The sequence below is a fragment of the Pelobates fuscus genome, chromosome 6 (genome assembly GCF_036172605.1).
Source record: "Pelobates fuscus isolate aPelFus1 chromosome 6, aPelFus1.pri, whole genome shotgun sequence".
NCBI lineage: Eukaryota > Metazoa > Chordata > Amphibia > Anura > Pelobatidae > Pelobates > Pelobates fuscus.
In genome coordinates, this window is record NC_086322.1 from 136,583,599 (window position 1) to 136,727,777 (window position 144,179).

General features: G+C 45.2%; 2 protein-coding genes across 34 annotated transcripts in view; both read right to left on the minus strand.

Moving 5' to 3' along the window:
• Positions 1–2,738, minus strand: part of ANK2 (ankyrin 2) — a 540,585-nt gene extending 537,847 nt beyond the window's left edge. For 19 of the 33 annotated variants that reach the window (XM_063458304.1, XM_063458330.1, XM_063458318.1 and 16 more), the window contains exon 1: positions 2,300–2,737. In XM_063458304.1, coding sequence (XP_063314374.1) covers positions 2,300–2,476 — 177 coding nt within the window. In that variant the 5' untranslated portion in view covers positions 2,477–2,737. Of the gene's footprint in view, positions 1–2,299 lie in introns of all 33 variants that reach the window. The other 14 variants (XM_063458335.1, XM_063458311.1, XM_063458313.1 and 11 more) reach the window with 3 other exon arrangements.
• Positions 2,739–25,753: 23,015 nt separating this feature from the next.
• Positions 25,754–87,415, minus strand: LOC134566097 (uncharacterized). The gene is made up of 11 exons (XM_063425806.1): positions 87,218–87,415; positions 86,687–86,916; positions 84,894–85,024; positions 63,154–63,507; positions 44,407–44,538; positions 43,088–43,246; positions 32,261–32,343; positions 28,984–29,016; positions 28,334–28,366; positions 27,070–27,105; positions 25,754–25,963 (listed from the first exon to the last, which is right to left on the minus strand). Exons 1-11 carry the CDS (start codon positions 87,413–87,415, stop codon positions 25,904–25,906), a joined length of 1,449 nt encoding a protein of 482 aa, XP_063281876.1. The 3' UTR covers positions 25,754–25,903.
• Positions 87,416–144,179: the final 56,764 nt, after the last annotated feature.

Genomic DNA, 144,179 nt, shown 5'->3' on the forward strand with positions numbered 1-144,179 from the left:
TTGTAATGTCCCCATATCCCTTCTCTGCTCCAAGCTGTGTATATTTAGAGCTTCTCTCTTGAAATATATGGGGCTCCATATATTTTACCATTCTAGAAGCCCTTGTTTTAATACTCTCTGGAGGTATGTCTTTCTTAAGGTAAAACCTCCACAGAATTATTCAAGCTGGCCTCAAGCTGTCAAATGGTCTATAAACTGCATTAGCAGCTTCTACTCCTATCACTACAAAACTCCCCCTATTTTGGGCCCATGTTCATTGTCCTGTGCTTTTTCTCGGTTCTGCATCAGGGGACACAGGGAAAAGTCCAGCAAGAGACTGACAAGACTGCAAGAGGAGTAAATTTACTCCGCCCTTTGCATAGTCAGCCCTAGTTGGCTGTCGTGTACGGGTGCCCAGCATGTATAAGGGTGTCTTTCTCTCCAACCCCCCTCCATTTATTCAGAGTGCATGCATGCACACTAGCACTCTAAGCCTGTTAAATGGTCCAATAGCCTTCTCTATAAGGAGCCTTTGATCCGTACTCCCACCTCTGATGCTCGCCTTCAAGACTTCTCCAGGGTTGCAACGTTCCTGTGGATCTCACTTGCCTCCTCTGTTAGATGCTCAACCAGTCTCCACTCCTTCAAAAAATCATTAAAAACCCACTTCTTCATAAAAGCGTATCAATTAAACTGTTAATAACTCCCGACTGATTCCTCTCTTGCAACTGTCATTAGTCTAATACTATCCTTACCTTTTGTGTCACTTTACCCCACTCCCTCTAGCATGTAAGCTCATTGAGCAGGGCCCTCAACCCCTCTGTTCCTCTGTGTCCAACTTGTCTGGTTACAGCTACATGTTTGTTCGTCTACCCACTGTAAAGCGCTGTGGAATTTGTTGGTGCTATATAAATAATAAAATAATAATAATAATAATAATTGTATCTTACACAGTTACCATGACATCACTTAGGGCTTGCTTTATAGCGCCAGGACCTTTGCCCAGTGCTATATTAAAGATAGGCAAACGCTTATTTTATTACCTTTTTCAGCAATTGGAGGGGGAGATGGGGGGGGGGGAGGGATTAAGAATATTTGGATTAACCCAAAGGGATCTAGATCTAGAAAAAATCTCCTAAAAATACTAGATATGTCAACTTTAACCCAAAACGCATATATTGACCCTTTGCTCCAAATCCAATTAGGTTTGGTTGGTGAGAATGGCTATAGTATTAAGTCTCAACATTTAAACAAGACAAAACCAAAAAGGTACATATTCCAAACTCCAATGTAGATTTAAACAATGGAGGTTTTTTAGAACCATTGCAAATGGCCATCAGAGTGGAAGCTCAATTAAAACCTAATTAAACCAGTTTGACATGCTTACACTAACAATACACTTTGTAGCTTTTGAGATAAAATGTCTTATGAGAGAAGATAAAATTATTTAATTTAAAGTTGTACATCCATAATCAATAAGGTATCAGTTTTGCTTTTCTGAGATGTGCTATGTCTCTGTGCTTCTCAGTAGGTGTAATTTATGATGACATCTAATGTTTTACTTGAGCTTATAAATTATTATTTGTACTTTGTAGCTAATATACAATCAGAATAAAATGATCTGTCTTGGCCCTGTCATTGCTCTGAGATCACCATGCTTCACATTACACCATATTTACTTGATATAACTACCCCCCCCCCCCCCCCATACTTCCCCCACTACTAGATTGTAAGCTCTTGTTAGCAGTAGTACAACTTGCTTTAGTCGCATTGTCAGATATAGAAACTGACTGTACATCTTTGCTCTTTAGGATTACTGCAGGATAGCTTGGAGCTCTATTTCTTAAAGCATATAATAATAATAATGTTGTAAACGTAATGATATCACAGAATTCAGGTAGCACAGCATTCCCTGTGATACCATACAGATATAGGGACAGTAGCATGCTAGAAGTGACATCATGAGTTAAATAAAGATGGTTAATAGGGAGTGCCTCTGTAATAGGAGGGAATAGCAGAGGGGAGGCTCCCAATGTCAATGTTCTTATTACAGAATACACAGTACTAGTCACTAATATCACAATAATAAAGGCTAGGCAGGCAGCCTCTGGCTTTGACAACTACTGTGCAACAAATCTCCTATCCTGATGTTAGCTGTCGCATAATGGGAGTTGTATTCGGTGGATGTGCCAGAGGCTGCTTGTGCTTGCATGTGCTGACCACCCTGGGTACCAGCGTTACAGTAACAGCCCATGCCAAACACAGCAGGTTGTATATCCCATGGCCAGCAGCCATACAAAGTGTCCCCATCATCACCCACCTGGCGGATCCTTGGAGGGTTAGGAGACATCCCACCCCCTGGAGTGGAGGCTGCTGTGGGAGAGGCCATCTTCCAGCAGCCAGGGCTCCTGTGCCCTCCCTCCTCCAAGTCAGTCCCTTGTACCGCAGGCTCCTCTGACAGCAGGTCCTGTGTCTCTCCTTCAGGCACCTTCTGCATAGGGTGGTAGCATGTGCCAGCTATCAGTGGGTGTCTAGCTCCTGTACTCACACAGCCAGCCCCTATCTCCTCCTGGCAGAGCTCCTCTCCCTGACTGGGTGCCACTCTCTGCCTGCCAGTCACAGGACTCCAAATCACAGACAGCAATTGGGGGACATGACTGCAATGTAAGCCAGCGTCAGAAGCAATGACCTTCTCCACTCCCAATAGAAGTCAGCAGCAGCAGCACTGTCAGTGTGAGGAGCTGCAGCAGCAACAGCAGAGAGGGCAGCACTCAGCCTGGCAGTCTGCAGTGCATGTATGAGAGACACTGGGAGGGTGGGGGATCATTATAGAAGCACTCACAGATATGAATACACAGGGTGAAGGTGGAGGCTGGGCTGTTTAATGAGATCATGGATACTAGTAGCAGGAATGCCTGTCCAAGTCATGCAACAAGCACTGCAAGGATCCTTAACAAGAAGGGCTATTTATAGAGCTTGTATGGAAACAACAGCTTCTGGTTAAAGGTGCACTATGCAAGGCATGCAATGCATAGCGTTATCTTCCCTCCTGTGCTAATTGCATTTATAGATATCTATGTGTTTGCTGTTAACAGGTTGCCCAGTCATTAGCTTCTGTTTTATTAAAGGGACACTGCAAGCACCATAACAACTTATTTTCCCTCCATAGTTTATGCTAGGCTATTACAATTATTTTACCACCCTAGACAAAAAAACAATGTGCATCAACTCTGCTTTCCGCACATCTTGCTGCAGCCTCCCTTAGTCTCACAGTATCAGACTTTCTCTTCACTCATTCTCTGTACTCTCAGCCTCTTTGTACATCTCTCTCATGGTGCACATACCTCTATTCCACACTAAACACTAAAAATGCGCTGGGAGAGGTAGGAGGAGCACCAGGAGAGAGAAGTATCTCGTACACCGAGATTATGGAAAATGAGGCGAAGCTATTGATGATCAACAGTATCAAAGGCAGCAGAAAGATCAAGGAGAATTAGGATAGAGTAATGGCCGCGATATTTAGCAGCAATTAAATCATTGGATACTTTGGTCACAGCTGTTTCAACAGAGTGATGAGTGCGGACTCCAGACTGAAGTGGGTCAAGCAGAGAGTTGGATTTGAGGAAGTCTGTCAATCTCGCATACACAACTGTCTCAAGGATCTTTGAGGCAAACGGCAGTAGCGATATAGGGCGGTAGTTGGATGGGGAGTTGGGGTCGAGCCTCGTGGTTGGGCTTTTCAGAATTGGCGTTATGGTTGCATGCTTGAAGGGTGAAGGAAATGTGCTAGAGGAAAGGGAGAGTTTGAAAACTTTAGTGAGAGGAAGAGCAAGAGAGGATTGAGGGAACAGGTGGTGGGGCAGGACACAACTTATGTGTCTGATCAGCCTCAGTTCCACATTTTCCATCTTGTGCCTGTCTCTCTTTCCCCACTGCACCAATCTTTTAAATTCACTCCCCACATTGTATTTAAAATGTAAAATTAACTTTGAATTCTCACTTTAGTTAAAGCCATATTAGTCTCTATGATCTTACCTGCTTTACTCCCTGCAATGCCTATAGGATCTCCAATGTTTTATTGTCTGTAGAATGTGAATGTGTGAATACAGTGTGCCCGTTAATTCATGTAGTGAGGAAATACATGTGAAGTGTTGTATACCCCCACTCTCTTGTATACAATGCAAAGTGGATATTAATCGCTTCCCTTCTCCATTTCTCATATTGTATGGAGACAAAAAAAGGGATGTTCCCTGTGCTGCATGTTGGAGCCGGCCTGCATGGACGTAGAATCATTTCTGATTGATGACAATAAATATGTCTGACTGAGTACCCCTGCAGTCGTCACAGTGGGTATGAGCTCTTATCACATGACATGCGCATAGTGGCCTTATCGGCATATCCAGCATATCCATTAAAACGCAGACTACAATTTAACATTGGAATATATTTGTCCACAGCTCTGTTACTGTTAACACATATAAAAACATAAGGTAATTGCCACCTCCAAACACACGTTACTTAAATGTCCTTCGTCCACCACGTGTAATTAACCCAGGCAATGACCCACACATATACATATGATCCATAATATAACAGAGCTTAATAACAACAACAAATAACATGCCAACCAAGTGGCATGCTTACCAATGTATAACAAACCGTAGGGGTATACTGTGACACCCCTACATCCCCCAGTTTGGAGCCACGACAAGCTCAAACCTACCAACCCACTGTAACCCCCATGAGTATTTGCCACTCAACCTAACCCTGCAAGTTCTTAACTCACTCTACCTCACCACAACTCAGGTCTTGACCCCCTTAAGTCACCTGAGCATGCCTCCAATGCTGCTGAGGAATCATCTCGGACCACACCACAATCACATCAGGAACCAGTTCCCGTATCCGGTCCACATCCCTCTTCATAAGCCTCATTAATTCTCTCTTGGGAATAAGCCCCAAATCATTTCCCACAGCATGAATTATTATAATGCCTGGGGGGCGACCCACCCCCAAACATTTGAAAATCTCTGTGCTCACACCTAAGCAATTGCAACCCCCGAAAATCCATCCAACATAGAGAAACCGAGGCACGTGAGAAACCCAGCTGCATTCCCTGTTTTCCAAACAGCGACTCTCCGGTCCGCCCAATAAATGAAGGAATGGCCGATTAACCATGCCACCCAACTTGAAACGAGAACAAGAATGTAAACATTGTGGAACCACAAAACTCCCCACCCAAACATCCCCAACATCTTTAAAGAATCCGCTACGGGCGTACGTAAGAACAAAATCGTATCGATTCCCACCGTCCTATCCGCTTAAATAGATCTTCTCCAAGTCCCAGACGAGAAGCCTCTGTTTGTGCCCCAAATCGGAAGGAGTGGGTCCCAAACTCTAGGGGGTCCAAACCCAAACTCCGTAGACCCAAACGGAATACCCAAATAAACTGGAAGCGCGACAGAGAGGACCCGTCTTTTTGAATTATAGCAACTTCCAAACGAGCCTCCCTAAATGACGTAGCACATGAGACCAGGCATAAGACCGACCCCAACAAGGAAAACAACGTGACCCAACACCTTTTTCCGAACACATGAGTTTTGGACCTGCGCAGCCGAATTTGCACCCTATCCTGCGATACCTTGATATCCGCCAGCTGGACACCCCCTGCATCTTCCTGGTTGCTATTAACTAGCTCTCCAACCCGAAATGCGGCAAAAAGGCCCACACAAAAGCCACCATGAACAGTACCACCTCAAAACCTGAGAAACACGCTGTAGGTAACGTCGTCACCAACCGTTGAAGGACCTCAAAAGTTACCGGACATCAACTATCCAATGAAGCCTTACCCTTCAGAAAAGCCTTACCCTATCAGATGGTAAGCAACATTCCCCAGCCTGTGAATCAATTTCCAGGCCAAAGATACTGAGACAAGTCATTGGGCCAACCATCTTTTTGGTGGCTAATGGCACCCCAAACAATTGTGCCACCCACTCCAAAGAACATAACACGTAATTGCATCCCCCCAAACCGGCGGGTCCAATGCACAAAATATCATCCAGGTAGTGAACCACGGATCCGCCCTCCGTCTCCTCCCTAACCACCCATTCCAGGAAGGTACTACATTTTTCAAAGTATGCACACGATATGGAGCACCCCATAGGCAAGCAAAGATCCTCAAAGTATGCACCGTTGAAAAAACAGCCCAGGAGATGATGACAGTCTGGATGGACCAGCAGCAACCTAAAAGCCAACTCCACATCAGTTTTTCCCATGAGAGCGCCAGAGCCTGCTTTCCTCACCAACTCAACCGCATGGTCAAATGATGCATAGGAAACAGAACAGAGCTCCGTGCTGATGTCATCGTTGACTGAGGACCCATTAGTAGACAACTGTAGACAAGTGGTGTATCAGCCTAAAAGTACCCTTTTCTTTCTTAGGAACAACCCCCAGTGGCGAAATCCATAGGTCCCCAAGGGGTGAATTGAATAGAATATTCCGAGCCGAGCTAGAAGAAGCTTTACCGGAAGTTTGAAGTGGCGCCAAATCAGGATAATGGGATCTAACGGGGGTTGGTTCCGGAAGGGGAGGTTTAGTACGACAGGGGGTGGATTCTGCACTGGAGGAGGAAGCGGAAGCGGATGGGGGCAATGGGGGGAGGGGTGTAGAACTTCCTGTACTCGTATCACTTCCTTCTACAGGGAAGTAAGGGGGCGGCAAAGGGATCTCGGACTCAGGGGGCGTGTCCAAAATGGGCCTAACCATAGTCCTAGTGGTCCTGGCCACCTGAGGTGGCCACCTGAGTCCTGGCCACCATGAGGCGACATTGCTCCTCGTGGCATATCCGAATCCATCTTGGCGAGTCGTTTACGGCCTGTCTCCAACAATCAATATATGGAAACTGTCCGTAAAGTTCAGGCCTACCTGATACAGCCACGTGTACACGCTGTACCAGAGTTGGATCCAAACTGCCACGTGGCGGCCATGCCGCAACCAAAGTAGGCCACTCCCTAGTGCACAAAGTGACCAAACATACAGGGAACATTTTAACCCCAAAATCACATGTTGTAAATCCCTTTTTAAAATTCTTTACCATACAACCTAAGGGATCCAAAATCGTCGACTCCGACGCGCCCATACTTATCAATGGAGCGTCGTTGACAACGAATACTATGCACACGTTCTATTCAACAGTCACACCCGTTTCTTCCGGCAACAGCACCTCGTGGTACAGTTACCAAGTGAAACGTTCACAATAACACAATAAACACTCAGGGAATTCCCGTACACACACAGCTGTTACACCAGTCACTAAATAATCAATATTATGCCCTTTGGCGAAACTATACAGTCACCCACGCTATAATTCTCTATATATGAATTACCCGTCTATAACACACCCCAGTAACATCGTATTTTACAAATAGCGGTTACAGTACGGTTAGCATAGGTCAAAGCACAATTTAAGGTCACAATACAATTATTAGTGGTTATGGTGTTAAACATGCAATAGACGACAATGATTAGTCACAATGATGACAATGATATACAGTGTCAGTAAATATACAGGGTTATGGTACCGTGCACTATAATACAGCAACACACTATTAACACTCTCGCTAGACGGCTGAGCTCGCGCTATCTAACAAGATATACACTTTACTAACAATCTTTAACACATATACAATCCCAACTAAACTATTGGCCAGTACCTTGATGGACTACCTAAAACTATCTACATCCGTTTTGGTTAGCCACACTGCCCAAGCACCACATATAGCAAACTAGAGGGCGGAATTTACAACAGAACCCTTTTAGTCTTTCTACTCTATCAATAGTCTAGTGGGTTCCAAATTTACACGCCTTCCCACTTAGCCAAGATAGGTTGAGATCTAGCAAACGATAATGTACATCAGAGTCTGCTTAGTCTCCCGGTCCCTCCGACCTAGCGAACGAATTGTACACCCTAGAACGCTAGTCTAGACAACCGGTGTCCGGCTAGGGCTATTTACACCAGAACCCCGCCTGACTCCAAACCAAATCAAACGGTCTTACTAAAGAGCGTTCGATTGAGCGGTGCGCCTTCGCTCCTTCCCTCCGACAGAGGGGGCAGATTCCATACACAGATTTAAACCCCTTATGGGCCTACCGCACAATCGGTATACCCCTAGTGGGTCCGCCGTCTAAAACAGCAGTTGTCTTACCTCCTCGTTCCTGAACCTGAGTTCACACTCATCGACGGGGACACCCCAGCACTTCTTACGTAGAGGCCGATGATCTCCTGGACAACAGACCAGTGGCGCCGAGACGAAGGGAGGTCCACGCAGAAGTTCAGGGGTGCAGCCGTAGAGAACGTGGGCAAAGATAGACCGTCTCACGCCTCTGCTTCTCAGCTACCGTTGAACGATGAGCTTCCCGGCCAATGCACCAAATGATACTGGAGAAACTGACGGAAGCCAAGCACAGAGAGATGGACACAGGTTTCTTCAGGAAGGAAGAGATTCTTTATTCGGTTCACCGATCGGGACTCAGAGGGACTAATGTCACCAAAATACAACAAGTTCTGAGCCCCGGACAATAGTGCAGGCTCCTTATATAGGCACATAACTCCTCCCATATTAAGCTCCACCCGCACATTCTCTTGACCAATCAATACAAATAAGAATTAACTTCCTGCTTGACCGCATGGCTTGTCCAGCACAATGGAGGAGGGGAATACTACATCCTGTATTCTTGCACATGCTCCGTACACTACTGATCGTATCTTGCCACGTGCAACCAACTGATCGATACGTCAGCATATGCACGTACACATGCCACGTGGTAATCTCGGCCTACTAAATTTATTTTTACCGAGATTCCACCACAGAATGTGTTGTGTTTGTATATTCATTAGGTGGAAATAACGTTTACTTATACACAATATGGAGAACATATTATGGTCAATAGTTAAGTGCCCTATCATCATATTTATCTTGATAGGAAGGGAAGCCATGTCTGTTATGTGTGCTTGACACTGCTTTGTGGTATTATTATAGATAGTAGTACTTAACTATTCATGTGGACTGTTATTTACTTGTAACAAAAATAGAGCCGTAATAAGCTGTAAATCCTCTGCGCTAAAACTGAACATTCATTTTTCGCACAGTCTTCTCACTGTGAGATTTATTTTTCTTTTGGGGCTATTACTTTTGGTTTTAAAATTGTATTATGTTAATAGTGTGCTTTTCTATTTTCCGAGGATGCCTAGTTCAGTGAGCCGAGAGTGTGGTTATATGGGCTTGTTAATAAGTAAATAAATAATGTGCTTCATAATAAATACATAGTTACATAGCTGAAATGAGAAATGTGTCCATCAAGTTCAGCCTTTCTCACATTTTGTTTTTTGCTGTTGATCCAAAAGAAGGATAAAAAAAAAGTTTGAAGCACTTTTTTTGCAACAAACTAGGAAAAACAATTCCCTCTTGACCCCAGAATGGCAGTCAGATTAATCCTTGGGTCAAGAAGCATTTACTCTTGAAAAAGAATGCAGCGGATGGCATTGGGCTGTCCTAAAAACTGCATTTATGTCTATGTGTTCGGTTGAATTGTAACCTGTACATGTGAAGTGTATGTAGCATTCCTCTGATTGTTCGGTAAAATCACTCCAGTTATTATGCGAGTTAAACTACCGAACAATCAGACCACCCCAGGAGTAAGTGTGCCTCCAATTACTGTTCGCAACAATGTTGCAAACGGTTAATTGGCGGTTCGTGTAGTGGGTTCTTTGTTCTCTGGGTGGCCGCCATTCGGGAGACGAACACGTGGCGGCAGCCATTTTAAACTCCTGAACAGCGATGTTTTGCCGTCGAGTGTCTGGAACCCAAATCGGACACTCGGTTAGGCAAACACCGCTGAGACCTTCACACTGCCGCCAATTCGTATACAAACTACCGAACGGCTACCCGTTCGGTAGACAGAACCACACGAACAAGGGGATTCATTCGAATCCTCTCCAGTCTCCATAGCCCAAGTCATTCAAGCAGTTTATTCCCTTTTTCTGTGACCGACCGCAGGGCCAAAACGCATGGAACCAATTTCGGTTGTTCCCTCCAGCGCGGTCGGTCTTTTTATTACTTCCACAAATTTCCCAAACCCCTGGTCTGATTTGGGTGATTTTTGGATATGTCACTCACCCAGATCAGGGCTATGTTTAGGGGTACATCCAGAAACCCAAGGAATTTGTGTCCTGTATAATGGGATTATGAGGCAGGCTAAGGGGAGGAGATGTGTAGGCGGCTACTCAGGTATGATTGGAAACTGTACTAATTATTGTGAATCCCTCCCTTGCATGGGAGAATGCTTTATAAGGAAGTTGTGTGATTAAAAGTTCAGTTCTGCTCCTGATGCTGTGTGTCGTCCAGTCATTGGGATCCGTATTGGGATAGTCGCGGATTACCTTGCTTGCTGTAATTATTATTCTATGGTATTTTATAACTTGTTCCTGAGCCTTCTGGGATCTTTAGTGGAGTTGACCTGTGAAAGACCAGCTCTCCGCTACAAAGTACATCCTTTAATTTTCAGTTTTTTCAAGTATGCATCTAGTTGCTGTTTAAACATCTGTACGAACTCTGATAAAACCACTTCTTCAGGCAGAGAATTCCACATCCTTATTGTTCTTACAGTAAAAAAAACTTTATTTTGCCTAAGATGAAATCTCCTTTCTTCCACTCTAAACGCATGAACTTGTGTCCTATGTAAAGTCCTGTTTGTGAATAGATTTCCACACAATGGTTTGTATTGGCCCCGGATATATTTGTATAATGTTATCATATCCCCTCTGAGGCGACGTTTTTTATAAACTAAAGAGGTTTAAATTTGTTAATTTGTTAACCTTTCTTCATAGCTAAATTTTCCATTCCTTTTATTAAATTTGTAGCCTGCCTCTGCACTCTTTCTAGTGCCATAATATCCTTCTTTAGAACAGGTGCCCAAAATTGCACAGCTTATTCAAGGTGTGGTCTTACCAGTTATTTATAAAGAGGCAAAATGATATTCTCATCCTGAGAATTAATGCCCTTTTTCATGCATGACAATGCCTTTCTGGCCTTAGCCACTGCTGACATTGCACATTGTTGCATAGTTTGTTGTCTATAACAATTCCAAAGTCCTTCTTGTGTGTGGTTATCTCTAATTATCTTCCATTAAGGGTATAAGTTGCTTGTGCGTTCTATGCGTGCATTCATGCGTGGTCGAGCGTAATGACACATTTCGCCATGTTCACGGCTTCTTCAGAACTGGCCACTCTTGCCTGTCACAGTTTTTTATACACGTCTTTGTGGGCATGTTTTCCTTACTTCCTTCAATACAGTCTCATAATTGGGAAAGCGTCCATATGGAGATAATTACAATCTCTCCAAAAGAGCAAATTGGCTAATTTCAGCTTTATTAAACATATTGGAAGGCATGGCCTGAAGTTGTGGGAGGGGCTATAGACCTACAAAAGGGACTCCCCCTTTCCCTACTTACCTTTGTGGGTCAGACGAATAGCCCCACCCTCCACTCCCATTGTTCATATTTCCTCTATGTAAGCCCACTTTTTACCGGCCTACAGCATACGTCGGTTTCGGCACACCTCAACCGATTATTCCTAAAGCTACATCGCTACAACCATCTTATTCTATATCATATGAGAATGCCCCGAACACAAATATATATATATATATATATATATATATATATATATATATATATGCACGTTCATTACAATTATAAAAAAATATGAAGCATATTACACTTATTCCTTAAAAAAGCTACATAATTATAAAATATACATGAAAAATATATAGAAATATATAAAAAATATTCAAGAGATTATTTATTAAAAAATCTTTAAGATAACCTACTATAAGGAGAGAAAGAGAAAAATGTAACCATTTAAGATAACCTACTATAAGGAGAAAAAGATAAATATTGTAATATTTTGATAGCTCTGATCTGGGTGACCAACATATCCAAAAATCACCCAGATTAGTTCAGGAGTTCAGAAATTTTATGGAAGTCATATATTTTACCGACCGCAGGCATGGTCCCATAGCCGAAAATAGTTCCATAGAATCGCGGTCGCTGGAGGACCGCTGGAGGACCGACTGGGAGCCATGAGGTTTTCATACCGAAAATAGTTCCAGGGCATGCGTGGCTAAGTCCCCCTGAAGTCTATTTGCAGTTTTGGTCCATGTGAACAAGATGGCTGCCACCTCGTGATCGAATGGCACTTCAAATGGCTTTGGGAGTTTGGTAGTTCGAAGTGCCGCTTCGAAAGTTCGAATTGTGGCCATACAAGTACAAAAAGGCACACACAGTGGTTTTAACCAGGATTTAACACAGGGGCCATAGTCACAGGGCAAGAGGCTGGCAAGTATGCCCCTCCAAGAACCCATGATGAGGTCCAGTTCACCATGGGTGCTGGGTGTAGCTCTAAATAACTGAAGTCTTCTTTCTTCTAACTCTTCTTTTCGTCAGCCCCAAAAAAGCCATGTTAAAATCCAAAATTCCAGACGTAATTAAAACAAAATTAAAAAATAAGTTGAAAAAAATAAATAATAATTTTCGGGACTCACCCACATGACTGGACTTAAAGTCGACCAAACCTACGGCAGCATCGAGAGCTGTAGCACAGTTCCTATTTGTTCACATTTTGTGTTTTCATTTATGTTGTCATTTGTATTACCATTTGATGTTGATGCATGCTTGCACTAGGGGAGACCGGAATGGAACCCAGATCCCCAGAGAAAGCATTACTACCTGTCACGGGCAGACCTTGCCCACCTCCTGGAGCCTAATATGTAAACACCCTAAGCAGCTGTACACATACCTTAATAAGTAACTCGCAAAACCCTCCACCCCCCGCTACTCCCTTGGTTAGGAGTAAACACAACCCACAAATGCCCTAAACACCACACAAATAGTGCCAACACTCTAGGAACCACATATAGACGCATTTGGGACCACCCACACAAGAGAGACCGCACACAACACCTGAACTCCCCACTTGGCACATAATGAAACCTATAGCGAGCTACTCCCAGACACCAACAGTCACAAGGATTCACCCCACACCAGGAACATGAGCAAACACCCCGACGCCTGAAGCTCCGAATCCGTAACACACAGCTCTACACGTCACGATAGTGCCTAAACAGGAGTTCTTACTTAAGCAGACAGTCTAACTTGTTAAAATATTGTTTAATTTTCAAGGCCGTAATGTGACATGTGCTTCATGACTGCAGACCTCTATGCTTAAACTACCTTACCACATACGGCGTATCTAACTTGCAACCTACTCCCATAAAATGAGGCTGAATAGCAAATGTATGATGTATGTAAAATACCCGTTAACACATTGTGACAATTGTAAATGTCTCGTGTATCATGCATATATATGATCGTTTTGTTCACTCATATGCCTCAAAAATAAAAAGAGATTTACAAAAAATAAATAAAAAATTGTGTGTGAGAGTGCTGTCTGTGAGGGTGCTGTATGTGTGTAGGTGCTGTGTGTGTGGGTGCTGTATGTGTGCTGTATGTGTGTAGGTGCGGTGTGTGGGGGGGTGCTGTGTGTGTGAGGCTGCTGTTTGTGTGTTGTGTGTGTGAGGGTGCTGTATGTGTATGTATGCTGTATGTTTGGAGGGATTGTGGGGGTGGAGGTGGGGGCAGATTAGTAAATATTCCGCCTCCCTTCTTACCTAATGTAGGGAGGGGGGATTGTAGCGGAATGCAGTAAGCCTGTCCTGTAAAATGCCTATGTAACTGTATTCAGTATATCCTGTCTGTGTTAATTTCCCTATTTGTTATATTCTATGTATTAATCTTATGTTATTCGGTAGTTTCCATCCGTACAATATGCCTGTGGAAACTACCGAACTAAGGGACCACCCCAGAGAGAAGTGTGTAGGCAATTAAGGTTCGCATTCTTTCTAACCGCAGGTTAACAAGCTCGTTAGGATTGCATCTGGGTGGCCGCCATTCGGTATGCGTACACGTGGGGGCGGCCATCTTACGCATGAAAATCTCAGCGGTGTTTGGTCGTCGAGTGCCTGGAACTCAAATCGGACACTCAAACAACCAAACACCGCTGAGACCTCCAGAGCTCCGTAACTGCCGAACGGAGAGTCCTAACGAATCCCCATTCGGTAGAAACAAAGTACCGAATGAGGGAACCAAAATCCAGGTGAATTGAAATGCAGATGGCGAATATAATTGTATGTTTTTACTGCCGAACGAAGACCGACCGCAGGGCCCAAACACATGGAACCCTTTTCGGATACCACCTCGTGTGCGGTCGGTCAAACTTCACCCTCCACCTAACTACCGAACCACTGGTCCGATCTGGGTGAATTTTGGATATGATAGTCACCCAGATCAGGGCTACCTAGCGGTACCCTAATATTTAGCTTATGTGTTGGTTTAGGGGTATATCCATGTTTGGGGTAAAATACTGTATAAATTAAGGGGATTATGAGTCACTCTGAGGGGAGGAGATGTGTGGGAGGGGACAAGTACTGTATTGGCTACTGTCCTAATTGATGTGAATCCCTCCCTTGCATGGGAGCATGCTTTATAAGGAACCCTCGAATAAAAGATTGTCAGTTCTGCTCCTGAAACTGTGTGTCGTCCAGTTATTGGGATTGCTGTGGGGATATTGATGTACCTTTTACCTGCTGGAAACTCTGCTTGTGGATTTACTATTGACTTGTTCCTGAGCCTCACTGGGACCTTAAGTGGAGAATAGCTGTGGGAAATCAGCTCTCCGCTACATTGGTTGGCAGCGCTGGGATCCAGACTCACAGAGGAACAAGGATTAATGGAGATTGACCTTTCTACACTAAAGAGATCCACATTGAAAGACCTTCTGGAAGCAAAAGGTGTTCCAGCCAGCAGCAAAACAAAGGCAACACTCATCGCTGAAGTAATGGCAGAATACCGAGCAGAGGAGGTTCTGGCCACGGAACAAAGAAATGAAACAGAACAAGAGGAGTTCCAAAGACAAGTACAGTTCAGGCTGGCCTTTTATGGAGAAAACCCACCAACAGAGATTATCTCTAAAACCATGACAGAGGTGCAGGAGTTTGTGATGCGCAAAAGGAGACCACAAACGCCAGAAAGAAGTCCAGCAGGAGCTGTGGCACAAGAGGGTAAGCCCAAAATTCCCTATCAAGCGTTTAAAATATATGTAGAAGCAGAGGAGGATATAGATGCCTTCCTCCAAGACTTTGAAAGACTGTGTACGCTGCATAACATACCAAGGGAAGATTGGGTACCCATATTAGCAGGGCGGCTATCAGGAAGGGCAGCTGAAGCCTACCGTACTATACCGGACATTGAAATCAGAAACTATAGCCGTGTAAAAGAGGTTATCCTGGCCCGGTATGCAATGACACCAGAGGCATACCGGAGGCGCTTCAGGGAACTGAAAAAGGCAGAAAAGGAATCGCACGCCGAGTGGGCTTGCCGGCTACAAAGGGCAGCTCTCGGGTGGATACAGTCAAACCAAGCGCGGTCCATGGAGGACTTGTTACAAATGATGTTATTGGAACAGTTTTATGAGGGGCTATCCGCAGAACTGCAGGAATGGGTGAGGGATCGTAACCCCACATCCCTCACCGAAGCTGCTAAAAAGGCAGATGATTTTATGGATGCCCGCAGACAAACCAAGGCAGTGAGTGCTAAACCTGCTATGCGACCACTGGGAGGAAACTCTTTCTCCACTAACCCTCAGCCCCCACCGAGACAACTCCCTCCACCGGCACCGGCAGCAGCACAGCCGAGATACCGCACATCTGCTTCTGTGCAATGTCACCGGTGTCAGAGGTGGGGACACTTTCAGCGAGATTGCCCGCAGTCTAGAGACCGCACCACCTGGATCCGACCAGGGCCCCCACCACCACCACCGAGAGCGGCAGCGCACCACTACCAGGACGAGACACAACTTCCCTATGGCTCTGCAGTTCCAGTCACAACTGTGGAACAGTGGGAAGTGTTGCATGAGGCCAACCCATTACAGGCACAAGCGCATAACCGGCAGCATTATTCGCATGCATGTTATTCGGTAGTTTCCATCCGTACAATATGCCTGTGGAAACTACCGAACTAAGGGACCACCCCAGAGAGAAGTGTGTAGGCAATTAAGGTTCGCATTCTTTCTAACCGCAGGTTAACAAGCTCGTTAGGATTGCATCTGGGTGGCCGCCATTCGGTATGCGTACACGTGGCGGCGGCCATCTTACGCATGAAAATCTCAGCGGTGTTTGTTCATCGAGTGTCTGGAACTCAAATCGGACACTCAAACAACCGAACACCGCTGAGACCTCCAGAGCTCCGTAACTGCCGAACGGAGAGTCCTAACGAATCCCCATTCGGTAGAAACAAAGTACCGAATGAGGGAACCAATATCCAGGTGAATTGAAATGCGGATGGCGAATATAATTGTATGTTTTTACTGCCGAACGAAGACCGACCGCAGGGCCCAAACACATGAAACCCTTTTCGGATACCACCTCGTGTGCGGTCGGTCAAACTTCACCCTCCACCCAACTACCGAACCACTGGTCCTATCTGGGTGAATTTTGGATATGATAGTCACCCAGATCAGGGCTACCTAGGTACCCTAATATTTAGCTTATGTGTTGGTTTAGGGGTATATCCATGTTTGGGGTAAAATACTGTATAAATTAAGGGGATTATGAGTCACTCTGAGGGGAGGAGATGTGTGGGAGGGGACAAGTACTGTATTGGCTACTGTCCTAATTGATGTGAATCCCCCCCTTGCATGGGAGCATGCTTTATAAGGAACCCAGGAATAAAAGATTGTCAGTTCTGCTCCTGAAACTGTGTGTCGTCCAGTTATTGGGATTGCTGTGGGGATATTGATGTACCTTTTACCTGCTGGAAACTCTGCTTGTGGATTTACTATTGACTTGTTCCTGAGCCTCACTGGGACCTTAAGTGGAGAATAGCTGTGGGAAATCAGCTCTCCGCTACAGGGATCCTTGCTGCCATGTGCCATGCCTGGTGGTCCAGTGGAGAGTGAACTCTAGCCTGCGGGGCTAGAGTTCACTCTCGCGAGATCTGAGCATTGCTCGCGAGAGGAACCCAGCAGAGCTGCTGGCTAGAGCTCCCCAGGTCCTCTTCTGTCTCCCTCCATGCTGCTGTGGGCCGGTGAGGTAGATCTTTGATCTCCCCACTGGCCCATGGAGGCTTGGAGCGCCGGCTCTGCATGAGCCGACAGGGGAGATCCTAAAATCTCCCCTGCCGGTCTCAATCAATAGGTGTGCCGCAGGGATTGGGGTGTGCCCAGGCGCACGCCTATGATGTCAGGTATAACATTTGGAATACATTTCCATAGTATGTAATATCAGTAAGTGCGCTCTGTTTGGTTGGCAAGTAAGTCAACTAATCAGGGCACTCTGACAGGCAAGTCTCGAGAGCCATTGCCCACTTGCTAGTTTTAAATATTAGGCAGATATGTCCCAATGGCAATGGCAGGTGGGGGAATGGAGAGGGTTCTTTTAAATTCATATGTTTTAAGGAGACTTTTGTCTCTACAGTTAGGTACTTAAATTCTCTAAATTACCTGTGAGCTAGAACACCAGTTTGGAAGGTCTCCACCACGTAAAATCAAAACCCCACAGTTAGCACGTACTTACTGATAGTGGCTTAAATTTGTATGTAGTACCTGTTTTATCTTCATCTCTGTTCTTTGTGAGATTTTAAACCTCCCTTATATTAATATGGGGTTCCTATTGACCACTATAGACCACCTATTGACCACTATATATATATTTTAATTAACTAACTTATTTTTTTAACTATTTTATGTAGCAGGCGCAGCTGACTAGCAAGACTAGCAAGCAGCAGTCACATAATTAACCTTCACACTGCAGATTTTTTAACAGTTGAGTTTTTAACAGTTTGCCCGCTGGCTTCTAGAGATGCCAGCAGTCAAATAGTGTGGATTGTTTAAAATTCCAGGTCTGGATTTGAATCATTTGGGTCTGACTTTTACTCGGACTAAACGTAGCCTTAAGATTAAAATTTGTTTGGAGCCCGAATTGTTGAGTAGCGTGAATTTGGGGTCTGAATGGCCCCATATGCAGTTGAATGATTTCACCTCGTTTGGTACAAGGCTGTAGGGACTCCATGGAATAACCCTGTCAATAATGAAGTACAGAACATAGATTTGTGCCAGTTTAAATAGGAGCATCATTGTATGCTCAGGCAAGTTAACCTCTTGTAGTAAGGATATTATTAGTATACTGTCTAAGGGCTATGTCAGAGACACAAATTACAACATTTATCAGTATTAAGGATATGTAAAGAGAAGAATAATTCCTTGATTTAATATTTTTGGAAATAAAAGGCATATTGGGGCAACATAGTTGAAATAATTGGATCATGTATAGGAGTACAGCTTCTGTTTTGCCCTGAAACCTACTTGGTACAATACTTTCAAATCAAAATTAAGAAATGTATTAAAGGACCACTCTAGTGCCAGGAAAGCATACTCGTTTTCCTGGCACTAGAGTGCCCTGAGGGTGCCCCCACCCTCAGGGACCCCCTCCCGCCCGGCTCTGGAAAGGGGAAAGGGGTAAAAACTTACCTTTTTCCAGCGCTGGGCGGAGAGATCTCCTCCTGCTCTCCTCCTCCGATCCTCCTCTTCTCCTCCCCGTCGGCTGAATGCGCACGCGCGGCAAGAGCTGCGCGCGCATTCAGCCGGTCACATAGGAAAGCATTCACAATGCTTTCCTATGGACGCTGGCGTGCTCTCACTGTGAAAATCACAGTGAGAAGCACGCAAGCGCCTCTAGCGGCTGTCAATGAGACAGCCACTAGAGGACATAGGGGGAAGGCTTAACCCATTCATAAACATAGCAGTTTCTCTGAAACTGCTATGTTTATGAAAAAATGGGTTAACCCTAGAAGGACCTGGCACCCAGACCACCTCATTAAGCTGAAGTGGTCTGGGTGCCTAGAGTGGTCCTTTAAATATTTAATGTTTCACATAATTCTAGCTGCTTTGACTGTAATAAGTAGGAATTGGTTGTCTGAAATTATTTTAACTACACAATCTAATATAAATAACTTGGAACGCACAAAAATATATGACATTGCAGCTAGGAAAAAGGGGAAACCATCAAAGTTTTGGAGGGAAGCTTGGGAAATTTGAGAGTCCTATTTAAGGAAAATTCAATATGTTCTTTTATGAATTAAGATAAGGTTTGTTACCTATAAGAGGATTGGAATGGTATTACTATTATACGCAGGTTTATTGAATATGTACTGTTGTGAGTTATATATGTAATTATATAGTAACTTATTACTTGACTATTGATGCCATGAACTAATGTTTATGGGAAAATCCTCTCACCCTCCCCCTCCTTCCCACCTCCAACTGGCCCTTGTCTTTTTTTCCTTTTTTCTTCCTTATGTTTAAAGTTTTAAGTTTGAACTCCATATACTTTATAAGTTATTAAAAAAAAACTCACTGCCGTTGTATTATTAAGGTGTATTGTAAAGAAGACAAGATTTGAAACAATTGAAACAATGTTAATTGCGTTGCTAGATCGTTATTATTATTATTGCCATTGATATAGCGCCAACAGATTCTGTAGCACTTTACAATATTATAATAGGGGGGATTTAACTATAAATAGGACAATTACAGGAAACCTTACAGGAATGATAGGTTGAAGAGGACCCTGCTCAAACGAGCTTACAGTCTATAGGAGGTGGGATAAAACACATAAGGACAGGAAATAGCAATCAAATAAGGTGGGAGTGAAGCAGAGCTGGAGGAGAGAGCAAGAGACAGGTATGTAAGGTAGAGGTTACTCTGGGAGGCCATAAGCTTTCCTGAAGAGATGGGTTTTAAGGCACTTTGTAAACGATTGAAGACTCGGCAAGAGTCAGGTGGCGGTCGGCAAGCTATTCCATAGGAATGGAGCTGCCCGCGAGAAGTCCTGAAAGCGTGAGTTGGCTGTACGGGTGCGAGCAGCAGACAGGAGAAGGTCACAGGCAGAGCACAGAGACCGATAAGAGGCATACCTATAAACCTGTGAAGAGCTTTATAGGTATGGGTTAGCACTTTGAATAGACTCCTATAGGATACAGGAAGTCAATGTAAGGACTGACAGAGGACCGACTAGAGAGGAAAATCAGTCTGGCAGCAGCATTCATTACAGACTGTAGCGGGGCAATACAGCTTTTGGGAAGACCAATTAGGAGAGGGTTACAATAATCCATATGGGAAATTACTAGAGCATGGACAAGCTGCTAGGTTGCATCTTGGGTAAGAACGGGGCAGATGTGGGCTATGCCCTACTTACTGGATGTGAGGCCTAAAGGTGAGACCAGAATCAAGTATGACGCCAAGACAGCGCGCTTGCAAGGATGGAGTGATGTGGATACCACTAACATGAAGGGAGAGCAAAATAGGAGGATCAGTATTAGGAGGAGGAAGGACAAGGAGCTTAGTTTTAAAGAGATTGAGTTTCAGAAAGCTGGAGGACATCCAGTCAGCGATGGAAGAAAGGCAAGCAGTGACACGTGGCAGGACGGCAGTCAGAGATGGAAGAAAGGCAAGCAGTGACACGTTGCAGGACGGCAGGGGAGAGGTCCAGGGAGAAGAGATATATCTGGGTGTCATCAGTGTACAGGTGGTAGTGGAATCCAAATGAGGTAATAAGTTTGCAAAGAGAGACAGAATAAAGAGAAAAAAAGAAGGGGACCAAGGACAGAGCCTTGGGGGACTCCAACCGAGACAGGACGAGGGGAGGATGTATCATTAGAAAAGGAAACACTGAATGAGCATTGGGAGAGATAAGAGGAAAGACACAAGAGGACAGAGTCACTTAGACCGAGTGATTGAAGAGTTTGAAGAATTTGAAGAAGGAGAGCATGATCAACAGTGTCAAAGGCAGCGGAGAGGTCAAGAAGAATTAGTATGGAGTAGTGGCCTTTAGATTTATCTGCGATTAGGTCGTTAGTAACTTTGATAAGAGCAATCTCAGTAGAGTGGAGAGGGCAGACGCCAGATTGAAGAGGGTCAAGTAGATAGTTGGAATTGAGGAAGTGAGACATATGGGTAAAGACAAGTCTTTCCAGAAGCTTTGAGGAATAAGGGAGCGGGGATATGGGACGATAGTAAGAGGAAGAGGACAGGTCAAGAGATGTTTTTTTCAGGATAGGTACTACAGTGTTTAAGGTCACCAGGGACAATGCCAGAAGAGAGAGAGCAGTTGAAGATGTGTGTTAATGAAGGCACAAGACAGGAGGAGAGAGATCTGATAAGGTGAGATGGGAAAGGATCGAGCAGGAAAGTAGTGGGGCAAGAGGAAAGGAGAAGCGCAGCTCATTAGCTGGGGAGAAAGTCTGAAGGGTAGGAAAGGCATGATTAACGTGTAATTGAGAAAGAGAACGTCAAGGAGGGGAGAATTCTTTCCTTACCTGTTCAATCTTGTCGGTAAAGTAGCATGCAAAGCTATTGGCTGTAAGGTTAGTTTGGGGGGTGGCTACAGCAGAGCGAAAAAGAGAGTTAAAGGTGTCAAAGAGATGCTTGAAATTGCGGAAGCATGAACTAATGAGAGGAAAAGTATGACTGTTTGGCGAGGGCAAGGGCTGCGCTGTATGAACACAATATGAATCTATAATGCAGATAGTCTGCCTGGGTGTGAGACTTCCTCCAGGAGCGTTCAGCACAACGGGAGCATCTTTGCAGGTAGCGTGTTGATTTACTATGCCATGGGTGGGTGGGGGGGGGGGGGTGTCCTCCTTGAAGTGCATGTTTAGAGCAGGTGAGGGCAGTGTTATATGTGGAGATGGCCAGTGATGGACAGGAGAGGGCAGTGATGGATAGCAGTTGTGAATCAATATCAGCTGACAGCTGCTGGAGGTCAATAGAATTAAGGTTCCTCCTGAGTTGAGGGGGGTTAGGCTGAGGTTGTTGGGTGAGGGGGTACTCGAGAGCAAATGATAAGAGGTGGTGATCAGATAGAGGAAATAGAATGTTGCAGATATTAGATACTGTACATGCATTAGAGAAAATGAGGTTGAGGGCATTGCCAGCTACATGGGTGGGAGAATTAGCCCACTGTGATACCCCGAGGGAGGAAGTAATTGAAAGTAGTTTAGAGGCTGCTGAGGTCAAAGGTGGGTTAATGGGAATATTAAAGTTCCCGAGAATTAGGAATGGAATATTAGCAGAGAGGAAGTAGGGTAGCCAGGCAGCAAAGTGATCAAGGAAGAAGAGAGGGAAACCAGGGGGGCGATAAATAACGGCAATGTTAGCAGAGAAGCATTTGAAGAGGCGAATCAAATGAATTTCAAATGAAGGGAAAGAGGGGGTGGGGGGTGGGTAGAGGTTTGAAGGAGCAGTGAGGTGAGACGAGAAACCCTACACCACCACCTTTACATTCAGAGTGTCTTGGGTTGTGGGTAAGTTGAGAAACACCAAAGGATAAAGTAGCAGTGTCAGAGGGGGAGAGCCATGTTTCTGTTAAGGCTAGTAAATCTAGGGAACAATAGATGAATAGGCCGTGGACAGCAGTGGATTTTGTAATATTGCAAACAGAGCGTACATTCCAGAGGGCAGTATTGAAGTAGGATTTAGATTGGTGTGGTTCCTTGAGTAAGTATGTGGTGGGTTTGCTGAGATGGGACCAGGGTTTGGAGACACATCACCAGCTGCGAGGAGCAGAAGGATTGAGAGGAAGTAAAGGTGGGAGTAGGATTTAAAAGTTTTGTAGGAGGGTATGGATATAGAGAATTTGGAGGAGATAAGCTGGAAAGGTATATGTAGAGTGCATGGGCTGAATAGAGAGGAGAGGGGAGTAAAGTGGAAGTAATGAAGATGGTCTTGCCAGGGACATGTGAGCAGAAGGATAGAGATATTTTTTTTTTTTTTTTTTTGAATTTTTTATTTTTGTTGTGCATAGAAGGTTACAGCATAGCTTGCATAGCCACAGCAGCTCTGACAAGCACACTATTCGTAAAGTCGTGAACATATTAGTGGCATACGGTTAACTTGCACATTTTTTTATTTTATTTTTTTTAGTAGGTGAGTCTCATAGCGCTTATTAATTGCTAGGTGTTGCATAATATCAAGTTGTGAGTAAATGGTTACATGCAGATAATTTGCTTAGATTAGTTAGGTACATGCTGAGATATGAACGTTACAACATCACCCCTTACGCCCCTTAGCTACACATGGATGCATTAGGTTAGGCATGAGAGATATTACATGAGAGATACAACATCAACCCCTTGCTTCTTATAGCTAGACATGGAAGCATTTGGCACATTAAGACAGGGAATAATTGCCATATTTACGCTAATGGGAGTAAGGGCTATTTAGATCATGCTTAAAAAGTCCCTTTGTGTCTGGAGAGTCCTGCCGTGGAGTTAGCTTATTCCCATCGTTGTCTGGTGGGCTGCTCGTGTTATGACGGCTGTGGGCTGGTTAGCCGGTACTGCATGGGGGCTGTGCGCCTTCCGATTCTCTGGACCTGGATCTCGGAGTGTCCATAAGGAGATGTAGTGCAGAGTGGGGACTGATGTGCTCTGTGGGGTGTTCAGGGTCTTGCAGTCAGCCTCCGAGGGTGCTGTCTCTTCAAAAGTTAGGCGGTGTGCTAGGATGCAGGAGTGCCTGCCGGTGTGAGATTACGGCCTGGACCTGTGTCTATTATGAGCTGAACAGCTTAAGAGGGCACTGAACAGGGCTCCTTACCGCTGGGCCTCCGCCATCTGGGTGTCTTGGCTAGAGTGCAGGTTTCGCCTGTCATGCCCCCTGTTTCCCCGGTATGTGGTAGGTGCGGCGGCCATTTTGTTGCTCCCCATGCGGTCTCAGTTTGGGCTTCCTGCCGATCGATTGTAGAGGTCGGGTCTCGGGGGTGTGTAGACCGGGATCACCCCCCCGGTCCATAGGGGGGGGTACGGGGCTGGTGTCCCCGTGGGTCTGACTCCGAGTGCTGGACGGTGTGCTGCAGGGCGGCGGCCGTCCGCCCCACTCGCCTCCGAGGTAGGCCGCAATGGAGTCATGTCGGCTTTCTCTTCCAGGGGACTGAAGCCTATCAGGCCAGCCTCACCCTGGTTCCAGGATACTCCGCCCGGAGGGGGCCGCCGTTGCCGGTCTGTTTTGAGACAAAATTCGTAAGGTTTGTGTGTATTTCCATCTTAAGTTGCCGGAGCTGGTCTTACGTGCGACCAGCCAGCTCGGCGGTCCGGCCCCGCCCCCCAGGATAGAGATATTTTAGTCATGAGAGAAGTTAGTGTGAAAGTGAAAAATAACATTGTTTTATTGTCATATTAATAACAGTAAGTGAATTTGAAAATTCTAAATAAAAAAAAATAAAAAATAAAAAAAAAATCTATATATTTTTGGAAACACTTTTCAAATGATCACGAGGCCTCAATGTAATATTTTAAATATGCATTTCAAATGATCACATCTGTCAAGTTGTACTGTGAGTTCCATAAGATCGTTACCTCTTTTAGGAATTCTTGTCCTAGCAAGTTCATCATGGAGATGATCTGATAAACCCACATGAAAATTGGCAGAGGAGAGTTAGGGGAGTTTCGGCTGTTGAAGTTTTGTCTGAATCATCATAAAGAATTGAAAGTTCATGTAAAAACATATTGAGAGATTCTGTCACTGGATCATGAGAGAGAAGCAGTTGATGGGCCCATATTTTTTTTTTTACCTGAACAAGAGTTATTATAATAGGTTGTTGGTTTCAGATTGAACAATAGTTGACATTGCAAATAAATGGTTCGATTACTCTAGGTTAGGATTTTTAATTTTGGAAAATGTAAGAATGGATAGACACAATAATTGTAATAGAAAAATGTAAGTTTTTTTAACCTCTTAATGCCCTGAGGGCGTACCATGCCGCCTTGAAAAAGGTGGGCTTAAACTCTGTTAGGGTTGCATAGTATGCCCTAAAGATCAGGAACCCCCCCATACTTACCTTCCCTCGTGATCTAGATCATGAGGGACAGCCTGACAACAACCCAGGCAATCCTCCTGCATCTAATTCGGCCCTTCTGGACCATGTGATTGCGATGATATAGCGATCACATAGCCGGAATGGCAGTCTGCTGAACTGCCTAAGTTTTTAAGGCAGTGGTGCCCCATCAAACCCAGCGCCCAGTGGCAACTGCTCCACTTTGGCCCCACATTCTAATGCCTCTGGACTGAGTTTGGCAACAAGTGCCAGCTAGAAGACCAGGGACCAGAAAACTGACATTTGACAGAGACACTGGATTTATCTGTATTGTTTGGTTTGTGTGTTATACATCGTATCTGAATTGTAAACCAGCTTTAGTGATTTTACACTTGTTGTAGCTCTGTCACTTATTGTCACAGGTTTTGAATTTAAAGTATTTATATTTTCTTTCTATTTTTATAATTTTTGAAATTCACATTTTGTTTTTAGTTATATGTAAGACAACGTAGAGACTACTTTTTCTCAGTAGATTTTGGCAAATTTTGGCGATCGCATAAGCTAATTGACCCCCAATCCATGAATCAAAAGAATCCCACAGAAGGACAAACTGCAGCCTTCATAAGAGAACATAAGAGGAACATAAGAGAACACCCAGCTGTTGAGATCCAGAGCATGGAAGAACAATGATACATATAAATAAGGGCAAGAGTGGAGTATAATCATTGAAATACAGGGGAAAAAGAAAAAGGAAAACTGAAAGAAAAAAAAAACATGACAGTCACTTTAAGTGTGCAATTGATAGATTTACTGTGCATGTCATAAAACAATTGTGATTTTATATACATATATTTAATAGAAAATGTTCAATGTTTTTAGGCCTCCCTGTTAGACAAATTCACAAGTATTTTTCAGCCAACGGGGCAAAAGCAGATATTCAAAGTGAAGTATTATTGGCTTGCTCTTTGAAGGACTTGGTAAGCACTACTTGTGTATAAGTAATTAAGATCCTAGAAAAAAAAGAATAATGGTAGGTTAGTCAATATGCATTATTATAATTACAATCGAATCTAGATGACTGACAGACAGAGCCATGTATATGCTGAGTAATATTTCCATACAGTAGCTGCTTTACTCTGGAACACCAAACAGCCTTAAGTACAATAAATAAAATAAAATGAAATGTTCTTCTAAAATTATAGTCAATATGTATTTCCCTCTTCACTGATGAATTCCTTTCCTTGAATGAACAATCCAAGCAGTAAATATAACTAGAGATTATAGTTGTGTGTGCAAGGATACTGTGAATTCAGGGGAGATCCTGGGACTAGATTCAGTAAAGGTACTGACATATAGAGTGGTTTAAAAAAATAAATAAAATCATATAGTCAATGTGTTTTTTTTCTCATGGTACCGATCTCCTGAATGGCGCCACGTGCAGACTGTGCAGACATAGCCCCATAATGCTAAATACCCCTGTCATGGTACTTGCTGGTTCTTTCCTGCCTCTCTCCCACCACTTCTTCCTTGGCTCTTTCCCTTGCTGCCTCGTGCTGAACTCCTCTTGGGCACTACCGCACAAAGATGGCAGCAGCCATCTGAATGTGGGAAGGATCAGATTTTTAGATTATATCTGTTTATTCTGTATATGGTGCTGAATCATTAAGCTGTAGTTGTTCAGGTGACTATAGTGTCCCTTTAACTATTTGCCTGCCTATTAGCTTTTTGTTGTTATTTTCAAGGCCAGTTATTATATCTGATTCCGATTCTCACAAATTAAATTGAGGCATATGTCCTATAAATTGCACTGAATTGCCAAATCTGATGTTTTCATGCTAAAAAACACTATTAATCAAAGCAATATATTGGCTCCATATTTAATGGCAAAAAACCCCCAATACGAAGTGTTAAGAGACTTTTTAGGAGCTGATAAACATTAATGGCTGGACTGCAGGTGAGGCCATAGTATACAGGCTAGGCCAGGGTATTGGAACACAGGTTATATTCATACAGAATTTATAAAACCTTCCGTTCTCTCAGATAGCAATAACCATTTTTAGACAATAGATATCTGCTTTCTGATTTAACCTGTTGGTGTAGGAGTAGGAGTACTCACAGTGTAAGGGTGTTCGTCTTCATTGGTATTACTAGTCTGCAGAAATTAAGAGAAATTGAGAAATATTAAGACATTACTGTTTTTTTGTGCTTTTTTTCCCCACTCAGTCAGGCAAACAATATTCTAACACATTTATAGTATTTCACCATTTATATATCCCTTGTAAAGTAGGATTTTGGAATACACATTCCAAAATTCAAGCAGAATGTAAACATTGCACCAGTATTCCCTTACGCAATAAATGCTATTAATTGGTTATAACCAGGAATCTATTTCCACTGGTATCACATACTGCATACATCCAATGCACAATTGAAGCACTTATGACATAACACAAAGCAGCCTAACAGTGTGCAAACCTGTAGCCACAGATACGATAGTGTGGGGTATGAGGAAATAGGCCAGGGTATGGGCACATAAGTCTGTCTCTCAGACAGCAATAAACCATTATGCCCTACCTGCCATGTCTACTGTAACAGTGGGTGCTTTTAATACAAAAAAATCAGGGGTTTATTGAAGTGCAGCTTCAATTAATTAATACAGTGAGTAGACACAGTGTTGTCCCTACTCCTCCACAGTGAGACTATAATAAAATGCAGTTGGGGGGCACATATCGTCTCCCTTGTATCCCCACCGATGAGCGGCTTGTGGAAGCCCTAACATTTACTATAACCCGCGGAGACATAAAGTCCCCCACCAGCCCCTAGCCATAGGTGGTGAGTGGAGGCTATTAAATTAATAATAATTATCGCCAACAGACACCCAACCAAGGGTCGCAGGTGTGGGATATAATTAAATATACAAGGATGCTGGTTATGCCATTGCTCACCCACTCAAATTAAGACCCCAAGCTGCAGCCAACCCAACCTAATTAATTATGTTTTCATCCAAGGAAATAGCCCTGCACTGTAGTAAAGGCTGGAAGCAACGCTCAGCTGACCCCACGTAAGAAGTCAAAAAGAACTTGACTGCTTAGAATGGGTTGGTGCTACAGCCCTGTAGTGGCTAAGGTTTCTTTCAGTAACTTAATATTCTATACCAGGCAAAGGCAACCTTCGGCACTCCAGATGTTCTGGACTACACGTCCCATGATGCGTTGCCAGCATTAAGGGTGTAAGAGCATTATGGGGGATGTAGACCAAAACATCTGGCGTGCCGAATGTTGCATATCCCTGCTCTATACAGTACTCTATGCAAGTCTTACCCTTGGGGTGAACTGTAATTTTATGTTCCTCCACTTGTCAATAAAAAAAACTATACTTACTGTATCACTGTCTGCTTGACTTTTGATGCCATTCTATAAAAAAAAAAAAAAGAATGTTATTAAATAACTGTGAATTCACTACCAATCAAATTAAACTGAAATTTTCATATAAATGTATCAATATTGTTATAGCACAATCTGAAAAAAAGATGTTTTGCTCTTTGGAATGCTAATCTAATTCAGCTATCCCTGCTATTTTATCTCTGTTCCTTCATATGCTCAAAAGCACTAGTACTATCAGAGGTTAGTTGTTTGAGAGAGTATTCCTGTTATAATTTTTCCTGTGTTTGATATCTGAATTACTGATTCTTAGACTGTGTTTCTGGAACTGATTTTGACTGTGATACACCAGTCCTGAATCTCAGAGCCATTGACCATGAATGTGTATTTGTGATATTTTGTTAGTGCTTGTTCTGCTACTCATTGCCCTACACGGTCTATTATTTAAAAAAAAAATCGGGGGGCTGGGTTTCTTTTTTTTTTGGTTTGTTTTTTTACATACGCATTATGAAAGAGTTAATTTAAACCGTAGTCAAGTATTCATGGTACCTTGGATTAACTTAAAGAACCACTCCACACCCATAAAGCACTTCGCGCAGTGGAGTGTTCCTTTAATGCACCTTCACAATGCATTATAATAAAGTACTTACTACGTAATTGCCTTCTACATTTCTGTTGCTATCCTGTGGAGATAAGAAAAAGAATGCTATTAGACAAGGTTGCTCCTTCTCACCTCTTCTATTTCTTCTCAGACTAAAACCTTTATTGGCAGCAGTCTAGGTGATCTTTAACATTCTGGGCTTCACCAAATCCACATCAAGAAACAAAATAGCCTATGAATAGCCTAGAATATTTAGTGCTGTATTTATTGAGCATAACATTCTATTTTTCTCAGAGAATTTTAGACCTATGGTCATTGTGTCTACATTTCAATATATTAATTTCTTAAATGTTAAAACCGCTCTAATATTTGTCTTTAAATCTGTTCTGTTTAAATGGTGAAGATAACAGATTAAATATAGTATAGCATGTTAAAAGGAGCACTTGAAGACTAGTAGTTATTGTGTAATAGGCAGGTGGTTTTAATAATGTTGTGGCTGTTTAGTGTATATATGCATGTATTGGCTGTACCCACCCCCCTCCACCTGATGGAGTCTTTGCATAAATGTATTTAATATTTTTGAGACCATATTCACAATGTACTTTTCTTCACATTCATATCTCTTTATTTTTTATAAAAAAAGAATAAAAACAGTTTTAAAGATCTCAGTTTCTTTCATCCATGACTTCCAGTTTCGCAGGGGGATAACACATTACCTTAGTCATTCATCACAAAGGGTAAGACCAATAAATATAGCAGTGATGTGAGGCAAAATGTTATTGAGCTTCACAGAATGGGAAGTGGCTGTAAGAAAATAGCAAAAGCTTTGAAAATATCCAATTCCACCATCAAACAATGATTAAGAAGTTCCAGTTAATTGGAAATGTTCTGAAACAACCTGGAAGAGGACATGTGTCTATATTGTCTCACTGCACTGTGAAGAGGATGATTCGAGTGACCAAAAAATCTCCAAGGATCACAGCTGGAGAACTGCATAAGTTAGTTGCGCCTGGAGATCAGAATGTTTTCAAAACTACAATCTAATGTTACCTGCATCACTACAAGTGGGTTGGATGGGTTTCAAGAAAAAAAACATTCAAAACAAACTCAAGCGTCTTCAGATGGCCACACACTACTGGAACTTCAAAACGGATTGGGTTCTATATTCAGATGAAACCAAAATAGATCCTTTTGGCAATAAACACAAGGTGGGTTGGGTACACACAGAGAGGTAGCCATATGGAAAACTACCTCATGCCCACGGCGCATATGGTGGTGGCTCTTTAGCGTTTTTTGGCAGTTTTTTTGGACATTTTATTAGGATATGCAGAGCCGGATTTAGATGAAAAGAGGCCCTAGGCTATTCCACTTATGAGGCCCTTTCACCTCCAATTTTTAAGTTTGTAAATTACATGAGAGACAATAAAATACATCATTACTGTGATATATATCAATATGTTAAATGAAACATGTTGTGATTGGTACTAACCTTTATAAAAAAGGTGGCACGGATAATAAATAAAAAAAAAAGTCGAGATGAGGAGGGGGGGGGGGGTGATTGTGAGAGGGAGGAGGGTGATGAAGAGAGGGGGGGTGATTGTGAGAGGGAGGGGGTGATGAGGAGAGGGGGGGTGACTAAAAAAATTACCTTAAATCCCTGGTGGTCCAGTGGGGGCTGCCTGGTGGTCCGGTGGGGTCCCTGGTGGTCCGGTGGCCCTCAGAGCTGCAGACCATGGATCTCGCGAGACCCAATTAGAGCGTTGCCGTGGTAACCAGCGGCAACGCTCTGATTGGGCAGTGCACGCGAGATCCATGGTCTCCCTGACACTGATTCCACAGTTTAGTGGATTTTATTGCCGAAGAGAGGGTTTTACGTTCTAAATTCTATAAACTAACCCTCCCAGTCATATTTATAGTGTAAACATTATAAAACTGGATGAACTAACCATATTATGAAACTTTTAAAATACGGATTTCAATATCAAAAGATGCATCAGCAGGTGTCCAGGGCGGGATGCCCCCTGGAGTAATGGGCCGGGTCGTAGCTGCACTCCTGTGATTGCGGTAGTTCCGCCACTGACTGTTTCTTAGCTGGTCTGTCTCCCTCAATAGCTGAAGTTAATAAGGCTAGAAGAATCCTTGGATGCTTGGAAGTATATTTGTTTTATTGATGCTCATTTTCCCCCTCTATTGGTCAGTTGTAATTTAATCTGAATAAAATCAACATTGAGTGGCTGTCCCATAAACGTCAGTCCTCTTTAGCTAGGAGATCCAGTCCACATGATTGGGCAAACATATTGTCCCTCATGGGAAACTAAGCTGCTTTTTTCACCCCACCCCACAAGAAAACAGCAATTTTCCATCACATCCCTTTTTTTTCTGGTGTCTGAAACAGTACTCAAAGTCACAAATAATAACATGCATGTTCAGGCTCCTGGGCAGTGGCGTACCTACAATGGTCGCCGGCCGCAGCCACGACCCCTGCGACCGTGGGCTGCCTGGATACCTCCCGCGTGTGTGACAGGAGGGGAGAGCTGTGCTGCTCCCCTCCTGCCTGTGTGTAGCGTGGCCGAGCGGTCTGTCAGGAAGTGCTCACTAAGAGACCACTTCCTGTCAGACCGGGATACAGCCCCCTTGTTCCTCCTGCCATAGGGGGGACCAAGATGTGGTGGCTGTGTTCCCAGCAGAGGCGGCGAGGTAGCTGTTTTCTCCCTGCTCTGCTCCCTCACACGCCATTTGCTGATGCCGGGAGCAGGAATATGACGTCATAATCCAGCTACCAGCATCAGTAGACAGCCGCGAAGCGCGAGGGAGCAAAGTAGGGAGAACACAGCTCCCTCACCGCCTCTGCCGGGAACACAGCCACCCACCTCAATAAAGCCCGACTGGACCCCAGGTAGGGAGGCTGGGTGGACATTTTTAAATGTAAAAAATATGAATAATTTGTGTGTGTGTGTATCTGAGAGTGTATGTGCGTGTATCTGAGAGTGTATGTGTATGTGTCTGTGAGTGCATGTGTGTGTCTGTGTATTTGCATGTATGTATGTGTGTGTCTGCATGTGTATCTGTATGTCTGCATGTGTGGGGGGGGGGGAGGGAGGGGCAGGGACGTGTGGCTGGGCGGGGTGGTATGGGGGTGGTTTCTAGGTGCGCCTCTGCTCATGGGAATTTCTTCCTCTGAGATTCTGGTGTGTGGCTGTTTGGCACAAATTCAGACTAGAAAGTCGACTGAATACCTTTTAATTCTAAACTATAAAACACACTTTGAACAAACAAGTGAGTTGATTTATTCTGGTTTTAAAGAAACATTGATCAATTTAACTTACCTGATAAATAGCTGAGTTAGTGAAAGGTGGAACAGAGGGCAATCTTCTGGAAATTACTTGCAGGTTGTACTTAGAAGTAATATCTGTTAAAATAAAGAAAATTATAAATAATTGTCGAGAATTCAAAATTAATTCAAAGAGTATTTCAAAATAGACCAAAATAGCGAAACTGGAAACATTCTATTCAATTATGCCTTTAGTTCCACTACATTGCCGTTGAATTTTAAATTCTCTTGGAATTTCTGAAAAATTCTCCTTTTCATGAATAATCCTGTTTATAAAAGGATAAAGTATAAACATCTTTAATGTTTGTGGTGTGTGCTGGCTGCATGTGATGCGTTTGTGCATGTGTTTTTTAGCTGTATGTCATGTGTGTGATGTGTGCTGTCTGTAAGTGATGTGTGTGTAGTGTGTTGGTTGTATGTGATGTATGTGCTAGTGTTTAGCTTTCTTCAGGGAGAGGCTATGATTTAAGGTGTTCCAGCAGGAGTCCTGATTTTCTGGTGGTCCAATGGAAGGTCATGCTCCCTGGTGGTCTTGCAGGGGTTACCTCTGCCTGGTGGTCCTGTGGGTGACTTATAGAGCCTCCTGCATGCATGCAGGGCCGGCGCGACCTATAGGCGACTTAGGCAGTCACCTAGGGCGCACCGGTCTAGGTGGCACCAGATTTGAGTGACCCGGCATATCGCTCCCTCCCGCCAGTCACACAGTGTAGCACGGACAGCGATACAGAACCTTCAGTTTCCTGTGCCCGGTCGGACTGACAGGAAGTATGCTCTGACCTGCGGCTGTGTACAGGAAACAGAAGGTCCTGTGTTGCGGTCCTCACCGCCCGGCCACGCTACACAGGGACGTAGGAGGACAAGGGGAGAGGAGAGTCCACCAGGTAAGGGGGGGGAGGAGAGACCACCAGGGAGGGGTGGGGGAGAGAGAGACCACCAGAGGAGAGGGGTGGGGAGAAAGACCGCCAGGGGAGGGGGGGGGGGACAGACCACTAAGGGACAGGGCAGGGGGGGGGGAGAACTCTAATGAAAGGGGGGCAGGGGAGATCAATAAGGGACAGGGAGGAGTGAAGAGGAGAGACCACTAAGGAAAGGGGGGGAGGGAAATGGAGAGACCACTAAGGGACAGATGGGGGGAGAGGATATGCCACTAACGGACAGGGGAGAGGGGACTCTAAGGGACAGGGGGGACAGAGAACACCAAGGTACAGGGGGCAGGGGAGATCACTAAGTGACAGGGGAGATCACTAAGGAATAGGAGGGTATGAGAGATCACTAAGGGACAGGAGGGTACGAGAGATCACTAAGGGACAGGGGAGAGCACTAGGGGAGCAGAGGAGATCACTAAGGGACAGGGGGCAGGGGAGATCACTAAGTGTTAGAGAGCACTAAGGGACAGGAGGGGAGATCACTAAGAACAGGAGGGCAGTAAGTGATCTAGGGGAGAGCACTAAAGGATAGGGGAATAGGGGGCAGGGGAGATCACTAAGGGATGGGAGAGCACTAAAGGACAGGAGGTTATGAGAGAACACTAAGGGACAGGAGGGAAGGGGATAGTTCTCAGGGACAGGGTGGGAGACCTCTTAGGGACATGGGGGAGTGATACACTAAAGGTAGCGTATAAGACACAAAACTTAAAGAAAAAAATACAAAAAAAATTATATAAACAAAATAAATATAATAATAAAAATAAAGAGCTGCTCCCCTCACAGCCCATATCCTACGCCACAAACCCTGTCTTTCACACTACACACATACACAATGTATCCTTGCACATACACAGAAACACACAATGCTTCCCTACTCACACACACCGAAACATACAGTAAATCCTACACACACAGAAACACTGCACACCATAATTCCCTTACATACTTACCCTTACACATAATGCATCCATCACATACACAATTCATCACACACACACACACACACACTGCTTCTTACACACACAAACACAATGCATCTTACATACACTCAATGCACCCCTTACAGACACAATCTGCAACCCTTACAAACACAGAAACACACCTTGCATCCAGGGGCGTATTTGCCGCGAGGCAAACAAGGCATTTGCCTTGGGCGGCATTTTCCAGGGGGCGGCAAAAAAAGCCGCCCCCAAACGCCCAGGGCAAATGCCTTGTTAGCCTTGCGGCTAACAGACATCCTGGGCTGGTGGCTGCTGGGCTGGTTGCTGGGCGGGTGGGCGGCTGGCGAGGGAGCACTTCCTCTGAGCTGTCTGCTCAACTCCCTCGCGCGCCGCAGAGTGAGGCTGGGAGCCGGAATATGACGTCATATTCCGGCTCCGCCTCCCAGCCTCACTCTGCGGCGCGCGAGGGAGCTGAGCAGACAGCTCAGAGGAAGTGCTCCCTCGCCAGCCGCCCGCCCAGCAACCAGCCCAGCAGCCCGACCGGCAGCCCCACTAGACCCCAGGGAGAGGGAGAACCCCCCCAGCATTCCCAAAGGTAAGGAGGCTGGGGGGGGTAAATAAAAAAAAAATGAGTTAGTGTGTGTCTGTTAGTGTGTGTCTGTTAGTGTGTGTCTGTTAGTGAGTGTGTCTGTTAGTGTGTGTGTCTGTTAGTGTGTGTGTGTGTCTGTTAGTGTGTGTGTGTGTCTGTTAGTGTGTGTGAGTGTGTCTGACTGTGTGTGTCTGTTAGTGTGTGTGTGTGTCTGTTAGTGGGTGTGTGTGTGTCTGTTAGTGTGTGTCTGTTAGTGAGTGTGTCTGTTAGTGTGTGTGTGTGTCTGTTAGTGAGTGTGTCTGTTAGTGTGTGTGTGTGTCTGTTAGTGTGTGTGAGTGTGTCTGACTGTGTGTGTCTGTTAGTGTGTGTGAGTGTGTCTGTTAGTGAGTGTGTGTGTGTCAGTGAGTGTGAGAGTGTGTGTGAGTGTGTCTGACTGTGTGTGTGTGAGTGTGTCTGTTAGTGTGTGTGAGTGTGTCTGTTAGTGTGTGTCTGTTAGTGAGTGTGAGTGTGTCTGTTTGTCTGTTAGGGTGTGTGTGTGTGTGAGAGTGTGTCTGTTAGAGTGTGTGTGTGTGTGTCTGACTGTGTGTGTCTGTTAGTGCGTGTATGTCAGTGTGTGTGAGTGTGTCTGTTTGTCTGTTAGAGTGTGTGTGTGTGAGAGTGTGTCTGTTAGAGTGTGTGTGTGTGTCTGACTGTGTGTGTCTGTTAGTGCGTGTATGTCAGTGTGTGTGAGTGTGTCTGTTAGTGAGTGTGTGAGTGTGTCTGTTAGCTGCTGACATACACACACTAACAGACACACTCACTAACAGACACACTCACTAACAGACACACTCACTAACAGACACACTCACTAACAGACACACTCACACACAGACACAGACACACTCATACACACACACTGACAGATACGCATCCATTAGCTAACAGTTAGCTAATGGATGCGTATCTGTCAGTGTGTGTGTATTTAGAAGGCGGGGGAAGGGTTGGGTGGGGGTGGCGGGGGGGGGGGTGGGGTGAGGGGGGCGCCTGAGTTTTGTCCTGCCTAGGGCAGCACAAAACCAGGATACACCACTGCTTGCATCCCTTACACATACAAACACAGATTCCCACAATGCATCCATTACACACACACACACACCCATAAACACACAATGCATTCCTTACACACAAACACACACTGCTTTCTATCTCTTACAAACAAACACACTGCATCACCTATACACACACTACATCCCGTACACAAACTAGTATTCCTATACACTACATTCCATAAGAACACGCGCACATTACATTCTCTACAATATACACATAAAAAATCCCCTACATACATACACTCCACTCCTGTGAGCAAACTTATGGCTTGTAGGCATCAGGCTTATTGGCGGGCCTTATAGGCATATTCACAGTCAAGCCCTGGGGGCCCAGACCGTGATCTGTGTAAGGGGCCCCAAAAAATGGAGCTGCTTCCTGTTCGTTGATCGTACTAATCCCTAATTTACCTCACATTAAAGGGACACTATAGTCACCAGAACCCTCTACAGCTTAATGTAGTGGTTCTAGTGTCTATAGCCTGTCCCTGTAGGTTTATTATTATAATATCTGGTGGTAAGTAGGCAATCCATTATATTATTAGTGGCACTAATCTCTAATTTACTTCACATTAAAGAGACACTATAGTCACCAGAACCACTACAACTTAATGTAATGGTTCTGGTGTCAATAGCCTATCCCTGCAGGCCTTTTAATGTAAGCACACTGCCTTTTCAGAGTAAAGACACTGTGTGCAGCACTGGCATTGGCTCATATGGGAGATTATATGGGTGGGTCATTGTGTTGTCACATAGGGGGGGGGTGGAGCGGCAAATTTTTGTTCCTTGCACCGGCCCTGCATGCATGATGATGATGATAAAGGATTGGGTTGCAAAAACAATTGGCTGCACTCTATGACAGGGTAAGTGGCAGAACTAACCTGACACATGCACCCTAACACACACACTCACCCTGACACACAGATGCACACCCTGGCACAAAGATACACACATATACACAGATGCACGCCCTGCCACACACTGACCTACATACTTACACAGATACACATATACAGGGTGGGCACTTCCATAAGGCGGCACAGGCGGTGGGGGTGCAAGATTCTAGTGACCGGCAGGAGGAAAGCACTCTCTCCTACCTGGCCACCTTTTTGACACCCCGGCACAGCGTGCGGCTGTATTGGCATCCAAGGCATCCTTTCGCACGCCGTTTGCTGATGCTGCGGGAGTCAGAATATGACATCATTCATCAGTATACAGCCTTCGAGGAGTGAGGGAGCAGAGCAGGAAGATCAGCGCTCCCTCACCACCTCGGATGCCAATACAGCCACACGCCTCCCAGCAGACCCACTGGACCTCTAACGAGAGAACTACGCCAGCTCTCCAGGTAGGGAGGCTCGGTGGAAAATTTTAAATTAGAATAATATTAATAATTAGTGAGTGTATGTGTGTCTGTGTGTGTATGTTTGTGTCTGTAAGAGTATGTGTGTGAGTGTGTGTGTGTGTCTGTGAGTGAGAGTATGAGTGTGTCTGTGAGTATGTGTATGAGTGTATGTGTGTGTGTGTCTGTGAGTGTGTGTGCATGAGTGTATGAGTGTGTCTGTCAATGTGTGTGTGTGTGTCTGTCAGTGTGTGTTTGTGAGTGTCTGTCAAATCAGTGAGAGTCTGTTTTTCATTGAGTCTGTGTGTGACTATCAGTGTGTCTGTCAATGAGTCTGTCAGTGTTTGTGTGTCTGTCAGTGTGTATGTCTTTCAGTGTGCATGTGTGTGTCTGTCAATGAGTTTGTGTCTGTCTTTGACGTCTGTGTGTTTGTCATTGAGTGTGTGTGACTGTCACCACCAAGTGTAGCATTGCTGAGCGCATCGACCCACGGTACAGGAGCTTCTGTTTCCTGTACCCGTTGAGCAGGGCCGCCCAGTACAGTGCTTAGTTTACTTTGCGGCAGGGCTGGTCCTGTTGCTGTGAGCTGGCTTAAGGTCGGAGCGGAAGGACATTGAGCCCTTGACATGGGAGCCAGCAGACAGGAGTCAGGTCTCTGTCAGCAGCAGTGTTGGGGATGTGAGGAGCAGAGCTGCGGATACAAGCGTAAGTTTCTGTGTTAACCAACTCCTTTCTAGTCTGCCATGTAGCCTTGGCAATCTCTCTCCAAACTACCTCCTACCCTCCTCAATCCTTCTCCAAACTGCGACCTAAACATACTAATTCCCCTAAAATCTGATACACAAGTTCCCTAATCCTTTTTCAGATTGACACCAAACCTCCCTTTTTCTCTACAAACTGCCTTCTAATCTTCCTAACCCTCCCCTAGTCTGCCACCTCAACTACCTAATTTGTCTCCAGATTGCCACCTAACCTCCATAATCCTTCTTTAGACTACAAAATAATCTCTACCCAGCCTTTTCTCTCTATTCTCTCTCTCTCTGCCATCCACATCACTCACAGCTACTGACACGCTGTCACCACCTCACACATGATTGGCTGCAGTAAACACACGGTAAATCAACCCCCAGCACACACACAGACATACACACACACTTCTTCCCAGTACACAGACAGACACACTGCACTCACACATACACTGCATCTCCAGCACAAACACATATACAAATTACATTCCCAGCACACACGCACTGCACTCCAAAAACACGCACTAAGACACAGCTTCCCAGTTCACAGATGGACACACTTAATTTAAACACATATACACTGCATCTCCAGTACAAACTACATCCCCAGCACACACGTACTGCATCCAAAAGCACTCATACAGACATTGCATCCCTTGGACACACATCATCCCCAGCATACACAAACAATACATTCCTTACACACACTAAATCCGCTATCCCATTCTACATTTTAAACACGCACTGCATCATCAGCACACACAATATATTCCTTACAATGTCTCCTATACAAACGTTGATGTAATCTGCTCCAAACAAACACTCACACTACAGAAATAAACATACTACAAATCCAAATGGCAGAAACATAAAAGTTGTCAATTGAAATTGGCACCTAAAATGCAGATTATTATTCAAAATCAGCCCAAACTTCCACTACGCACATATTTACATACACCATGGAATATCAGACAAAAATGCACTTTTTAAACAGCTTAAACCCTATTTGTTGTTTTTTGTTTTTTGTATTCTTTATTAAAAACTTGACTGAAACACAACAGTCACAAAATCCCAAAACAATGCCTGACAGGGACGTACTGTATGCAGTCTGTGAGTATGGTGACCACACAGCAATATTACAATATGCCTTATCCAGGGAAGTATCAAATCCCATACTTGTTATGCAATTCCCATAAGATTCCATATAAAATAATATAGATGGACCTATTACGGAAAACACCCTTATCTAATCCATCCCACATCAACTTCTTTTTTGGTTTATTATTGTTGGTGATTGATGTATATTGTACTTAACTAATATTTTAATACCATTGAAAAAACATGTATGTTGTGATATCTAATTTGGTGTGCCTTGCTCTAAATATGTTACTGGAATGCATTGATCTAATCATGATTGTGATAAGTTTAATTGTAGTTTTAATTACTGTGATTTAACATAATCGCGGCAGTGCTGGGGGGGGGGGGGGGGCAGCAGGGCCGGACTGGGGATTCCAAAGCAGCCCTGGAAAAAAAATCTATGCCAGCCCCATAAGTCATTGCGCCATATATTGTCGCATGTAATATGTAAGGCTATGTCTTGCCACCTTAGATGATTGATTTTATATATATATATATATATATATATATATATTTTGCTTATTCCAATATAAAATATTGGTCCTTCCTGTGTCAGTGCGGATTGGCTGAGATCATCAAGCTTGATGATCTCAGCCAATCCGCACTGACACAGGAAGGACCAATATTTTATATTGGAATAAGCTATATATATATATATATATATATATATATATATATATATATATATTCAATCATCTAAGGTGGCAAGACATAGCCTTACATATTACATGCGACAATATATGGCGCAATGACTTATGGGGCTGGCATAGATTTTTTTCCAGGGCAGGGCCAGTTGAGGGGAGACCAGCACGACGTGGGGGGGGAAAAAGGTGAGTAAAAACACACATATACACACACACCATGACACAGACAGACCGTGACACAGACACACACACACCGTGACACAGACAGAAACACACACACCATGACAGAGATACACACATACCATGACAGACACACACCTTAAAAAAGACACACACACACACACCATAACACAGACAGACCATGACACAAACACACACACACTATGACAGACACACATTACATGACACATGCAGACACACACACACACACCACAACACAGAGACCGTGACACAGACACACACACATACATGGCACAGACAGACACACACACACATTACATGACACAGACAGACACACACACATTCCATGACAAACACACACACACACCGTGACAGACAGAAACACACACACACACACCATGACAGACAGACGCTATGACACAGACACACACACCATGACAGAGACACACACATACCATGACAGACACACACCTTAAAATAGACACACACACAATGACACAGACACACATTGCATGACACAGACAGACACACACACCATGACACAGAGAGACACACACACACACCCCATGACACAGAGAGACACACACACACCCCATGACACAGACAGACACACCATGACAGACAGAGACACACACACACAATGACACAGACACACATTGCATGACACAGACAGACACACACACCATGACACAGAGAGACACACACACACACCCCATGACACAGAGAGACACACACACACCCCATGACACAGACAGACACACCATGACAGACAGAGACAGACACACACAATGACACAGACAGACACACACAATGACACAGACAGACACACACAATGACACAGACAGACACACACATACCATGACACAGACAGACACACACACCATGACAGACAGAGACACACACACACACAATGACACAGGCAGACACACACACACCATGACACACACACATACACTCACACTGACACACATAATTTTTACCTTTGTGCTGGCGGCTGCATGGGGAGCTCAGTTTGATGGTGGCTGCATGGGGAGCTCAGCTGGCTCTTCTGGCGGCCGCAGAGGGAGCCGTTCTGGCGGCCGCTGGCTGGGGGAGCTCTTTTGGCGGCCGCAGAGGGAGCCGTTCTGGCGGCCGCTGGCTGGGGGAGCTCTTTTGGCGGCCGCAGGGGGAGCAGGCTGTTCTGTCTCTGCTCCCCCGCCCTCGCGCACAGCTTAATGAGACCGCAGCCGGAATATGACGTCATATTCCGGCCGCGGTCTCATTAAGCGGCGCGCTGGGGCGGGGGAGCAGAGACAGAACAGCCTGCTCCCCCTGCGGCCGCCAAAAGAGCTCCCCCAGCCAGCGGCCGCAGGTCAGCCAGCTGCCTGCCCGGCCCCAGGTGCCGACGGCCCACCGGGAAATTTCCCGGTATCCCGGTGGGCCAGTCCGGCCCTGGGGGGCAGCATATGATCCTTGAACCCCGGCAGCACATTGTCTTGGGCTGGCCAGACTGACAGGGAGTGCTCTGTCAGTCCAGCCAGGTACAGGAAATGGAAGCTCCTGTAGCGGGATCCGTTCCTCTCTGCCACGCTACAAGACAGGTAGGAGGCACACCAGGAAGGGGAGGGAATCACTAAGGGGGTGAGGGGTGCACCAAGATACAGGGAGGGGAGGGGAGAAAAACACTAAGGGACAGGGAAAGGAGGGGTGAGGGGGAGGAACACTAAAGGACAGGGAAGGGAGGGGACCACTAAGGGATGGGAAGGGAGAGGGGCTGGATGTGAAAGAAACACACAGTAGGGCTTGAGAAGGGGAAAAAGAGACACACAAGGGAGAGACACACATGGGCTGGGGGTGAAAGAGACACAAACAAAGGAGATGGGAAGAGTAAAAGACACAAAGGGGCTGGGAGAGAAGGAGTCACACAAAGGGGCTAAGACACACAAAATGTGGGAGGATGTAAGAGTCATACAAAGAGGGGAGATAAGAGACACACAAGGGAGGTGTAAGACACACAATGGGGAAAAATAGGAGATAAGATACACTAAAGGGAGTAAGACATTTAAAAGAGGGGATAAGAAACACAAAAGGGAGGTTAAGATGCACACAGGTGAAGATTTTATTTGTTGGGCATGGTGGAAAAAAGCATCTTCGCCTATATACCCAAAAATCTTTGCACCGACCCTGCACATTAGGGATGTGCATGGGAAAAATATTCAGTTCAGTTCAGCATTCCGGAATTTGGGACTTCAACACTTCGGAACTTCGGAACTTTGGCACTTCGGAACTTCAGGACTTTGGAACTTCAGGACTTTGGAACTTCAGGACTTCGGAACTTCGGGAAAGTTTAAGTTTAGGGGTAGGGTTAGGGTAGGGTTAGGGTAGGGGTAGGGTTAGGTTAGGTTAGGGTTAGGAATTGGGTTAGGGGTAGGGAAAGGTTAGGGGTACGGTTAGGGTAGGGTTAGGAATAGGGTTAGGGATACCCTACCCCTACCCTAACCCTACTCCAACCACTAACCCAACCCCAACCACTAACCCTACCCCTAACCCTACTCCAACCACTAACCCTACCCCAACGCTTAACCCTACCCCATCCCCTATCCCTACCCATAAGCCTACCCTTACCCCAACCACTAACCCTACCCCAACCCTTAACCCTACTCCTAAACCTAACCCTACCCCTAACCCTTCTCACCGGGCCCCTGTTCTGCACTGGCGGTAGTTCTGCCACTGAACAGGGTTATTCACTATGGTGCAGATTATTGGGATTTCAAAGTGAATTTAAAGTTTTTGATAGACCACAGTCCTGAGTCAGCTGGAAATCCCATCAGCTGTGCTCTGATTTAATTGCCAATTACTGTAGTCTGCACCAGCTGGAGGTGCAGGCCACACATTCTGTGCCCCAGCACCAATTGTCACCCCAGGCCCAGCCCTGCCAAATGCCCACTGCAGAGATAAAATATATACTGTTTTAAAACTGCCTGCCCGCCACCTGAAACTGCAGCTTCCAGGCGTCGGGCAATACAAATTCAAGTTATAGGTTAGATAGCTGAACAGGAGGTAAGCTGTGCTTTCATTTTATCAGATACTTTACATTAATTGATTTAATTGATTTACTAAGTATCAGTGGTTTGAATTTGCAAGTAATTTGCAGATATTTTTTTCTTGTCTTAGATGAATATATTATTTATTAAATTGACAAATAGCGTATTAAAATACTAATTGTATTAAGAGGACACACAGTACTACAGCTTACGTTCTTGTGTTGCTAAGGTTGTTTTGTCTGCCTCTTCATAGAATGGCTCCTGAGACTTTTTACTACATTTTTTCTTCCAGATTATCACACCAGAAATTACCAAGCCAATGACAATTACTATGCCAACTGAAATACCCACGGGAATGACAATGTAAGAACCTGAAAAAGATTAAAAACAAGGAAAACATCTTAGTATCAGGAGTACAGGCTTGTGAGTATGTATGCAGGCCCAGAATGGCCATTAGGCAGACTGAGCAAATGTCTGGTAGATCGTGATGGCCATCACCTGGGGCTGAAAGGTAAGAGTAAATGATCTTTCCAGCCAGCCAATGAAGGACCAGCGCAGCAATGGAGATTTGCAGGAATTGGGGAATGGTGGGGTGAGGAGGGACATACTGCATATAGCCCTATACGCACCAATACACAATTCAGCTATATCTACAAAAGCACAACACATGCCCTATGTCCCTCTGTCCTTCTTTCCTATCCCAATTTCCATCTTTTCTTGGAGCTCCACAGCAATAATACTTACAGTAATGTGTGTTTAAACTACAATAAATGTGTTTAGAAATCAGTCTGTGTAAGTAAGATACATTGTTCTTGTTGTAAATTATATCTTATAATTATCCTCCCTTATACACAAGTATGTCCCGTCTAGGCCCTTACGATCTGCTGAAGACTTACGTCTATCTTCTGTCCGTACTCCCACCTTTGATACTCGCCTTCAAGACTTCTCGAGGGCTGCACCGTTCTTGTGGAACTCGCTTCCCTCCTCCGTTAGATGGTCACCCAGTCTCCACTCCTTCAAAAAATCATTAAAAACCCACTTCTTCATAAAAGCGTATCAATTAAACTCTTAATAGCTCCCAACTGATTCCTCTTCTGCAACTGTCACTAGTCTAATACTATCCTTACCTTTTGTGTCATTTTACCCTACTCCCTCTAGCATGTAAGCTCATTGAGCAGGGCCCTCAACCCCTCTGTTCCTGTGTGTCCAACTTGTCTGGTTACAACTACATGTCTGTTCGTCCACCCATTGTAAAGCGCTGCGGAATTTGACGGCGCTCTATAAATAATAATAATATCTTGGTTGCATACATTGTTATTAGTAAGTCACCTAAACTTTTTCAGAGCAGCCCCGCCCCTGGACACCCCCTACTCACACCCCTTAAATGAAGTGTTCCTCTTTGTCCATTTAAAACATTTTGAGGTATATACATTGTACACTTCACGCTGTGCATGTTTCTTTACTGTATAACTGTTCATGAGCAGAACATTCCTAATTTCCATTATTCGGACAGACATTTGTTTATGTGTACCTTTAAACGGCTGAGATCCAGGCCTATCCTGTGGATACCTAGTGTGATAGGACTTTGGATTTTGTGTGGTAGTAGTAAGATATGACTTGGGGAATGCCTTTGTTGGATTATTATCTCCATTTGGATCGGCGTCTGTAAAAGAGCAGATAAAGTTCTTTTAAAACATACTTATTATAGGGACATTATCTGATGGTTTTTCACATAGAACTAAAGGAAGCAGTTCACAAATCTAGGTAAAATCAACAAATGATTTTCAGGCAAAATGTATGGAAATTATATAAACAATAGTCTAAAAGGCATATTTTAATGGGGAGAGGCAAGAGAAAGGGGGTATCCCTTAGTAAAAGGTAACAGAATACTAGTATGATTTTAACTAAACATAACATTTTATATATTGATTAAAAGTATTACTGTTGATGAGTAGATAACATTACAGTATACCACCAGCACAGTAACAGAATTATAGTGTATCATCAAAAGATATGACTGCCGTGCATTATTATGGACATGTGATTGCTATGTACAAGCATACGATTGCTTTGTACCATTATGGAGATTTGGACTACCGTTAGCATGATAACCATGCAGCTTAATAAAATTAATTCTATTATTTTGTCCATTTAAGACACTAATAACACAGAGAAACATATGCAACTAAGATCTACCAATTGCGATCACAAGAATAACACCACGATACGTAATGAATTTTATTAAAGACCCGGAGGCTCCTATTATGATGCACTCTTTCTTTATTTCCCTCAGCAGCAAAGAAAACATTATTGAAAAAAATATTAAAAGCAGGTATAAACTTCATATAGGCAATGTCCGCCTAGCAACTTGACCATCCAATCAGTGACACCCTTCCCATATAGTAGGCGGAGCATTGATGACCATTTCCTCTTTCTTGGAAATACCACTGTCATGCCCAGTTCTGACTTAAACAAAGAGGGTAAAATCTTTGACCCACAGGGTGAACCGTTGTTCGAACCCGATGACTTACGGCACCCCGCTCTGCGGAATGGTCACTGGCTGAGAATGTGGCGCAATACGTTGCATCCCAAGTCCGTAAGCCTTTGGACAAGGCAACACGTAACAAGCTAAGGGCCGAATGCCCACGTCCCACCGTACCAGACGAAGTCTGTAAAACACCCCAGGTTGACCCTAAAATCATACAATTTTTTAAGTAAAACCGGTTGGAAACCTGAGAAAGGTCTAGACTTCTCACTCTATAATTGCCAAGATAAAGTCTTGGATATTTTAGGTCCAGCGACCAAAATTTTTGAAGCTGGTAGTTATTTTTGAGGCTGGATTCAAAGAATGATATGCCTCCTAGGCAATGCCAATACGGCTCTTGCTACAGAGCGCCGTAAATCTATCTTAATTAAAATAGAACCCAAACTTGTAAATATGGCAATTACTGAGCCAGGAGCCCAAGCAAAAGGGTATCTTTTTGGAGAGTCTTTTGTAAAAGACCTGGGCTCCTTTGTCCAGACATTCACAGCCTTGGACAAGGCACAATCAAATCTAAAATGGGTGTTCCACCCAAAGGTTTTTGGTGGGGCCAGCAGAGCAAAGAGCCGTCTGTCCGGCAGAGTCAGTAGAGGTTCGCGCCTGAACCGAGGCTCCTATATGGGGAGACCCCCCTTTCCTGACCAGAGGTCCGCTCCGACCTTCTTCCCCCAATGAGGCAGAGCTTGGGTGTCGAGAGGTGCACGAGGCACTCCTTCCGGAAGACGTCCTTACGGTAAGCTACCTTTCTCAATTTTCTTCACATGTGGCGATAGGGGGCAGACTCACACATTTTTCCCATGTCTGGGCTCTAATTACATCAGATGCTTGGATTCTCAGGGCAGTCCAAGGATATCTAATAGATTTTGTATCCCTGCCTACTCAACTATCCCCACCCAGGGAGATTGCTTTTTCCCCAATAGACACGACCCTCGTCTCCGAGGAAGTTCGAGACTTGGCACTCAAAGGTGCTATTCAAGAAATCCCAATGTATACCCCGGGTTTTGCGAGCAACCTATTTATTGTCCCCAAAAAAGGGGGCGGATACCGCCCAGTTATCAATCTCAAACACTTAAACACCTACGTAACCTACCATCACTTCAAGATGGAAGGCATTCATTGCCTACGAGATTTGCTCCAGCCAGCGGACTGTGTGGTCAAACTCAACCTAAGAGACGCTTACCTCACGGTACCCATTGCCTCACCAAAACTTCCTGCAATTCACATGGCAAGGAAGGAAATGGCAGTTCTGCTGCCTTCCCTTCGGTCTCTCTTCCGCACCTTGGTGTTTCACCAAGCTCATGAAGCCGTTATCGCGCTCATACGCAGTCGGAGGATTCGTCTAATCATATACTTAGACGACATCCTGCTGTTATCCCAGTCACTATCACTACTCCATATTCACCTCGGTTGGACCACAACCTTGCTACAGAACTTGGGCTTCATTTTAAATTGGGAAAAGTCCATCCTAGTCCCCACTCAACAAATAGAGTTCCTAGGACTCTTGGTGGACTCAGAAACGCAAACATTGTATTTACCAGGATCCAAAATGAGAAATATCAAGAAAGAGATAAGACGAGTTCTTACCTCTCCGCAAATATCTCTCAAACATCTGGCCCGCATGATCGGGCTCTTAGTAGCCTCCATACAGGCCATATTTCCGGGCCCCCTTCATTACAGAGCCCTCCTACGCCTACAGGCGTTACACCTCAGAGGCGGCGCCTCATACGAGGATACTCTGACTCTAGACACAGAAGCGAAAAAAGAACTCCAATGGTGGCTCATACACATGGAGGCGTGGAATGGCAGAGCCATCTTTGGCTCGGCCCCAGGTGTAGTCATAGAGTCGGACGCGAGGTCTTACGTTTGGGGTGCACGCTGCGGAGATATCTCCACAGGCGGACGATGGTCAGAAGCGGAATCCACGCTGCATATAAATTGCCTAGAACTCCTGGCAGGGTCCTTTGCGATTTGCAGCCTCTCCCCGACACTGTCCCAGTGTTCAATCTTACTGAAGATGGACAACATATCGGCTGTCCGTTATATCAACCACCTCGGTGGCACGAGATCCAAAATTCTAGCAGATTTGGCTCAAGACTTTTGGCAGTTTTGTCTGCAACACAACATGGCTGTCAAGGCGGAATATTTGCCGGGGTTGTTCAACACTACAGCAGATTGGTACTCCCTCCACCTGCGGGATTCCAGCGACTGGCACCTCGATCCCCAAATCTTCCAGCGCATTTGGGATCTGTGGGGTCCTCTGGCAATAGACTTATTTGCCTCTCGCTTGAATACCCAACTCCCGACCTTCAGTTGGAGGCCAGACCCTATGGCTTCGGCTACAAATGCATTCTCCCAAGACTGGTCAAACACCAGGAACTATGCATTCCCTCCATTCACCCTTATCCCTCATTGCCTCCTCCATCTACGACGCCAATTGGGCTGCCTGGTTATAATAACCCCCCCTATGGCCGTCGCAGCCTTGGTTTCCTCCTCTGTTGGAGATGGCTATAGACCACCCTTGGCTCCTCCCGGACGCCCAATCTCTCCTACGGGACCCCGATGGGACCCCTGATCCTTCAGGGTCTCCTCCACCTCATGACGTGGCTAATTTCCGGGGGCCCTAGTCAATCGACGGAGTTTCGCAATCGACTCTCCGACTTCGAGGGCGCATGGGCACCCGGCACGAGACAGTCTTACAAGTCTGCTTGGCACACATGGGATGGTTGGTGCGTGGCACGGGGTGTGGATCCCCTATCAACTCCTGTGACAACAGTCCTACAATTCTTGACCTCCCTTTATGATAATGGGAAAGCTTACAGGACGGTAAACCTCTACCGATCAGCTATCTCAGCCGGCCATACCGGCATTGACGGGGCCCCGATAGGACGACATCCATTGGTTTGTCATCTCCTCCGGGGCATTCGCTTCGCAAGGTCACGCCTACCTCACTATTCCTCCCTATGGGACGTCTCCCTGGTATTAAAATTCCTGACTAGGTGGCCAGACAACGAGTCTTTATCCTTAAAACAACTCTCAGCTAAACTATTTGCTGTTGTGCCTAATCTCATGCAAAAGAGAGTGTCAGACGTTAGAGCTCTCAATGTCAATGCACGTTCACCCCAGAAGGAGTCGTTTTTGACATCTCACGGAGGACGAAATCATCCTCCAGGTCGGTCCTGTATCCAGTTTTTCCCACGAAACCGCTCCTTTGCCCAGTAGCGTGTCTTAGGGCGTACGAAGCTTGTACTGCATCCCTTCGGACTGGGTCGGACCAACTCTTCATCTCCTTCAGTAAACCGCATGCTCCGGTATCCTCTCCTACCTTGGCCCGCTGGGTCAAATGGCTCATGTCTGTGGCAGGTATTCCTCTCCTACCTTGGCCCGCTGGGTCAAATGGCTCATGTCTGTGGCAGGTATTGATACCTCCATATTTTCTCCTCATTCGTTTCGCGGTGCCATGGCCTCTAAAACCTCCTTTGCGGGTTGTCGTTTGGAAGATATTTTGAAGGCGGCTGATTGGTCTGCAGAATCTACTTTCCGTAATTTCTATTTCAAACCAATCCAGCATTTCGCAGAAGCCGTGATATCACAGCTTTGGAATAACATAATAGGAGCCTCCGGGTCTTTATTCAAATTCAAAGATTTTACAATTAAAATGACGGAAAGTCATGATTTTATTAAAGACACGGAGGCGAGTATTATTCCACCCACCCGCCCTCGGGCGGCTCGGAGGTGGGTCGAGGTAAGTTTTTCAGACCTCTCCAAGGTAAGTTCAATTTGGCGGTAGTGATGCCATCACATACCTATTTTGCTATAGGACATTATCTAATGATGGGACTTTATTGCCACTGTTGTCCTCAGATTGGTAGTGGCCTCTTACTACTGTTATGAAAGGTTAGCACTGTTTAGTCGGTCATGAAGACCTACACATATGCGGACAACCCATAACTTTCAAGAAATTAACATATTTTCTTATTTCTTCAGTGTGACCTGGTTGACAGACCTCCTGGAATCACATGCCTTGTTACGGCTCGTTTGGTTTACTTCGTTTTCCTGTTCAGAGTTTGAGATTTCTTTGGGAGTCGCAAGAAAGAGGAAATGGTCATCAACGCTCCGCCTACTATATGGGAAGGATGTCACTGATTGGATGGTCATGTTGCTAGGCGGACATTGCCTATATGAAGTTTATACCTGCTTTTAATATTTTTTTCAATAATGTAAAGAAAGAGTGCATCATAATACTCGCCTCCGTGTCTTTAATAAAATTATGACTTTCCGTCATGATAATCTTCTTTTTTCAGCCCCAAAAAAGGGCAAATAAAAATCCATAATAACTGACGCAATTATAAAAAAAAAAAAAAAAAAACTACCGCAAAAAAAAAAAATCCATCTTCACCCATGGAGGGCTCCGCGCAGACTGAGCTCTGCAGGGCAGGGGAAGGCTTATAAAGCCTTGCCCCGCCCTGCAATTAGGCTCAGAGCACTCTGATTGGTGGGTTTAAGTGACCAATCAGAGAGTTATGAGTCAAATTACACAGCGTGGGAAAATTCTAAAGAACTTTCCCACGCTGTGTAAAATGACACAGAGTACTCTGATTGGTGGATTTCAAACCAACCAATCAGAGTGCTGTGACAGGTAAATGTAGAGACTTACCTGTCAGTCTCTTCATTTACCCGTCAGAGCACTCTGATTGGATGGCTTAAACCCACCAATCAGAGTGCTCTGAGCCTAATTGCAGGGCGAGGCAAGGCTTTATAAGCCTTCCCCCGCCCTGCAGAGCTCAGTCTGCGCGGAGCCCTCCATGGGTGAAGATGGATTTTTTTGGGGGGCGCTTGCTTTTTTTTAATAATTTTTTTTATAATTGCGTTGGTTATTATGGTTTTTTATTTGGCCTTTTTTGGGGTTGAAAAAATAAGATTTTAGAAGAAAGAAAACATCGAATGGTAAGTTTTATTTATTTTTTTACAGGTACTTAGTTAAAGATCCCCCCTCATTAGTTTTTAGGGTGAGGGGGGTAGGTAGGGGGATACGTTTTATTGGGGGGGAGGGGGTGACTAGGGGTTTGGGGACCCCTAGTCACCTGGGGGGATATTTTTTTTAGGTCCCCCACCCGCCGCTCAGGGGTGGGGGCCAGGGGGGAGGACACTAGTTCCCCCCTTATTACAATTTAGGGCCCCCACCCGCCTCTCAGGGGAGGGGGCCAGGGGGAGGACATTAGGTCCCCCCCCTTATTAGTATTTAGGGCCCCCACCTGCCGCTGAGGGGTGGGGGCCAGGGGGGAGGACACTAGGTCCCCCCTAATTACAATTTAGGGCCCCCACCCGCCTCTCAGGGGTGGGGGCTAGGGGGGAGGACATTAGGTCCTCCCCCCTTATTAGTATTTAGGGCCCCCACCTGCCGCTCAGGGGTGAGAGCCAGGGGGGGCACTATTTTTTTTTTTAAACAGTGAGCAGTCAGGGGGGAGGACACTAGGTCCTGCCCCTTATTACAATTTAGGGCGCCCACCCGCCTCTCAGGGGTTGGGGCCGGGGGGAGGACATTAGGTCCCCCCCTTATTAGTATTTAGGGCACCCACCCGCCGCTGAGGGGTGGGGGCCAGGAGGGAAGACACTAGGTCCCCCCCTTATTACATTTTAGGGCCCCCACCCACCTCTCAGGGGTGGGGGCCAGGGGAGGACATTAGGTCCCCCCCCTTATTGGTATTTAGGGCCCCCACCTGCCGCTGAGGGGTGTGGGCCAGGGGGGAGGACACTAGATCCCCCCCCTAACTAAAATTTAGGGTGCCCACCCGCCTCTCAGGGGTTGGGGCCGGGGGGAGGACATTAGGTCCCCCCCTTATTAGTATTTAGGGCACCCACCCGCCGCTGAGGGGTGGGGGCCAGGAGGGAAGACACTAGATCCCCCCTTATTACAATTTAGGGCCCCCACCCGCCGCTCAGGGGTGGGGGCCAGGGGGGAGGACATTAGGTCCCCCCCTTATTAGTATTTAGGGTCCCCACCGGCCGCTGAGGGGTGGGGGCCAGGGGGAGGACACTAGGTGTCCCCCCCGTATTCTTGTTTAGGGCCCCCTCCCACTGCTCAGGGAGGGGGGCCAGCGGGGAGGACACTAGGTCCCCCCCTTATTAGTATTTAGGGTCCCCACCCGCCGCTCAGGGGTGGGGGCCAGGGGGGCACTATTTTTTTTAAACAGTGAGCAGTCACAGGCTGCTCACTGTTTACTAGACATGACCCCTACTCGCGGTATAGCGAGTAGGGGCAAAATTTACTAATGCTAAGTAATTTTTAAGTGCCGAAGTTCCGAAGTTGCCGAATTGTGAAAATCCCGAATTTCGGAATGGCGAACCAAACCAAATTTTTTTCCCATGCACATGTCTATTATGTACTGACATAATTTTTAATACGTATCTATATTTCATATGTACTGTAATGGAGCAGCTGGGATAGCACTGAATGTCTATGTTTTAAGCTAGGTAATTGTAGAACTGATTTTATTTTGCTTATAAAATAAAAATTTGTAATGCAGAATAAATAAAACATTTTTTAAAAAGGAATAGGATTTAAGTTTCTTTAAAAAAAAAATGGGAAACAAGCTTTTTTGAAAAAAATGGGAATAAAGTATTTTTTTTAAAAAATCAATGGGAATAAATGATGGGGCTATTCACAAACGTCTGAATTGCCCAATATTAAACGTGGCACACCAATCGGCTGCATATGGGGTATTTCGGACTGCAAAATCCAGACATTGTTCATGCTGTTGCTAACAATGTCAAGATATTGGAACTCAGGGCCTTAACGGGCATGAATTTGGTTTGGATTTCAGGGGGATCAAACACTGACGAACAGCTGTAATCTGAACTGAATGCTTAAAATCTGGGGCAGATGCAAGGGGGGAGGACACTAGGTCCTCAATACCCTTAATACTATTATTAGGACCTCCATCCACTGCCCTTAGTTGGGGGTCGAGGGGAGGAACTTGATCCTCCCCCATAGTATTATAATTAGAGGCCCTGGGTGGGGGCTGGGGAGAGGATAATAGGTTCCCCCTAATATTATAATAATAAACCTACAGGGACAGGCTATAGACACCAGAACCACTACATTTAGCTGTAGTGGTTCTGGTGACTATAGTGTCCCTTTAACGTGAGGTAAATTAGGGATTAGTGACACTAATTATATACTGGATTGCCTACTTACCACCAGATGAGGACAAGAGGATGATGATGGGCTCAGGCTGCAGTCTGGCTCCACTGGTCTGGTGTTAAAACAGGTTCTCTAGAGGCAGTGCTCACAAAAATCAACAAACAGGAAGCAGCTCCATTTTTTGGGGCCCCTTACCCAGATCACGGTCTGGGCCCCCAGGGCTTGACCGTGAGTATGCCTACAAGGTCCGCCAAAAAGCCTTATGCCTACAAGGCCCACCCATGAGTTTGCTCACAGGGAGTGGAGTGTATGTGTGTAGGGGATGTGTTATGTGTTATTGCAGAGGATGTAATGTGTATGTGTGTTTTTATGGAATGTAGTGTATAGGGTTTATGTAAGGGATACATTGTGTGCTTCTGTGTATGTGTGCAAGGGCTGCATTGTGTATGTGTGTGTGTGTGTGTGTGTGTAATGGATCCATTGTGTGTTTCTGTGTGTGTAAGGGAAGCATGGTGTGTTTCTGTGCGAGTGTAGGATGCATCGTATGTTTCGGTGTGTCTGTATGTGAGTAGGGATGCATTGTATGTTTCTGTGCATGTGTGTGTAGGTATGCATTGTATGTTTCTGTGTATGTGTAAGGATGCATTGTGTATGTGTATAGTGTGAAAAAGAGGGTTTGTGAGAGGCTGAGAAAGGAGCAGCTCTTTATTTGTATTATTATATTTATTTTGTTAATATACTTTTTTTGTATATTTTTTCTTTACGTTTTGTGTCTTACACCCTCCTTTAGTGTATCTTTTAAAAGCCCCTTGTGTGTCTCTTATCTGACCCTCTTTGTATGTCTCCTAAATCCTCCCAACCCCCGTGCGTGTCTTACTCCCCCCAAGTCCCTTTATGTCTTACTCTTCCCAGCTCCTTGGTGTGTCTTTTCCCCCCAGGCCCCTCTGTGTGTCTCCCTCAAAAGCGACTTTGTGTGTATCTCTATTCAGCCCCTCTGTGTGTCACTGTCTCCCCTACCAGCCCTTATGTGCTTCTCTTTCACACCTTCCTCAGCCCCTCTGAGTGTCTTTCACTACCCCGTCCCTTAATGATCTCTTCCACTTCCCTTAGTGGTCTCATATTCACTTCACCCCCTGTCCCTTAGAGGTCTCCCCTCCTGTCCCTAGGTTGTGTCCCCTCCCCTCCTGTCCCTTAGTCTTGTCCCCTTCCCTTAGTGCTCTCCCATCCCTAAGTGCTCTCCCATCCCTTAGTGCTCTCCCATCCCTTAGTGATCTCCCCTCCCCACCTGTCTCTTAGTGATCTCCCCTGCCCCCCATCCCTTAGTGCTCCCCTACACCCTGTCCCTTAGTGCTTTCCCCTGCTCCCGTCCCTTAGTGCTCTCCCCTGCCCCTATCCGTTAATGCTCTCCCCTGCCCCCTGCCCCTTAATGCTCCCCTGACCCTTAGTGCTCTACCCTGCCGCCCCCCCATTACCATAGTTCTCTCCCTCCCCCCTGTCCTTTAGAGTTCTCCCCCCTCCCTCATCTTTCCCTTAGTGGTCTCTCCTCACCCTCCCCCATCTTTCCCTTAGTGGTTTCTCCTCCCTCCCACCCCCATATTTCCCTTAGTGGTCTCTCATCCCCCCCATTTTTCCTTTAGTGGTCTCCCTCCCCTCCATCTGTCCCATAGTGGTCTCTCCCCCCTCTGCCCCCCAGTGTCCCTTAGTGCCGTCTCCTCTCCCCTTCCCTGTTGTGCCGCCTACATCTTTGCAGCTTGGCCGGGCGACCCAGACCACAGTACAGGAGCTTGTGTTTCCTGTACCTGGCCGTACTGACAGACTCTCAGTGAGCTCTCCTTTCAGTCCTGCCGGGTACAGGGAGCTCCTGTACCGCGGTTCGCACCACCCGACCACGCTACACTGAGTGACTGGCAGGAGGGAGCGCCGTGCGCTTTCCTCCTTCCGGGTCATTTAAAACGTGCGCCCCCAGGGCCGGTGACCAGGAAGCGCCTCTAGTTGCTGTCTGGTAGACAGCCACTAGACATGGAGTTAACCTTGCAAGGTAATTATTGCAGTTTCTCAAAAGCTGCAATAATTAATATTGCAAGTTTTAAGGAACACTATAGGGTCAGGAAAACAAACATACATTCCTGACCATATAGTGTTAAAACCACCATCTAACCCCCTGCCCACCCCATTGCCTTCCTAAATATAGCAAAATTGTACTTGAATTCATTCATGATCTGCCTGCTTGGCTGACATAATCAGATGTGGTTATCTGATTTACTGAGATGGTCAATGAGGCAGATCAGGGGCAGAGCCAGCACAACTCAAACACAGCCCTGGACAATCAGCATCTCCTCATAGAGATGCATTGAATCAGTTCTGTGTCTCCATACACAGGGTGGAGAAATAGTGTGCAGCACTGCCCCAGTAAAGAACCTCTAGCAGCCATCCGAGGAGTGGCCAGTGGAGTTATCACGAGGCTGTAATGTAAACACTGAATTTTCTCTAAAAAGACAGTGTTTACTGCAAAAAGAGAAGAGAATCAGAGATAATGGATTGTAAATATTAGAACTTTTTCCACCTTAGACAAATCCTTTTATATTATAAAATGCCACATACGATCTTTGATGGGTTTAACAATCAGGGAAGTAGAATGAAATTGTCCAGTGATATGCCATAGTTTTTAACATAAATGCTGTTTAACGTATGTCATGTCTAAATGAGAAATAAGAAGGACACAAAGTCACTTTCTGAGTTCCACGAGATAAAAGTTGATGTTGAAATATCATCATCATGACTCGGGCATTATTACAAATAAAGCGTCACTGTCATTGTCTGGCACCGCAACGGTGACATTGCTGCTGGGTTCCAGTGGCCTGTGGGATTACTAACTTGAAACAGTCACAGTGACTCTTTCCGGGTCCTATTCAGCTACGACGTCACTGTATGTACTCTTGTGCATGTGCAAGACCGCGGGATCATCCATAGACAGATCAAATTGCCTGATGCCATCACTAGTGACAGCTGTAGGAAATGAGGAAGTATACAGAACCAAAGCAGCCCCTATCTCTGGACTGGGTTGGAATTTCAGTCAAAATGAGTATTTCATATAGATTATATCTTTATGAACTACACATTTGTTAAGGGGTTGGAGGGTGACAGTGCTGCTTTAAACATGGTGACGTCATGTCCTGTAGACTAAGTAGATATCACACCCCTCTGCATTATAAAATGCTTATAACACCTAAGATGCCTGGCTAATTTCCTTGTTTGACCTATTTAACTTTAACTGATTCCTGATAAAAATAATCAACAAAGTATGCAGCCAGTGGCTCATATTCCTAGTTATATATAGTTATGTATAGTTGGGTAGAGCATACAAAAGCTAAAGATACAGCAGAAAACATATTACTCATAATCTCCAAAAAAGTAGTGAAGAAAAAAAAAAAAAGGAAAGAAAACTTAAACTTTGGATATTGTATAACAAAGTGCCTTTAAAATTAGAGAAAATAATATTCAAGACTGGTATTTAAATAATCCACCATTTTACAGGCTGACTGAACATTTTTTAACATTTAAACCAGTGAAATCAAAATAAAATAATTTAAATAAAATAAAAGCAAAAGCATTTGATTAATAAGGATACATTTTAACAGAAAACTATATGCTTTAATTGGAGGGCCACCAATGTAAGTTAACCACGGCTTTTAGGTCTTTTCAAACGAACGAACGAAACGAGTATAAAACCCAATCCATTTGTAATCCTTCAGATTTAATTTTCATTAAGGTATTACGTATCTTGTAACCTATTGTTTTTTTTTTTTTTTTTGCTCTGGTATACATGTTATATTTATGCTCTGGGTAATCTCAATCTGCTAGCTAAAACTACAATGCCATTATCTCACTGCATTGTGGCAAGTAATAGAACTCTAGCTGCATATCTGTGTAATTATTGTGTGGATTAAGAAAACTCCATGGAAAAGTAAACAGTGCCTGCTGTCTTGTTTGGCACCGAAATCTCACATATTAGATATTAACCTACAGTAATGACTTATGGATAAATACTACTCACAGTGATAAGTGTAGAAAAAAATGCAGTTGAGTAACCCATGAAGAAACAAATGTATAACTGAGGCAAAAAAAGTGCTGACAGTGTAAAAGCTTTCATTGGTTACATGTACAGGCCACAGCTTGGCTATTTTAGTCTACATGTTGAAATTCCCATTGATTGCAACATGTATACATAAATACCCCCACATTTTGTAATGAGGTCAGGAAGACAGCTAAAGATTTCCTTTGCTAAGACACATGTTTTTTTTTTTTTTCCATTATTTGACTCATCAGTTTCATAAAGAGATGGGACATGAGATATTACCCTGGTAATAACAATTTTTGCTATTTGTAAATGGAAAACAGATCTAGTGCTTGATTTACCAATAGGCAGCTGCCTACATGTCTTTTAGAGACAACTACTCCAACTACAAAATAGCAAATTTTACATTTTAGATATATTTGATATACTTTGTTTTGCTTGGAGACATTTGTATATTTTTTTTATTCGCATATGTCCTACAAATCATAGAACACCAAGAGAAAACATGATTTTTACAAATGTATGTAGGGGCCCCTGATAATTGTGTAGCTACTGGTATCTGAGATGTAAATCCTGCTCTGAACTTATTCTTAAATGTTATCTTGCTAGACTATCAGGCGATGAGGGACAGAGAAACAATAGCAAGAGGTGTGCACAAACATTCTGTTCACTGCCCATTTCCCCCACAAATATTTATTAAGCGATAATCTTCCAATGGATATGACATTGGACATACAATGAAAAGCTCACCCCATGCAGCACAGATTGATTGCTAATCCACGCGTTTCGTGTTTTACAACACTTACTCAAGTTCACCAAAAACAATGAAAATCCCTCTTATATCATGGGAAATGAAAGACAACTTAGCACCAGGTAGATAACGTGTTATTAACCACTTAAAGATCCTCACATCCAATATCACTAAACACACCCTGTAAGTGAAAAGGGAAAAATCACCTAAATGTTGCGATGTACACCCACATAATGGTTACAACAGATGAGACAGATAAACTGATATTGTAAATACAAAAATGACATATCATTTACCACGCTATATGTGGAAAGGGGATTTTATTGATTTTGGGGAACTTGATAAAGTGGTGTAAAGCACGAAACGCTTGATTTCTGTGCCTCGGGAGGGAGCTTTTTAGATGTTCAGTGTAATTTCCATTAGAAGGTTATCGCTTAATAAACATACTTTGAAGGAATGGGCAGTGATCAGAATCTTTGTACACACCTCTTGCTATTGTTTCTTTGAAGATTCATTTGGATTGAATATCTGGTGGTGATTCATAGTGGGAGTTCACTACACCAGGTAAAATTTCAAACTACACTGGGGTAAGGTAAGGAAGAATGTAGTAATTATTTTATGTGGAAAGAGGTATTTGCACTATTAACCTGACTTTATTTTTTTTTTTATGTGGATGAGTAACAGCGAGTGGAGAAGGGTCAAAGCTCTTGTCAGAACTATACCTAAACCGTGATTCCCGCAAAGCCACTTCTGACTTCGCAAGTCATCGCGAATGGCCCCTACACTTTCACGTTACAGTCAGCCACGTTATAGGCAAGCTGCCGCAACTTTGTATCGTTCAGTTATTTTGCTACCTTGCGATACAGAGTTGCCATATGAGCTCCCTCTTTGCTGCTATACTGTGAACCAGACCCCGCTTACTGTACTTATTCTGCTGGCCTCTCCAGCCCTCTGAAAATCAGACTGTGCCCTCACTAACCCTTTGTTTGCTGATTCGAGGAAGTTGCTATTCCTCTAATAGACATTTCACTCTGCCTGCTGTTTATCCAGTTTAAATGCATTTAAAGGTCTCCTGCAATCTCTCTGCTTGTTTAACTGGACAGTAAATACCACAACTCCCATTACAACTTACTGGATTCTGCACAGGTATTATTACATTGTTTTCTTTGTATACCAAAATATTTATTGTTGCAAGTACACATTTGATTTATTCTCTAGAAGTGGGATATACTACTAATTTACTATCTGCACCTGAGTTCCCATTTACCTGGAAATAGATTATAACACCTTTTTTGACCTGTAGTTGCCCCCCTGTTTCTCCATTTGTTCGGTTGGTGATAAGTTATTTAACTGCACATTAGCTTTTGAATACTTCGTAAGGTACTCCAGAAATATACCTTTAGTGAATACTATATAAGGAGATATATGGTCAGGTGGTTAATATTTCTAAGGAGCTGAAGACAAATGGAAGAAGCCATGGGAGTTGGACTCTGGTAAGTCATGCAGGAGCTGTCCAGCTGTCAGAATGTAGCACATGACTACTTGGCGGGGGAGTTGCTAGGTTCCAGAAACACTTGAGCCCAAAGCTAAGGTAGCCCTTGATTCCCACAATTATTATTATTATTACCATTTATATAGTGCTTTACAATATTATTAGAGGGGGGATTTAACTATAAATAGGACAATTACAAGAAAACTTACAGGAACGATAGGTTGAAGAGGACCCTGCTCAAACGAGCTTACAGTCTGTAGGAAGGGGGGTGTAAAACACAATAGGACAGGAGAATAGCAATCAAATAAGATGGGAGTGAAGCAGAGCTGGAGGAGGGAGTATAGAGCTGTCCTTTAGGAGAGAGCAAGGGACAGGTATGTAAGATAGAGGTTACTCTGGGAGGCCATAAGCTTTCCTTAAGAGATGGGTTTTAAGGTACTTCCTAAACGATTTTGAAGACTAGGGGAGAGTCTGGTGGTAGGCAGGCTATTCCACAGGTAGGGAGCCGACCGCGAGAAGCCCTCCAAGCGTGAGTTGGCTGTACGGGTATGGGCAGAGGGGAGAGACCGAGTAAGGGCAAACCTGCAGATCAGTGAAGAAACATAGGAGGGGCTAAAATTGGTCAATGCTTTATAGGTATGGGTTAGTGCTTTGAATTGACTCCTATAGGATACAGGAAGCCAATGTAAGGACTGACAAAGGTGGGAGGTGTGAGAGGACCGACTAGAGAGGAAAATCAGTCTGGCGGCAGCATTCATTACAGACTGTAGCAGGGCAATATAGCTTTTGGGAAGACCAATTAGGAGAGGGTTACAATAATCCATGCGGGAAATTACTAGAGCATGGACAAGTTCCTTAGTAGCATCTTGCGTAAGAAAGGGGCAGATGAGGGCTATGTTTTTAAGATGGAATATACAGGATTTGGCAACATACTGGATGTGAGGCTCAAAGGTGAGTCAAGTATGATGCCAAGACAGCACACTTGCAAGGATGGACTTATGTGGATACCACTAATTTGAAGGGAGAGCGAAAGAGGAGGGTCAGTATTAGGAGGAGGAAAGACAAGGATCTCAGTTTTAGAGAGATTGAGTTTCAGAAAGCGGGAGGACATCCAGTCAGAGATGGAAGAAAGGCAAGCAGTGACACGTTGCAGGACGGCAGGGGAGAGGTCCAGGAAGGACAGGTGGTAGTGGAATCCAAGGTGTCATCAGCGTACAGGTGGTAGTGGAATCCAAATTAAGTGATAAGTTTGCCAAGAGAAGCAGTATAAAGAGTAAATAGGAGACCAAGGACATAGCCTTGGTGTGCTCCAACCAAGACAGGACGAAAGAAGTAGGTATCATTAGAAAAGGAGACACTGAATGAGCGTTGGGGAGAGATAAAAGGAAAGCCACGAGAGGACAGAGTCATAGAGACCAAGTGATTGAAGAGTTTGAAGAAGGAGAGCAAAATCAAAGTTAGCAGAGAGGACAAAATTAATTAGAATGGAGTCAGGTCTGGACTGGCTATCGGGGATACCAGGCAAATGCCCGGTGGGCCACGATGGCCGTGGGCCGAGGCCGGCAGGGGAGATCACAAGATCTCTCCAGCCGGCCCATGCAGGGCCCGCGCTACCCGAGCGCCGGCCCTGCTGTGTGCCTCCATGGGCCGGTGAGGGAGATCAGGCACTGTAACACTGCCGCTGGCTGGGGAGGGAGAGGAGAGAGGATCCGGTGGAGCTCAGGCCAGCAGCTCCGCCGGGTTCCTCTCGCGAGGTCTGAGCATTGCCACGGTTACCACGGCAACGCTCAGATCTCGCGTGAGTGAACTATAGCCTGGTCTCACCACTGAGACCACCAGGGAAGGCAGCATGGCTCCCCCTCCCAGGCAGAACGGCTCCCCCCCTTCCAGGCTAAAGGTAAGAAGGGAGGGGGGATATAACCTTTTTTTATTAATAAAAAATATATATTAATTTAGATAAAAAATTAATTCACACTCACACTAACAGCCCCCTCACACACACAGCACCCCCAGACACACACACAGCACCCCCAGACACACACACACACACACAGCACCCTGACACACACAGTACCCTTAGACACACACAACACCCCAGACACACACAGCACCCTCAGACATACACAGCACCCTCAGACACACAGCACACTCCCACACACACACATGCAGAGGGGTGCTGTGTGTGAGGGTGTTTTTATCTGCCGTCACATTCTAGGTTTCTAATTTTTTTTGTCTGTTAACTCACTGAGGGTTATTTTATATATATTATAATATATAAAATAACCCTCTGTGAGTTAACAGACAAAAAAGATAATCTGCCGTCACATTCTAGGTTTCTAAAAAAAATTTGTCTGTTAAATCACTGAGGGTTATTTTATATATAATATATAAAATAACCCTCAGTAAATTAACAGACAAAAAAAAATTAGAAACCTAGAATGTGACGGCAGATAAAAACACCGTCACACACAGCACCCCTCTTACACACACACACTGCGCCCAATCTCCTATACACACTCTGGGTCCTTTACACAATAGATCTCCTACACACACACACACACTGCACCACCTACACACACTACATTCCTTGTAAGCAAACACATACAACATTCTCTAAACAGACCCTCTCTACAACCCCTACACACACTACGTCACCTATACACACACACACACACTACAGCCCGTATGCACACACTCGCTACATCCCCTATAACACTATGCCCCCTATACACACACTCTCTACAGCCCCTAGCCACACATATTACACCACAAACACAAATGAAATTGACCTATTTACACAATCCCACACCACACTCTACACACACGCAATCCCACACAAGCAAGCTCCAAACACATGCACCATACACTTTCCTGGCCCTTTTGTCCTCTGGTATCCCACTTATGGACACACCAGAGACAATTTAAAAGCAAACACAGCACAAGCTTGTTATTACATTTGCTTGCGCCTTGCAGAACAAATGCAGGGCCTTTTTCTAATGCTAGAGCTCTTCAGCAGGGCTCTGTGCATTGAACTAACATGCTCACTTTGAGAGGGGGCTTGCTTGTCATTAGTCATGACAAAACACACCCTCTCTGGCTCCGCCCTCTTCTAAGGGGGGCGCTCTGATTGAAAAATGCTCGGGCCTAATTTTTTTCCCAGTCCGGCCCTGTATGGATTAGTGGCCTCTGCATTTAGCTGCGATTAGATTGTTAGCACTTTGATAAGAGCAGTCTCAGTACAGTGGAGAGGGCAGAAGCCAGAGTGAAGAGGGTCAAGGAGAGAGTTGGAATTGAGGAAGTGAGACATACGGGTAAAGAGAAGTCTTTCCAGAAGCTTTCAGGAAAAAGGGAGTAGGGATAGGGATACAATTCTAGACATATCCCAGCCTCTACCCATGGACGATGAGCCATCAGTGCATGCCAGGATCTTGATGAAATTGAGCCAGAAAACAAGCACATACTGCACAAATAAATATTTACTGCAATCCTGCACACAATTAAAGTAACACAGCGGAAGCTAAAAATAGAGAATTGGGTCTAAAGACCTGCACATGTGGAGCTTCAGCCCCAAAGCCCCTCCTTGCACAACACCACTGCTATCTGAGCAGCTTTTATTGGACACAATTTGGTTGCCAGCACATTCATGATAATGTAATTTCTAAAGTTCGTTAAATTGGCTTTACATATTGCCCCTTTTAACCCTCTTTTTCCTAGACCTACTTTCACACAACACTCCACTTTCTGGTTATATATATTTTTTAATATTATAGATATTTTTTTTTTCACAGCATACAACAATAAATTAGGTAAACATTTAACAAGTAGCGTTGACATTTGTTAAAAAATGTGTACAAGTTCCTAAAGTGTTTATGAAATCTAGTGCATCGATCTAGAACAGCAGTGATGAAACGAGGATATTTTCTTGGTATGCCTTTCCCATAATTCTCTCTCAGACACTGACAACAATGTTTCCAGAGCAACTGGTGTTCAATAGGTGTGCAATCCTAGTCTACAACACAAAAGGTAGCCGCATGTACCTGATCTGTTTATGATTGGTTCCTTGATTAAATTTATTTTATAAATGGCACAGAAATCGCAGTAGTGGATACAGTTAGGTATCTGGTTTCTTTTATCTGTATGTGAAGTGATGTAAATATTTTTTACATAACAGTTTCTCTTTAATGAGTTCCGATGTCTAAGGTACATGGGGAGCATTCTGACATTTGACTGTTTTTTTGGAGTTAATCAAACACAAAAAGCCATGTAAAGTTACTTACACACAGTGAGTTCAATACTCTGATATTGAAGGCCCGCTGGGGTTGTGATTTCCACGGTGTAGAATCCACTATAATTAGTCATTAGGTCAGAGATTTGTAGTGTCCCATTGTCCATCACGGTTTCTCTCCCTGTGTAGAGTGGACCTCGTGTAGGAGGATAGGGCGATCCAGGGCCATGTGTCAGAATACTTATCTTGTCTCCGGTTCCTTTTCCTCTGTACCAGTTGACATTATAGAGCTCTCCAGTGTAAGGAACAAGGAACAAAACACTTTGTCCAACAGCTGGCTTTGGTGGTTCAATAGTAATAATAAGGTACAGTGAGCAACAAATCTCCACCTGTGAGTACAAGAGAACTTCAAAGAGAAAACAAAAAAAAATATATAAGAATATACCGTACATGTTTAGATATATATTGTATAAAAATAGTGAAACTTTAAATTTAATGATTAAACTTTCGAGAATAACCCTGTAGGTTACATCTTAACCCAGTCGCCATTCAAGTGGAGTTTGCATTTGTTCCACATTGTTCATCATTCTAATCTCAAGTGTTTTGTGTCTGCACTGTGTGAGCAGATATCCTGCTGTATCATAAATAAGAGTTGCATTTGTTCCATATCCCCCAGAATACCCCTACGTATCTGAAGTATTGATTGATTGGAACACTTGAAAACATACATTTATTATTTTATTTCTGTTATATACCTACTGTTTTTAAATTGTCTGAAAGTTGTTTAACACATTGCATGACTGGGTTCCTTGCATTTCGTTGATGTAATTCTGCATTTCTTAATGTATACACATTAAAAATGTAATGTAAAGAAATAGTACAAGGCATTGTAATACAATATCAAACAAGTTCCACTTGCATTCCTGTTGTTTATCTCCCCTTTCGAAACATCATTTCACAATGAACAGCTTGACTGTCTTAGATCTGTTTAGTATTAAAATTATATTGAAAAATGTCTTCAAGGATATTTGGAGAAATGCGAAACTCCATAGGCAAGTAGCTACAGAGGTGCCACCTAAAATATATATTTTTTTACATTGTGCTGACACAGTAGTTTTTTTTGTGCACAATTTAGTAGATCATGCCCACGGAATAGTTGACTTGTGTACAAGCGTTAACAGTTTTGTGTGCACTATCTAGTAAATTGGGCATACAAGTTATATTGTGGGCAGCAGAGCTGGCTTCTGTAAGCACCTACCTCTCTGCTGGCTGCTAGGGACTAGGGACCATGGACCGCATACAAGTTAACTATCTCCTGGGCATGCTGTACTATGTTATGCGCACGCTTTATTATAGTGTGCGCATGATGTCAAAATTATATTCTAGGTAGCAACTCTGGCGTTCAGTAAGTATCAGACTATCAAAGAAGAAAAACAAATGGTAAAATATGGAAAACTTGAAAATAATTGAAATGGATAATTGCAGACAGTAGATTATGCAACAGTATGCAATATCAGGCCAGTATTGCCTCATAGTAAAAAGGCAATGACTCACAGGAAAAAACAAGTTTTTGTCTGGTAACTTTTAAAGGAACACACCAAACACATTCTATATTTATGTGTGTAAAGTATGCCTCTTTTCAATTTATAAAAGTGCTGTTTTAAATATAAAATTACACTTTTATAAATTAATTCTGTAACTGACAGCTGATTGACGGGAAGATTTTTTTTTCCACTTCCTTTAGCTCTTCTAAGCTAATGTAAGCAGCAGGCCAGCTTGCTAAAATGTACTGACTGCAGCTCCTCCGCACCGCAGCTTGCCCTGGTGGTATACTGTAGCTCATTGACAAGTGTGTGAATGAAAAGACACATTCAAAACTTATCTATAGAGGCTTCTCAATCAGAAGCCTTAAACTGGTCAATCTGCCAGTGATTAAAAAGCCAAATTGCAAAATGAAGGTGATAATCTCCAAGCTGTGAAAGTATTAATTAAATAATTAATTAAACTATTTTGCCCGTAAATATTGCTAATTGCTCCAAATCTGGGGTTAGTGAATAAACCCCATTTTTAGTGATTAACATTTACAGAATATACATTATATGTTAGTGAAAAACAGATCCCCAGCATCAATTAAACTACATCCTATATGATTACAATGAGAGAGTTACTCCAACCCGTACACATTTTTTGTTAAAGAAAATTATTCATGCCTTATTGCCCATTATTCTTCCCCCCTCCCCCCCCCCCATCGCTACTTTAATTTAATTTAATTTAATGTAATACTTTAATTATTTTAAAACATGTTTTGCTTATCAGGAATCAATAATTGTGAGCAGTAGGGAAGAGGGAGTTTAGAGGGAGGCAGACAAACCATTGTAAATGGATGGAATTGGGAGTTTGGAAGAACTGCAGGGTGGGAAGGAGGGGATACGTCAGATGCGCAGTGTGCGCTGACTACAGACATTAAATATACACAGATTTCTGGGCTGTCAATGTCGTGTGTGCTAGAATGCAACTACACCCCCCCCCCCCCTCCCCCCCCCCCACACAAGTGCAAGCTACTCAGGATGTGCAGTGTTTTAAGCTGAAACACTGCACATCCAGATTCCTACCATAATGACCACCTCAAAAAGTGGTCATGGTGGATGGAGTAACCCTATAAGTAAGTTATTGGTTAAAGATTCACATGAAACCATTATATCAGTATTCATACACTATAACATACAAAATAATAATGTTTACAAATTATTGGTAAAACATAAGTTTACTTAAAGCGGCACTGTCATGTTGAACTTACCTTTCCCCAATCGATTCCTCTTCTCTCCCTCTGTCAGGATCTGTTCTTCATTTCTTCCTGTCTGCTCTAGTTTTCTTTAAAACATAAGACAAAGTAGGGACTATTTGTCTTATGAAGGTTTCCTTCACCTGACCATCTATGACCAGCGGAGGAGCAAAGTGTGCTCCGTTTCCTGTGGTCAGAGAAATTTTCCCACATTTCTTACCTTTCCTCAGTGATCTCGCAGTGGTTCCTGTCAGTATTCCTGAACGTCCCGTCATTTTAGACAGAACGCTGGTGAAACTACCGAATTTCATCCTAACAGTATGAGAACAAGTTCTCCATTCGTGTTAGAATGCAATTCGGGACTTTGTTCGGATCGGAATTTCAACATCCGATAAATGAAATTCCGATCTATTTGTGCTGCGGCCCCCAGTTGGGACAATAGGTCCCCCCTATTTTCATTTAGGGCCCCCACCCGCCTCTCATGTGTGGGGGCCGGGGGACGACGATGATAGGTCCTACCCCCCATTTTCATTTAGGGCCCCCACCTGCCACTCATGGGTGGAGGCCGGGGGGAGAACAATATGTCCCCCCCTGCTAGTTAATAGATGCCCCACCATTGGGCCATTTGTTAGAAGGGGGGGGGGGGGGCTTTTTTTTTTTTACACTGCACATCCAGATGGAGGGTTTAGGAAGTGGCGGGGAGCACTGTTCCCTGCCGCTTCTATTTTTACATATTACAAGGAGGGAGTTGCTCGCCGGTAGCTCCCTCCTTTTAATAAACCGAACAAACGAAGAGGTCTTCGTTCATTCTATTAATTTATTTGTCTTTCTGACGAATGAATAGATGAAATTCTCGTTCACATGCTCAAGTGTTTAACTGGGCATGCGTGGGAATTTCACAGCGCTATCTAATGTTGGCAGATGATGTGTCCCACAGGGCCTTCATCTACCCACACAAAGATGGTGGCGCCCAGGACCTAGGTCCGGGAACAAAATAAAGATGCAAAAATAGGTAAGATGGGGGGCTTAGGGGCATTTGGGAGTGGCTAGGGGGACAATTAGATGTAGTGGAGTTGGGAGGTTGGGGTAAAAAAAAAACGGGATTCGGCCATGACATTGCCGGTTTAAATTCCTCAGCAGTGTTAAAAGGCCATATTCGCGTGAGGGTAAACAGTTTGTGAACAGTTTAACCCCTAAAGGCAAACCAGCACAAGTAACAGAAGTGTTGCTTTAAAAAGGTTTGTGAGTTATTCTCACATGAGAAATGGAGCGCCCTAGTTACCACATAGAAACACTAATTGCAATGCAGTATCTAGGACGCTCATAAGAAATATTTGCACGGTTTAAGAACATACAGGGAAACAATATCACAAATTATAAAATTGTACAGGGGACTTGCAGTCGAATTCAGGTGCTCTGAGTGGGAAAGGAAGCTATATTAATCATTTATATAACCACAGCCATGTCACCTAAATACCCATAATAAATTAACATTTGTATGTATAGAGCAATAATGAAAATAATTTGTTATTGTGTAGACATCTATATTTAGGCAATATAGCAGAATTATTATTATTATTATTTTATTATTTATATAGCGCCAGCAAATTCCATAGCTCTGTACAATGGGTGGACTAACAGACACATAATTGTAACCAGACAAATGGACGCACAGGAACAGAGGGGTTGAGGGTCCTGCTCAATGAGCTTACATACAAGAGGGAGTGGGGTATAGTGACACAAAAGGTATAAGTAGGGGTAATGAAATAGGTTTCTAGACAAGTAATCACTGAGAACTTAGTAGGTTACTTTTGACAGTTTCAGGAGAGGAGTCATGGGGGGTGGGGGGAGGATGAAAACAGTTTAAATGAATATGCTTTCCTGAAGAAGTGTGTTTTCAAAGATTTTTTGAAGGAGTGGAGACTGGATGAAAGTCTAACAGAGAATAGAAGGGAGTTACACAGAAAAGGTGCAGCCCTGGAGAAGTCTTGGAGGCAAGCATCAGATGTGGGAATACAGACAGAGGATAGGCGTAGGTCTTCGGCAGACCGCAGGGGCCTCGACGGGACATATTTGTGTATTAGGGAAGATAGGTAGGTTGGTGCAGCATTATGTAGGGACTTGTAAGCCAGCACCAGAATCTTAAATTGAGCCCTATATCTAACTGAAAGATAATATAGGGACTGACAGAGAGGAGGAAAGGTGGGAGCTGCGGGCGGACAGGACAGGAAAATGACCCTCGCCGCCGCTTTCATTATAGATTGCAGCGGTGGAATCTGGGAACACGTTAGACCACTGAGAAGGTGATTGCAGAAGTCAAGGCGAGAAAGAACAATGGCATGGACCGGCACCTTAGCTGCGTCTGGTGTTAAATAAGGGCGGATGCAAGCTATGTTTTTCAGATGAAAGCAAGATTTGGCGATCGACTGGACATGAGGGATGTGGCAAAACTAGCCACTTATTGTATGCCAGACTGTGTTGGTTCAACTATTTGGGATTCCCGAATAGATATATTGTTTGTCAGTTGAACCAACCACCGAACTGTGAGACCACCCAAGGGAGTCTTGTGCCTCCAATTGACTATATTGACACCAGAAAACTGCAAGATTCTAAATGGTCAGACGGGTGACCGCCGTTCGTATGACTGAAAACGTGGCGGCTGCCATCTTTGCGCTCGTACATACAGCGGTGTTTGGTTGTTGAGTGCGTGGTACTATAATCGGACACTAGACGGCGAGAGCACCACTGGACTTCCATCCTGTTCGTACGTTTGTTTCCTTTCACCTATACAGAGCGGCATTTGACTGAATGAAACAAATGGACACAAGACACACGACCACCTTTTTCATGAACAGTTGCATTTGTTAGTTTAACAGTGAAAACTCCCGAAAGAAGACCGGTCAATGCATACAACCACATGGAACTGTTTTGGTACTTCCCCTCGTGGTTGACCGGTCTAAACTTCACTCGAATGGCATTCGACAGATTGGGTGCTCAGATCCTTGTTATTCTGTGAAGTGTCTTTCATGGAGTTCTGGCTAATAATATAGGAGTTATGATTGTTTGAAATATTGTTTAATTTTCTGTACCTGGAAGATAATTTAATTAAAGAATTGTACCTGCGCATTTATCTTCCAAATACAGAAAAGGAGTCTGGGAAATGTGCCTTTGTTCCCTGTCCCCACCAAGGTCCACCAGGGGAAAACTCCTGGAATGTAATTAAGGAAACCCCTTGCATGGGGAATTGTATAAAAGCCAGCTGCGTCTCAATTAAAAACAGTTGACTCCCAAAGCTGTGTATCGTCCAGTTTTTGGGGCATTTGAATGGGATTGCCGAGCTACACTTCTCTTGGATATTATTATATATTATATTAAGTCTACCAGTGGAGATATCGATGTGAATACTGCAGCTCCGCTAGAAGGGGTGTTCGGAGTCAAAGAGAACACCCAGGCAGTGAGCCTGCGAGGTAGAGGTGATGATGGAGCTGTTGACTTGGAGGGAGACAGACCTGGGAGTAGCAACATTTGAGGGAGGAAAGACCAGAAGTTCTGTTTTAGACAGGTTGAGATTAAGGAAATGAGCAGCCATCCAGTTGAAAATCGCGGAGAGGCAGTTAGAGACACGAGTCAAGATGGGCGGGGAGAGATCAGGAGAGGACAGGTAGATTTGTTTGTCATCTGCATATAAATGATAATGGAAGCCAAAGGAGCTGATGAGTTTACCAAGGGAGGCAGTATAGACAGAGAACAGTATGGGACCAAGGACTGTTGGGGAACGCCAACAGAGAGGGGTTGGAGAGGAGAGGCAGAGCCAGAAAAAGAAACACTGAAAATGTGCTGGGAGAGGTAGGAGGAGCACCAGGAGAGAGCAGTATCCCGTAGACCGAGATTACGGGAATAAGAAGAAACTGTTGATCATCAACAGTGTCAAAGGCAGCAGAAAGATCAAGGAGAATTAGGATAGAGTAGTGGCCACAAGATTTAGCAGCGATTAAATCATTGGATACTTTGGTCACAGCTGTTTCAACAGGGTGACGACCGCGGAATCAGGACTGAAGCGGGTCAAGCAGAGAGTTGGATTTGAGGAAGTCTGTCAATCTTGCATACACAACTCCCTCAAGGATCTTGGAGGAAAATGGCAGTAGCGTTATAGGGCGGTAGTTGGATGGTGAGTTGGGGTCAAGGTTGGTCTTTTTCAAAATCGGCATTATGGTTGCATGCTTGAAGGGTGAGGGAAACATGCCGAGATAAGGGTGAGATTGAAAATTTTAGTAAGAGGAAGAGCAAGTGAGGGAGACAGAGTGCGGATGAGATATGAGGGAATGGGATTGAGGGAACAGGTGGTGGGGCGGGAGGACCGGAGCAGAGCAGATACCTCTTTTGTTGAAGTAGGTGTGAATGGGCATAAAACAGTGGAGGGAGTGGGGTTGGGTGATGTCAGTGGCGGATCCGGGGGGGGGCAACGGGGCAATTGCCCCCCCCGAGAAAATTGACGGTCTCCCTCACCCCTGCCAGCACATGCAGGTGCCAGCCCTGCAATGTGCCTGCGGACTGGGGAGGGAGATCAGAGATCTCCCTCCCCGGTCCGCAGGCACTATGCTGACAGCCGGCAGGGGAGAGGGAGAGGGAGGAGAGAGGACTCGGGAGCTCTGCCTGCAGCTCCTCCGGGTCCTCATCTCGCGAGCTTGGAGCGTTGCCGCGGTAACCACGGCAACGCTCCAAATCTCGCGAGAGTGAACTCTAGCCCGGGAGCTATGGGCTAGAGCTCACTCTCCCCACTGGGCCACCAGGGAATCACCCTCTGACCACCAGGGATCAAGAAATGTCCCCCCTCCTCCCGGTAAAGGTAAGAAGGGAGGGGGGACATCAATATTTATTTAAATTAAATAAAAATATATATATATATTATTAAAAAAGAAAAGCCCCCCTTCCCTTATCACACACAATCTACACACATACACTGCCCCCATACTGCCCCCATACACACACATTGCCCCCCATACTGCCCCCATACACACACATTGCCCCCCATACTGCCCCCATATACACACATTGCCCCCCCATACTGCCCCCATACACACATTGCCCCCCATACTGCCCCCATACACACACATTGCCCCTCATACTGCCCCCATACACACACATTGCCCCCCATACTGCCCCCATATACACACATTGCCCCCCCATACTGCCCCCATACACACATTGGCCCCCATACTGCCCCCATATACACACATTGGCCCCCATACTGCCCCCATATACACACATTGCCCCCATACTGCCCCATATACACACATTGCCCCCCATACTGCCCCCATACACACATTGACACCCATACTGCCCCCATATACAAACATTGCCCCCATACTGCCCCCATATACACACATTGCCCCCCATACTGCCCCCATACACACATTGCCCCATACTGCCCCCATATACACACATTGCCCCCCATACTGCCCCCATACACACACATTGCCCCCCATACCGCCCCCATATACACACATTGCCCCCCATACTGCCCCATATACACACATTGCCCCCCATACTGCCCCCATACACACACATTGCCCCCCATACTGCCCCATATACACACATTGCCCCCCATACTGCCCCCATACACACACATTGCCCCCATACACACACATTGCCCCCATACTGCCCCCATACACACACCTTGCCCCCCATATACACACATTGCCCCCCATACTGCCCCATACACACACGTTGCCCCCATACTACCCCCATACATGCATTGCCCCCATACTACCCCCATACACACACATTGCCCCATACACACATTGCCCCCATACACACATTGCCCCCATATACACACACTGCCCCCCATACACACATACTGCCCCCCATACACACACACTGCCCCCCATACACACACACTGCCCCCATACACACACACTGCCCCCATACACACATACTGCCCCCATACACACACACTGCCCCCATACACACATACTGCCCCCATACACACACACTGCCCCCATACACACACACTGCCCCCATACACACATACTGCCCCCCATACACACACACTGCCCCCATACACACATACTGCCCCCATACACACACACTGCCCCCATACACACACACTGCCCCCCATACACACACACTGCCCCTCATACACACACACTGCCCCTCATACACACACACTGTCCCCCATACACACATACTGCCCCCATACACACACATACTGCCCCCATACACACACACTGCCCCCATACACACACACTGCCCCCATACACACACACTGCCCCCCATACACACACACTGCCCCCCATACACACACTGCCCCATACACACATATTGCCCCCATACACACATACTGCTCCCCCATACACACACACACACTCTATATACATACACTAACCCCATACACACACACTGCTCCCCATACACTGCCGCCCCATACACACACGTTGCCCACACTCACACATACACTGCCGCCCTCACTCACACACTACAGCCTTCACACACACACACTGCTCACACACTGTCCCCCTCACACACACACTGCACCCCTTACACATTGCATCACTCACACACACCACTCCTACTACAGCCCCAGTTCCCAGCAGACCTCAGGTAAGTTGTCAAACTGTTCTTAAACGGTTTGACTACTTACTCTGGGAGGGGGTCCCGCCACTATTGACACCATAACCACTACACTGAGCTGTAGTGGTTATTGTGTCTGGATTATTTCTTTAAATAATCTACAAGTGCCCCTCCCGAGATCAGGCTCTGGATCCGCCACTGGGTGATGTATTGGAAGGGGAGGGAGTAGGCCCGGACTGGCCATTGGGCATACAGGGCAAATGCCCGGTGGGCCGCGATGGCCATGGGCCGAGGCCGGCAAGGGAGATCATGGGATCTCCCCGGCCAGTCCATGCAGGGCACACGTTATCCGAGGGAAGGCCCTGCTGTGTGCCTTCATGTGCTGGTGGGGAGATCAAAGATCTCTCTCACTGGCCCACTAGCACTAACACGCGGCTGCTGGCTGGGGAGCGAGGGAGGGAGAGAGGACCCAGTGGAGCTTTTACCTGCAGCTCTAACCTGCAGTTCTGCCGGAGCTCTAACCTGCATCTCCGCTGGAATCCTCTAGCGAGATCGGAGCGTTGACACGGTTACCACGGCAACGCTCAGATCTCGCGAGAGTGAACTTTAGCCTTGCAGGCTAGAGTTCACTCACCACTAGATTCATTAGGGATGGCAGCATGGTGTCCCCCCCACCCCCAAATTCCAGGCTAAAGGTAAGAAGGAAGGGGGGGTATAAAGTTTTGTTTTTTATTTAATTTAAAAAAATACATGTATATTTGAATATGTTCCCCACATACACACACACACATACAATCCCTCAAACATATTCACACTCACACTAACATCACCCTCACACACACACAGCACACTCACACACACACACACACCCAGGCAGTGAGCCTGCGAGGTAGAGGTGATGATGGAGCTGTTGACTTGGAGGGAGACAGACCTGGGAGTAGCAACATTTGAGGGAGGAAAGACCAGAAGTTCTGTTTTAGACAGGTTGAGATTAAGGAAATGAGCAGCCATCCAGTTGAAAATCGCGGAGAGGCAGTTAGAGACACGAGTCAAGATGGGCGGGGAGAGATCAGGAGAGGACAGGTAGATTTGTTTGTCATCTGCATATAAATGATAATGGAAGCCAAAGGAGCTGATGAGTTTACCAAGGGAGGCAGTATAGACAGAGAACAGTATGGGACCAAGGACTGTTGGGGAACGCCAACAGAGAGGGGTTGGAGAGGAGAGGCAGAGCCAGAAAAAGAAACACTGAAAATGTGCTGGGAGAGGTAGGAGGAGCACCAGGAGAGAGCAGTATCCCGTAGACCGAGATTACGGGAATAAGAAGAAACTGTTGATCATCAACAGTGTCAAAGGCAGCAGAAAGATCAAGGAGAATTAGGATAGAGTAGTGGCCACAAGATTTAGCAGCGATTAAATCATTGGATACTTTGGTCACAGCTGTTTCAACAGGGTGACGACCGCGGAATCAGGACTGAAGCGGGTCAAGCAGAGAGTTGGATTTGAGGAAGTCTGTCAATCTTGCATACACAACTCCCTCAAGGATCTTGGAGGAAAATGGCAGTAGCGTTATAGGGCGGTAGTTGGATGGTGAGTTGGGGTCAAGGTTGGTCTTTTTCAAAATCGGCATTATGGTTGCATGCTTGAAGGGTGAGGGAAACATGCCGAGATAAGGGTGAGATTGAAAATTTTAGTAAGAGGAAGAGCAAGTGAGGGAGACAGAGTGCGGATGAGATATGAGGGAATGGGATTGAGGGAACAGGTGGTGGGGCGGGAGGACCGGAGCAGAGCAGATACCTCTTTTGTTGAAGTAGGTGTGAATGGGCATAAAACAGTGGAGGGAGTGGGGTTGGGTGATGTCAGTGGCGGATCCGGGGGGGGGCAACGGGGCAATTGCCCCCCCCGAGAAAATTGACGGTCTCCCTCACCCCTGCCAGCACATGCAGGTGCCAGCCCTGCAATGTGCCTGCGGACTGGGGAGGGAGATCAGAGATCTCCCTCCCCGGTCCGCAGGCACTATGCTGACAGCCGGCAGGGGAGAGGGAGAGGGAGGAGAGAGGACTCGGGAGCTCTGCCTGCAGCTCCTCCGGGTCCTCATCTCGCGAGCTTGGAGCGTTGCCGCGGTAACCACGGCAACGCTCCAAATCTCGCGAGAGTGAACTCTAGCCCGGGAGCTATGGGCTAGAGCTCACTCTCCCCACTGGGCCACCAGGGAATCACCCTCTGACCACCAGGGATCAAGAAATGTCCCCCCTCCTCCCGGTAAAGGTAAGAAGGGAGGGGGGACATCAATATTTATTTAAATTAAATAAAAATATATATATATATTATTAAAAAAGAAAAGCCCCCCTTCCCTTATCACACACAATCTACACACATACACTGCCCCCATACTGCCCCCATACACACACATTGCCCCCATACTGCCCCCATACACACACATTGCCCCCCATACTGCCCCCATATACACACATTGCCCCCCCATACTGCCCCCATACACACATTGGCCCCCATACTGCCCCCATACACACACATTGGCCCCCATACTGCCCCCATACACACATTGCCCCCCATACTGCCCCCATACACACACATTGCCCCTCATACTGCCCCCATACACACACATTGCCCCCCATACTGCCCCCATATACACACATTGCCCCCCCATACTGCCCCCATACACACATTGGCCCCCATACTGCCCCCATATACACACATTGGCCCCCATACTGCCCCCATATACACACATTGCCCCCATACTGCCCCATATACACACATTGCCCCCCATACTGCCCCCATACACACATTGACACCCATACTGCCCCCATATACAAACATTGCCCCCATACTGCCCCCATATACACACATTGCCCCCCATACTGCCCCCATACACACATTGCCCCATACTGCCCCCATATACACACATTGCCCCCCATACTGCCCCCATACACACACATTGCCCCCCATACCGCCCCCATATACACACATTGCCCCCCATACTGCCCCATATACACACATTGCCCCCCATACTGCCCCCATACACACACATTGCCCCCCATACTGCCCCATATACACACATTGCCCCCCATACTGCCCCCATACACACACATTGCCCCCATACACACACATTGCCCCCATACTGCCCCCATACACACACCTTGCCCCCCATATACACACATTGCCCCCCATACTGCCCCATACACACACGTTGCCCCCATACTACCCCCATACATGCATTGCCCCCATACTACCCCCATACACACACATTGCCCCATACACACATTGCCCCCATACACACATTGCCCCCATATACACACACTGCCCCCCATACACACATACTGCCCCCCATACACACACACTGCCCCCCATACACACACACTGCCCCCATACACACACACTGCCCCCCATACACACATACTGCCCCCATACACACACACTGCCCCCATACACACATACTGCCCCCATACACACACACTGCCCCCATACACACACACTGCCCCCATACACACATACTGCCCCCCATACACACACACTGCCCCCATACACACATACTGCCCCCATACACACACACTGCCCCCATACACACACACTGCCCCCCATACACACACACTGCCCCTCATACACACACACTGCCCCTCATACACACACACTGTCCCCCATACACACATACTGCCCCCATACACACACATACTGCCCCCATACACACACACTGCCCCCATACACACACACTGCCCCCATACACACACACTGCCCCCCATACACACACACTGCCCCCCATACACACACTGCCCCATACACACATATTGCCCCCATACACACATACTGCTCCCCCATACACACACACACACTCTATATACATACACTAACCCCATACACACACACTGCTCCCCATACACTGCCGCCCCATACACACACGTTGCCCACACTCACACATACACTGCCGCCCTCACTCACACACTACAGCCTTCACACACACACACTGCTCACACACTGTCCCCCTCACACACACACTGCACCCCTTACACATTGCATCACTCACACACACCACTCCTACTACAGCCCCAGTTCCCAGCAGACCTCAGGTAAGTTGTCAAACTGTTCTTAAACGGTTTGACTACTTACTCTGGGAGGGGGTCCCGCCACTATTGACACCATAACCACTACACTGAGCTGTAGTGGTTATTGTGTCTGGATTATTTCTTTAAATAATCTACAAGTGCCCCTCCCGAGATCAGGCTCTGGATCCGCCACTGGGTGATGTATTGGAAGGGGAGGGAGTAGGCCCGGACTGGCCATTGGGCATACAGGGCAAATGCCCGGTGGGCCGCGATGGCCATGGGCCGAGGCCGGCAAGGGAGATCATGGGATCTCCCCGGCCAGTCCATGCAGGGCACACGTTATCCGAGGGAAGGCCCTGCTGTGTGCCTTCATGTGCTGGTGGGGAGATCAAAGATCTCTCTCACTGGCCCACTAGCACTAACACGCGGCTGCTGGCTGGGGAGCGAGGGAGGGAGAGAGGACCCAGTGGAGCTTTTACCTGCAGCTCTAACCTGCAGTTCTGCCGGAGCTCTAACCTGCATCTCCGCTGGAATCCTCTAGCGAGATCGGAGCGTTGACACGGTTACCACGGCAACGCTCAGATCTCGCGAGAGTGAACTTTAGCCTTGCAGGCTAGAGTTCACTCACCACTAGATTCATTAGGGATGGCAGCATGGTGTCCCCCCCACCCCCAAATTCCAGGCTAAAGGTAAGAAGGAAGGGGGGGTATAAAGTTTTGTTTTTTATTTAATTTAAAAAAATACATGTATATTTGAATATGTTCCCCACATACACACACACACATACAATCCCTCAAACATATTCACACTCACACTAACATCACCCTCACACACACACAGCACACTCACACACACACACACACACACACACACACAGCACCCTCACACACACACAGCACCCTCACACACAGCACACTCACACTAACAGCTCTCTCACACAGCATCCTCACACACACAGCACCCTCAGACACACACACAGCACCCTCATACACACAGCACCCTCAGACACACACAGCACCCTCACACACACAGCACCCTCACACACACACACACAGCACACTCACACACACACATATATAATATATAAAATAACACTCAGCGAGTTAACAGAAAAAGAAAATTCAAAACATAGAATGTGATGACAGATAAGACCACCCTCACACACACAGCACCCCTCACACATACACACACATATGCTGCACTGCACCCTTCACACATACACAGAGCACACCAACCACACTGTGCTCCTCATACATACAATACGTCCAAACATACATACATATATATATATATATATATATATATATATATATATACTACAGCACCCCTCTCACTGCACCACTACACACATCACGCACCAGATACACGCCAGATCCCTTACTCAACTCTGGATCACCTAATCTACACACACACACACACACAAAATCTCCTATACATACTCTGGGTCCTTTACACACTAGATCCCCTACACACACACACTGCACCACCTACACACACTACATTCCTGACATACAATCTTTGGATCTCCTATGCACACACTACATTCCTTTTAAGCAAACACATACTACATTCTCTAAACACACTCACTACAACCCCTACACACACTTTGTCACCTATATACACACACGCTACATCCCCTATACACACTATTCCCCCTATACAAACACTCTCTCTAGCCCCTAGCCACACATATTACACAAAAAACACGAATGGAATTAACCTATTTACACAAAACCACACCACAATCAGCTTATGGAGACACCAGAGACAAGTTAAAAGCAAACACAGTGCAAGCATGTTATTAAATTTGCCTGCGCTGCATGCTAGAGCTCATGCTAGAGCTCTTCAGCGGGGCTCTGCGCATTGAACCAACATGCTCATTGTGAGAGGGGGTGTGGAAAAGTGCCCTTCGCCACTTGTGCCTGGAGGGAACTACTGGCTAGCCAACTGCCTTCCGACTATGTATTTTTCCCTGCAGAAAGGTTTATTTGTGTATTTCTGCCGGGGCGTTCGGGACTTTCAGTATGTGAGTAGTGCTACCCCAGATAGCTATGCCATGGAGCCTATTCGTGTAACGAAAGACTATGGAAAAGACTTTGGCTCCATGGCGATTGAACTGTATGTATGTGATCTGAGCGCAATTCGGTAATAATGTGCGCTCAGATCTAAGCTATCTGGGGATATGTTGCATGTATATGTTTTATGTAGTAATTATAACATTGTGTAATTTAATGTATTTTTGTAACCATGTGGTTAATGGAGTCTTGCCTCTGTCCTGGGAGATAATTTGATTACTTTCCAATTATCTCCAGGATAGAGAGAAGGGATTGTGATGTCATTGTGGGAGTGTTTTGTTTGTATTGTCTGTGATTGGCTAATATCCAATATGTGTCCCATTGTTCCATCAGGTCCCCTAGGGGAGTGTCCACCTGGTGGACACTTGCATAAATACCAGGCATGTAGCCCTCAATAAACCAGACCTACTTGCGCCTTTTTTGAAGGACCACTAGGGGAGGGGAGGGGGGAGTAAGGACCACTAGGGGAGGGTGGGTGGGAAGTAAGGACCACTGGGGAAGGGGAGGTAAGGACCACTGAGGGAGGAGGGAGGGAGATCCACTAAGGGGTTTGGGAGAGGGAGGACCACTAAGGGAGGGAAGGACCACCAAAGGGGGGTAAGGAGGGAGGACCAGTAAGGAGAGGGGAGGAGGGTAAGAACCACTAAGGGGGGGAGAGGATAATGACCACTGAGGGGGGGGAGATTACCACTAAGGGAGGAGGGGAAGGTCTACTAAGGGGTTTGGGAGAGGGAGGACCACTAAGGGGGAGAGGGGGGAGTAAGAAGCCACCACGGGGGGACTGCAGAGGGACAGGGGGCCAAGGGAGAGCACTAAGGGACAGAAGGGGAGAACACGGAGGGACAGGAGGGAAGGGGAGATAACTAATTGAAAGGAGGGGAGAGCACTATGAAAACAAATTAAAAAATAAAGAGCTGCTCACCTCTCAGTCCCTATCCTACCCCCAAAACCCTCTCTTTTACACTACACACATACACAATGCATCCCCCCCCCACACACACACACAGAAAAATACAATGCATCCCTACTCGCACACGGACACACCTGAAACACACAATGCACTCCTTACGTTCACACAAACACTCAAAATGCATCTCTTACACACTCAATGCACCCCTTACAGACACACACTGCATTCAATTACATACACCGAAACACACCTTGCATCCCTTAAACACACACACACCCAGAAACATACAATGCATTCCTTACACGCAAACACACACTGCATCCCCTATAAACACACTACATCCCTTACACAAATTGATATCCCTATACACTACATTCTATAAGAACACACACACATTGCATCCTCTACAATAACACATAAAACATCCCCTACACACATACACTCCACTTCCTGTGAGAGAACTCATGGGTGGATTTATGGGTGGGCATTGTAGGCATACTCACAGTCAAGCCCTGTGGGCCCAGACCTTGAGCTGTGTAAGGGGCCCAAAAAAATGGAGCTGCTTCCTGTTCGTTAATTGTTGTGAGCACTGTTAAAAACAGTCTCCAGAGAGCCTCTTCTACACCAGACCTGTGGAGCCAGACTGAGCCCATCATCAGCCTCTTGTCCTCATCTGGTGGTAAGTAGGCAATCCAATATATTATTAGTGGCACTAATCTCTAATTTACTTCACATTAAATGGATACTATAGTCACCAGAAGCACTACAGCATAATGTAGTGGTTCTGGTGTCTATAGCCTGTGCCTGTAGGCTTTTTAATGTAAACACACTGTCTGTTCAGATAAAAGAAACTTTGTGAAGACTGTCGTTGGCCCATATGGTGGAGCATATGGGCGGGGCATTGGGATGTCATAGGACATATGGGGGGCGGCAAAAATCCTTGCACCGGCCCTGGGTCCGCAGTGCTGATGGTGTCGGTTGGAGTGCTTGGAGTCCTCGGCAAGCGCTAGGAGCATCGATTGGTGGAGGTACTCAGTCGGAGTGCCAGCGGTCCGTCACAGGAGGCGTGCTTGTAATTTTTTGCCCTGCTTTGCCTGCACACTAGAAAATCAATGTGTTAGTGATTACCATTTGTATCCACTCAAATGGAGCTCATGATAACCCATAACATTTAAGATTCTATGCGGCCAAAGGGATAAAAAGTTTATATTCCCTGTAATTAATTCCTTCTCATAAATTGTAATCTCAATTCACTAAATCAAGCTTCCTCAAACTCTGGCCCTCCAGATGTTGCTGAACTACAACTCCCATGATTCTATGAATGAAATAGATAGGCTGAGGATCATGGGAGTTGTGGTTCAGCAACATCTGGAGGGCCAGAGTTTGGGGAAGCCTGCACTAAACCATCATCTGATGAAGAATGATTCTCTACACAGATAACAACAGGGTGTTAATTTCATAAATGGCAAATGTTGATAAATGACTCATCTCATACTGATTTGCACACAAAGAAATAATAGGAAGTTTATTACTTAAATGAAGAATTTTCAATAAAACGCAAGTGGAATTACAAAATGTTACAAAAATGTTACAAAATATAAATTCTTTTCCAGAGAACCTTTATCCAAATAATCAGCTTCTTTTTTTCCCATCACTAAAAATATTGATTTTACAAAATTGAAGAATCCTGGAGTCCCAGACATAACTTAAGTTCTATATTTCTTTAGAAGCAATATAGATGGAAAAGTGCCCACTTATGATAAAGGCCTGGATTTAATTTATTCTTTAATTGTAAAATTAGCTCAGTGAGGCATTCTTCAATTGCAATATATTAAAGAAAAAGCACAAAAAAAATGCTTTTATTGGACTCCTCGTAGTGTATAGTGGATCTCCTTTGCATTGGGAAGGCAGTGTCATTATGATAAACCAGTGACTGTGAGAGGTTGCCTTGCACCTGTGCCTGCTCCATCCAGAAAGGACCCACTACAATAGTGTAGGGAACTAAATATATGGTTCCCAGCCAAGGGGACAGGAACCACTAACCTAGTGCAATGAAAGCATGTTAAATGATAGGGCATCTGCCCTTTTTACTGATTTTTCTACAATATCCTCAGATTTGGAACACCAGAGAGAAAACACAGAAACGGCGGCACAGTGTTCCAAAACCAGAACTGTCCTTGGATTATAAGTTGACAAGTATTTAGTAATTGTACTTTGTGACATAGTTCTGTCTGGCTATACATTCAATATGTCGGTGCTCATCAACCTTATTGTTAAGATTGTATTGATATTTAAATAAATAATATCATACATAACAGATGACCGAATATATGTGGATAAATGCAAAAAGTAGCCAATAAAAACGAATGTATTGTAAGAACAAAATCTGCCTGTATTCAAGAACACCTAATTGTTGAACATTTCATTCTAAAGTCATGGGCATTATTGTGGATTTTTTCAGCCCTTTGTTTCTATAAAAACCCACTGGAGGTTTTACGCTAGATGTTGGAGTATTGCTGAAGGGAGCTGCTTACTTTTATTAAAAGTATATCAGTGAGGTTAAGCACTGATGTTGGGCAATAGGCCCTAACTTGCAGTCAGGTTTCCAGTTTATCCAGAGCCAAAAATAAGGGTGCAATACAATACTGAGTACAGATAACAGCTCAAGTAGATTGTCCTTTGGTGGGTCCTAGCTCAGATCTCAAGTGTATCCCACTGGTGTATGAAGAGGCTGAGATCATGAGCACAGTCCAGACCAGTCAAGTACATCTGTATGAGTGTTAATAAACAATTTGTGCATGGACCTCAATTTTTTTCCCCAGAGACCTTTACATGGAAAGAGTGTTTTGACCAAAGCTGGAAGCAGCAAATCTTATATTTATCACAGGCTTGATAACAGACCTTATTTGGACTGAAATGGTGGTCGAGGCTTCAAAATAAAGTTCCTGTTCTGGGAATTTGTATTTCACAAATCATCATCCTTGCTGCAGAGGTTGAAGGGGTTGGGGTCAGCCTGTCAGTGCTGAGACCATACGCCGCACACTGCATCAAATTGGTCTGCATGGCTGTCGTCCCAGAAGGAAGCCTCTTCTAAAGATGATGCACAAGAAAGCCCGCAAACAGTTTGCTGAAGACAAGCAAACTAAGGACATGGAGTACTGGAACCATGTCCTGTGGTCCGATGAGACCAAGATAAACTTATTTGGTTCAGATGGTGTCAAGCGTGTGGGGCGGCAACCACGTGAGGAGTTCAAAGAAATGTGTGTCTTGCCTACAGTCAAGCATGGTGGTGGGAGTGTCTTGGTGTGGGCCTGCATGAGTGCTGCCGGCACTGGGGAGCTACAGTTCATTGAGGGAACCATGAATGCCAACATGTACTCTGACATACTGAAGCAGAGCATGATCCCCTCCCTTCGGAGACTGGGCCACAGGACAGTATTCCATCATGATAACGACCTCAAACACACCTACAAGAAGACCACTGCCTTGCCTGTGGGTGTCGTGACCGGCACAGCTGTCTCCTCCTCAACACAGGGTGCGAACCAATTATGCACTTATAAATATGCTAGTATGAGACTGTCCCACCATGTAAATGTTCTGGCTTCTGCGTAAGCCACATTGCAAGTTGCCTAAATGCCTGTTTTCTGTTTTCTTTTCCTTTGCTACTGTGGGCTTCTTCGAAAGCCGTGTCATTGCAACGTCTAAGGACCATTTCACTACATGTCACGACCAAAAAAAAAGAATTAAAAAAAAAAAAGAAGACCACTGCCTTGCTAAAGAACCGGCAGGTAAAGGTGATGGACTGGCCAAGCATGTCTCCAGATCTAACCCTATTGAGCATCTGTGGGGCATCCTCAAATGGAAGGTGGGGGAGTGCAAGGTCTCTAACATCCACCAGTTCCGTGATGTTGTCATGGAGGAGTGGAAGAGGACTCCAGTGGCAACCTGTGAAGCTCTGGTGAACTCCATGCCCATGAGGGTTAAGGCAGTGCTGGAAAATAATGGTGGCCACACAAAATATTGACACTTGGGGCCCAATTTGAACATTTCCACTTAGGGGGTGTGCTCACTTTTTTTGTCAATGGTTTAGACATTAATGGCTGAGTGTTGAGTTATTTTGAGGGGACAACAAATTTACACTGTTATACAGGCTGTACACTTACTACTTTACATTGTAGCAGAGTGCAATTTCTTCAGTGTTGTCACATGAAAAGATATAATAAAATATTTACAAAAATGTGAGGGGTGTACTCACGTTTGTGAGATACATATATTTTAAAAAAAAACTGACGAAAAATATTTGGTAAAGGCAAAGTAATTATAATTAAAATATTTTGGAAACACTTTTTAACACAAAAGTCTCTATCCAGCTCCATTAGCTCTGCCCCTGTCTTCCCTCTGCTCTCAGATTTGTGAAAGAAGAAACCTCAGACTGCCTCAGACAGGAGTGCCACTGGCCCTCTTAGCCAATTAGTAGCTACTCATTAATAAAAAAAGGCTTGAGAAAAAAATACAAGCGTCTCAATCCGTTTTTGAATGGAGAGCTACTGATAGGCTTAGTGTATCAACTGACACTCTCAGCCAATCAGAAGCACCTCTGTCTACGTAGTCCAATTTCAGAGACAAGCAGAAGGGCAGGGGTAGAGCTAAATAGTGCTGGATTCAAGATGTTGGGGTTACACTGTTTGTTAATGGTTTCAAGTCGGCACCAGTCCCAATTAAATGATTGTAGTGCCTCAAGGTTCCCTCTAAGACTGAACTACGGAAGCGCTACGGAATCTGTTGGCGCTATATAAATTGCAATAATAATAACTAAAAACACAACTTACTTGAATTTTTCTAATTCGGTTACATCAACCAAAATTATGCAAGTCCCTGATAAACTTCCAACAATTCACAGTATAGTGAGTAACTCTGTGTCTTATTAATCTTTCACAGTTTGTTAACAATGTTTACGCTATTTCTTAGAGGTTTACAAAAATATCATGGATTTTCTATAACTGTTTTAGAACAAATCCTACATATTGGCAATGTTCAGCTCCCCCAAACTACATGATAAGCACCCCCTTAGTGATGCATTGATATATGCAGCAAGATATATAGTAGATGCACAAAGAATCATTGAGTTAGTCCAAGTTAGCATAGTAGGTTTGTTCAGATCTTACTTTTTTCTATCGATCTATCTATCTATCTATCTATCTATCTATCTAATTTTACTTCTAAACTGCTCCACTTCAGGTAAATTAATTATATTGATTCAGATAAGTAGTGCAGACAGTCAATCTGTACACAAAACACAGACACAAGACCATGATTTTGGAAGGTACATGCTCTTCCTTGATATAATATGTTTCATTGTTCTTCAAGGTACAAGTCTTCATTACAGGAGGTCCCTACCTGTTAGAAGGTATCTCCATCTCTTGCTAGACAGGTTTCTTTGGTACATCTCAATGAAAGTTCTGCCTCTTGGTCGAGCTCGCTCTGTGAAGCTCTCTTTCAGAATGTCTTTCACAATGACAGAGACTAAGCTTTAAGGCATTATGTGTCACTAATGGAAAGAGGAAGCATTTTGTCACCACAATTACTAATCATTAAAACAATAAAAATAATTACATTTACATTCCAAGAAATAGTTAATAATAATTTAAAAAAAAAATAAAGATTGACCTACAACACAAGAGAAATATTATCAAATTGAAAACCAAGAACAGATTACACTATATGGTTATAGCACATGGAAACATGGAAACATAGACAGTGACGGCAGATAAGAACCATTCGGGCCATCTAGCCTGTCTAATTTTCTAAATACTTTTATTAATCCTTTGCCTTATCTAGATAGCCTTATGCCTATCCCACGCATGCTTAAACTCCTTCGCTGTGTTAGCCACTTCAGCTGGAAGGCTATTCCATGCATCCACTACCCTCTCAGTAAAGTAATACTTCCTGACATTATTTTTAAACATTTACCCCTCTAGTTTAAGGCTATGTCCTCTTGTTGTGGTAGTTTTTCTTCTTTTAAGTATAATCTCCTCCTTTACTTCTGGGTTGATTCCCTTTATGTGTTTAAATGTTTCTATCATATCCCCCTGTCTCGTCTTTCCTCCAAGCTATACATGTTAAGATCCTTTAACCTTTCCTGGTAAGTTTTATCCTGCAATCCATGAACCAGTTTAGTAGCCCTTCTTTGAACTCTCTCTAAAGTATCAATATCCTTCTGGAGATACGGTCTCCAGTACTGCGTACAATACTCCAAGTGAGGTCTCACCAGTGTTCTGTACAGTGGCATGAGCACTTCCCTCTTTCTACTGCTAATACCTCTCCCTATACAACCAAGCATTCTGCTAGCATTTCCTGCTGCTCTATTACATTGTCTGCCTACCTTTAAGTCATCAGAAATAATCACCCCTAAATCCCCTTCCTCAGATGTTGAGGTTATGACTGTATTAAATATTCTATACATTATGTTAGTGAAAGCAATGTGCCATAAAGGAACTGTTGAAACTGAAGAAGGTGTTAAAAAGAGGAAAATACAGAAGACATTCAAACTCAGACTCTTTAAATAAATAATCTATCAATTAAGTAATTCCAAAGTGTGTACAGACAGATGTTAGTGAGCAATGTTTTTCAAGCCATTTCCATCTTCTCACATGTTTCCCAAAAACATGTGAGAAGGCAAGACCTGAGCTATAATCCCAACCAGTTAAAGAGGAGCTGATATTTAGTCACCTTCATACTCCATGTTAGGTAAAACCTGTCTGATGGAAGCTGATTTGCCAGACATGTAACAAATAATATCATGCAATCAATTTGAACTGTATCTATTTACAATTCTGTTTTCAATGATTATATGGTCTCAGAGGAAGTGCCACCTAGACATTAAACTTGTTAGTGCTGTGCCCAGTGCTTGCGCCTCTTGGATTAATCAACATATTAAATGAAGAAATAAAGCACATGCTTTTAATGTCATGGCTGATTGAGACATCATCCTTCCTGAGAGAAGGTGGCCACTGTTTCAGTTTGTTTGTAGAAGCAGGATAGAGATCTGTGCTGATTGTGAGTCGAAAAGGGTATGCCTTCTTTGTTTGATTTTACTTATGTTAGTTCTCTGGCAACTTGTTTTGGACATTCAGGAAGATCCCTGTTCTCTGGCACATGCTGAATGGACTCATACATGATTGTTGACTTACTCTTCAGCAGACTGAGATTTTTTTAGAAGAATTTCATGATCAATAAGATTATAGGGTCCCCTAGTGGGCACAAAGCAAGGGGGCTTCTCCTTGGCCAGGAGTGAAAGAGCTACATTGCTAATGCATGGGAGGGGTCTCCCACATCTATGAGGCCACTCTACTCTGATTCCTGTCATTCTTGTATCCGGTAAACTGGTGAATCTTCTGTATCGTGGGCTGGACTTGGCATGCTGTGGGACCAGAAAGAAGATTCAGGGATTATTTTCCAGTGTCATGTTGTCGGCCTGCGGTCTTGAAACTAGAGAAAAGTGTTCTCCCCTACACCTCCACCACCTAATACCTCTGATAAACCTACCTCTGTCTCTAATGTTTTTACCTATGTTGTTTCTTCCTTCCCTTCCTTCTACCTCTGTCTCCTTTATCGCCTGTTCCTCCTGTTCTAATGGTTTCTGCTCTCCCTTCACTCCCTTGCCCTGTTTCTCTGCCCACCCCCAACGTAGGCCGTGCAACAGCCTAACTATTCCCAACTACTTCAGCCCTGGCTGCCTTGTGCTTCCATTTTGTCTTCTCTTTTACAGGAAGTCTTGACAAGTTTTGAGCAGCCTGCCATGAGCGGATATTCTCACCAGTCTTCAGTTCTGGATCTGTCAAATCAAGTGACCCCACAGACGTCACCAAGTGTTTCAGTGCCGCCGCTAGCAGGGTTTTCCACACAGTGAGATCGGGCATTACAGCCCTCCAGGGCTACCTCACTTTCTTACATGATCCATACTCTCTCATTCCTCTGACGAATCTAAGTCGGAGTATGAAGGATTGCAGAGGCTATCCACTAGGGGACATGGGGACAGAGGCTGTTGCTTGCACAGGGTTGGGGCAGCCACTTTATTCTTTGCCTCCATTTCATTAGTTTTGCCCTACCTCATCCATGGACCCTTCAGCTTTGCAATGCAAGGTGGCAATACAAGGATATCCTTGTATTTATATACTCTTTAAAGGCGCATTGAAAATCTAAGTTAAGGAAAAAATTTGGGAGTGAAAATATGTCACAATTTTTGACTGTGTGTGGAAGCCTACCGGCTTGAGGAGAGGGCTGACGATGGGTCAGAATCATTCAAAGACCGTCAGCAATGCTTCCAGGCTTTGGCTTCCTTTTTTTTTAGAAGATCCCTGAGCAAGCTAGCCCCATATACGGAGACTATAAAATATATATCTCACCATTTTAGAGAGGGGGTGTGGAGAGAGTATGGTTCATAATTTTGTAGATGTATGGTAAGTGATCCATCCCTGTCTTTTGGTGTCCAAGATATGCATCTTTGGTCTTTTTGCTTCTTTTGTCATATCTGCAAGTTGTGCTGTGGAGTACACCGGGGGTTGAGTGTAAACAGCCTCCCCAGTCACAGAACTCCTCTGGTTGCACTTCCTGATCTTTCAAAAGCACCAACTCTGTTGAGGGTGGACGCAATTCAGAAATGGCTTGATGCGTACCCCCTCAAACAGCAGTCGGACTGGCTTCAGATGGGTCTGAAGGAGGGTTTTGTCATCCTAGTCTCAGGTTATAGGTAGAGCTCCTCCTCGGAATCTTTAGTCCACATATGCTTCTCTGCAGATAGTCAGGGAAAATTGCTAAGGAGGTCTCTTTGGGTAGCGTCGCAGGCTCTTATTCTATTCCTCTAAAAAATACAAACACTGCTCATTCATAGGCGTGCGCAGCCTATTGCATTATGGTGTGCACACTAAAGCACAAGCACACGCCGCGTGTATATGTATGTATGTATATATATATATATATATATATATACACACACACACACACACACATACATACACTGCTGTGTGAGGGTGGTGTGAGAGTGCGGGTAGTGTGATTTGTGTGTGAGGGTGCTGGTAGTGTGCTATGTGGGTGAGGGTGTTTGTGTGTGTGTGTGTTTGTGAGGGTGATGTTAGTGTACTGTGTGTGAGGGTGCTGTTTGTGTGTGAGGGTGCTGTTTGTGTGCTGTGTGTGAGGTTTCTGATAGTGTGCTGTGTGTGTGTGTTTGTTAGGGTCCTGTTAGTGTGCTGTGTGTGGGTGTCGTGTGCTGTGTGAGGGTGCTGTTTGTGTGCTGTGTGTGGGTGTTGTGTGTTTGTGAGGGTACTGTTAGTGTGCTGTGTGTGGGTGTTGTGTGTTTGTGAGGGTACTGTTAGTGTGGTGTGTGTGGGTGTTGTGTGTTTGTGAGGGTACTGTTAGTGTGCTGTGTGTGAGAGTGATGTTTGTGTGTGAGTGTGCTGTTTGTGTGCTGTGTGTGTGTGGGTGCTGTTAGTGTACTGTGTGTGTGTGTTCTGTTAGTGTACTGTGTGTGTGTGTTCTGTTAGTGTACTGTGTGTGTGGGTGCTGTGTGTGTGTGGGCGCTGTATGTGTGTGGGTGCTGTGTGTGTGTGTGCTGTGTGTGTATGTGGGTGTGCTGTGTGTGAGGGTACTGGTAGTGTGCTGTGTGTGTGTGTTTGTTAGGGTCCTGTTAGTGTGCTGTGTGTGGGTGCCGTGTGCTGTGTGAGGGTGCTGTTTGTGTGCTGTGTGTGGGTGTTGTGTGTCTGTGAGGGTACTGTTTGTGTGCTGTGTGTGGGTGTTGTGTGTTTGTGAGTGTACTGTTAGTGTGCTGTGTGTGAGGGTGCTGTTTGTGTGCTGTATGTGTGAGGGTGCTGTTAGTGTACTGTGTGTGTGGGTGCTGTGTGTGTGTGGGTGCTGTATGTGTGAGGGTTCTGTGTGTGTGTGGGAGCTGTGTGTGTGAAGGTGCTGTATGTGTGTGGGTGCTGTTTGTGTGAGGGTGCAGTATGTGTGTGTGAGGGTGCTGTATGTGTGTGGGTGCTGTGTGTGTGAGGGTGCTGTGTGTGTGTGGGTGATGTATGTGTGAGGGTGCTGTATGTGTGAGGGTGCTGTGTGTGTGAGGGTGCTGTGTGTGTGAGGGTGCTGTATGTGTGAGGGTGCTGTATGTATGTGGGTGCTGTGTGTGTGAGGGTGCTGTATGTGTGTGGGTGCTGTGTGTGTGAGGGTGCTGTATGTGTGTGGGTGCTGTGTGTGTGTGCTCTATGTGTGTGCTGTATGTTTGGGTGATTTGTGGGGGTGGCGGTGGGGGCAGATTACTTAATATCCCCCGTCCCTTCTTACCTTATGTAGGGAGGGCGATCCTTGTTCCTACTGCCTTCCGTGGTGGTCCAGTGGAGAGTGAACTCTAGCCTGCGGGGCTAGAGTTCACTCTCGCAAGATCAGAGCGTTGCCGCGGCAATGCTCAGATCTCGCGGGAGGAACCCGACGGAGCTGCTGGCAAGAGCTCCCCGGGTCCTCTCCTGCCTCCCTCCCTTCCTGTGGGCCAGTGAGGGGAGGCTTAGAGCAGAGCTCCTGCCGGTCTCAATACATAGGCGTGCCGTGGGGATTAGGGTGTGCCCAGGCACACCCCGTGTGCACGCCTATGTGCTCATTGCTAAATATAACCCTGCAAGCATGGGCAAATGGTAGAACTCCAGCTGGCAAAGGATTGTGGGAGTTGTACGACAGATGGTGATCTACATTTTGGCAATCCTAGTAATGGGTGGGGGCAAAACAATTCTTGCACCAGGGACCTGTCTACTTTAGTCCCGCCACTGTGGTTACCTATGCCACCTTATGCGTAATGGGGCTCTGGTTGCAAATAAGTTCAATCTCAAACCAATCACCTGGCCATGCTTGCAGATATCATTCACCCTGGAAAAAGGTTGTCATACCTACTGAATTATATGTGTCAGTAATTGTCGTTAAATTCCTCTTATTCCTACCAGTAGGTGAGACTATTGGAGTATTCCAATACATGCTGCCTCACACTCAGGTCTGCCTTTAGTGGGCAAGTAATCCTAATGAAGTGGTGAGGAACCTCTGGTCTCTACTCACATTTCCCTTTAACATTTGCCTTTTGATCATAATCAGTTCATTTGACTCGAACATCCTAAGGTCAGCCACAATAACCATAACTCTCAGGTATTCACCACATCTCCTTCCTCCTCACAGAGAATATGTCAGATCAGAAAACATTAACTATGTTGGTCTTTTAATGTCACTTCACGTATGTCTACACTTAAACGTTGCGCTTGCACTAATGTGAAGAGATATTCTGTCTAGTAATGCTATCCCTTGCTTGCCTAATCCACTTAGCTATCTCTTACTGGAAGAAGCACATTTTCATTTAGCATGTTTGACCAGCATTTTAGTATCAATTATTAAACAAGGATTAGGAGAGAATTACTAAATGGATGGTAATGCAGTTCTTGTCCCAAAATAAATATAAAGAAAACAAGCATGTATACATGGAAGGCCAGATTACCACAGGGGGCATTGGAGCTGACACTCTAGCCCTATACTTTGCAATACGTAGAAGATGCCAGGTGCTTTTATTTTCTTATTGTTTTCTTATTATTTTATTATTTATTTAGCGCCAGCAAATATTGTAGCGCTGTTTTATCTGCTGCTGCCCAAAACTGCTGGGTTCTTGGCCATAGAGACACAGATAGCTGACCTGGCTGAACAGTAAAGAAAGCACTGTTCACAAAACGTAAAGTGCTAAAGGTAGCCTTGTTATTATATATATATATATATATATATATACAAAACTGTATCTGATCTGTGCCCTGATTAACAACTGGCGGTGCCCATAGGTGTCCAAGGTCCATTGCATTTATGGGTGGTCTATCCAAACTCATCAATACACAAACATTCTGTGCCCCACTAACCACACAGGATAATTTCCTTGTATCCCAAAGGACGGACTGCGACTCCTTGTAGTCTTTGGTTTTCTAGCACATTGTTCCATGGCTTTCCTTGAAAATTATTGTATATAAATGCATGTGGGAATGGTTATATAATGGCTGCAAAGTATATTTACAGGTGGAGGTCAGACACATGAGACCAGAAAAGATTTGTGTTTATTTGTACTTACAGTTGTAATCAAAAGTATAGAAAATAAAGTTTATTATCGTTTGCAATAAGCAAATAAAACAAAATCAATTGAAATAGCTCAACACAACCAATGTTTCAAGTGGTTTCCTGTTAGGGACCAGGAACCAGACAGAGACAGAACGTAGATGCAAGACACCTTTATTAATAAATAGCAAAAATGAAATAAACCAAAAGCAAAGCCAAGGAGGCAAGCAGGGGTCAGGCACCAAAGTGGGTAGTCAGACAAGACGAAATCAGGAGAACGGAGAGCAGCGGAGTCAGGAATAAGGCCAGAAGTCAGGAACCAGGTATTCAGAGGAAACAAGGAGTCTTCTGGAAAACAGGAAACACACAAGGGCAAGGAAGTACTGGGACTTGCTGCTTAAATAGGCTGCACTGATTAGCAGCAGGGATGGTTACTAAAAATCAGGTGAGAAAACGTGGCAACATTAATCAAGGAGTTGATCGTTAAAATCATCTCAGACACACAGAGTAAGGAAGGGTTGCTGTTTAAAACAGCAACGAAACTTTGACATTTCCCCAAATGCAACTGAAAAGGCAACGTATAATGACTCTCCATGGTCCAGTTCTGATGCTCACGTCCCCATTGAAGGTGCTTTCGGTTGTGGAGAGGGGTCATCATGGGCACTCTAACCGATCTGCAGACACACAGCACAATAGACAGCAAACTGCAAAGCACAGCTTTAAGTATTTCAGAAATCTGAGCTAAAGTAGCTTCTGTGGGATAAGACCAGATAGGCCAGTCTTCACTCCCCACATGCATAAATGAGCTTTGTGTACCCATGACCCTGATGCCGATACACTGGTTGTCCTTCCTTGCACCACTTTTGGTAGGTATTCCCCAAGTGCATACAAGGAACACCCCACAAGACTTGCAGTTTTGGAAAAGCTCTGACCCAGTTATCTAGCCATCACTTTTTGGCACTTGTCAAAGTCACTCATATCTCTTTGCTTGCCCATTTTTCCTGCTTCCAACACATGCAATTTAAGAACTGACTGTTCACTTGCCTGGTGTATCCCACCCCTTGACAGGTGCCATTGTAGCAATATAAGCCATGTTATTCACTTTACCTCTCAGTAGTTTGTAAAAAAAAACAGAGCTAAGTCACAGAGTTAAGTCACAAGACACTCCCATGCACTGTATACAATCCCTCCCCTCTGCTCCGGGGATAATTGAGTTAATTGCTGTATCAACTCAATTATCCCAAAACAGAAAAATACATGAAAATATACAACAGAATGTTTTGTGTCTTCGTTCGTTTAGTTTCCCCCGTTCGTATGGTTCTTTTTACCGAACGCCGGCCTGTTCCCTTGAGTTCCCACGAACTTATGCGAGGATGGAAGTCTCTGCGGTGTTTGTGCCGTAGCGTGTCTGATTTGGGTTCCAGACACTCGACGACCAAACACCGCTGGGGCCAGTCGTATGTTAAGATGGCCACCCAGGGAACACCTAGTTAGTTTGTGTGGTTGGCAATTAAAGTAGTGTACAGTTGGGGAGGTCAATTGATGCCACACTCCTTTCCTGGGTGGCCTGGTTTTTCGGTAGTTTGTTTGTTTGTCGAACAGTATGGTGTAAAATAGTTGAAATAGGATTCTTACCAAATAACCAAACGAACAAGAGTTAACATTACAGTGTTACTAGTTTCCTCATGTAACCAACAGGGCAAGTAACTGAAATATAGTAACACATATGGTGTGTGGATAGCCCTTAGCAAAAAGAAGGTATTGTGGCGAAGCCCATTCCGCTACAGTAACAGACTGCTTGCAGCAGTTCCAGGCCCCTGTAATTTTAACTGGGGAAGAGTTGAGTTTTTTGAAGGTAGGTGTTTATAGGTATGAAGGGGCGTGGCAAGTAGTTAAATAAAAATTTAATTAATATAAAGGATGTGCAATTTCCCATTTAAAGGTAAATAAAATGGAGGATAGCCAACACCAAGCCACGTATCTTCTAAAATAAATTGATTCCCTGGTCCTAAAGCCCCTTAATTTGTGTACAGTGATGGTTTTATGGTCAGTTTACTGTTCCATACGAAACCTCCTGAAATATAATTTATCAGTTCACCTTTTGTTTTTATGAAAGCATTTGTAAAAATATTTTTATGCTATAAGATAAGGGGATAAATGTCTACAACGACACACATAAATACATTTTTTCTGTTTGTTAACTATATAATGGTTAAAACTGAAAAATGTATAAAACTTTATTGTGAAAATATATTTTTTAGCCTGTTTTGTTTCTTTAAAATAGTCAATATAGAATAATCCTGGTGAATCTCCTAGAACTGCTACCTCTGATAATAAACCAGCACCAGGGTTGCACACTCTGATTTAATGGGCCATGCTCACCTACAATGGTGTTGGCCTACTGCCTGATCTGGCAATGGCTTCCATTAGAGCTAAGAGACTGGTGTAATTTTCACTTGATTAGTTGTTATTAATGTTAATCTACTAATTACTAATACTAATTACATTTTCCCTTTGACTAATACAGTGCTTACAAAACATTAACATATTTGTATCTACTATTGTGCTAATAATACTTTATTATATTATTATGTTTAATTATATATTTTATTCAGGGTTATTAACTAAAATGAACATTCAAAGTAGATTCAAATGGAATTTCAAACTTCAGGCCAAAGAAGCTGAATCAGCTACTTTGGCCTAAAATGTGAATTTTACTTTAATTCACTTTGAATTCTCACTTTAGTAAATAGCCCTGAAATAATCACCCCACACAAAGGAAGGAAGGTCATTTGGAGCCTGAAAGTTTACTAATGCACCTGTCATCATTGACTATATTTTTTTACCTGTTATGAGTTATAGCATATATCTGTACTCATTTTATTTACTTGGATATACTTTTCATTATAACTAATTCATAAATGCTACATTTCACAGAAGAAAAACATGATTGCAAGGGTTCCTGACTTATTATTTAATTATATACACAAGCAATGTTGTACCTCTAACACCTTTACAGATCACTTTTTGATAAAATATATATATATATATATATATATATATATATATTTGTGCTCGGAATTTAATACGTAATGGATAGTATCTGTAAGGGCAAAGTTGGTTGTGGTGTGCCAAAACCAACGTACGAGTGGGCCTGTAAATAAAAGAGGGCCCACCAAGGAGAATGTAATTATAACAGGGTGTAGGTGGGTGGGGACAATCAGCTGAACGGCAGAGGTGAGTAGGGGCTGGGAGTTTAAGTAGGGGACTACTCCTCCCACAAATTCAGGCCTAATGGCCTTTCTACTTGTGCTCGGAATTTAATACGTAATGGATAGTATCTCTAAGGGCAAAGTTGGTTGTGGTGTGCCGAAACCAACGTACGAGTGGGCCTGTAAATAAAAGAGGGCAAAAGAGAAGTTCATGAAAATACACACTTTATTGCCTTTTACATAACCAAGTTCCTGAAAGCTTGACGAAGCTCTTTTTCTGGTCGTGGAATATAAGTATGGTATCTGGAGGATTTCCATCGCCCCAGTCTCTTGATGATGTGAACCGGTGTTTAGTGCTGGAGGCTGAAGAGGCGGCTCCTATGCGAAAGGAGTGCCCGGAGAATGAAGTCGGATTGAAATCCAGTTTAGATAATAGCGTTCTGATGTGAGACGTGAATTTAGCAGTGGTAAGCGGGTGCCCTTGTATTGATAAGAGCAGGGCCGGACTGGGGATACAAAGCAGCCCTGGAAAAAAATGTTATGCCAGCCCCATAAGTCACTGCGCAATATATTGTCGCATGTAATATGTAAGGCTATGTCTTACCACCCCAGATGACAGATGATTGAGTAATATATATATATATATATATATATTTATATATATATATTGCTTTTTCTAATATAAAATATTGGTCCTTTCAGAGTAAAATGTTTAATTATACAGTAAGCATACTCACATGCAGACACTGACATCTCAATGACACACACAAGCTCATTGATACACACCTTCATAGACAAAGAATCTCACTGATATACATCAGCTCACTGACATAAAAACACAAGCTTACTCACTAGCAGGCACACACATGCAAGCAAGCTCGCTCACTCACTAGCAGACGTGCACACACACACACACACACAGCTTAATGTCGTGGTACTGGTATCTATAGCATGTCTCTACAGGCTTTTCAACGTAAACACTAACTTTTCCGAGAAAAGGCAGTGTTTACATTGCTTCAAAGTGACACCGCTAGTGACAGTCACTCAGACGGTCACTAGAGGTGCTTCCTGTGTCAGTGCACCTACATTCAGGGCCTCCACACTCTGGTGGCGCTGAACGTTCCCCATAGAGATACATTGATTCAATGCATCTCTATGAGGAGATGCTGATTGGTGTAGCGTTTTGCAGCCAATCCTATGGCAAAGCATTGGATTGGCTGAGATCATCAAGCTTGATGATCTTAGCCATAGAGGCAGGGCCAGGCGAGGGGAGACCAGCACGCTGCGTGGGGAAAAAAAAGGTGAGCAAAAACACTTTTTTTAAACACACATATACACCATGACAGACACAGAAACACACATATACCATGACACACACACACACACCATCACAGGCCATGACACAGACTGACCCACACACACACCATGACACAGACAGACAGACACACCATGACACACACACACATATACCATGACACACACACCATGACACAGACAGACGCACACACACCATGACACAGACAGACGCACACACACACACACACACCATGACACACACACACACACACCATGACACACACACATATACCATGATACACACACCATGACGGACAGAGACACACACCCCATGACGGACAGACAGACACACACCCCATGACGGACAGACAGACACACACCCCATGACGGACAGACAGACACCCCATGACGGACAGACACACTCACCATGACAGACAGACAGACACACTCACCATGACGGACAGACACACACACCATGACAGACAGACACACACACCATGACAGACAGACACACACACACCATGACAGACAGACACACACACCATGACAGACAGACACACACCATGACACAGACAGACACACACACCATGACAGACACACACACACACCATACAGACAGACACACACACCATACAGACAGACACACACACACACCATACAGACAGACACCATGACACAGACAGACACACACACACCATACAGACAGACACCATGACACAGACAGACACACACACACCATGACAGACACACACACACACACACCATACAGACAGACACACACACACCATAACACACATTACTACTACCTGCCAGGGGGTCGTGCAGTGCAGACGGCTGTCTGTGCTGGTGGCCGCTGGGGAACTTGTGCTGGAGGTCTGCTGGCGGCCGCTGGGGGTCTGGTACTGGCGGCCGCTGGGGGTCTGGTACTGGCGGCCGCTGGGGGAGGTCTGCTGGCGGCCGCTGGGGGAGCAGGCTGTTCTGTCTCTGCTCCCCCGCCCTCGCGCGCTGCTGCATGTGACCGGCGCCAGAATATGACGTCATATTCTGGCCGCGGTCTCATTAAGCGGCACGCTGGGGCGGGAGAGCAGAGACAGAACAGCCTGCTCCCCCAGGGGATTCGTCAAGGAGATTGCTAAGTGAACTGAAGATAGGCCCATCTACAAGGTAGTCTTGTGATAGTGAGAGGAGCTGAACACTTCAACATACTATTCAATACCTTTTTAATGGGATATGATGACAAGAAGGGGGTGTTGTTAGGGAAATTTGTGAGGCTATGGTGCTGCACCCCAGTGAGATAAAGTTTTATGGTGTTGTGGGAAAGTTTAAGATGTAAGTGGCAAAAAGAGGCAAAAGCCACCATGGTTTGTATAGAAAGGTCGCCTTGTAAACCGAATTCTGCAGTGAATTTGTTAAATATGGTAAGTGCCCTATTATAAGAGATAGCCGTGTTAGGTGATAGTGCTTGGTGAGTGAGAATCCTAGCGTGATGCATTAGTGTGCTCAATCCAGGATTAGTTCGTGAAACCGTGGTGTCCTGGATGGCTGGTGGTGAGCCGTAGGGAGTGCCTGAGAGAATACCTGGAATTGAGAGCGAGAAAGAGCGTCAGCTGCAGTGTTGTGGATACCCAGGATGTGACAACAAACTAAGTGAAACTGACCGGTTGCTGCTAGCCAGGTCAGCTTGCGAATCAGCCGCATGATGGTCAGGGATGATGAGCGCCCCTTGTTAAGGATTTCGCAAGCTGCCGAGTTGTCAGAGTAGCATTTTACTGCCTTGCCGGACCAGAGATGACCCCAGGTGTGTGCGGCCGCCACAATGGGATATATTTCAAATAGGGCTGAGGTCTCCCTGAATCCTGGCATGGCATCCGTCTCAGCGGGCCAGTGACCCCTAAACCAGTGGTTGCCAAAGATGGCTGCGTGTTGGCTGCAGTGTCTGTGTGAATGATGGGTGAAGAAGTGGAGAGAGGGGGGATAAACATGGAGATACCGTTCCAATCTGCCAAAAACTTCCCCCACATAGCTAAGTCAGCCTTGGCGTGGGGGTCCAATGAAACTGGGCAAGAGTCCGGTACCCCGTGGAGCAGGAAAAGGAGCCTGGATATAAAAGACCTTCCCTGCGGGATTATGCGCATGGCGAAGTTCAGGGATCCCAGAAGGGACTGGAGTTCCTTCCTGGTGCAAACATCATTCCGCAGGAACATGTCTAACTCCCCTCTCAAGCGGGTCAGTTTGTCATGGGGAAGGCTAGCTCTGAGGGTAACGGAATCTAGCTCTATCCCCAAAAAGGTTAATTTAGTTGTGGGGCCAATTGTTTTAGCTGGGGACAAAGGTACTCCAAGTGTGGAAAAAAGTGCTGTAGTGTGGCTGATAGTGGTGGGTGTTTGGGCCCCTGGCTCTATCAGTAGGAATTCGTCTAGGTAGTGAATAACTGAGTGACACCTGAGGACGTTCAGAAGCAGCCAGCACAGTGTCTCAGCGAAGATATCGAAAAGTTTGGGGCTGCTTCGAGAAACGAAAGTGAGTCGTGTGGAGAAGTAGTACTTTCCTCGCCATTTAACACCGTGAGGGGTGCATGGGTAATAACTTAAACGCGTTTGTGATGTCTGTTTTGCTGAGCCAGGGGTGATTACCAGAAGAGATGATGGCCTGTATAGCGTCGTCAATAGTTACGTACTGGAGTGAGAATTTGTCTGCTGGAATGAGTGCGTTTATGCTGGGAACAAAAGAGGAGTGCGGTGCCGATAAATCGATAATTAGACGTTTTTTATTAGAATATTTGTGAACTGCGACACCGATTGGGTTAGTGCGCCAGGAGGAAAAAGGTGAGGAGGTGAAAGGCCTGATCATGAAACCATTAGTAATTTCTGAGGAAAGGAGAGTGTCTGTGGAGACTGGGTCTAGACGTGCTGACAGGAGGTTAGGACATTCAAGTGTATCTGAGGGGATGGCTACTATACCCGTGAGAAACCCCTGTGTGAACCCCGTGGTCAGATATTCCACCAGGTGCCTGCTAGGGTGTGACCTTGAGTAAAAAAACAGGTTGTCGACATTAATGTCGGTTAGTCATTTGTTAGGGGACAACCTGGCCGGACACATGGTCTTGGTATGTGCCCTGAAGCAAATGGAGCAGATGTGCAATAATCTACATGCGCTGAAACTGCAGGAGCCTGCGTTGAAATTATTGCACACCTGCGCCGTGCCTAAAAAGGAGATGGGCCTACCCAGCTTGTCACGTAGACCACTCGCTGGTTTGTTGTGAGGGGTGAAAGAGGGATGAGGGGTGGGAGTGGAGGTGGTGGGATCTGCTTCAGAGAGACATAAGTCCGCCATGTGGGAAGTGGAATTACATATGGCACAAGACGGGGGCCTGAGACCAGCGAAGTGGCGACAGAATAATTCTGTATCCATCTGACACCAGTTAATTCTAACGTTGAACTGTTTCAGATGGGTCGCCGCCTTCGCTGATACTGACTTATGGTAGTCGTAGAAAGAAGAGCCCCCGTACTTGATGCCTAGATCCACCACCTTGTGAAGGTAGAGGTCTAACTCCTCTCTTCTGTGGGGATACACCGTGCAGATGACATCACGGTATATCCCGAAAGCTATCACGAACTGGGGAATTGAGAGTTTTTTTATTAAGCCTAGGATCATGAAACCATTGGTAATTTCTGAGGAAAGGAGAGTGTCTGTGGAGACTGGGTCTAGACGTGCTGACAGGAGCTTAGGACATTCAAGTGTATCTGAGGGGATGGCTACTATACCCGTGAGAAACCCCTGTGTGAACCCCGTGGTCAGATATTCCACCAGGTGCCTGCTAGGGTGTGACCTTGAGTAAAAAAACAGGTTGTCGACATTAATGTCGGTTAGTCATTTGTTAGGGGACAACCTGGCCGGACACATGGTCTTGGTATGTGCCCTGAAGCAAATGGAGCAGATGTGCAATAATCTACATGCGCTGAAACTGCAGGAGCAGAGGCGGCTCTCTAATTAGGCGGTTTAGGCGGCCGCCTAAGGCCTCGCGCTGGCTGTCAGAGTGTGTCAGGTCCTCGGTCAGTGACCGAGGACCTGACACCAGGAGGGGGCCCGGCGGCTTGCCCGGTATGCCGCCGGGTGCGAGGCCCCTCCTTGCTGCCAGGCCGGCCACCGCAGACACTGGTCTGCAGCTCCGCAGTGTGCAGAGCTGCAGACCATGTGACTCGCGAGAATTGGCCAATCAGAGCGTTGCCGCGGGTTACCACGGCAACGCTCTGAATCTCGCGAGATTACACGGTCTGCAGCTCTGAGGAGCTGCAGACCGGGAGCAGGGGCCACCGGACCACCAGGGAGCCCACTGGACCACCAGGGAAAGGTAGGCTCTCCCTCCCCATCACCCCCCACCAAACTCAGGCTCACCCCCGACCACCATCACCACCCACCACCACCGCCTTTATTCTCACCCCCACCACCCTTAGCTTCACCCCCCACCACCATCACCCCCCACCACCCTCAGCCTCACCCCCACCACCATCACCCCCACCACCCTCAGCCTCACCCCCCACCCTCACCATCACCCCCCACCACCCTCAGCTTCACCCCCCATCACCCCCACCACCCTCAGCTTCAACCCCCACCACCATCACCCCCACCACCCTCAGCCTCACCCCCACCACCATCACCCCCCACCACCCTCAGCCTCACCCCCACCACCATCACCCCCCACCACCCTCAGCCTCACCCCCACCACCATCACCCTCAGCTTCACCCCCCACCACCATCAACCCCACCACCCTCAGCCTCACCCCCCACCCTCACCATCAGCCTTACCCCCCACCCTCACCATCACCCCCCACCACCCTCAGCCTCACCCCCCACCACCATCACCCCCCACCACCCTCAGTTTCACCACCCACCACCATCACCCCCACCACCGTCAGCCTCACCCCCACCACCATCACCCCCACCACCCTCAGCCTCACCCCCCACCACCACCATCACCCCCACCACCCTCAGCCTCACCCACCACCACCACCATCACCCCGCACCACCCTCCGCTTCACCCCCCACCACCAGCACCCCCACCGCCCTCAGCCTCACACCATCACCCCACCCTCAGCCTCACCCCACCACCATCTCCCCACCCTCAGCCTCACCCCCCACCACCCTCAGCCTCACCCCCACCACCCTCAGCTACACCCACCACCACCATCAGCTTCACCCCCCCACCACCGTCACATCACCCCCCACCAACCTCAGCCTCATTCCCCACCACCATCACCCACCATCACCACCCTCAGCCTCACCCCCACCACCCTCAGCTTAACCCCCACCACCATCACCCCCCACCACCATCACCCCTCCCCACCATCACCCCCACCACCCTCAGCTACACCCACCACCCCCGTCACCATCACCCCCCACCACCATCACCCCCCACCACCCTCAGCTTCACCCCTGCCCACCCTCAGCTTCACCCCTGCCCACCCTCAGCTTCACCCCCACCACCCTCAGCTTCACCCCCACCACCCTCAGCCTCACCCCCCACCACCCTCAGCCTCACCATCCCCCATAACCCCCCACCACCCTCAGCCTCACCCCACCCTCAGCTTCACCACCCCTCAGCATCACCCCCGTCACCCCCTCAGCATCACCCCCCACCACCCTCAGCATCACCCCCCACCACCCTCAGCATTACCCCCCACCACCCTCAGCATCACCACCCTCAGCATAACCCTCCGTCACCACCCTCAGCTTCCCCCCACTCACCATCACCCCCTCCTTCTCACATCACCCCCTTCTCACTCTCACATTACCCCCTCTCACTCTCACATTACCCCCTCTCACTCTCACATTAGCCCCCCCACTCTCACATTACCCCCCCACTCTCACATTACCCCCTCTCACTCTCACATTACCCCCTCTCACTCTCACATTACCCCCTCTCACTCTCACATTACCCCCTCTCACTCTCACATTACCCCCTCTCACTCTCACATTACCCCCCTCTCACTCTCACATTACCCCCCTCTCACTCTCACATTACCTCACTCTCACATTACCCCCCTCTCACTCTCACATTACCTCACTCTCACATTACCTCACTCTCACATTACCCCCCTCTCACTCTCACATTACCCCCCTCTCACTCTCACATTACCCCCTCTCACTCTCACATTACCCCCTCTCACTCTCACATTAACCCCCTCTCACTCTCACATTACCCCCTCTCACTCTCACATTAACCCCCTCACTCTCACATTAACCCCCTCACTCTCACATTAACCCCCTCACTCTCACATTAACCCCCTCACTCTCACATTAACCCCCTCACTCTCACATTAACCCCCTCACTCTCACATTACTATCACCCCCTGCTCCCTCTCACATTACCATCAACCCCCCGCTCCCTTTCACCATCACCGTCCACTCCCTCTCACCATCACACCCCCCGCTCCCTCTCAACATCAGCTACCCCATACACATAGGGTCTCAGACAAAAACACAAACATGCTCACAGAGACATACATTCGCACACACAAGGATACTCTCTGTCAGACACACTCTCAGGCACATACACAGGTAGACAGTGCGTCAATGTGTATATGTGACACTTTTTTGTTAGTGGGGCCTCATGTTTGCGTTTCGCCTAAGGCCTCATAAAGTCTAGAGCCGCCTCTGTGCAGGAGCCTGCGTTGAAATTATTGCACACCTGCGCCTTGCCTAAAAAGGAGATGGGCCTACCCAGCTTGTCACGTAGACCACTCGCTGGTTTGTTGTGAGGGGTGAAAGAGGGATGAGGGGTGGGAGTGGAGGTGGTGGGATCTGCTTCAGAGGGACATAAGTCCGCCATGTGGGAAGCCTGAGACCAGCGAAGTGGCGACAGAATAATTCTGTATCCATCTGACACCAGTTAATTCTAACGTTGAACTGTTTCAGATGGGTCACCGCCTTCGCTGATACTGACTTATGGTAGTCGTAGAAAGAAGAGCCCCCGTACTTGATGCCTAGATCCACCACCTTGTGAAGGTAGAGGTCTAACTCCTCTCTTCTGTGGGGATACACCGTGCAGATGACATCACGGTATATGCCGAAAGCTATCACGAACTGGGGAATTGAGAGTTTTTTTATTAAGCCTAGGATCTCTTGTCTTGAGCACTACTGAAATATCCCCGTAATTGTAAGCCTTGTTCTCCATTATGTCCTGTGAAGCTATACGCAGAGACACCAGACACACGTCCTTCCCGTCTAGGATTTCTTTCCTGATAGAGTCTGGGACGGAGTGAGCTGGTGACTCAAAAGGAGCTATAGCTGTGACTGGTGTAGGCGAGGGGTGTATGGGGGGGCATGCTGGTACAGCGGGGACAGCCGGGGTGGAGACTGGGAGGCCCGGGGTATTACCTGGGGAGGCGATGGCGCTCTCCACCTTAGGTAGCCTGCTATTAATGGTCTGTAGGTTGGCCAAGATTGCTGCCAGGGTATCCTGGGTGGCCGTGCCAGTGCTTGGTGGATGTCCTTGAGAGCTAGTGCTTGGCCTAGGCTCAGGGGCTTGGTAGGTAAGTAGCCTGTAAAGTTCTGCCTTTCTAGCTGTGGCTGGAAAGGGGATTCCCCTGAGCCTAAGTTCGGCCGTAATTTTAGGAATAGTCAATGCTCTCAAGTACGTGGGAGTTGAAGGGGTGAGAGATTCGCCTGGAGACTCTGGTCTGGTTGGCGTGAACGGTATCTCTTCTGGCAGTTCTTCAATGGGGATTGGTTCTTGGGACATTCTAAAAGAAATGATTTTGTGAATGAGGTATTAGAAGGGGAGTGAGGAAACGTGGGGGGTATGAGAGATGGTATTTATTGGAAGAACTGGACTGTAAAGCTAGTGCCGAAGCGAAAAACGTATCTGTGAGATTTTGGTAGGTGAGGCCCTGCTAAAGCCAAGTGGCAGTGAGAGGCTCTACCTATGATTTGGCTTAGGAAATTGAGGCCACAGACGTAGTGGCAGGGTGTTGGCTTCTCGGTGACTGTAAAGAGAATTCAAAACATGTGGCCGTGACAGATGAGGCCCTGACTAAAGCCCTGTACTAGGGCGGGCGAGGCGTATAACTATGATTTGGGCGTGGGGCCGTACCTCCGTGTTGAGGTGGGAGATGGCCTCGTGGGACCGGATTTCCTAATAGGGTGAGCTAAGGCGGTAGCCTAGACCCAGTAGCCAGTTCAATAGTATACTTAAGGTTGACTGGGAAATTCTGGTGTAATGTGTGGATACTAACCTTGAAAGGTTGTAAATGATAACTGGAACCTTCTAGTATTTTTAATGTGGCGAGTCTTGTCTGCTGCTCTTCTTGAAGAAGAAGCCTGATGATTAAGACAGATGTTGATGTATTTATGCGTATCGTGGCGACGTATGGTTTGTAGTGAGGATTGGCTGTTAGGAGCGCAACATGAGATCCTGACTTGAGTGATCTGAAAGGTTTAGTATAGGATTGGGGCGAGTTTGCGTTAAAGAGAAAGGCTGATTGAGGCTTTGGGGTAGTGATTGCCGTACGTGGGTAAGGACGTAAGTACCTGGTGGTATGCCTGAGTACCGGATCAGGTAGGTAGGATGTTTTCCTTGGCCTGATGGCAGTATGACCGTAGGCCTGGGTAGAGAAATTGTAAAGAATTAACATACTGTGGGCGTAAGACCGTGAGTCAATCGTAATGAAATCGAGACCGCGTAAGGTCTTGTAAAGAAAGGTCTTGAAAGAGTGGGGAACTATACCTTGAATGAAGTACGAAACCTGTGATGAGCGTAACTGGTTTAATGTGTAGAAACCGGTGGAGGCCTAGAATAATACTGGAGCTAAGGATTAACCAATGAATATTTCAATAGTTGACGACAGATGTGACAGTATGTAATAAATACCAACAGTTTAATTGAATTTTGAGGCCTAGACCTAGATGAAACCAAAGTGAGAAAAATACTATACCTGTTCCTGTAATAAAAGAACTTGAAATAACAACTTTTGAGCAGGAATGCAAGAAACCGATGCAATCTGTAAAGCCAAAGACATGTGACAGAGGCAGGAATAAATGACTGCGTGATTTTAAGGAGATGTAGTACAGATATGGATTTAACGAAATTATCCTAGCAGATCGTGTATAATAAATTAATATCTGTATGTAGGGTTTGAATAGGGTTGGTGTATAGTTTAGAAAAACTTGCTTATTTATATTGGTGACATGAGAAGTCTATAAGAATTAATAAAATGGATATTAAAACGTGGGTTACTAGTTAATTAGGTGTAGGAAAAAGAACCGTATGTTATAAATAATTGTAGAGATTTTAAATGTTTTAGATATATCAAACCGGCCAACACAGTTTAAGAAAAAGACTGGTAGTTAGACCGGATTGTATAACCAAATACTGACATGTAGGTATCAGTAGTTAACTGACCGAACAGGGAATATACGTTTATATTACGAATTCGTGTAAATGAAATTCATGAATTTGTTTAGCATGGTTTAAAAGAATTAACCGTAATAGGGATTTGTACCGTGCGTTCATTTAAACCGTACGAATAGATTGGTACTGAATGACGAACGGAAACATAGAAATACAACGATTAATATGAGTGTTATACTTATACATAGTTCGGTAGTTTTCCGTACGAATACGTGAACGATGCATAAGTGTGACGAGCGTTCATCCGTTTTGGCGCGAACGCTGAATACGTTAAAATGAGCATGGATACGTGTAAAGAAGATAGCCTACTCCTAAGTTTTTAGGCCCGAAAGGAGGGAAATAGCCAAACGCTATTTCCCTCACTTAGCTTACGTGAGCGTGCCAGTCAAATGTAAGACACAACCAAGAATAAAAATACCTTTTGGATGAAGTCCTGTGAGTGCACCTTTCTTCTATTTTATATTCATATTGACGCTGAGGTTGCACCCAGGCAGAATTACAAGATATTGTCCACTGAGGGGTGAGTGCCAAGAATATCCTTATATATATATATATATATATATATATATATATATATATGTGTGTGTGTGTGTGTGTATGTGTGTAGAAATGCCATTTTTGACCCTAGAAACGCCCCTACATCTATATATATATATATATATATATATATATATATATATATATATATATATATATATATATATATAGATGTAGGGGCGTTTCTAGGGTCAAAATAGACCCAGGGCTTGAACCCAAAACCTGGTGCCTCTTCACACACTCACAGATACATGCATAAAGACACATTCACGTATACATACATACAAACACAGGCACACACTCAGTTAAAGGAGTACTATAGGCATCCAGACCCCTTCACTCAGACAAATACTTCCACAGAGGGGGCGGAGCCTAACCTTGAGCCGAAGCGGATGTCATCTCGCATTGCTCCAATCGCAAAACTGAAAAAACTGCGGGTTTTTGGGAGACTCATCCCGCCAATGCTTGCATAAACACCGGCACACTCTACCGAGCACACCAAGAGACACCATATGCCGTTTCTACACACCGCTAAAGCAAAACAACAAAAGCGGAGGCCTAGGGCCTACAGATCACCCACAAGCCTAGACCTATCTGCGTTAATTGACTGCCTGGAGCCCCTGGAGGACCCAGACACTGAGGCTTACCTGCCCGCTCCTCTCCATAACCGGACACCAATCATGGGGCGACGGACACAGAGGCAGAACCAGGAAACACCCCCTGGGACCAGAGATATAGGGTCCATGCTCCAGCGGCAGCCACTGACCAAAATGGCGGCGGCGGCGGGACCCGAGAATGTGCCTGACTGCACAGATGGGACACAGCCTGCCCCGGCCTCTGAACAGGTACTTCCCCTTGCAGGGGACACGGAGGGATCGGCCCCGGTCACACAAAATTACTTTCGTAACCTGATCACAGAGATAAAGGGCATATTAGCAGCTGATGTGGCAGGGATAAAAGCAGACCTAAAAGCTGTAACAGACAGGGTAGCAACATCCGAGGGTGACATCACTGACCTCAAGAGGGGCCTGTCGACTCTACAAGTGACGCAACAAGCCCTAGCCCTCTACTACACGGCCCTAGACGACAGGTCCCGGCGCAATCACCTGAAAATAAAGGGCATACCCGACCCGATCACACCCGAAGAGCTCCCTCACTATGTACGGAGGATGGTGGCCACAGTGCTTCCACCAAGCCAGGCAAAGAAGTTTTCCCTGGATGGGATATACCAACTGCCAATCTCGGGCAAAGCTCAGGCGCCAGTGACAAGAGACGTCATAGTCCACTGCTCTACAGCACAAGATAAACAATCCCTGCTGACAGCACTACGGGGCAAGTCACCTCTAACATTTGAAGGCTCCTTGCTCTCCTTCTACCAAGATCTTACCAGGGCTACTCTGCAATGGAGAAGATCCTTGAATCCTGTAACCAGCCAGCTCCGATCGGCCGGAATGGAATATCACTGGAGATCACCCAGGTTCCTGGTAGTGTCGGATGAGGGGACTATACATAAGTTATGTACACCGGCCCAAGTTCCACAATTTTTACTGAAACTGGGACTGACTGACCCGAATACGGACCCTGCACAACTAACCAACTCGCAGGCACGAAACCCACAGAGAGCTGTCCCCTCCACTTCTGGGAAGATCCCGACCTCCTCACCTGGGACTTGAATACAGAGGATATGGACAGCTGCGAAGCAGTAGTCCGAACTCTTTGTGTTTAGTTTAACTGTGCTTACTAATTTTCATATTCAGTTTCATTATCCATATTTTAGACTGTTGTTTGGCTAGACATAATACATGGATCTGATCTAGCTCAGCTAGTTAAATGTAGCCCATCCACCCGTTGATAGAAGCTCTGGCTTCCAGTGGACAGGGCACTCACCCATTCAGTACGGGGATTGCTCTAACACCTACAACCCCCCCCCCCCCCCCTCACTGCCCCCTTGGTTAGAAGGCAGCTGTACCACTCACCTGACCTTGGACACAATAAAATGTACATTAGTTTTGCCGCTGTTCTCCCAAAGCTACTATGCTCTCATGTTCCAATGTCAATGTTTGGTTGTCACACTCTTGACAAGTTTGTCATCTCAAGACTTAAGTTGTCACCTGTAACATATTTTATATGCCCCATGTCCCCTCTTTGTTTCTGTACCCAACCATGCGCTGACATAACAAAAAAGAAAATATCAATAAAAATTGATTGTCAAAAAAAAAAATACTTCCACAGAAACAGCCAAGTGAAACTCCACTTTTCTATCAGGTGGTTTCAGACAGACCATCCGGTAGATGCAGAGCAGCGTTTTGCCATGTATGCACACTACCCACCAAAAGCTTTCCTATGGAAAAAAGGCAATGGATATGCAGGCACTGATACAGACACACACATTCACAGATAGACACACACAAAGACTCACTATAAAAAAATACTTCAACTACTTCTACCAGTGTTGGGGGGAAAGGTGGGCAGCGGCACCCAGTTTAATATTTCATGCTGCTCAGCTCTCCCTGCTGGCTAGGCCACTGCGAGAGATGGGCTTGTGAGCAGCACAGTGAATGACGCCATTTTCCTCGTCTCTAAACTGGGTTGTCCTAATGTGCCACAAATTTCACTGGCCTCCCCCAAGCAGCCAAGAGAACTAAATAGCTAGTTACATACTGCTCTGTGATGCTCTCCTTGCCCTGTCTGCTTTGTGAGTCTCCGCAGTTCCCAGCCAAAACTCTGAGTACAGTCTGTGCAGGGAGAGCAGCACACAACTAGAGTTTGTCTGTAGGATCAAAGATATTTGGGGTTAAGGAGCATCCTGGAGCCTCACCAGCCTATCCCCTCCTTCCTCCCTATAGACATTCATGCCTCGATGTCCCTGAGCCTTGGATCAGCTCTGAAATACTTCTGTTATCAATATCTGATTTTCAAAAGATCCTTCTCTTTGGTGAATATAATTTTTTTTAACTGTAATTTCACGAAATACATTATAATATTAATGAACTAGAGACCACCTCCTCCTTCCCCAGACTAATAGTGCAAAATGTAAACTTTGGTATTACCAAATTCATTTCATTTAGTCTGGATGGTGATAACTGTTTGAGAGCGCTGGACTGATTTAGTTCAATACTGTCAGCTTATTGCTGCCGTCTAGGATGGACAGAATTGATATTGATAATTTAGAGGTATAAATTCCACATTAGCAAGTTAGCTAGGGGTTAGAAGGGGTGGGCTACAATGTGCGCAAAGGAGACTTATTTTTATCATACCGCTACAAAATTATTTTACATAAAATTGTTATTTTATTTTTTAAACATCCACGGGACAGCACACATTACCTAATCACACCATAACCACTACACAATGCTGTAGTGGTTATGGTGCTTACACTGACTTTTGAATTGCTGCATATATTTCTAGGAGGATAGGTGAGACATTATAATAAGACCAAGAGATACTGGTTACTGTTGGCATTTTAGTGCAATAGCTTTATCCCATTACACTTTGTCATTGTACACCCAGAGCCCAATCCAGTTTCTCAGCACAAACCAGCCATTGAAATATCCTAACAAATAAACTGCTAAGACAGACTTTAGCTTCACACGGTACTGCTTCTCCTGTAAAGTTGCATTGTGTACCTTAGCACAGGATAAATGTGCTCAATTAAGGGTTGCTAATTAATACAACCAAGTCTTCCAAGTGCAAGCATTCTATGTGTGCAAATAATGAAATAGTTTGTGGATGGATGGGTGTATGTTTAAGATTTCTAACATGTATCAGCCTAATGAGCTACAATCTAGTAAATAGAACTACTGAATAAATATAATGAGGTCATCTCAGTGAGCAGAGCAGCCAAGTGTAAACTATACACTATTCTTCTCGATCTATCTTAGCGCTTTCCCTGTTTGGGTAACAGAAGAAAATATATGTCTGTAAAATGAATTGATTCAGCCCAGTTTAGTGGCTTGTAAAACGTTAGCTGCTTACTCTGTTAGAGAATATAATAGAATAAAATTCACAGTATAATGGAAAAACTAAAGCATATATTTGCACAGTGGTTTATTAGAGAAGAGTTTATCCATGAAACAGTGATTTTTGGTGAATGTCTATCAATTGCTTGTGGAATTAAGGCAGAAAAAATAACAGTCTCTTAAGCAGAGACCCTGTACTGTTTAATTCACTACATGGTGAATTGTGAGTTGAAGAGGAAATTGCAAACTTGTGGCTAAAATAGCCCATCTGTGACCCAGTTGAAGAATTTTCCATATCAGCTATTTTGACCAAAATTTGAGCCCATTGCTCTGTGAGGTTGGTTAGTTATTAATTTCTTCCTCAACCACCGAGGCGTTGCTAGGTTCCAGAATCAACGCAGGCTTTAGCCCATGGAAAAAACTTGACGACATTGACACTAACAGAGAGGTAAGAATAGGTCATGACATACAACTGACTTTCTGTGTTATGTCCCCTCTTCTCTATCCATGAACAAAGTACTCTCTGGGATGAAAGCATATCCAGAAACAAAGCACATGCTGCATAGCCAGGTATTCAAGGTGACCGAGCTATGCGACTTTACTAATAGAGGGTTGTGCAGCAAAGTTCTGTTCACCATTCCCTGACATTCACCTGGGTGGCACCAACCCTTCCTTCTAAGTAGCCTCTGCCTTCGTCTGCCCTTCAGTGCACGTGTCAGATCTTGAGCATGCGCAGTCCACTCTGCACCTTGAATAGTCACAGGGTGGACTGAGCATGTACACACTCGCAGAACTTGACACCGGCAGATGTAGAGGTCAGGTGAGCATTATGGAAATATTTCACTTGACAAAGGAAGTGGAAACTTCTTAAGCACTGCCCATTCCATTGTCACGTTTTGTCAAGTTGAAGAGACTACCTAAGGAAAAGTAGTCAAGTCACTTTTCTTTATGTATTTTAAGAAAAGAAATAGAAACGATGAAACAAAAAAACAACCAACGATTGAGAGACAAATAAAGAGAGCCAGAGAGCCAGGCAGATGACAGATAGGTTTCAGAGTCACTTTAATTTAAGCAGGTTACATTGATCTAGGTAAATGTAAGGAAGTGAAGGAACAATGGGATACGTAGTATGGGCTGATAAAATTAGTTTTATATGTTGATGAAATTATTCACAGTTAATAATCACAAATGAGAGACCAGACAAGCATTGAAATGTTTCCAGAAAACAAAAAATACATAGGAACGTAAGCTGGAGCAATGTCAAACTGCTCTATTTGTTGTGCTATAGATGATATTGCTAGTTAAAGGAAAGATATTTACCAAATATAGCCAAGTGTTATCGTGGTTTAATTCTGATATTCCCAAACTGTTTATAGATACTTTATTATAAGTGAAAAACGTATACAACAGAAATGGAACGCTAAAACCAAAGTTAAATAAAAAGTAAAATACACTCAGGGGGTTATCTTACCTCTTATTATGTGTGGATAAGTAGAAATCTCAAATTATGGTATATAACATGAAAAAGAGAACACAAAAACACATATAGTGCAGATGGTACTGTAAAGTGGATCAGAGCCCAAAATATATGGCTCCATATTCACACAGCTGTGTTCTTAAGGCAGCAAATATTTAAAAGTGCACTTAGCAAGTAATCAGATGATGTAGTCTTGCTGAGACGTGTTATGCTATTCAGCTTTATCAATTGGCAATAATAAAGTCCAGGTACACAACTTTTTTTTTTTTAAATCCTCGCGACCAGTAGGTTGGTGCGATCACGTGATTCTTTTCAGCCTATCCCCACATTTTAGGGAAGCTTGCCCTTTCTTTTGGCACCCAAAATTGATTACATCCACCACTCACGGAGGCTTGAAATGATCGGGGGTCCCGAAATGACATGACACTTTTTACGTTTTTTTTACATATTTTTTTTAATGTATTTTTTTTTTTAATTTACATTTTATTTAAAGAATTTGTTCACAAAAATATGAAAGGGAGGGGGTACAGAAAAAAGAAAAGGGTAGGAACGGAAAAATGGTAAGGGTACATTGGTATTATTATAACCATTCAATATACATGCAAAGGCAGATGTTCCATTTAAGCTTCTAGATCCCCCTTCCGGGATCACTTCCTGGGCACCAAATAGTTTACGTTTTCCATAATTTATTAAGCTAATTGTAACTTAGTCCCAATACATAATTTAATCAAGCCTATAAGGGGAGCCAAAATCTGCATATTTTTCTCCACCACATAGTCCTATAGGATTACACAACCTCCATGTGTTCCATTCTGTCCAAGCTTCTACCACCTGTTTATTGGGTGGAGAGTTGGCATAATTTAAGGTTTCGTATATACACTGTTTGTCTAACTCCTATAATAAACTGGAAAAGAAGGGGTAGTTTGTGATTTCCAAGCTCTGGCTATTATGCGTTTAGTTGTCAAGAGGATGTGCAATAGTAATTTACACGTAGAGCTCGGTAGAGCTTTAGGTAGATCCGGTAAAAGAAAAATGTGTGGTTGGAATGGGAGGGATATATTCGTAATTTCTACAATATTATGTGTTTACACTCCCACCAGTGGTGTATCCTGGTTTTGTGCTGCCCTAGGCTGGGCTGGCAGGCAGCGCTGCTGGGAGCACTTCCTCTGAGCTGTCTGCTCAGCTCCCTCGCGCACCGCAGAGTGAGGCTGGGAGTCGGAATATGACGTCATATTCCGGCTCCAAGCCTCACTCTGTGGCGTGCGAGGGAACTGAGCAGACAGCTCAGGGGAAGAGCTCCCTCGCCAGCCGCCCACCAGCCCAGCATGTCAGTTAGCCCCAAGGCTAACAAGACATTTGCCCTGGGCATTTGAGGGCAGCTTTTTTTGCCGCCCCCTGGAAAATGCCGTGCAAGGCAAATGACTTGTTAGCCTCACGGCTAAAACGTCCCTGACTCCCACCACACATGCAACACTGCTCCTTTATATAATTGACATCTCCAGCAAATCGCAGAAGAAGTTGGAAACATTTTATATATAAGGGTCGGTAACATATACCATCTATAAATCATCTTCCTTTGTTGCTCTAAAAGAGGAGCAGATTTAATGCATTTTTTTAGAGATTAAAGGACCTCTTTCCACCTATTTTGTGTGATTTCTTGTTTAAAATCTATGGACCATTGTTGCGCTGACTTCGAATCAACAAAAGGTATACAGGTGATACTCGAAAAATTAGAATATTGTGCAAAAGTTCATTTATTTCAGTAATGCAACGTAAAAGGGGAAACAAATATATGAGATAGACGCATTACATGCAAAGCAAGATAGTTCAAGCCGTGATTTATCATAAGTGCGATGATTATTGCTTACAGCTCATGAAAACCCCAAATCCACAATCTCAGTAAATTAGAATATTGTGAAAAGGTGCAATATTCTAGGCTCACAGTGTCCCACTCTAATCAGCTAAGTAAGCCATAACACCTGCAAAGGGTTTCTGAGCCTTTAAATGGTCTCTCAGTCTGGTTCAGTAGGAATCACAATCATGGGGAAGACTGCTGACCTGACAGTTGTGCAGAAAATCATCATTTTTTTTTTGTAAATCTTTTTTATTGAGATATTAACATGACATAGAGAATGCGCAGATAATAAGCAATGGGAAAAACGCAGGTTTCAAGCACTTGAAGTAACATGTTATAACACGAGGTATGCAAATCTCAGCGGTATTATCAACAAGGAGATACGCAGGTCTCCTGGAAGGTAGACATAATATTTGTGTTCAATAGATAAAGTAGGCACTTAAATAAGTGTAATAAGGTGGACTCTTGGAGCACCAAGCAAAGGACACCTGTAGGGTTTCCCAAGGCACATCTATACGTTGAGAACAAGAGTGGCTAGCGTCGGAAGAAGCTTTTATTTTTTAATTAGGCATGGGACACGAGAGGGGTACGTGAGTATGGGACTCTAGAGTCTTTGGCGGGATGCCAGGGCGGAAATAAATAAAAACAGGGGTAATCTATGTGTCTTTATCGAGTCAGGCGCACCAATCTGTAACTGTGGCGTCTATCAGTCGTGTGGACCCGTGAATGTCAGGGTCATCATGGGTGCCTTTCACAGTCTGCTACGGGGTGCTCGGGATGACACCTGTTCTCCCCAGTGCGTGGATCGTGGCCCAATCGCCCTCTCGAGACAAAGTGGTCGGAAAGGTTGCCCCTGCTGAAGCTTCGCGTTCCCAGGGGCCTGTCCCTCATGTTCATAAACGTAAGTGGTCATGGGTTAAACCGTCGTCCCCATCGGTAAGGCCTGCGGGGCGCGAGCGTCTCAGGTGTAGGTCGCTTGTAGTTGTCATGGGTAGGTTAAGTGTTTGAAGTGAGAGATCGTGTTGTGACTGTAGTGTGCGTGTCAGTATTGTCTGGGGGGGGAGTGTGAGGTAATGTGGTGCCTCGACGTGGGCAGAGAACCAAAGTCGTCCATCACCATGGCAATTGTCATGAAGATGTGAGATGGTACTTATATTTCGCAATTGCCTTGGTTCAGGCAGTCGTCTGTGCCACATAATAGCCAGTGGCAGAGGCATCGGTGGAATGGAGCCTATAATTTGGTAAAGCGGTATCTCCCCGGTCCCGGTAACCAGCCCCGGGCTCCCCAGACCCAACAGTCGAGCCTCAGCAGAGGTAGAGAGAGAAGAGGAGGAATTAAAGGTAGGAGGAGGGGGGGGAGGAGGGTGAAGAAGGTTGGTCTGCGTCAGGGGGACCCAGTGCCGACGTCCCTCCACTGGGGTGGCCGTGAGCATCCCTCGTTAGTCTATAGCGGGTGATGTATGTGAACCATGGGAGCCACATCTCCAGATGTTTCGTTGTGCGGCCGGTCAAAGAGGCATGGATGTTTTCCGCTCCGTGTATGTCTTCTACCCTGTTGATCCATTCATTCTTCGTCGGTGTATCACGCGTTTTCCAATGTGCCGGTATGTTGGCTTTGGCGGCGTTCAGCAGATGGCGTAGTATGGATCTCTTGTATGTTCGGACGGGTTGGGTCGAGATGTGCAACAGGGCGAGCTCAACACTCCACTCCGGGATGTCACCCAGGACGTCAGTAATGGCATTTTTTATCATCGCCCAGTATGGGACTATGTCTCTGCACTCCCACCAAATGTGAATCAATGTACCTCGTTCAGCCTGGCATCTCCAACACAACGGTGTGATTGATGGAAATATCCTGTGTAGCAGGGTCGGGGTCCTGTACCATAATGAGAGTAATTTGTAGTTGACCTCTTGGTAGTATGTGCTCATGGAACTTTTCTGCTGCCAGAGTAGAGCTGTATCCCACTGTGCTGGAGTCAGAGTTTTCCCGAGTTGTGTTTCCCACTGTCGGTGGAAGGTGGGCGTCTGGGTCCCGTCCCCAGCGATTAAGTGCTGATATAGAGCCGAGATAGCGTGGTCCAGCGAACTGCCCCGGTCGCATAGGTCTTCAAACCAGGTGAGATCCCGATGCAATCGTTCTTTATGCGGTATTGAGTTGTAATAATGTTGTAGTTGTAGGTATCTGAGAACATCTAGGGGTGTCCTAGGGGCAGTTCCCAGTAGCGATGTTGAGTCGCGCAGTCTGCCCTCTGTAAGGACCCGGTATATGGGGATGTATGCCCTGTCGCTGACGGCGGGCCATGCCCTCGAGGACAGACCTCCTGCTAGGGTCGTGTTATGTGTGATAGGGATCATGGGGCTGGGAGTAGGCGATACGTGGCCTTGGTTTCTCAGAGATCTCCAGCCCATTACTGTTTGTTGTATCGATCCGTTTGCAATTACTCAACCCATCCGCCCCTTTGCGGTTCCCCATATCTCCATTTCAAGGGAGGGTCCGAGTAATCCTTTGTCAAGTGCAACCCATTGTTTCGACGTGGTATCCATGTGCCAGTCCAATATGCGCTGCATTATCGTGGCCTGGTGGTATTTCTTAATGTCCGGGAGTGCTAGTCCCCCACGGTGCCTTGGTCGGCAAAGGATGTCGTGTCGAATTCTAGAGCGACCACCTCGCCAAACAAATTTAATTATCGCCGTCTTCAGAGAGGAGAAGAAGGCATTTGGTACGGCTATTGGAATGGTCTGCATGAGGTATAAGATTCGTGGAAGGACATTCATTTTGATGATCGCCACTCTGCCGTGCCATGTAATGTGGGGGTACGACCACCTATCCAGGTCAGTCGCGATTGCCTTCAAAAGGGGTGTGAAGTTAAATCTGTAAGTGTCCTCGGGGTCTGTGGCCACCCAGACCCCGAGGTACTTCATCCTACCGTGACACCACCGGAAGGGGAATTGCGAGTCAAGGGAATTGTAGTCATCCGTGGGGGTTGTGATATTTAGGACTTCGCATTTTGAAAGGTTGAGCTTAAAACCTGAAATGCGTCCAAATTTGTCGAATTCTGAGAGGAGGCACGGTAGCGTCGTTCTTGGGTTCTGCACAAAAAACAGGAGATCATCGGCGTACGCTGCTACTTTATGGTGTGAGTCTCGCCAGTTGTACCCCTGGATATCAGGGTTTAAGCGAATTGCCTGGAGCAGTGGTTCGAGGGACATCGCGAACAGGAACGGCGAGAGAGGGCAGCCCTGACGGGTGCCATTGCTAATCGGGAAATCAGCAGTCGTTGAACCGTTGACTCTTACTGTCGCGTGCGGTGTACTATATAGAGCTGATATCCAGGTGAGGAACCTCTGCCCGCATCCCGTCTTCTGTAGGGTTGCTTGCATGTAAGTCCAATCAACTCGATCAAACGCCTTTTCGGCATCGGTCGATAAGAGTAGTAGGCGGGTTTTCGTTATTCTGGCGTGTTGTTGGATGGAGAACACCCGCAGTGTGCTATCCCTGGCCTCGCGTCCCGGGATGAAGCCCGTTTGGTCCACGTGGATCAGGTCCGGCAAAAGGCGGTTGAGTCTGCTCGCCATAACCTTGGTAAACAGCTTAGCATCCACGTTCAACAAGGATATGGGGCGGTAACTCCCACAAAGCAGCGGATCTTTACCCGGCTTAGGTAGGACCGTGATGGTCGCTGCCAGGGACTCTGCGCCCAGGCGCCCTCCCTCGCCCACCGCGTTAAGCGCTTTGGTTAGCCATGGCAATAGAAGAGTGGAGAAGTTCTTATAGTAGCCAGATGAGAAGCCGTCGGGGCCAGGGGCCTTGCCCGATTTTGTAACTTTTAGGGCCGCCGCCAGCTCCTCCAGACTGATCGGGGCGTCGAGTGCGAGCGCTGAGTCCTGATCGATCGTGTTGGAGACCGTGTTGGTCAAGTAGGCCATTATGCGGGACTTGTGGCTATCGGCTCCAGTCCCCTGAGGGGGTGGTGGCAAATTGTAGAGGTTCTTGTAAAAAGTCCGGAATTCGTTAGCTATCTGCTGTGGAAAGGAGGTTATCTCATTCGAAGCTAATTGCAGTTTTCTTATCTGCCTGCGGGGTGCTGGGCCCTTCAACAGCCTGGCTAAATATTTGCCCCCTTTGTTGGCATGGGCGTAGTAAAATCCTTTCGTACGCTGCAGTGTGCGGAAGTGTTTACGGGCGATGAGGTCCCTAAGTTTTCTCCGGTGTTCCATGAGCTCCCCGTAGACCTCGTTCAACCGTGATCTCTTATGTTGACATTCCAGGGTTGTTATCCTCTGGTGCAGGTTGAGCATCTCTGACATATTTGCCTTGCGTTTTTGTGAGGCAACTCGGATGAGCACTCCTCGGATGGTACTCTTGTGGGCCTCCCATACGGATATTGGGGAGATGTCAGGTGTGTCATTTTCCCTAAAGTATTGTTCTAGCTCCTGAGTTATTTGGTCTTTAGTGGAGGGATCCAGTAACAATGCCTCATTGAGCCGCCAGGACCAGGTTGAGGGGCGGAATAGAGGGGATTCCAACTCTATCCAGACTGATCCGTGATCCGACCAAGTGGCAGGGTCTATGTTAGCTCTAAGTAAGCGGGTGAGTCCCTCTTGTACAATGAAAAGATAATCAATGCGGGAGTACCGGTTGTGGAGGACGGAGAAGTAGGTGTAATCCCTCGCCGTTGGGTTGAGTGCTCGCCAGCAGTCTACCAATCTCAGATCTTCCAAGGATCTGCGGATGGAACGTATACTAGTCTGTGGGATGCAGCTGTGTCCTGAGGAGGAGTCCATTATCGGGTCCAAGGGTACATTGAAGTCTCCTCCAACTATAAGTATACCGTCTGTGAAGTCTTCCAGGATGTGCAGTGCATTTCGAACGAAGGGTGCCTGCCGTCGGTTCGGAGCATAGATATTGGCCAAGGTGTATATCTTATCGGCGATGACTCCCTTGAGGAAGAGGTATCGACCTTGGGAGTCCTGCGTCCTTTCGAGTTCCTTGAATTCTAGTTCGGCTGCCAGGAGGATAGCCGTGCCAGCTTTGTGGGACGTCGGGTGGTTGGAGAAAAAGTTAGTTGGGTAGTGTCTGTTCCGTAGTGTGGGAGCCGAGTTCTCTCGGAAGTGGGTTTCCTGGATCATGGCCACCATAATGCGTTTTCTCTTCAGTTCCCTGAGGAGTTGAGATCGTCGCTCAGGTATGTTGAGGCCTCTACAGTTCTGTGTGAGGACCCTCATGGGCGTCGTTTGGTATGCCATTCCTGCGAAGTGTTGTTAGTATGTCTCACAGTCTCAGCGGTTCACGGGTATTCCGTGGTCCCGTGGAGCGGCCGTCAGAGTGCGCCCCCCGGACACCGACCAACGGTGGGGGGGGGAGGGGGAGGAAGAGGAACTGAGAGAAGGATGGGGGGCAGAAAGTCGAAAAGTAAGTGTCAGAAGTGCCGCAGGTCGAAAGTCAGGTTCCGGGCCCCGGGAGAGGTCGTCCGAGAAGGTTTGTGGAGGGGATGTGAAGATGTAAGTGTGTGTGTGGGTCTGCACGGGGCAGTTTTAATAATAAGTCTCGTGCTGCAGCCGGTGCTAGAGGTGCCCCGCCCTGGTACCAGCCCAGAGGGCGAGGAAAACCACAGCCCAGTTGCCCAACTCGTAGCACGAGTGTGTAAGGTGGGAGGCGCGAGTCAGGCTCCGCCCAAGAGGATTGGTTAGTCCAACAGTGGAGTCGTCCGCCCCACCGAACCCCTCCTATCTTGTGTGGGGCTATATAGGTCAGCTTGTAAAAATTAGGTACCTGCATCTACTCTACAGCGGAACCCGGTGTCAGCGTTGAGGGGCCATATGTCAGTAACGATCTCATGTTTGAGGCCCCCGGGACCCCCATCAGTTCACCGAGTCTAAGAACGCTGTCCCGGATGAGGGGGAGAAGGAGAAATAGGGGGGAGGGGAGGGAGAGGGGGGTGGGGAGGGGAAGGGGAGGGGGGGGAAAGGGAGGGGGGGGGGAGGGGGGGAAAGGGGGGGGGGGGGGAGGGGGGGGAAGTCAGTTGTGTGTTCAGTGTGTCAGCTTGTCGGAGGGGGGGTCTGGCATCCCTCCCAGGGTTACTGTTTGGTGTGGCTGACTCTGGGTTGGGGTTTTACGTAGGTCTTCGTGTGGGTGAGTGCCAATACCAAGCAAGTAGAGAAATTACATAACAACATCAAGTAAAGCACAATCAAACAATTTATCAAAGGCAACCTACTGTTGCCGAAGCCCAGCTCCCATACCGTAATGTCTGCCTATGGGAGGGGGGGAAGGGGGGAAGATGGGGGGAGGGGGGGGGGGGGAGTCACAATTCCAGGCACCGGCACTAACCCAGGGCCCCCCGCTGGTAAGGGTGCGTTGTGCAGCCCGGGGGGGAGTTGTCGGTAGGTGGGACTGGGTCAGGGCCGGAGCCCCGAATAGGCGGGCGGGGGTGGGAATGTTAGCACCATGCAGACACATAATATATTCAATAACAGAGTTTAAATCGGGATTGAGCATTGTGTCTAGAACAACCTTAGGCAGTGAAGTACCGTCCCCCCTGTAGTAACGTCTGTGCACCTGTCCATCAGGACCTTGCGGGCACCCGAGTATCGTGTGGGGTGAGGGGAGGTGGGGGGGGTGAGGGAAGGGGGGGGGGGGAGGACAGGGAGGCAGGGAGGAGGGGGGGGGGGAGTCTGGGGTTTGCTACTTAGCCGGACCGGCTCAGGGTTGGAGCTTTGTGGGAGCGCCAGAGGGGGGAGGTGCTAGAATAATGCAGAATAACCAAACATATAATAACATCGTGCAAAACAGGGTTGAGCTAAACATTACCAGTATCCGAAACCCATCTCCCATCTCAAAATGCCTGTCCGTGTAGCAGGCCCTCTCAGTTACCTGGGTCTCGGGTGTCGGGGTGTGTAAAGGAGGCTTCTTACAGTTTAATTTACAAAGCTATACAAGATCCTACTCAAGCTGCATCACGTAACTCACCCCCGACATTCCTAGCCATGTTGGGGGTAAAGACATACTCAAGGCATTTCCCCCCGACCCCCTGTGAACCCTCCCCCCTCCCCCGCGCACTTACATATACGTAGGGATAGCTCTCCTAGACAAAACAGGGAATGGGAGACATAACCACTGGGGGCTACCGAGGGTGAGAGGTTCTGCATTACTACGTGAAGTTCCCACCCCCACTCCCCCAGTACATATCCGTAAGGATCAAAAACACAGCCAGTGTTACATGTTACCACCACCCCCAGGTGTTGCACCTCACCCCCGCCCCCCGCACATCGGCACATGCATGAACATTTATAATAAAATAACAGCAGAAATGTAGTTACTGTGCCCCAATGGGACCAAGAGATGCGTTGTAGTGTTGCAGCGGCAAGTGATGCGGCCGGAGCCCATGTTCTCGCCCAGTGGTCCCCACCTCCCCAAACAAAGGTACCCCATCCCCTGCATCAATGCCGTCTAACCTGGGAGTCCGGTAGCAAATGAACTAGGCCAGAGGACGTTACACAGTCAGGCTTGAACTTTCAGGAAAAAGTAAAAAAATACAAAAAGGGGAAAGTTTAGAGAACCCCGGGATCAGTCCCCTGAATCCCCCCACGAGCCCCCCCAAAAGGAGTCCCATCAAACCTGTGGGTAGGCATTACCCCAGCCGGGACTAAAACACGTGGCAGGTCCGGGAACAGCAAACCAGCGAGGGGTCGACAACCTGGGTAGGAGGCCTTGATGGAGCGTCCATGTTAGCGGGGAGTATTCACTCCTCCGGGGATGCCGGGTTTCTATGCCGCCTTACAGATTGAGCTGATGGAGATCGGGCGTCTCTCCGTCTCGGTGCCCGTTGCGATCTCGTGGCAGGGGCCGTCTGGCCTAAGATCCAATTGGGAACAGGTGGCGGTAGGAGGCCTAGTTCCTCCATGAACCGCGGGACGTCCTCAGGCCAGCGGATGGAGATCCAACCGTTGCCGTTTCTGGCCATCAGGGCGAATGGGAACCCCCATTTGTAGGGGATAGCTCGTTCCCGCAGAGCTGCTGTAACAGGGCGTAGAGCTCTCCGTGCCTCCAATGTGATAGGGGACAAGTCGTTGTACAGGGCAATTTGCGCGCCTCGGAAGGGCCATGTCGGTCGTTCCCTGGCCTTCCTCATGATGGTATCTTTAACGGGGAAGGAGTGGAGGCAACAAATGATGTCCCTAGGGCCCTCTTCCTGTGATCTGGGCCGTGCAGCTCTATGCGCTCTCTCGAACTCTATATGTTCCGGGGAAGTCGGTTGCAGTATTGCCTGGAAGAGTTCGGTGAGTATGTTAACTACGTTTTCGGCCTGGCCCTCGGTTTCAGGGATTCCCCGAACACGGATATTGCACCTCCGACCTCTGTTATCTAGGTCTTCGAGGTGTCTCCTCATAGATAACAATATCGATCCCTGGCGGGCAATTGCGGTGTCCGCAGATGTCTGGCGTGCCGAGAGGGCTTCAGTCGTTTCCTCAACACGTGTGATGCGGCCCGCGTGGGTAGTGACTTCGGACTGGATCCCCACTATTTCTGCCCTGAGGGTATCCTGTATGACGGTGGTGAGGGACAGCAGGTCGTCTTTGGTGGCCATGGAGGCCGTTAGACTCATCAGCTTCTCCTCGATCCTCTCTAAGGCTGTGCCCTCCGTCGCCGGAGGGGTAGCCGGCGCCATCTTGGGGCTTCCCACGTCCCCGCTAGCGCCCGGTTGTGGATGCAGGAATCCGTCCAGGGGACCTTGCTGGAGGTTCCTGGGGGTCTGGGGTTGCTCCGGTTTCTTGTTGCGACCCATTTAGCAGGTGAAAATGCTTTGTTATATAGCTATTTCGGGTCCGGTGGAGCGGAGCTCTTCCTTTATGCGGCCATCTTGGTCGGCACCGTAACCACGCCCCCCAGAAAATCATCATTGACACCCTCCATAAGGAGGGAAAGCCTCAAAAGGTAATTGCGAAGGAAGTTGGATGTTCCCAAAGTGCTGTATAAAAGCATATTAATAGAAAGTTATATGGAAGGGAAAAGTGTGGAAGAAAAAGGTGCACAAGCAGCAGGGATGACCGCAGCCTGGAGAGGATTGTCAGGAAAAGGCCATTTAAAAGTGTTGGGGACTTTCACAAGGAGTGGACTGAGGCTGGAGTTATTGTATCAAGAGCCACCACACACAGACACAGACCACCACACACAGACGGATCCTGGATATGGGCTTCAGAAGTCGTATTCCTCTTGTCAAGCCGCTCCTGAACAACAAACAACGTCAGAAGTGTCTTACCTGGGCTAAAGAAAAACAGACCTGGCCTGTTGCTCAGTGGTCCAAAGTCCTCTTTTCTGATGAGAGCAACTTTTGCATCTCATTTGGAAACCAAGGACCCAGATTCTGGAGGAATAATGGAGAGGCACACACTGCAAGATGCTTGAAGTCCAGTGTGAAGTTTCCACAGTCTGTGTTGATTTGGGGAGCCATGCCATCTGCTGGTGTTGGTCCAATGTGCTTCATTAAGTCCAGTGTCAATGCAGCCGTTTACCAGGAGATTTTGGAGCACTTCATGCTTCCTTCCGCAGACAGGCTTTATGGGGATGCTGACTTCATTTTCCAGCAGGACTTGGCACCTGCCCACACTGCCAAAAGCACCAAAGCCTGGTTCAATGACCGTGGGATTACAGTGCTTGATTGGCCAGCAAACTTGCCTGACCTGAACCCCATAGAGAATCTATGGGGCATTGCCAAGAGAAAGATGAGAGACATGAGACCGAACAATGAAGAAGAGCTGAAGGCCGCTATTGAAGCATCCTGGTCTTCCATAACACCTCAGCAGTGTCACAGGCTGAAAGCTTCCATGCCACGCCGCATTGAGGCAGTAATTGCTGCAAAAGGGACCCAAACAAAGTACTGAGTCCATACGCATGCTTATACTTCTCAGAGGTCCAATAATGTTCTATGTACACTCCTTGTTTTATTGATTGCATGTAATATTCTAATTCACTGAGATTGTGGATTTGGGGTTTTCATGAGCTATAAGCCATAATTATCGCACTTATGACAAATCACGGCTTGAACTATCTTGCTTTGCATGTAATGCCTCTATCTCATATATCAGTTTCCCCTTTTACGTTGCATTACTGAAATAAAATAAACTTTTGCACGATATTCTAATTTTTCGAGTATCACCAGTAACTCATGGAGATAGGTTTATATGAATGGGGCAAAACACCATTTATACATACCTTTTCCCAGAGTGTTAAGTTATTTGTGATGCAAGTGTTGGATCTATGAGTATTGTGAAGCCGCAGGGAGATCATATAGAGTTCTCAATGTAATAAAGTCTAAGAGTGCTTTATTAGAGTATATGTGATGTAAAATCTTAAGTCCACTATCGGACCATGGTTTGGAATGGAATGTGGGGATATAGGAATGAAAAGCCCTCAAAGGGGTTGCCATAGATAATCCATTAAATGTACCAAGTTTATCTCTATACATGTTCCATATTCGGACAGCTAATTATATTTGTGCTGAGGTTATCTTGGCTCCAGACCAAAATCGCTTAGGGAACCACAACAGAGTAGGGAGAGTGTATGGTTCCAATATTTTCCTCTCCAGGAATACCCATTGTGGTGGAGACTTATTCAGGAAGTGAGGGAGGGTCGAGGCTAAAATTGATGCATGATAGTATTTCTTGACAACAGGTACTCATGCAGCGGAGCTAGTAAGATTTTCAGTGCCACTCTAAGCTTCTTCTCAGTCCAAATACATTTTAATAGTTTTTTTGTATTGTTGAAAAAAATGACCTGGGAAGGCCAAGTGGTAGGGTACGAAACAAATATTGTATCCTCGGGAGTATGGACATTTTGAACGTTACTATCCGTTCTGTCCAAGTAAGAAATACAAGACTCCATTTATGCAATAGTTGTTGGCACTCACTCACAGGTTTTAACATAATTTCTAGAGAAAAGATCTTTAATTTGTTTTGTAAATATAACACCTAGGTATTTAAAGTTGTCTGTTCTCCATTCAAAATAATATAATGAGAACTGATTTATCTACCCCCATACTGAAAGCCTGTGTTTTGGAAGTATTAAGGGAATAATAAGAGTGTTGCCCATATTCTCGTATAACTTCCAGAAGCGGTGGTAATGAATTAAGAGGATCAGTAATATATAGTAATATGTCGTCCGCAAATGCACTGATTTTAATTTCTCTATTGCACATTTGTATTCCTTTAATACTAGGAAGTGTTCTAATTCTGTGCAATAGGGGTTCTAGGGCCAAAACATACAATAGTGGGGACAGTGTGCACCCCTGGCGAGTACCATTGGTGATTATAAAAACAGAGGAGAAGAAATCCGCTTGAAATACCTGAGCTTGTGGGTCACTGTAAAGCGCAAAAACCTGAGTTGAAAACTGGGAGAGGAATCCATATAAAATCATTACCTGTTTGAGGAACAACCATCCGAGGCAGTCAAACGCTTTTTCTGTGTCTAATACTAAAAATAGACCACCCCGTCTGGTGCCCCTCATATGTTCCATAGTCTGCAATAGTTTCCTAGTGTTATCAAGTCCCTGTCGTCCGGTCACAAATACCGTTTTATCATCCCCTATCAAAGTTGGCAGTATGGGGATTATGTGATTAGCTAAAATTTTTGCAAAAAGTTTTGCACCTGTATTTAATAAAGAAATTGATCTAAAATTTTTACAAATGTCCGGAGCTTGTCTGGTTTAGGTATGGTGACAATAGTGGCCATAAGCATCTCTGATGGAAGTGATCCCCAAACCAGGGCCTGATCATATACTCGTAAAAGGTATGGAACTAATATTTCAGCATACTTTTTATAGTAAGTGTTAGAGAATCCATCAGCCCCAGTAGACTTTCCATTAGATAATGTTTGAATGGCATCTAATATTTCTATAAAGGTTATAGGTTGAAGTAGCTCTTGTTTTGGGGCGTCTGTTATTTTGGGGAGAGGCATGTTCATCAAATAACTCTCTATTGAGTACTCCTCTGGAGTATGAATATTAGGGTCTGCCTTCAAATTATACAGCTTCAAATAGAAGCTTGCAAACTCCTGACTGATGCCTTTCGAGACGATTTTCTTGCTACCACCTTCCCCTATTATATATGAGATTTTTGCAGAAGCGTATTTAATTCGCACCAAGGTAGCTAATATCTTGGTAGCTTTCCCACTGTGATGGTACACTTTAGCTCTCAACTTATATAACATTCGTGTAGTTTTAGCCTTGTGTAATTTTGCTAATTGGAGGTATAAAGAATCTAGTTTTGAGGTCAACTCTCGGGACGGATTAGCCTTATTTAAAGAGGAAACAAGTGCTATTTGTTTTTGGCATTCAAGCAGACTTGTTTGTCCCTGTTTTTTAAGATAAGAAGAACGCCAAAGAAAAAAGTCCTCTTATGGCCGCCTTATGTGCTTGCCATAATATATTAATATCTATATGGTCTGTATCATTTAAGCTAAAGTACTCCTCAAGTTCTTGGCGAATAGTGGTAGCAAAAGTTTCATCTGTCAATAGAGATTAATTTAATCGTCACATCCCTCTACCTTTTAAACTGATATGAATCGTAAAGTTCCATAAATATTGGACTGTGATCAGACCATGTGATATCCCCAACACTACATTTAGAAAGTTGGGCAAGAGTTGGTCTATCTATGAGAAAGGCATCAATTCAGGTATTATATACCCTAGGAAAACATTTATGTAGCATTTGTGTAATGCCTTACAGATTGCTATGGAACCTTTTAGGGTCTTCCCACTTAATTTAGCATGCAAAAGGGGGGAAGGGGGGAAGGGGAGAAGGAAGAGTCTGTTCCTAGTGAAGAACAATTAAAAAGTCCTTTATTGTAAATAGTGGGACATCGAAAGAACCTATCTCAGCAGTGACTGCCTGACAAAAAAGAGTGCCAGATATATCAATAAAACCGAGAATACAAAGATCAAAGAACAAAATACATAAATAAGAAAAAACTATGTACATTACATAAAATACACACATAACGTAGATAGTAACAGGGTTGGTAAGGTAGCGCCGTAACGCTCGAGCCTCATGCCGTGATAAGCCTTAATATACTAAACCGATATGTTCCTAATCTTAACAGCCCATAGTATCTGGCTGTAGGGGGAATAATCTCAAATATAATACACTATGATACAAGGCAATACAATCTGACGATCTTTATGTTCAGATGGAAAACCAAGTTACAACAGAACATAAATAATTTCAGACACCACTTAAAGGTTAAAAAACATACCAAATTCCAAAGGGATTATAAAGATTTTAAATACGGCAAGGTTTTTCGACAAACCAACAAATATCCACGACGACAAAATAGTGGAAGAGGTTCCTCCTCCGGGGAAACTGATTGTCAGATGCTGACCAGCCATTTCAACCCAGAAGGAGACCAATTTCTAAACACCACACTGAATATCCGAAAGATTCAAATTTCCAACCTAGCCACAACAAAAGTATTTTGAAATACCCAGACAAAGCAGTATCTTTCCTTGACATACCAATTTCTTCAGACATCAATAATTCTCAATCCACAACCACCAACTTGTCTAATCCTTTTTTAGAACAGGACCAACCCCGACAACAAAGGGGAAGATTGAGAGACAGGGACAGATGGGCCTACAAGAATCAGAACCGATCTCAGAGATTATAGCCCCTAACAAGATAATCAACCTCTCTGACTTTCAGTTATCAACTCATCATATCTCTTTACTTAATAGAGGCCTTTCTTTCGTCCCCACTCCCTCCTGTAATGACTTTAATTGGGCAAAGGACATAAATCTGTTCGGCAGAAAATTGGCTTTGACCCTTATGCATGCTAAAAAGGATCAGGATATGGCCAATGAATTGGGCCTATCTAGACAGGACTATGCAATTACCAAGACCTTAGATAGTCTTCTGGATGAAAACAATCCTTCTAGACCTTTAACCAACTTTAAGCCACAGAGCTCCTTCACTCCCAATTTCTCAGATACACCCCATGTTGACCTCTTTGTTCAATTCTCTCTACAGGAGTCTGAGAAAATGGAGAAACACTATCCATACACCAGCAATTTAACCCTCAACGAACGCAAAGCCCTCAAAGAACTTAGACAACAAACGAATGTCATAATTCAACCAGCCGACAAAGGCTGTACTGATGAATCGTTCAGACTACATTGACATGTGTATGTCACATCTCAATGACAAGACTTACTATAGGACTCTCCCCTCGGATCCTACATTGATCTTTGTAGGAGAGTTAACTACGTTACTGAATGATGCTTTGGACCAAAGGATAATTTGCAAGGACGAATTCAAGTTTTTACTACCGCACAAAAATCCAACTATCTCTACATTTTATTGCCTACCTAAGATACATAAGGGTACCAGACCCCCTCCAGGTAGACCCATTGTGTCTGGCAACAACTGCTTAACTGAATCCCTTAGCAAGTTTGTTGATAAAGTCTTGCACCCTTTAGTATTGGCATTGCCGTCCTACCTTCAGGACACCAAGTCTACCTTGCAGACATTACAGAACGGTTCCACCCAACACACAACTAGCTAGTCTGGATGTAGTAGCTCTGTACTCCAATATCCCTCACGAAATAGGGATGAGGGCATGCAGAGGCTTTCTGAACAATACAACATACAACAACAAACAGGTAGATTTATTATGGCTATCTTGGAGTTTACCCTAACTCATAATTATTTCATGGTCAATGATCGTTACTATCTACAGATTTCTGGCACTGCCATGGGGACGGCCTGTGCACCTACCTATGCCAACCTGTTCCTGGGGTGGTGGGAGCAACATGTCGTTACTACACCACAATTTAGCCGCTTTCACGATTACATCTTGAGCTGGCATAGATATATTGACGACATGTTGCTCCTCTGGACAGGGTCCGTCCCCATGTTTGAAGATTTTGTCAGACTGCTTAACGAAAACAATATCAATTTGAAATTGACCCATGTGATAGATCAACATGAATTGGTTTTCCTGGATCTTAAAATTTTGCTGGAACTGGATGGCACTATCCAAACAGAACTCTTTAGAAAAGCGACATCAACTAATAGTCTGTTGCATTGGGAGAGTCATCATCCCTTTAGATTGAAAGCCTCCATCCCTTACAGCCAGTATCTGAGGGCCAGATGCAACTGTTCAGTAGATCAGACATTCTACAATGAATGTAGAGCCTTGAAATCACGGTTCAGGGAATTAGGGTACCCGAACCGTGTCTTAAAACATGCCTTCCATCGGGTATGCAGCATTGATAGAAATACTAGCCTACATTCTATCAAACCAAAATCTAAGTCAAAGACCCCCCGCTGTATTGCTACTTTTGACCAGGGCTGGAAATCTATGTCCCAAGTCCTCACAAAAAACTGGCCTATCCTATCCAACTCAGAACTCCATCATGTGCTACCTAAGTACCCACCCTTAACAGCTCGCAGACCGATCAATATTCATGATAAACTTGTACATAGTCATTTGGCACCTCCACAACCATTAACCACCTTGCTATCAAATATCAAGGGTACTTACAAATGTGGACACTGCAAGGCCTGCCAGTACATCTTACCGTCAAAATTTACCACCTCTACCCAAACTCAAAACAGAATTGAGACTAATGCCTTGGTTAACTGCAGCTCTGTGCGACTCATTTATTTGATCACCTGTAGCTGCAGTAAGCAGTATATTGGTAAAACTTTGCAGCAGTTTAGGCGCAGGATTCTGCAACATGTTGCCTCTGTCAAGAATACCTGCAGCTTGAGAAAGACCTTTGTTGGTCGAAACGTTGCTTGGCGTTGCATTTTTTCCTAATAAATCTGCATACGGTTTCAATTTGGAGTGCCTGTGGTCCTTTCTTCTTTCTGTCAAGAATACCATCACACCGACTCCTGTGGCAATCAATCATTCTCAACTTTCACGATGGCAACCCGGACAATCTGCGATTTCAGGCAATTGAAAAATTATTACCAAACCCTAGAAAGGGTGACTTTACCAAGATTTTACTTAGGAAAGAATCCCAATGGATCTTTTCCTTCAAGACTCTAGCTCCATTGGGTTTGAATGAAGAGTTTAATTATATGCCTTTCATTCACAAATGACTCCATCTCAAACTCACTGACATTCATTTTCTTTTCTTTTCTTTTTTCATCCTTGGAATCTAGGTATCTTATTGTCATGGCCGTTACCTGTAATTCCGGTCTCTTCCGGCTTGACGGACTGTAGCCACACCCCCTCTCTGACGCAGTCTCATTGAGCTACATAATGCGACCGCGCCAGGCAACAGACGCTGGATTAATGAACAGCGTACCGCGGAATTAAACCGGCTGCAACTCTTCACTACAAACTTACCTGTGTACCGAACCGGACTCGTAATCGACTAACCTCCTTCTCCTTCCTCGACCACGGCTAGCACTTGACTCCTCTCGACCTCTCTCCACTGAACCTCCCCGGAGGGCACTCTGGGACCAACTTCAATTCCTCTGGAAGCTAAGTTACCTCACTGTATTATACGAACTTTCCCTGACTACTGAGCTCTCAAGCTTCAGCCTGCTCACACATTCTCCTATCGTTATAGGAGTAATTCCTATTCATTAACCTTTCTACCTCCATATGAGATGTTTTCTATCAATTAAGCTATATCAAATCTCTGCAAGTTAATCTGCATTGCTTTCCTTCATTTTATTGCTGCAATTCAATTGTATAAGTTAATCTAAGAATCCACTCAACAATCCTGAACCATTTAAAGATACAGTACCTATGTTTCTTCAATCAAATATATTAAAGACACAGTATCAGTTAACTCCCTGGTGAACTGTCATCTCTTTATTTCCTCAACTTCTCACATTCACATCTAATTAATCAGAAATCTGCAGTTGAGCTCCATCAAACTCTATGTGAACGTGACACTTATTAATGTTTGGTATTAGTTTAGTTGTATACATACAAAACTCTCTAACTTGGTCATCTTCTATAACACCCCCAGCCATTATCATGTGACTAAACGACTGGCTTTATAATATTTCCACAGTTGCAGGTGCACTAGCCAGCTTAACTTCAACTTATGTCCTGATTTTAGTACTCGTACATTCTATTATCTAACTATCCCAGCAGTACTCATTAACCAATACCTGTGTATTGTGAACATCTTGTTGCCCACTCTTTAACAGGGCAGCTTCATTAGTTCATACTGTGATGCTTCAGCATTATAATAATAAGGGTTAATACCATTTCTATTTATTCCTTTAAAAAAAACTACTATTATTGTGGTTATTTCTTTATTTCTTTAATCATTTATCTCTCTTATTATTTCGTGTCACATGAGGTTTTTTCCTTTTGTCCATATTTTGTTTATGTTTACTTTATTATCATCACTTAGCATCCTAGTATGGTTTTTCATTCGTTTGGACTCACTGAGCCACCGTACTCGCCCTTCTTGGGGCGCGACATTCCTCTCCTCTGCCTCTGGACTTCTACTTAGCTTTTGCTAAATTTGACTATTTACTTTACACTTTTCACGGCATTTAGCCGTTTACCAGCAGTACAGTCAACTAGGACTTATTTCCCCTAGGGATATCTACCTGTATCTGCCGATTGTGTTCTCTCAGTAAGGTTAACATGCCGACGATTAGACACAACGATTAGTGTATATAGCCTTTTCCCGCGATGTTTACGGCATTTTGCCGTCCAGGGGCACAAATAATGACACCCTTATATCTATTTAAGTTCCGATCAGGGTTTTTATAATTTACACGGGGTTGGTTTATTTGGTGACAATTAGCAAGACTTGTCTTCATTACGCTCTATATATTTTTCTCTCCTCGATACCTCTCCGTCTCTTTCCTGTACCAGGTGCCCTTGAAGGCACCTTTCTGACTTCTGCCTCATACAGATTGTTTATTTCATAACATTCCTTGAGTCAAGGGTGGTATGACATCCGGACAGGGATTATTTGATACTTTCTATCATTCTATTCATTTATGCACCTCCAGTGCACAAAGGTATCTTTAATCAGATTAGGGAAATCACCCGCTCTGCTTGTACATTTGGATACATGTGTCCTTTATTGGATACTTATTATCGTTTTGCATCACTGCGCACTACGAGCTGTTGTGAATAGATATATATCGGTCCAGCATACCAAGGGTGATTACGGCATCAACCGGATACATTGTCTATTTATCGATAGACACCTCCGGTTGAGATTAGTACCATACCCGATTAACATATCATTGCCTATTACGGCATCATCTGGTCATTTTACCTATTTATTTAGACACTGTATGATTTCATTTTCACCTGACAAGCCTGCTGCCTTGTATCATAGTGTATTATATATGAGATTATTCCCCCTACAGCCAGATACTATGGGCTGTTAAGATTAGGAACATATCGGTTTAGTATATTAAGGCTTATCACGGCATGAGGCTCGAGCGTTACGGCGCTACCTTACCAACCCTGTTACTATCTACTTTATGTGTGTATTTTATGCACATAGTTTTTTCTTATTTATGTATTTTGTTCTTTGATCTTTGTATTCTCGGTTTTATTGATATATCTGACACTCTTTTTTGTCAGGCAGTCACTGCTGAGATAGGTTCTTTCGATGTCCCACTATTCACAATAAAGGACTTTTTAATTGTTCTTCACTAGGAACAGACTCTTCCTTCTCCCCTTCCCCCCTTTTGCATATTAATTATTTTGGGTTACCCCCTTCTCTGTTCCTATACATTGTTATACCTTACTTCGGCCATTTTTTGCATAGTCACTTAATTTAGCAGTCATATCCAAAGATGATGATTGAGTAAAGTTAAAATCTACACATAATATTACAGAACCCTGTTTTACCCTATCTATTCTGTGTAACATAGAATGAAGATTTTTTTTTTTTTTTTTTTTATGTCAGGAAAATATACAGAGACAATAGCATTTTGGATATCATTAAACAGCCCTGTAATAAAGATGTATCTACCGTTTGGGTCTATTAATTTCTTCTGCTCCGTAAAGGCTACACTTTTATGTAAGAAAATAGATACGCCTTTTGACTTATTGTCGGAAACCGCATTGTATTGGGTCAGGAACTGTTTAGTAAAAATGGCGGGCTCTCTACCATGTTTAAAATGTGTCTCTTGTATACACGCCACATCAATACCTTGTTTAGTTATGGTATATCCCTAAGGAGAAGTCTTCCTTTACCCAGGGAGTTAAAAACCCTTACGTTGAAGGATATGATTTTATACTAGTCTATATGTGATTCGATAATTGCTAGAATGCGGTGTAATTCTCAAAATACATTTGGGATAAATAACATATAATATAGAATGCATACAATTCCTTAATTTTGACTTCATGTGTATGGATTCCTTCTAGGAACTCACCAATCCATTTTATATACATAGGAAAAGTTACAATCGTTGAGTTTTCATGTATTAAATGGTACCACTGGGAGGAAGAAAAATAGAAAATAACAGGACTAAGGAAAAGAGGGCAACATGCCCAATACGGCTCAAAAAAAGGAGGCAAAAAGTACCAGGGAAAGCCCAGATACTTAAATAGGGGTGCGTGGAAGAGAGATGCTCCATATTTAGGAGTACTCATGGGAAGGACTGAAGGGAGCCATCGAAGCTTCTAAGGATGTGTGTATAATGACTATAAAGGTGGGAAACCTTATAACTCAAAACTCAGAAAAACCCCCCATTGTTCTTGTTCTAAATACAATTTTAGTTGCCCCTATCAATACCCCACTCACACTCCTACAATTAAAGTATCCATTTGAATCATAGATTATGACTAAAATCTAAAGTCAACTATTTCTTATAAAATAATCTACAAGTGAAGAGTAACAGTTAGCAGACCTCTACCATAGAGCGGTGCTTCTGATCCCAGTGTTCAACACTCTACTACTTATCTTATGAAATAATGTTAGAACATTGGGTTTTCATTTTATCAAATAAATGACGGGTTTTGAAAGTTGCATTTTTAACCAATAAACGCTTTGAACGCCACTTGATTTATGGGTCTGCCTACTCTGTAAGCCAACAGAAGGCTTGGCCAAACTATAACAGAAACTACTAAATATGTTCTACTTGGCAGCTTGCAGAGCATTAGCTCAGAAATTGACCAGTCCTTAGATACCTCCAATCTCCCTAGTGATGACCAAACTTAAGGATAATTACTTGATGGATAAATTAACCTCACAGGGACACAACACTACTAAAGCTTTTAAAAAATGATGGGATCTTTGGGAACAATATAACAAATAATCCAATATCAACCTTGTCTGTCACAGTGGGGCAGCAAAGGAATATGCAAACCTATTAAGGACAATCCCCCAGTGTCATATTGTTTAATATTATTTCTCTGATTTTTTTTTTTTTACTACAATTAATGTACTGGCTACCAAAGTTCAATCCTCTTGAATTTAATTGACCATGTATTGCCGTTGTTAAATAATACTACGGCAACCGATAATGCAGTTTTGTTCTGCAATACCAAGACCATATTCATTGGGTGTGAAAGAGACAAGCACCGGAACCTTATATTATAAACTATAATGTTTATACTGTATTTGTTTTAATACAGAAAAATTGTCGGGTGGACAGACCATATAACATAGAAACATGGAATGAGACGGCAGCTAAGAACCATTCGGCCCATCTAGTCTGCCCAATTTTCTAAATATTTTCATTAGTCCCTGGTCTTATCTTAAAGCTAGGATAGCCTTATGCCTATTCTATGCATGCTTAACGTGGGATAGGCATAAGGCTGTGACTGAACTCACTTCTACTGTAAAAATGTTTGATTCTACATATTGTGATTGGGACTTCAAAAATGACCTAACAATTATATAAATGTCCAATATTGTCATGCTACCCTCAAATGATTTTCAAGTGTCATTGTAACTTCTGTCAAATTCTTTAACATTGAACCTGTTTGCCTGGCATTCTATAAATGAGGAATATTAAAAAAACAAACAAACAAAAAAAACCCTTACGAATGCAGCCCTGGGTTTACCCTTTATTCTTGGTGAGCCTGTAGTAATTGAACACTGGTGATCTACATCCATTTGTAAGCACCCATCAAGCAGCACTAGTGCTCAAATAGACCGTAAGTGGATTAAGACTCAATTTAAATGGGGGCGGGGCCTGGTGTCCAAGCCGACTGGACGTGCTTCTCACTAGGTCCTGCAAACCTGAGCCAAATCTAAGCAATTTCAAGTGAAAACCCCTGCCAACTAAGAATCTGAGCTGCGAGCGGACACATAAGCAAGCCAAGAGCAAGCTGTTAGTCCCGGTCCGGACCCCCCTGTTGAGCAGCAACCGTATTCCTAACAGAGGCCTACCTGAGCGGGCGCCGGCCGGGGTGAGAGACGGCCGCTCTCCCGTGGCGGCGCCTACCACACAGCGCTTCACTTCAGGAGCCCCGCTTTCCCCCCCCTGCCCGTGGGGGTTATCCTGGTCCCAACTGGGTTCCCAAAGCTAACACCCGACAACAACACAACGGAGCTCTAAAAGCCACGTTGCGAAGACAAGATGGCCGCCACAGCAGGCACCCTGCACAGCAGACCGAGCACTGAGATACAGAAGTGGAAGGAATCATTCAAGGCCAGGTTCGAGGCGATCTGCCAGGAGTTCTGGCGCCGCCTCAGCACACGTCCACAGCTGAAGACCCCTCACGCTTCAATGCTGAAGCAAAAGGGACACGTCCAAGGTGCTTCAGACACGCAAGTACCTTCCAACATGGCTTCCTGCCTAGCTGGATCGAGAACCACCCGAGGCGCTGCTTCGACCCAGCACCCACAGGTGCAGCAGAATAAGCGCCGACAGCGGACCGTAACGTCCAGACCTTCTACCCGTACTGGAACGGGAAAAAACTCGACCCACAGGAGTGCCCGAAGCAGAGGACATACAGACCGGGCCCCCCTACAAGCCTGGGGTCGATGAAACCCTCACCCGGGCAAGGAGCCGGAGTCCCGCGCCTGAGCTTCCCTACCCACACGTCGACTGTATCCTCAACCCAGTACAAGACCACAAAGGGGAAATGGAGCCTCAACAAACTTTCTGAGCACACCCTGAGCTTGCCGACTAGAGGAGTTGCCTGACCACGCTCCCCTCACCGTCTAAGCTCCATCGGAGTACCGGAGTATAGCAGACACCATTTGACATACTTGCCCAATACATATCAATGGGACCCAGTGGAAGAATAGCTTTATAGCTCCATGAGATAATCCAGCATGTTTAACCATTTTTTTTTTTTTTTTATTATTCGTTAATATCATCTAGCAACGTGTCACTTGTTATAGACTGTCTTGTCTAACTCTCTTGTAATACCTTTAGCCACTTATCAGTAAGCCTATATCACACAGATGTACATTTAACACTAACTAGGCTCCATCTTTAGCTATAGGAGCTTTTCATTCTTCTAACGCCTGTATACTCAAAGCACATAGTGAAAGCACCTAATGCGAATACCAGCAGACAGGTCCACAAAAGGGACACCTCATAACTACACAGCCTAGCCATACACTCTGTTGAATTTTATTACATATATGCAACACGATAAGTTGGGACAAGTTATACCCTCTTGAAATATATACGTTAACAAAAATGTGCAGTATTCTCAAATGCCATTCTCAAATATGTCTGTCGCTTGAATTCGCAACTGCTATTGTGGCATTGCTAATGTACATGTCTAATCTATGCATAACTAAAATAAAGAATTTAAAAAAAAAAAAGACTCATTTTAAATGAAATAACCAATATCTGCTGCTAGAGTGTTCTAACTAATTATAAATATTATAAGACACATTCTTTGGATTTTAATAAATTGCTCCTGCAGTGAAAATATACACATATAGCTATATTTTCTTTGAAAAAACCTTTCCATGGACCTACATTTTCCTTGCAAATAGACTTTGTTGTCCGCAGGATGTAATCAGATGGATCTTTTAAAAGGTATTAAAACAAAGCAATTTGTTTCTAAATTGTCCATGCTCGTTACAATGCATAATGGCAATATGTTCCTTGCAGATGTTGGCTGGAAGATGCACTGATAAATAATGCAGGGTGTTTGTGTTTTAGTCTTCATTAAGTAGCAAGTAAAAGGCAGTCATTCTTTTCTTCCCTAATCTAACAATCTCAACTCCCATCTCCCTGGGCCTGGTCTATGCAGGTGTCCACCTCACTAAGTCTATAGAATACTCAATACAATGTACCTAACCCCTGAGTCTATACAATGGCTACAGAAGAAGAGCAAGCATTCAAACAAAAAAGCAACAAATGCTAAAAGGGCTTATTTTAGCCATTTCAGCTTGTCAGCAGTGACCTGGCTAATCCTTCCCTGTAATGCAACGCAAAGAGGAAGGAAACCGATGACCAGAGCCCCAACTATAGGGCTGAAATGTTTTCGAACACTAAAAATAGCTTGATTGCCAAATCTTCTCCATACGGAATAAAAAATTGCCTCAGTACAAAGATCGTGAAATGCGTCAGTAGTGGTTGTTCTGTTCCCCTCCATATGTCCTAGCCATATATCTATTTACTTGGAATAAAGGTAATTCATTCTGATCTTTGGCTTGATGCTTTTTTTTTTCTTCTGCATTGAGAAGGTCCTGCTATCCAGCTAATTTTAAAAAAATTGGGGGAAGGGAACTGGGGGGGGGGGAGGGGAGAACAATATGGGATAGGGGAGGGGGGAAAGAACACTATGGGACAGGGGAGGAGGGGGGGAAAGAACACTATGGGACAGGGGAGGGGGAATGAACACTATGGGACAAGGGAGGAGGGGGGGAAAGAACACTATGGGACAGGGGAAGAAGGGGGAAAGAACACTATGGGACAGGGGAAGAAGGGGGGAAAGAACACTATGGGACAGAGGAGGAGGGGGGAAATAACACTAAAAAAGATGGAGGGGAGAGGAACACTAAAGGGGAACATTAAGCGGGGGGGGGGGGGGGGGGGGAGGGGGAACCACTAAAAGAGAAGGGAGGTTTTTCGTATTAGATTAATTAAATTCATTAAAAAGTCTAATAAAATTATAGGAAAAATATTTGTAAAAATTATTTGGGGAAAAAAAGTCATTTTCAGTTTTGTTTCAGTTTTCCTGAATTTTCGTTTTGGCCCAGAATTTTCATTTTGGTGCATCCCTAAGTAAACAGTATTACTTTACCGTTTGTTCATATTAGACGTAGCTCACATTTTTTTTACCCTCATTACTCAACCTTTGCTAATGCAATGCTGAATGTTATAGAACAGCCCCATCTAGAGACATGCTGCGGTAAGACAGTATGGTAATTCTAGGAAATAAAGACTGAAAATGTTCTTGGTATGTTGTGCCATATTTTCTGTAAAGGAAGCAGGAGCAAGATTGTTCGTAGAAACGCATAGGGTGATTAACAATAACACTGCAAATGTGGAAACACACTTCTCTTTCCCAACATCCTAAGCCAGCCTAAAAGTGCACATTTCCGACAAATATGTGTATTTTTTTAAATTTATGTATTTATTACTGGCATTTATATAGTGCCAACATATTTTGCAGCGCTGTATAATTGGGAAAAAGACAGTACAATATAAACAGACCAATACAAAACGTAGAGAGCCCTGCCCGGGAGCAGAGATCTATCCCGAAGATCTTTTATACCGAGTACTTTGCTAGATTGCCTGGGATCTTACAATCTAAAGGTTAAAATGGGGAGATGAAACAAGAGGTAGCAGAATTTTTTTTTAATTATTTATCTGTATAATGTGTGCATGTGAGCTCATGTATGATGTATATAACTTTAACCCGTTTGTGTCACTATACCCCACTCCCTCTAGCATGTAAGCTCATTGAGCAGGGCCCTCAACCCCCTCTGTTCCTGTACGTCCAGTGGTCTGATCTCAATTATATGTCTGTTAGTCCACCCATTGTACAGCGCTACGGAATTTGTTGGCGCTATATAAATAATAAAATAATAATAATAATAATAACTGGGGGTGGGTAAATAAAGGATGTTGGATGTAGGGATCTCTATGACTAGGTAGCTAGGTTAGTGTAAGTTACTAGAAAGGTAATGGTAATAATAACAGGGAAGTGGATGATGGGTGAAATGTGGCAGGGTGAGTGACCGTGAATAGCCATGTAACTGGATTAATACAAATGTGTAATTCAGTTGGGGTAATTGTGAGTAGGTGGGTGACTTTATGGAGATATGCTACAAGGTGGGTGAAGATGACAGGCTGGGATTACGTGGCAGCATAACAGGTGAATGTAACAAAATGGTGGCTGTTGAGAGGACTGGTGAGAGATTGGGTGGGTTCATGTTACAGTTACACACTGTTAATCTAAATGGGTTGGAGACTGTAAAGAGAATTCACAGGAGACGCAGAGACTAACTCCACCTTCAATGGAGAGTCCTCTGGGTACACTGCCCCCCATGAGCCCTCTAAACCTATCCTTGGGTGCAGAGAATTATGTCTGTGCATGTCGTTTATGGTTATTTTCTATTGATTTTATACAGGTGACCAGCTATTTAGGGTGCATTGTCACTTCGTATCTTGGTGAACTCCATGACACCAAAATGGCTGCCCAGGAGCAAGCTTAAAATATATGCATGAACATATGCAATAATACAATTTCCTTGCACATCATTAAAGGAACTGTACCCCCACCATAACAACTTAATCGATAATCAAAGTTGCTATGGTGCTCAAAAGATTCCTGGTGCTTTCTTACCTGAAAGGGTTAATCTGTTCTCAAACAACACTAAAGATACTCTCCAGCACGAGATCTCCCTTTATATAGCGGCAAGCGGCTTCTTCAATTGAGTTTCAGGAAGCGTGGAGTGCCACTGGTTGGCTTGAGCAATCTGCTGACGCGGCACCCCTTTACGGCCACACTCCACGCTTCCTAAAACTCAACTGAAGAAGTTGCATGCTGCTGGGAAAAGGGAGATCTGGTGCTGGAGAGCGACATCTGGAGTTACAATATTTGAAAACGGTTTAACCCCTTCAAGTAAAAAGCACCAGGGTTCGAGAATTGGATATTTTAGGCCAAATAAACAGACTAGAGACATGGCTGAGTTGGAGGTTTCTTACTAAGAAAAGTTTACAAAACAAGAACAATGTATGTTGTTTACACAGACTGATTTTTAAACACATTTTATTGTAGTTTAAAGACACATTACTGTCTTATTGCTGTGGAGCTCTCTTACACACTCAGACACTCAAAAAATACGAAGCGTCTACAAAAGAGCGACAGAGGGATTTGTGCCTCCCCCTTAATATGGACATTTGGGAGGTAAGCAAGCCTATATTCTTTGATTTACATTCAGGATAGGTACTCATTTATACATGCAGGAATACCCCAGTTCATCGCCTGGTTTAGTGCTGATAAAATACTGATCCACCCAATGAGACCTGAAAGTAGACAAATTCATCAAGACTTGCAATGTAGATCACTTGTCAGACAACGTTTTCCAAGCAAATGCCTGAAGAAAATGCAGCAGGGTTGGGAATCTTTACCTAACCATCGGTACACTAAAGGGGATCAGTTGAGTCCCACAGTTACCTTCTGGGCAGGTTTGGCTTGCATTCCTTTTCTTCTTTGATCTCTGTGACAAGGAATCTAATTAACTGGCTTTTTGTTTACAGCACAGCAGGTATTGTTCCATCAGTATTTGAAGATATGCCTCAGCTCAGACTCCAGTTCCTGTATACAAGGTTCCTGTGTGTGGTAATGTTCATATTGCATCATACATACATGTGGGGTGTGAGTGAGTCATTAGTTTGGAATCTGATGAAACACAGAACATCATTGCTGTAATCAGTGCTCGAGTTAGGGGTTGTTGGGTCTAGTGACAGAAACAGAATTCACATTTCTTTTGCCACCCTAGCTCCTATGGACTACTTATGTGACACATAGAAAACCTACTACTGGTCCACATGGACTCTGGTTTCTTCCTCTTATTTGATTTCAATATTACAAACCTGGTTTAAAGGGACACTATAGTCACCAGAACAACTACAGCTTATTGTAGTATGTTCTGGTGAGTATAATAGTTCCCTTCAGGCATTTTAATGCAAACACTGCCTTTTCAAAGAAAAGGCAGTGTTTACATTGCCTCTAGGGACACCTCCAAGTGGCCACTCCTTAGATGGCCACTGGAGGTGCTTCCTGAATCAGTGCTGCTGAAAAAGCAGCCCTGACGTTCAGCGTCCCCATGCTCTGCATGGAGATGCTGAATTTTCCTCATAGAGATGCATTATTTTAATGCACCTCTTTGAGGAGGTTCTGAATGGCCAAAACGGCAATTGTCCACACCCTCTGCAGATTTTAGCCAATCCAATGCTTTCCCTATGGTAAAGCATTGGACTGGCTAAAAATCTGCCATTTTGATGATGTCACAAAGGGGAAGTGCTAGCGCTGAAATAAGGTGAGTTTTAAAACTTTTATAGGGTGCTAAGGGAGGGCATGTTTGTGTTCCTGACTCTATAGTGTTCCTGTAAAGGCTGCAAACATGAAACATGGCTACGATGTACAGGGCCGGACTGGGAATTAAAAGCAGCCATGGAAAAAAATATTTACCAGCCCCATAATGCGTCGCGCCAGCATAGTGTGCAGGTACAGAGTTAGAAAAGAGAACTTAAATTTAAAATGATTACTCCAACGTAAAAAAAAAAGCACTCATAGGCTTCAAAATAAACAAAAGTGCTGATTTATTTTAAGCAGACGTGCCTTTGCATGTAATCAATGTTTCAGTCCAACTACCTTGACATATTAAGAAAAGCTTGGTAATGGGACTGAAATGGTGAATGTATGTAGGGCACAACTGTAAAAAATTTACGTTATCTTGTTTATTTTGGGTGCGCTCTTTACTTTAACCCCTTAATGACCAAACTTCTGGAATAAAAGGGAATTATGACATGTCACACATGTCATGTGTCCTTAAGGGGTTAAATATGTTATTGTGCTGGAGTATGCACCTAGCAACAAGACTCGGACAATATCTGCTCATTACATATGGTACATATTAATGACATTTCTCGTATTATGCATATATAAATGTACATTAACATATGTGTAAATATAATAGGCATATATATATATATATATATATATAAAAAACACGAAAAATACCGGCACTCAAGGATTTTCAGCAAATCAAATCTTCATTTATTTCGAAGAAAAGAATCGACGTTTCAGCTCCTCACAGGAGCTTTCATCAGGACAGCTTTCATCAGGACAGCTTTCATCAGGACAGTGTCCAGATGAAAGCTCCTGTGAGGAGCTGAAGCGTCGATTCTTTTCTTCGAAATAAATGAAGATTTGATTTGCTGAAAATCCTTGAGTGCCGGTATTTTCCATGTTTTGTATTATTCAGCCACCAGAACACCAGGTATTTTTTTCTTATTGTCATGGTTGGAGTGCAGGGGCTATCTAGATATATATATATATATATAAATCTAGTATACATGTATAATATCTAATATACATGTCATATACCAGTGGCGGATCCAGAGCCTGATCCCGGGAGGGGCACTTGTAGATTATTTAAAGAAAAAATCCATACACAATAACCACTACTGCTCTGTGTAGTGGTTATGGTGCAAGGTGTGCCGGGGCCCCCTCACAGAGTAAGTAGTCAAACCGTTTAAGAACTGTTTGACAACTTACCTGGGGTCTGCTGGGATATGGGGCTGTATTAGGGTATAGGAGCAGTGGTGCAATGTGTGAGGGGTGCAGTGTGTGTGAAAGGTTCAGTGGGGAAATGTGTGTATGGGAGGGCTGTGAATGTGTGTGTGTGGGGGGGGCGGCAATGTGTGCATGGGGGCAGTGTGTGAATGTGTATGGTGTGTGTGTGGGGGAAGTATGTCTATGGGGCTAGAGTTCACTCAACACTGCGACCACCAGGAATTCATGGTGGTCGCAGTGGTGAGATTGAACTCTAGCCCATAGCTCCAGGGCTAGAGTTCACTCTCGTGAGAGCCGGAGCATTGCCGTGGTAACCGCGGCAATGCTCTGTGCTCCTGCGAGAAGGACGCAGAGGAGCCGGCTGCCCGCATGGTGCCTGTGGAACGGGGAGGGAGATCGTCTGGCAGTGGAGAGCCTCATTGGGGGGGGGGGGAGTCTCCCCTCTCCTTCCCAGTCTCTCTCTTCCCCCTCTGCCTCTTTTTCTCCCCCTCCCCTTGTGTGTCTCTCTCCTTTCTCCCTCTGTCTCTTTCTCCCCCATTTCCCTGTGTTTCTCTCTCCCCCACATCTCTCTTCCCTCTGTCTCTCTCTCCTCCACATCTTTCTTCCCTTCTGTCTCTTTCTCCCCCTTTCTCTGTGTGTTTCTCTCTCCCCCACATCTCTCTTCCCCTCTGTCTCTCTCTTCCCCACATCTCTCTCCCCCCCTTTCCCTGTGTTTCTCTCTCCCTCTCTTCCCTGTGTTTCTCTCTCTTCCCCTCTGTCTCTCTCTCCCCCTTCAGCTCTCTTCCCCGCTGTCTCTCTCTCCCCCTTCCTCTCTCTTCCCCTCTGTCTCTCTCTCTCCCCTTCCTCTCTCTCCCCATCTGTCTCTTTCTCCCCCTTTCCCTGTGTGTCTCTCTCTCCCCCTTCATCTCTCTTCCCCTCTGTCTCTCTCTCCCCCTTCCTCTCTCTTCCCCTCTGTCTCTCTCTCTCTCCCCTTCCTCTCTCTTCCCCTGTCTCTTTCTCCCCCTTTCCCTGTGTGTCTCTCTCTCCCCCTTCCTCTCTCTCTTTCTCCCCCTTTCCCTGTGTGTGTGTCTCTCTCTCTCTCTCTCTCTGTCTCTTTTTCCTCCCTCCACCATCTTTCTATTGCCCCTTTTTTCCCTCTGTGTCTCTCTCTCCTTCCCCCATCCTTTCCCAGTGCCCCTCTGTTTTATTTCCCCCCTCCCATTTACCTGAGAGGAGTCAAGGACTCAAAGGGGCCGGCCGCACTCCACGCTGGAGCCGCCGGACCGGGTGGCAGCCTCGCCGGTCCGGCGGCACTCCTGTCAGGATGTCACTCAGGCAGACTCGCTGAAGGCTGTTGGAGGAGGGAGGAGCATGTCTCTGTACCATGCTCCCTCGCGGTTCCCACAATTCCCTGCACAGGAACCGCGAGGGAGCATGGTACAGAGACATGCTCCTCCCTCCTCCAACAGCCTTCAGCGAGTCTGCCTGAGTGACATCCTGACAGGAGTGCCGCCGGACCGGCGAGGCTGCCACCCGGTCCGGCGGCTCCAGCGCGGAATGCGGCCGCCGACCGGCCGGCCGGCCCCCTCAGTGTGTGTGCCACCGGACCGGCCACCCGGTGGCACATACTTGCTCAGAGCAGCCCCCAGGTGCCGCGGCCCACCGGGAAAATTCCCGGTATCCCGGTGGGCCAGTCCGGCCCTGACGATGTATAGTACAAGCAAAGTACAACGAAGCAATTGGAAAGCTATTAATACATACAAAAGGCAGTTCTGACCGAATGAGGGGATGTACTGCTGTAGTGGCAGCAACCTATCTCATAATGAATAAATAAAAAGAAAAACAATAGAACATTTAAACTGTAGCTACTTGGGGCTTATTTCAAAGCATGAACCTGAAGCTGCTGTTCCCATAGTCACTCTGTTCCTTCTGTAATGCTGCAAAATATGTATGGCATTAAAAGGGCAGTGTGCGCAGGGCCGGACTGGCCCACCGGGATACCGGGAATTTTCCCGGTGGGCCGCGGCACCTGGGGGCTGCTCTGAGCAAGTATGTGCCACCGGGTGGCCGGTCCGGTGGCACACACACTGAGGGGGCCGGCCGGCCGGTCGGCGGCCGCATTCCGCGCTGGAGCCGCCGGACCGGGTGGCAGCCTCGCCGGTCCGGCGGCACTCCT

What these genes read in the sequence shown, in the direction of transcription:
- LOC134566097 (XM_063425806.1), bottom strand. Translation starts at nt 87,415, where the DNA reads ATGCCCGATCTCACTGTGTGGAAAACCCTGCTAGCGGCGGCACTGAAA. An exon ending in CTAACTCAGCTATTTATCAG is followed by an intron (nt 29,017 to 32,260) that starts GTAAGTTAAATT and finishes TTATCTCCACAG; the next exon opens with GATAGCAACAGAAATGTAGA. An exon ending in ATGTAGAAGGCAATTACGTA is followed by an intron (nt 28,367 to 28,983) that starts GTAAGTACTTTA and finishes TTTTTTTTATAG; the next exon opens with AATGGCATCAAAAGTCAAGC.